This window comes from Narcine bancroftii, chromosome 12 (assembly GCF_036971445.1).
Source record: "Narcine bancroftii isolate sNarBan1 chromosome 12, sNarBan1.hap1, whole genome shotgun sequence".
In the NCBI taxonomy this organism is placed as follows: Eukaryota; Metazoa; Chordata; class Chondrichthyes; order Torpediniformes; family Narcinidae; genus Narcine; species Narcine bancroftii.
In genome coordinates, this window is record NC_091480.1 from 64,694,828 (window position 1) to 64,839,006 (window position 144,179).

The 144,179-nt window shown below is 44.1% G+C and overlaps 4 protein-coding genes and 2 long non-coding RNA genes across 7 annotated transcripts in view; 3 read left to right on the forward strand and 3 right to left on the reverse strand.

The window, feature by feature from the left end:
- The window catches only part of lmbr1l (limb development membrane protein 1-like), a 93,781-nt gene extending 87,809 nt beyond the window's left edge, over positions 1-5,972 (reverse strand). The window contains exon 1 of the mRNA XM_069906543.1: positions 5,680-5,972. Within this exon, the coding sequence (XP_069762644.1) occupies positions 5,680-5,964 (285 nt within the window). The 5' untranslated portion in view covers positions 5,965-5,972. The remainder of the gene's footprint in view (positions 1-5,679) is intronic.
- Positions 5,973-27,379: 21,407 nt separating this feature from the next.
- On the reverse strand, positions 27,380-30,297 carry LOC138747385 (tubulin alpha chain). Its single transcript, XM_069906545.1, has 4 exons — positions 30,188-30,297; positions 28,917-29,139; positions 28,680-28,828; positions 27,380-28,592 (listed from the first exon to the last, which is right to left on the reverse strand). The coding sequence occupies exons 1-4, from the start codon at positions 30,188-30,190 to the stop codon at positions 27,612-27,614; spliced, it is 1,356 nt and encodes a 451-aa protein (XP_069762646.1). The 5' UTR covers positions 30,191-30,297; the 3' UTR covers positions 27,380-27,611.
- Positions 30,298-51,578: 21,281 nt separating this feature from the next.
- LOC138747391 (tubulin alpha-1A chain-like) lies at positions 51,579-55,059 on the reverse strand. The gene is made up of 4 exons (XM_069906550.1): positions 55,006-55,059; positions 53,321-53,543; positions 53,086-53,234; positions 51,579-52,982 (listed from the first exon to the last, which is right to left on the reverse strand). The coding sequence occupies exons 1-4, from the start codon at positions 55,042-55,044 to the stop codon at positions 52,002-52,004; spliced, it is 1,392 nt and encodes a 463-aa protein (XP_069762651.1). The 5' UTR covers positions 55,045-55,059; the 3' UTR covers positions 51,579-52,001.
- Positions 55,032-56,208, forward strand: LOC138747394 (uncharacterized). Of its 2 annotated transcripts, none has more exons than XR_011347471.1 (2): positions 55,032-55,521; positions 55,995-56,208. It is a non-coding gene; the product is annotated as an uncharacterized lncRNA (long non-coding RNA). The 2 variants fall into 2 exon arrangements; XR_011347472.1 differs by having other exon boundaries at positions 55,032-55,498.
- Positions 56,209-61,520: 5,312 nt separating this feature from the next.
- LOC138747395 (uncharacterized) lies at positions 61,521-119,796 on the forward strand. The gene is made up of 3 exons (XR_011347473.1): positions 61,521-61,665; positions 118,738-118,800; positions 119,677-119,796. It is a non-coding gene; the product is annotated as an uncharacterized lncRNA (long non-coding RNA).
- Positions 119,797-138,707: 18,911 nt separating this feature from the next.
- LOC138747392 (tubulin alpha-1C chain) lies at positions 138,708-142,177 on the forward strand. The gene is made up of 4 exons (XM_069906551.1): positions 138,708-138,835; positions 140,561-140,783; positions 140,872-141,020; positions 141,108-142,177. The coding sequence occupies exons 1-4, from the start codon at positions 138,833-138,835 to the stop codon at positions 142,080-142,082; spliced, it is 1,350 nt and encodes a 449-aa protein (XP_069762652.1). The 5' UTR covers positions 138,708-138,832; the 3' UTR covers positions 142,083-142,177.
- The last annotated feature ends 2,002 nt before the right edge of the window (positions 142,178-144,179 follow it).

Below are 144,179 nucleotides of genomic sequence, written 5' to 3' on the forward strand. Positions count from 1 at the left end.
TACGTTTTAAACAGTGGGAGGAAACCGGAGCAAACCCACACAGATACAGGGAAAATGTACAAACTCCTTTCAGGCAGCGCGGGGTTCGAACCCCCGTCCCAATCGCTGGTGCTGTGTCGCCCTTATTTATTTATATTTATGAACACTTCTGTTAAATATTCCAAACAAAAAGAAAGTCTTCCTTAAATGAAAAAGCTTCATTTGGAAAATGGAAAAGAAGAGTTGACACTTGGAATATCAGGCTTGATTAAAAAAAATGTACTTCAGCAAATCTATTTCGAAGGGTATTCCTTTTGCAAATGTTACAACCTCCAATTTGGTGATCCAGCAAAAAATGCAGGAAACGCTCTTGGCGGTCAGATGTTTCCAGTATTTTATATTTTATTTCAGATTTCTTTCTTTATTAACATTGGTCTCATATGAACAGAGGATCAGTAGGGTGTAACAAAGGAGCAAAGATCAAAATCTGCCCCTCTGGAGCACATGTTCATGTTCAGAGAATATCCTGCCTTTGTTCATGTCTCTAACTGATTTTCCATCTCATTTCATTGGTTTATTGGTTCAGGCCTTATGGCCAATTCACGACGTTTAAGGTTTGATACAGTTGTTAAAAAGTTGTACAAATCCACTGGCTATTATTCAATGATGTGCAATAGCAAATTTTACTCAAAATTTAAATTATTACTTAAAGATTTTAAAGCATGCCCATAAGCGGCGCTCTCTAGAAAATTCTTAAACAAGACCCCTCAAATAGTGGCAAATAGACACAACCAGTAGAAACTCAATATGATTAATCAGATATGGGAACATGAAATGGCCAACTTTGAGGATATGGTCAGCTCTGAACACAGTGCTTTGTACCAATGCTAGTGGGGGGAGGGGGCAGACCTATTGCAAATGTTGCGCTCAATTTGGTTTGGCCAATTTCAACCAAATTATTACGTTGAAGAAATATAAACAGTGCAAGTAAACCAAAATTCAAGCCCAAGAAACTCTTTCGTTGACGAGATTAAATGACAGCTCAGGATCTATAGCTTAGTATCTATAAACACCACATAGCAGATGTAATTTCTTTTTTTCATATTTCTGACATCTCTTGAGATTCAGCCAGTTTAAATAAGTTGTACACAAGCCAAAGCATCCATTTGCTTAATTCATGCTGACCCAACATTCATTTACAACTGGAATGGTTTCTGAAAAGAGTCAAGTTTGCAAATAAGCCCAAACCAACCAGATTCCAGTGCAGCACGTTCAAATAGTCTAATTGAGGTTTCCATCACAATTCAATTGGACAAAATTTCCAGAAACTCAACTCTATTTAAGAACAGAACTCAAGGGATCAGGACAATTTTAGCGAGTTCAATTACTGAATAGAAGATGAGAAAAACTCACACTATAAGCAGTGAGGCCAACAAACACCAGGTCATTTCCAAGTTTGCAATCGGCTACATTAGTTTCCAATTTCAGTCTCTTCAGTCAAAACAGAATGATCAATGAGAGTGTGAAGCATTACTTTGGGGCACAGGAAAAGTGTTCAGAACAGAGGCAGTGGACTGGTCCAGCCAGTACTGCTCTTGCCTCATATCTCCAGCCATCCAGGTTTGATGCCAATCTGTAATGCTGTCTGTGTGGAGTTTGCATGCTCTCTCCCTCAAGTTACTGTCTTCTCATATCCCAAAAGGATATTCAAGAGAAAATAGGATATAGGGAAATGTCTGAGGGTGGGATTGATGGTTTTGCCTCAAACCAGCATTGATTCAATGGCCTAGATTGTGAAAATATGAAAGACTGGGGTTAAAATATTTTGAACTATGCATATCACCTTTGACACATCCGGCCACGAGGCTAAAACATTAAAAAAGCATTCCCTTGGCTTGCCCTAATGCCACAATCGTTCAACAAAAAGTTAGAAAAATCTTGTTCCTACAAACAAAAGCCACAATAATTAAACTGATGTTGTATGTAAATATTACCTTGTAAGTTTTGTAAATCAGAAAGAAGCCAACTTGTGCGCAAAGGTAACTTAAGGTAATAGTATGCATTGATTAACAAACTGGATAATTCCAATACAGTACTTAATACTATTCTAGGTTAAAGGTACATTTTATGATCCCACGTCGCAAAAGTAATGTTTAACAAATGCCTGCACAAGATTTCTGTGCAATTTATGGTTCAACAAGTAGTTCATCACCAGTGCTCCTTCAATAAAAGTTTGCCACACCTCAAGATTGATTCATGGTTAGCAGTGGGCCAGCTGTCTCTTTCCAAAGCAAAAGATCCATTATACCATAACATCTCAACAAAATTAAGTTCTCTACAAGCCAAACCAAGTGGCTGCCCAAACATCTTTGACTTGAAACACTAAATTGTTTCTTTCTTCACTGATACAGCATCACTGGCCAAGTCAAGTTTATTATCATCTGGTACAACCTGTCAAAACAGCATTCTCCAGTCCTCAGTGCGAAACATACAGACACACATGCAGCCAGCCAGGATGCTCTCAATAGAGCCCCTGTAGATGGTTGGCATCTCTACTTGGTTAAAAACAGAGGTTAAAGTAATGATCAATGCAGTTTCAGTTTTTTCGAGTGTGGAGGAACACCATTCCCTACTTTGTTACATTTTCATTGTCAACCTGAAGTAGTTTCTCATCCCAGATTAGTACTAATGAAATCAACTCTGCATAATTATGTACTTTCAAGGTCAATATCAAATCATTGCACTGAGAGACATGATCAAAGTCTCAACTTACATGACTGCATTATCCATTTGCGCTGACCTCTGGTTTTGACAAGTTTAATGTAATGCATTAAGTTTATTATCATATATACAAGTATAATGTACAGATGCACTGAAATTCTTACCTTCTACAAACACACAGGTATGCAATATACACCAACAACAATTGTATATATTACCACAATATGCCAAGACATAAAAAGAGATAATAAAAGGATAGATAGATACCATATATATTCATGTCATCATTGATACTGTGTAATAGTTGACCCTTTTATTTGTGAGGGAAAAAAAAATTGGGTGTTTTTTTATGACCCATGTAAACGTCAACCCCCAACTTTTGGCCATGCCCACCCACCTAGTGAACTCCCAACCACAGATTCTCACTCCAGCCGTCCACCCATCCAAACTCCTACTGCCCCAGCCGCCCTTGCATCCGAACTCCCAAATCCCAGAACACAGATTCACCACCTGGTCCTGTCCATCTGAACTCCCGATGCCCAGGTCACAGACTTACCATCCGACCTCCCAATGCCTTGAACGATGTAGGTAATTACCGCGGTCAAACGTTCAACCCATGTAAAAGTCGACCCCCCCCCCCAACCAAATATGACCTGAAAAATTGGTCCAAAAATTCAACAATTACACGAGTACATGCGGTAAAATATTCACACTTTTAGTTGGTGCAAGGAAAACAAGCAACTTTTCAATAGTGCAGACAGATTTTTTGGTAGTCATGGAGTAGATTATGGTAAGGATCAGGGTCACATGGAGAGGTTCAAAAGAATGATAGCTATTGGATAAAAAATGGTTCTAGAACAAAGAGTTGCTGGACTTCAGGCTTCAGTGCCTACTGCAAAACAGTGAGAAAAGGTTGTAACTAGAGTGATGAGGGTCCTTTCTGACCTTCAGACTACAGAAGAGAAAAAGAATGGTTGATATTTCATATCAGTACCCTTCATCAAGACTGGAGACAGAGCGAGCTGGACTCAGAGATCCTGTCAAAAAGAGAAGGAAAACTTCTTCAAAATCATTGAGCCTTGAAGAGCATTTGCAGTAGTCAATTGGAGAGATGAGAGATTGCAAATGCTAAAATAACCGCAGATCCTGACCCAAAATATCGACCATTCATTTTCTCCCACCGAGTTCCTCCAGCAGGTTATTCTTTGCATCAGATTTCAGCATCTGTAATCTCTCTGGTGTCTCAAATGCTGTAAACACTCAGCAGATCAAGCACAAAAACAGCCATATTACATATCAAGACTCATCCCACCTTGACTACACATTCTTCACTCCACCCTCCCACCAGGGTGAAGACTGACGAGTGTGAGTTCACGCACCACTAAGATTCAAGAACTTTATTTCTTGCCATTACACTGAACAACTTAAATTTTGCTTCTTGAACACCTTTGGGTGTATTTCATAGATTTTGGGCTGCTGATCACGAAAATCTCCTTAAAATTTTCCTATCACGTATCATTTTTTAGATATAACCTACTTTTGTGATTTTCTGTCATATTTTAAGTCCATTTCAAGCATCCACCTAGTGAACTCCCAATCTAATCCTGAAGTGCAACCTGCCACTGAAAATTCATTTTCTGCATCCGCACTTGGATGTCTTCCCTGATCTTGGTGTAGTCAGTGACGAACACGGTGAAAGGTCATTGCGACCATGGAAAAGCGGTATCAGGGCAACTGGAAACCATCAATGCTGGCCGACTATTGTTGGACATTGACACGAGAGGCATCAGATGCTGAGTACAAATGAAAATCAGCGGCAAAACTGCCCCAGGTCAGTTGAATGAATGGAATGTGTCAGTGTCATGATGCGATTAAACAGGATAAATTCAATAAATGTTAAATTAACGCTTCTCCAACTTCCTACGCAAGACAGCAAATCTGGAATGATCTTTATGTTCAGCTTGAAGTTGTCTATCATAATAGCCAATTTTCTTTCAGGAAGCAAACCTCTTGAAAAAAAATTGTCTACTGTTATCAAACTCCTGAATGAACCGCACAATAGTAAAATTATTCTGCCTTTGCTCTATACTAACTGATCTGACTCGTAACATTGCACTTTTGCACTGTCTTCTGCTGTACCACATATGAAGTGTTTAACGGGTCTGCTCATGAAATAATCTCTGTCACTGCATCTTGGTGCATGTGACAAGTCATGAAATCTGAACTTGTCTGTGAAGAAAAATATTGTGGCCCTCGTCTTTCCCCCTCGCAGTAGTGACCTCTCACCACCATCCACCCCCCACTTCTCCACCCCAGGTCCTAGCAGTGACCCCTTCCTCTCCCTGATCACTGCAGACACTTCACCCGGGGGGTGGGGGGATTCTCTGTGACATCAGCCCTGACGTCACAGGAGTAACCGGGTTGGTCATTGGGCTGTTCAAACTGCCCTGGGTAAGTTTAACTGGGTTCCCTGACAACCTCCGAGGTAGGGCAGGGACCTGGTTGACTTTGGATGACGCTGACCCGGTCGGACCCGTTCAAGATGCCCGGCTCATGGCAGTTTGAAAGCGCCTTATCTTTCGTGCAATATTTTCTTTTAATATAGTAATGTTGCAAGATGGTTCTAATGTGAATGTTTGCCCTGTGATGCTGCTGATGTAAACCCCGAATTCCACGACAAGAAGTCCTGATTCTGAACCTACCCCACATGTCATGCACCAAAGAGAGTGCAGATCTCTTCAAATGCTCCACTTCAGTATCCATTCCATTGAAGTTCTTAGCACAGGTCCTCACTGAAAGAAAACACTCCCTGGAGAAAGAACCAGTCACTTAATATCTAGTCAACTCTCAAACTGTGGAGGGAGAGCATTTGGGGAATGTCATTCAGATCTCGATGCAAGTAAACACGAGTGAAGCTTCAGGCGCTCACCACCCGGATTAAAAGCTAAAAAGCATCAATCATCGGTCGTTAAGACTTACAATCCATTCCCGGACTTGGTTGTGGAAGAGTTGTGCTCTAATTAGAAGGTCGTCTTCCATCACAGCGCTTCCATGACTGAGGCAGAGTCGACAACCCGCTCCCTCAAGGGGCGAACAGCAGCCGTCTCGCAGCCCCGTCCTGGCAGGCCAATCGGCAGCGCGCCCCTCCTGGATTGGCTTGCGGCTTCGGCTCTGATCTGATTGGTGCAGATGGGTGTCACTCCGCAACACCAGGAGGAAATTAAACGCACTCGAGCATCGGATTGGTTCTTTTCCACAGGTCATTGGTTTGAGATGAGTGAATGGAACGAAAATTGCATTGAAATTTTTGATTGGTTGAGCCGTCCCCATTTAAATTTTCAATCAAGGAACCCGGCGGGAAAATTAATGTTCTCAATATTGGGGAGGGAAAATGGTAACATTTTGATTGAGGAAAAGATTAATATCTTTTTAACATAATGTTTTAAAACATATTTTATGTCTTTTTTAATAAAGAACACACAAACAAAAAGGATACAATTCAATAAAGTGATATGGACAGTTTCATAAACTCAATAAGGGTAAAACACAGGATTCTGCGATTGAGTGAAAAAACACACAAATGCTGGAAAAACTCAGCAGGTCAAACAAATACATCACCAACGTTTCAGACGTGAGCCCTTCATCAAGGTATGGGGGAACATGAGAGACGTCCGAATAAAGGGGGGGAGGGGGAGGTGGGAGATGATTGGTGGAGGGGTGGGGGGAGGACTGCAGGAAGGGGGGGGGGAGTCGAGGCTTGGTGGAAAGAAAAAGGGAGAAGCAACTGGAATGACTAGTTAAAGGGGTGGGGAAGGGAGAAAAATGGCAAGCTGATCAGTGGAATGCAGTGAACTGGATGTTCATGCCCTGGGGTTGGAGGGTGCCCAGATGATCAATGAGGTGTTGATCCTCCAATCTGCGGGTGCTTGAGAATGGGACTCAGAATTGAAATAGTTGGCTACGTGGAGGTCACTTTTGTTGCGGACGGAGAGGAGGTGCTGGGCGAAGGGATCTCCTAATCTTCTTTGATGGAGAGAAGGCCACGGAGGGTGCAGTAAATGAGTTCTCTGGAGGTACAGGTGAAATGTTGCTTCACCTGAAAGGTCCGGGTGAAGGTGCAGGTATTACACCTTCTACGATCACAGGGGGGAGGGAAGAGTGCACAAGGGAGTCAGGAGGGAGCGGTCCCTATGGGAGGCTGAGAGGAGAGGAGAAGGAAAAATGTGTCTGGTGGTAAGTGCCGGAAATTCTGATGGATAATGTGTTGGATGCGGAGACTGGTGGGGTGTTAGGTGAGGACGAGGGGGGAGGGAGGGGGGTTCGATGTTTATTGTTTCTGGGGGCAGGGGGTCCCAGGGCAGATGAGCGGGGAATGGAGGAGATGCGGGTGAGGGCCGTTAATAGTGGTGGAGGGGAGGCCACGTTTCAGAGGCTCTGGACTGGAAGACCTCATCTTGGGAGCGGATGTGGCGGAGACCAGAGAAATTGAGAGAAGGGGATGGAGTCCTTGCAGGGGACAGGCTGTGAGGACGGATAGTCCAGGTAAATAAGACTTTCCGTATAACATTAACATGCATAAATTGTCGATTATATCCATAATTCATTCCAAATAGTATATACCTTAATTTTGGGGGGAAAAAACCAATAATATAAAAAAATATATATATTTCCATAAGAAAACATATGTTTTTAACATGTTTGAAAGGGTGGTCACAGCCAGACTTAACTCGTACCCAAGCAAAAGTCTGGACCCACTGAAATTCATCTATCAACACTGGATCTCCACTCAGCTTGGGTTCACCTTGACAACAGGAGCTCATACAGTTCAGCCTTCAATACCATTATTCCCTCAGTGCTGGTCAAGAAGCTACAAACTCTAGACCTCTGTACCACCCCACCCCCCTTCACTCTGCAACTGGATCCTTGACTTTCTTAATGGAAGACCACAGTCAGTACGAATTGGAAACAAAATCCCTTCCTCGCTGACCATCAACACACATGCACCCTAAGGATGCGGGCTTACCCCATTGCTACACCCACAACTATGCGGCCAGGTACAATTCCAATGTCATTTATAAATTTGCCAATAACACCATGGTTGTCAGCAGAATCACAGATGGCAATGAGGAAGCATTCAGGAGGGAGATAGATCAGCTCGTTGAGTTGCTCAACGTTAGCAAAACCAAGAAGATGGTTGAGGAAGTCAGGAGAACACAAACAAGTCCTCATCGAGGGGTCATCAGTGGGGAGGGTCAAGACCCCCACCACCCAGGCCGTGCCCTCTTTACTCTGCTACCATTGGGAAGGAGGTACAAGAGCCTGAAGACGAGCACTCAGTGGGACAAGGACAGGTTCTTCCCCTCTGCCATCAGATTCCTGAATAATCAATGAACCAAAGACACTGCCTCACTTTATCTTTTTCTTGCACGACTTTTTAAATTTATTTTGAAATGTAATTTATAGGAATATTCTTCACTGTGTTGCTGTTGCAAACCAATGAATTTCATGACATATTCATGATAGTACTGATTCTGGTATTTAATCTAATTTTAACAAATGTAATGATTGAACAAGGAACACAATAAATACAATGAAAATAAAAGCATTCAGCAAGTCAGTAGGGAGAGAAAAGCAGTTAATGTTTCATCATCAGAATCGGGAAAGAGAGAAAATAACCTGGTTTTCAGTAGAAGAAGGATAGATGGATACAGCAAACGATAAGGCCAAATGAGTAAATGTTGCAGTTCGGGTCACATTATGTTTCTTTGCCTGTGCAATGTGTTGCTGATAACATGATATCATCTCTACGTCAGAGAGGCATGGCACAGAATGGGATAGCACTTTGTTGATCAAGACTGAAGCGGGCAAGGTTATCGGCCACCATTATGTCAACCTTCTACAGGAGCTCTATCGAGAGCATCCTGGCCGGCTGCATCGCCACGTGGTACGGTTGCTGGAGGTCAATCCACAGGACCATAAGAGTGGCAGAGAGGATTACTGGAGCCTCCCTGCTCCTCCCCCCCCCCCCCCCCCCCCCCGCCATCAACGTGATCTACTGGGATCGTTGTCTGAAGATGGTGCACAAAATCATTGAGGACCCCTTCCACCCTGCACACAGCATCTTTCAGCTGCTCCTGTCGGGGAAGAGATCCAGGAGGATTAAAGCCAGCACCACAAGGCTGAGGAACAGCTTCTTCCCACGGGCAGTGAGAATGCTGAACGACCAAAGGAACTGCTCACACTCCCCCTCCGAGACTCTCATATTCACGAAACCATATTTATTTGTACATATGAATACTTATCCTGCATATGTATTGTCTGCCTGCATGTGTGTTATATCTGGGTGTGTGTCTGCAGGTTTTACACCGAGGACCGGAGAACCCTGTTACGTCAGGTTGTACTTGTACAATCAGATGGCAATAAACTTTACTTGATAATAAATTAGACTGAAACAAAAAAAAAACAAGAAAAATTTTGTTGTTTTATACTTTTTTATTCAGATGATTGGATTACGGACGAGCGGTGAAAACATCACGAATGACGTCTGTGCCATTAGTTTCCTCTGCGATTGGATACGATCTGTGAGTAACATGAGCACATTTTGTTCTGAAAGCCAGAGTTTATTTGAATGCATGGAGGCGAAATTCAAATGGGCCAATCGACAACAGATGGGAAATCTGCAAAGACAGAGCGCAACCTGGAGGCAGATTTTTTAACAGCATTACAGTTCAACTTTGTTTTCTCCCTGTTTCCCACCTCATGGAACATCCCCAGTACTACCTGTGGCTAAATCACGAGAAAGCGATGTAGATGAGTCCAGGAAGTCCATGGGGGAGTCATCTCATTTAACCTTACATTTGCATTTCCTTTCAATGTGTTTTATTTCAGATTTCTAGTGCTTTTTTTAAATTATGGGGGCCTCACATTACAGACACCATCTTTCTATTTTAATTTTCCACACACAAAAATAGATTGAATAATTTTCAGAAAATGTGAAAAAGTAATATACATTGTCCTTGAACATAACAACCAAGTAGATTCAAATTAATTCAATATTTCCATATATTGACACTGACATTGAGTAAGGAAATAAAGAGTTAATGCATCAAACCAAAAAAAAAACTTAACTCCGATGGGGAAATTTTTTAAAAGCCTCAAAAATTAAAAACAATTCATTCTGAGAGTAATTTCAAAGGAAGAAGAAAGGAGATTCTTCCTGAGTGAACAGAATGCACTTGGAAAGAAAAACAAACTGGAAGTGGTTCAATTTTGTTTATTAGTTTGAATCAAAAATATTGAATAAATGATCACCAGGTTTACAGAGACCATCTCAGTTAGATTTCTTTCAATTAATCTGCACTAGTTTAATGGTTATTCAAAATGTAAATCAAAATTTCATTGAATACTACAATGTGGATGGTGTTATAGGATATGGATTTAAAATGATCTCTATCCAACTTTCTCAGTTCATTGTTAAAAACGTGAATAAACATGAATAAAATCAGGAATGAACATTATTTTTAGACTGCAATGGCGGGAAAATCGCAGGAAAAATTAACATAGTGACTGCCCGTGTGGTCGTTCACCCTGGGCGCCTTTTTAGACTGCAAGTCCCTGAGTGCAACAGTCCCGGGGGGAGGGAGGGTTTGGACGACGAGTCGATGATCGTCAATGAATTTTTCCAGTACGATTTACACTGCTAGCTTCCTCCAAAAAGTTGTAGAGATCCTGCAGGATAAATCATGGTACAGGAATTGACTCAAGATTCAACTGCCCGTGTAATGGCAAAATTCCTTGATTGTGCCGTTACATGCCTGCAGTCTAAAAGCCCCTATTGTAAAAAATATGAATGATTGCACGAGGGATTCTGCAATTATTTTCAGAAAACAAGAATGACAACTAGTATTTATCTAGCATGTTTGTTGTAAATCACAAGACATATTACATAAATGCTATCTGAGTGACCTATCGTGGACACTCAACATCTCCTCACTTGTTGGGAAGGGGCTACAGCGACTGCACTTCCTGGGAAAACTGAATTGGCAAGGTTACCGGCCACCATCATGTTAACCTTTTACAGGAGCTCTACTGAGAGCATCATAGCCATCTGCATCACAGCGTGGTATGGCTGCTGTAGAGGTCAATCAGCAGGACCATAAGAGCAGCTGCTCCCGTCAGGGAAGAGATACAGGAGTATCAGAGGCCACATTCCCAGGCTGTACATGTGTTATGTCCAGGTGTGAGTCTGCGTGTTTTGCACCGAGAACCGGAGAACGCTGTTTCGTCAGGTTGTACTTGTACAATCAGATGACAATAAACTTGACTTCAAAACTTGCTACCCGTTTGATCTCTCACCTGAGGGACATTAGGTCCTTTCAAACTGCTGTGTAAAATGGGGTTAACCGGGAAATTTGCCGGCAATTAGAATGGGTCTGACCTGGTCAACCCCGTTGGAATCCAACTGGGTCCCTGACCTACCTCAGAGGGAGTCAGGGAACCCAATCAAACTTACCCAGGTCTCGACCACAGGCGACTTGAACAGGAAAATGGCTGACCCGCTTATTCCAGTCACATTGGCGTTTGCATGCATGCATCACCAGACAGCCAGCACCCGAACATCTCGCAGTACTTCCAGTGAGTAGGTGATGCATCATTGCAGGGGAGGGATCCCCCTTAAATCGCCAGGTTGGCCATTTAATGGGTTGATTCCCCTGTGATGTGAAAGGTGCTTCCAACATCTTTGCCCCAGTAATCATACCCAGGTCTCAGGAGGGCGACCCAGGTGCTGCACTTTGAAAGTGGCTACATTGACAGTCTCGCTTAAAAGTTCACCCTTGTGAAATTGTAGTGAGGTGAACACTTACTACAGTCCAGACTATTTCATTGGTCTTAAAGAACTGCGGGAGATTTTGACATTACAAAGAGGGTTATAGAAATGTTTGTATTTTTTGACGCAGGTGAACATATCATGTTTCCTGCAACAGGAACTGACTTGGACACCAAAGGTTGCTCTTTCCTTGTTTTAGCTCATCCCTTCTCTTTCACAGAGTTGGGAACTGCAGCTGCTGTTGCACTTCAGGTAATCCGATCTGCTGCTGAAGCTGGGAGCGGTAATGTTGCCCATCATGTGTTCCTTTGCTGGTGCCAGGTTACAAGTGAGTGAACAACGAGATGATAAAGAGCTACACATTGGACGTGAGCAGCTGTGTTCAGCTGAACGGTCACTCCTTGTCTTGAAATTCCGTGTCAGCAGCCTAGTGTCCACATCGATGACCAGAGGGCATCACAGTCATTACCTCCCCTTTCAGCTTGGTTTTATATCTGCAAAATAGTCAAATTGGATGGCAACCCCAAAATCGAATTAGAGAAAAAAAGCAAAGTGCGCAAGTACGAGTCCTTAAATGAGTCCCTGATTTAGTTTGTCATTGAGGAGTCTGATGGTGGAGGGGGAGCAGCTGTTCCTGAACCTGATGGGGCGAGTCTTGTGGCACCGAGACCTCTTTCCTGATGGCAGCAGCGAGAACAGATTGTGTGCTGGGTGGTGCGGATCCTTGATGATCGCTGCTGCTCTCTGACAGCAGTGTTCCCCATAGATGTTCTCGATGTTGGGGAGGGTTTTGCCTGTGACGTCCTGGGCTGTGTCCAGGGGTGCTCAGACCGTGATGCAGCCGGTCAGCACACATTCCACACCCCTGTGGAAATTTCCCAGCGTTTCTGATGTCATACCAAACCTTTGCAAACTCCTAAGGAAGTAGAGGCACTAAATGCTATATTTGCAGTTAAAGCTAATTGTATAATATACCCTGAATAAATACTGATTTGTCAGTGGAAATACCTGGAAAATGTTCTAGTCATTAAGAATAATGATATAGTGTTGGAGTGCACATCAGAGGGCATTTATGAGGATGTTTCTAGGGCTGGAGAATTATGGTTATGAGGAGTGGTTGGGTTTTTTTGTAATATAATTTTTTATTTTTCACACTGTCAACCAAAATATGTACAAACGTTTCTCATTAAATTTACACAGTGACCTTTTCTCCCTTTTTTCCCCCTTTCCCTCCCTCCCCTCTACCCACCCCCCCAAACCCATTAGTATTCAACATATACAATACAATAAAACTATAAAACAATATCTTCACACAAAGGAAAATAAACAAAAATGCGTTGTCTATTTATAACACACTGAATCTAGTCGTTTTGTCTTATCTTTTTCAGTTTAGGGGATGGAGGTCCTAGGCATGCTCTCTCTGATATGTTCTATGTATGGTTCCCAAATTTGTTCAAACATTGTGACTGTTTTTTAAATTATATGTTATTTTTTCCAATTGAATACATTTATTCATTTCCATGTACCATTGCTGTATACTCAGGCTCTCTTCCATTTTCCAAGTTGACATTATACATTTTTTTGCTACTGCTAAAGCTATCATATTGAATTTTTTTGTGCTTTGTCCAATTTAAGGCCTAATTCTTTACTTCTTATGTTATTTATAAGAAATATCTCTGGTTTTTTTGGTATGCTATTTTTTAATAATTTTATTTAGTATCTGGTTTAGTTCTTCCCAAAACCTATTCACCTTCGCATATGTCCAAATTGCATGTAATGTTGTTCCCATTTCCTTCCCACTGCGAAAACATCTATCCGATAATGTTGAATCCCATTTTTTTAATTTTTGAGGAGTAATATATACCCTGTGTAACCAATTCTACTGTATCATGCGTCACTTGTGTTTATTATATTCTTCATAGTTCCAGAACATAACTTTTCCCATACTTCATTTTTTATCTTTATGTTTAGATCCTTTCCCACTTCAGCTTAGGTTTATAGTTTATTTCATAATTCTCCTTACCTTGCAGGTTAATGTACATGTTGGTTATAAATCTTTTCATTGTCATTGTGTCTGAAATCACGTATTCAAAGTTGCTTCCTTCAGGTAAGCTCAAGTTGTTTCCAAATTTATCCTTTAAGTATATGCAAACATTATACCATGAGATATTCCATATTTGTACTTCAACTGTTCAAACGTTAATAAATTATTTCCCAAAAAACAATTTTCTATTCTTTTGATTCCTTTTCTCTCACATTCTCTAAAGGAAAGGTTATCTATTGTAAAAGGAATTAGCGGATTTTGCGTCAATAATAATTTTGGTATTTGGTAATTCATTTTTTTTCTTTCTAAGTGGATCTTCTTCCATGTATTAAGTAAATGATGCAATACTGGTGAGTTTTTATATTGCACCAGTTCATCATCCCACTTATAAAGAATATGTTCTGGTACCTTCTCGCCTATTTTATCTAGTTCTGTCTTAGTCCAGTCTGGTTTTTCCCTTGTCTGGTAAAAATCTGATAAATACCTTAATTGGGCGAATCTATAATAATTTCTAAAATTTGGTAACTGCAAACCACCTTGATTATACCTCTCTGTTAATTTATCTAACGCTACCTTTGGTTTCTTCCCTTTCCATAAGAATTTCCTTATTCTCTTTAGTTCATTTAAAAAAAATTCTGTTAAGGGAATTGGTAATGTTTAAAATAAGTATTGTATCCTTGGGAAGACATTCATTTTAATGCAGTTCACCCTCCCTATCAACATTAACAGCAGTTCTTTCCAATGTTCTTAGTCTTCCTGCAATTTCTTTATTATTGCTGATAATTTAGTTTGTACAAGTGGCTTGTTATTATCTAACCTGATACCTCAGTATTGGATTGCTTGTGCTTGCCATTTAAATGGTGATTCTTTTTTAAATTCTGTATACTCTGTGTTACTCATTGGCATCACTTCACTTTTATTTGCGTTGATCTTGTACCCTGATATTTCTCCATATTCCTTCAATTTCTTATGTAATTCTTTTATTGATATCTCTGGTTCTGTTAAGTATACTATAATGTTGTCTGCAAATAAGCTAATTTTATATTCCTTCCTCTTTATTTTTATACCTTTTATTTTATTTTCTATTCTTATCAGTTCTGCCAAAGGTTCTATTGCTAAGGCGAACAAAGAGAGGGATAGTGGACATCCCTGTCAAGTTGACCTACTTAATTTAAATTGATTCGATACATATCCATTTACTGTTACTTTCGCCAATGGTTCATTATACAATGCTTTAATCCAATTTATATATTTTTCTGGTAGACTGAACTTCTGTAATACTTTAAATAAGTAGTTCCACTCTACTCTCTCAAAAGCTTTTTCTGCGTCTAAAGCAACAGCCACTGTTGGTTTCTTATTTCCTTGAACTGCATGAATTAAATTAATAAATTTACAGGCATTATCTGCTGTTCGTCTTTTCTTAATAAATCGAGTTTGATCTTGTTTTACTATTTTTGGTGCACAATCAGCCAATCTGTTTGCTAATAATTTTGCTATTATCTTATAAACTGAGTTAAGTAGAGATATTGGTCTCTATGTGCTGGTGTTGATGGATCCTTCCCAGTCTTTGGTATACCTGTAATTATTGCTGTCTTACATGAATCTGGCAAGTTTTGTGTTTCTTCTACCTGGTTCATTACTTCCAGGAGAGGAGGAATTAATAACTCTTTAAATGTTTTATGAAATTCTATTGGAAATCTATCCTCTCCTGGTGTTTTGTTGTTCGGCAGCTTTTTTAATATATCTTGTACTTCCTCTATTTCAAATGGTTTTATCAGTTTGTTTTATTCCTCGTCTTGCAATTTCGGCAATTCAATTTTAGCTAAAAATTCCTCTATTTTGTCATCTTTCCCCTTGTTCTCAGTTTGGTATAATTGTTCATAAAATTCTTTAAAATTTTCATTAATCTCTGTTGGGTTATATGTAATTTGTTTGTTCTTTTTCCTTGATGCCAGTACTGTTCTTTTAGCTTGTTCTGCTTTAAGTTGCCAGGCTAATATTTTATGTGTTTTTTTCTCCCAGTTCATAATACTTATGCTTTGTTTTCATTATGTTCTTCTCCACCTTATATGTTTGTAATGTTTTGTATTTTATTTTTTGTCCGCCAATTCTCTCTTTTTCGTTATATCATCCCTTTTTACTAATTCCTTTTCTGTACTTACTATCTCCCTTTCCAACTGCTCTATTTCCCATTTGTAATCCTTTTTCATCTTGGTCACATAACTTATTATATCCCCTGTAATGAAGGCTTTCATCGCATCCCATAATATAAATTTATCCTTCACTGATCCTGTGTTTATTTCAAAATATGTTTTAATTTTGCATTCAATAAACTCCATAAATTCTTGCCTTTTATGTAGCATGGAGTTTAACCTCCATCTATATGTTCTTGGTGGGAAGTCCTCCAGTTCTATTGCTAATAATAGGGGTGAATGATCTGATAGTCATCTAGCTTTATACTCAGTTTTTCTAACTCTCCCTTGAATTTGGGCTGACAATAAAAATATATCAATCCTTGAGTAAGTTTTGTGCCTACTCGAATAATATGAATATTCCTTCTCTCTTGGGTGCCTCCTCCTCCATATATCCATAAGTTTCATTTCCTGCATTGATTTAACCATAAATTTGGCTACTTTATTCTTATTACTTGTCTTTTGTCCAGTTTTATCCAACATTGGGTCCAAATTAAGGTTAAAATCTCCTCCTATCAATATATTTCTATGTGTGTCTTCAATCTTCAAAAAAATATCCTGCATAAACTTTTGATCCTCCTTGTTAGACGCATATATATTGAACAAATTCCAAAATTCTGAGTATATCTGACATTTTATCATTACGTACCTTCCTGCCGGATCTAATATTTCCTCCTCTATTTTAATTGGTACATTTTTGTTAAATAGTATGGCTATACCTCTAGCTTTTGAATTGTAAGATGCTGCCGCTACGTGTCCTACCCAGTCTCTCTTTAATTTGTTTTGTTCCGCTTCAGTTAGATGTGTTTCCTGCACAAATGCTCTATCTATTTTTTCCTTCTTCAATAAATTTAGTAGCCTCTTCCTTTTGATTTGGTTGTGTATTCCATTAATGTTTATGGTCATATAGTTCAACATGGCCATCTTAAATCTTGCTTATATTTCTTTTTCACCTCTTCACCACCTCCATCCCCCTTTTCCCCATTTTCATCTCTTAGTTTTCTCTCATTAAACTTAATGTACGACAACACATTTAAGACATAAAGTATCCGCGCAGTTCCCACACCCACTAATACCTTAACCCCAAAAGTTCCCTCCCTTTCTGAGTTGCCCCTTATCCCTTGCCAGGCAACCACAACTCCCCTTTTCATTTGGATTGTGATCTTACTCACAACGTCAACTGATTTTACAGTGACGGTTCTTCCCTTCCCCCCCCCAGCCCTCCCCAGAAAACACTTTTTTTTTAAAAACACATATAACAAAGCTCTCTTTTTTTCCACCCTTACTTCCTTCCTTCCCTTCTATTTTCCCTCTTTAGTTCTTTACATATACATTGTTTTTACATCTTTATATATACTTTTATCACCATTCTTCATTCTTATTACACCTCTTCATCTCTTCTTCTGTCCTGCAAACGTTTTGTGAATTCTAGCGCTTCCTCTGGATCTGAGAACAGTCTGTTTTGCTCCCCGGGTATAAATATTTTAAGCACAGCTGGATGTCTTAAGACGAATTTGTAACTTTTTTTCCCATAAAATAATTTTCGCTGTATTAAACTCCTTCCTCCTCTTTAAGAGTTCAAAACTTATGTCTGGGTAAAAAAATATTTTTTGACCCTTGTATTCCAATGGTTTATTATCTTCTCTAACTTTATTCATTGCCCACTCCAGTATATTTTCTCTTGTCATATATCTCAAAAATTTTACTAAGATGGATCTTGGTTTTTGATGTACCTGTGGTTTTGGAGCTAGTGCTCTGTGAGCCCTTTCTATTTCCATTTCTTCCTGTATTTCTGTCATTCCTAGGACATTTGGGATCCATCCTTTTATAAATTCCTTCATGTCTGTGCTTTCTTCACCCTCCTTTAGGCCCACTATTTTTATGTTGTTTCGTCTACTATAATTTTCCAACATATCAATTTTCTGAGATAACAACTCTTGTCTCTTTTATTTTTTTTGTCACTTTTTTCCAATTTTTCTCTCAAGTAATTTACTTCCATTTCTACAGCTGTTTCCCACTCTTCCACATTCTCTATTCTTTTCCCTATTTCTGTCATTACCAGTTCTAACCTTTGCATTTTATCTTCTGTTTATTTCATTTTCCTTCTAATTGCATTAAATTCTAATGATAACCATTCTTTTAATGACCTCATTTGTTCTTCAAAAAAAACTTTATCTATATTCTGTCCATCAGTTTTACCTTCTATTTCTCTCTGAAGATCTTGGTCTTCTTTTGTGACTGTACCTGTGTTTGTGTCTTCTCTTCTTTGTGTCTGTATCTCTTCTGCTTTTCCTGTGAATCTGCTTGTATCTCTTTGTCAGGCCTCTGCTTGCTGGGCTTCTTGTTGCTGGTCCTCCCCTCTTAGGTTACTCCTCTGTTGTGCTTTATGCCGTTGCTCTTCTTGCCAGTCGTCTTTCCGACTCTCTCCCACGTCGTTCCCTTCTCTGCTGCCTTTCTCATCCTCCAGCTGAGCACCCTGGTGTCAGGCGTCCCTCAACTGTTCGCGCTGCGGCTGCCCGCTCCTCTGCTGAGCCCCCCTCCCACCGGTGTCCTCTTTTTCCCTTATTTCTGTTGGTTGCACACTTTTGTTTGGCTCCGAGAGCCATTTTTGAAGTCCACCGGCAGGTGAGTCACGACTCCGCAGGGCAGGCACTGACCTCTGGGGTCAGACGTTCTTCGCCACCACAGCGTCCTGTTCCTTCGTGCAGGTAAGACCTTCTTTCTTCTTCAGCGATTTTTCTACTTCTTTTATTCCAGTTTTTATTTTCTCCTTCTTGGATGCCATCCTCTTTCTCTTCTCTGTAATTTTATCTTCTATTTCTTATATTTAATTTTTGTTGTGCTTTGTCTTTTTCTAACTTTTTTCCTGTTTTCATGGAGAGGGCTTGTTTTCCCGACCGGCCACTACTCCATCACGTGACTCCTCCGGGTATTTTTTCTTTGGAACATTTCTGGCCAAGTGCTGATTTAAGGAGGTAGGCACAATTATGTATGGCATGGACAGGGCAAATAATAAATATCTGCATCAATGACATTTTGTTTCCTGAATGCTTTTGGCTGTAGTTAATGGATTTTAGGCTGTTGATCACGAAAATCTGTTATTTAGATATAATCTATTTTTGTGATTTCCAGTCATATTTGAAGTCGACTTCAAGCAGACAAAACCATGAAGTGCAACATGTCGTTGAAAATTCATTTTCTGCATTTGCACTTGGACACCTTCCCGGCTGATCTCGGTGCCGTCAGTGACGAACACAGTGAAAGGTTTCCCCAGGACATTGCGACCATGGAAAAGCGGTATCAGGGCAACTGGAATCCGTCAATGCTGGTCGACTGTTGTTGGACACTGACACAAGAGGCATCAGATGCCAAGTACAAACGAAAATCAGCGGCAAAACATTTTTAGGTCAGTTGAACTGACGCAATGTGTCAGCGTTATGATGTGTTAGACAAGGTACATTCAATAAAAGTTAATTTAATGTTTCTCCAACTTCCTGTGTGTTTCAGCAAATCTGAAATGTTCTTTGTGTTCACCTTGAAGTTGTCTATCATAATCCCCAATTTTTTTATTCAGGAATGAAACCTTTTGAAAATATTGTTGTCCAGTGTTGTCACCTTTTGTCTGTTGGCATCTACGCCTCCATGCAAGAAGATGTCAACATGAGTGGTTAAAGGTTGGTACAAATCAGCCATTCTCAATAGGGGCCATAGCCCTGCTGGGGGGCACAGCATTTTTAAGTGGGGAGGGGGCATGGATTGAAATCCTTAATTTTATTTTTTGAGTAGTCATGAGAGAAGAATGGAAGAAGCCTACCTTATATTGACATCATGGACTCCAGGTTTAAAGTTAGCTGGGGATTAAGTCAAGTTTATTGTCATCTGATTGTACAAATACAACCCGACAAAACAGTGTTTTCCGGTCCTCGGTGCCAAACACGCAGACGCACCTCCAGACAATACACACATACAGTCAAACTATACATATACAGGACAGGTATTCATCTATACAAATAAATATATATTGTTTCATGAATCTGAGAGACTCGGAGGGTCAGTGTGAGGAGTTCCTTGGGTCGTTCAGCATCCTCACTGCCCGTGGGAAGAAGCTGTTCCTCAGCCTGGTGGTGTTGGCTCTGATCCTCCTGGATCTCTTCTCATTCATTTTAAAAAGTACTTGAAAAGTTTTGGACTGGACTCTGTGTGGCTGTGAAGGTGGAGGTGAATCTATGGACACTTGGTGACTCTGGGAGGATTTATTTTGCTTCTCTCTCTGACTGACTGTAAGTCTGACTGTAAGAGGCACTCAGGCAATTCTGAATAATAGGACACTGTTTTATGAGTATGATAAGTCGGACGATGGCCTGAGCTGGCAAATGGCGAGCATAAACCAACCGGACGCACGGTGGCCAAGAGTGGAGAATGTTACAAGTAAAGATTCTGAATAACAAGCAACGTATGAATTAGAAAGATTTGTGGACACTAATTTAATGCAAGACTTTGAATTTTTTCTATCTCATTCTGTTACTAATGAACCTACAAGAAAATACTTAACAAAACGTTTTGATTTGTCCTATTAATAAAAATACTGGCATTATTAAATAGAATATAAAAGCAGGGATGTGATGTTGAGGCTTTATAAGGCACTAGTGAGACCTCGTGTGGAGTATTGTGAACCGTTTTGGCCTCTTCATTGAAGAAAAGATGTGCTGACGTTGGAGAGGGTTCAGAGGAGGTTCACCAGGATGATTCCGGGAATGGAAGGGTTATCATAGGAGGAGTGTTTGGCAGCTTTTGGCCTGTACTCGTTGGAATTTTGGGTAATAAGGTGGGATCTCATTGAAATGTTTTGAATGTTGAAAGGCGTGGACAGAGTCGATGTAGTTTCCCAGGGTGGGAAAGTCTCGGGCAAAAGGGCGCAACTTCAGGATTGAAGGTCGTCCACTTAGAACAGAGATGGGGAGGAATTTCTTCAGCAAAAGGTGGTGAATCTGTGGAATTTGTTGCCACGGGCGGTTATGGAGGCCATTGGGTGTATTTAAGGCAGAGATTGACAGTTTCTTGATTAGCCAGGGGATCAAAGGTTATGGGGAGAAGGGCGGGCAGTGGGAAAATGGATCAGCTCATGATTGAATGGTGAGCAGACTCGATGAGTTGAATGGCCTATTTCTGCTATGTCTTATGGTCTAAATGAGTAGATCTCAAAACAGGTAGCAGGGCTCGTGAAGCACTGAGGTTTCTACTAGCCCACTCCCTGTTCTCCCTCCCTTCCCCATCCCTCTGTCTCCTTTCCTCCAGCTCTCCACCCCCTTCCCTCTCCATTCACAGAGCCATTCCCCCTCCTCCCTGTTTGCTGCTGTGCCCTCCCTCCCTTATCCACCTATTACCTCCTGCCTGTGGGACTGTGCTTCTCCCCTGCCCCTTCCCATTTTGTTTGGGCACCTGTCGACATTTTTCCACACCTTGATGAAGGGCTCAAGCCTGAAACAGGCTTTACTACATAAAGGACACTGTTTGACCTGCTGACTTTCTCCAGTTTTGGGTTTATACTTCAACCACAGTGTCTCCAGACTTTCATGTTTGACAACTGGAACCCATCGATGCCGGGCGACTATTGCTGAACACTGACACGAGAGGCATCAGATGCTGAGTACAAACGAAAATTAGTGGCAAAACATTTTTAGGTAAGTTGAATCGACGCAATGTGTCCGCATCATTATGCGATTAAACATGCTACATTCAATCAAAGTTAACACCATTTCCCTGTTTGCCATTTTTAAATTTCAGTGTATGCAGCATATTTCTAAAATTTTCTTCTCTTCACCGATTTTATTAAACATGTGCCTGATCTTCACTCGGCCTGTGGGAATGTAGATTGATGTTTGTACAAAAAAAAATTTAAAAAGGAAAACGTAAATCAAATCAGAGGGGTGGGAGGGATTAAAGTTGGTCTCTGCTCACTCCAGTGCCCATTAGCTGCAGAAGGCTTTGAATATTTTTTGGTCACTGCATAGCCACTTGCTATAAACACCCCTGTGAGGACACAGCCACAGAAGAAAGTGTGTAGTTAGGCCAAGGAAACCCCAACATGGTTCAATTCCTGGACCTGTTGATGGTCAATGGGTATCTTAGCTAGTCCCAGGGCAGATCGCTCCAATGGGGGTGATGGAATAAATCTACCTCCCGCCCCCACCTCCCTTTCCCTCACAGGGTGGGTAAAGGGACGAATGGGCAGCCAGAAAATTGAGAAACAGTGAAAGCTCCATCACTCCTCCCAGCTCAAATGAACAAGAAAGAGGAAGTGGATAGTTCCTCATTTTGAAAGATGCTGAGGTCAATTTAAAAAAAAATTCTCACTTCCCGTTCCAAAACAAGTCTAATTTTTAATTGAGTACACCCCCAAACTTCATCTCACTGCAGTGTAATTGTAATAATGAAATGAAAAACAAAAATTGATAGCTGGCAGTAGTTGTGGCAACTTTAACATGTTTTGCATTTAACATTCTATTTGAAAATAGAGGTATCAATTTCAGATACTAAATATTACCCCAATTCAATCACGAGAAGCGCAAAAATCTTTGACTCAGTTAATACCGAGCTGATGAACTACTGAAGCCATTTAAGAGGAATCTAAACCATGCAAAGGAACAAAGTTCAAGTTTATTGTCATCCGATTGTACAAGTCCAACCCGACAAAACAGTGTTCTCTGGTCCTCGGTGCAAAACACACAGACATACAACCAGACATAACAGACATATTGACAGACAGTACACATGCAGGACAAGTCTTCATATATACAAATAGATAAATCAATATTGTTTTGTACAAATGAAAGTCTCAAATGATTTTGTGAGCGCAATATAAAATATAATTTAACCCCAAATGCACAATATAAAATCTAAAAGTGTTGAACGGACTTTGGACAAATTTAACAAACCAAATGGCCTTTTCATCTGAAGCAATACTCTGGAACAAAGGAACTGATTGTGAATTTCAGGATGGGGAAATCAGGAGAAAACGAACCAGTCCTCATTGAGGGGTCAGCAGTGGAAAGTGTTAAGAACTTCAAATTCTTGGGTGTCAACATAACTGAGGATCTCTCCTGGGGCCTCCACGTCGATGCAATCAAGAAGAAGGCTCGTCAGCATCTATACTTTGTGAGGAATTTGAGGAGATTCGGTACGTCACCGAAGACTCTTGAAAACTTCTACAGGTGTTACCGTGGAGAACATTCTGACTGGTTGCATCTCTGTCTGGTACGGAGTTGTCAATGCTCAAAACAGGAAAAAAACTAGTCTAGAGGGTTGTGAACTTGGCCTGCGACATCATGGGCGCCAGTCTTCACTCCGTCGAGGCGGTGTCTTAAGAAAGCAGCCTCTATCCTCAAGGACCCCTCACCACCCAGGCCATGCCCTCTTCATTCTGCTACAGGAGCCTGAAGACAAGCCCTCAGCAGCACAAGGACAGCTTCTTCCCCTCCACCATCAGATTCCTGAATGGACAATGAACCACAGACAGGGCCTCACTTTCTCTTCTTTTGCACTAATTTATATATTTTTTAAAAATGTAATTTATAGCAATATTTACACCTGCTGCTGCAAATCAATGAATCTCGTGACATGTTGAAGATTCAAAATTACTTTATTGTCATTTAAAGACAGTGCGGAAATTGCCTGAAGTGCCTCTGACAGTCAAAGAAAGAGAAGCAAAAGAGTGTCCCCCAAGAGTCACCAAGTGTCTGTGGATTCGCCTCCAGCACTCCCACCGCCACATCAAGTCCAGTCCAAACCATCAGCAGCCCAAGCTCCAGATCCAAACCCCTGACACAATCAGGAACCCTTCAGCACCCTCTGAATAATATTTGACTCAATAGGACTTTAATATGAATTTACAGGTGGCGTGATTAGCACAACTGTTACGGCACCAGCAATCAGGACCAGGGTTCGAATCCAGTGCTGTCTGTAGTTTGTATGTTCTCCCCATGTCTGCACAGAGGCTCTGGTTTCCTCCCACCATTCAAATCGCATGGGGGTTGTAGGTTAATGTGGCGTAAATTGGCTGGATGTTACCATTCTGCATGTCTAAATTTAAAAATTTAAATTTATAAAAATATATGAATTGTGTATTGTCAGTCATCAATGGACTATTCTACCACTGTCTCTGAAACAGCTATCACCATAACTTCAAACATTTTTAAATAACATTAAAAATGAATGTTATTTCTTGCTTTCTGCTAATACTGATGAAAAATAAATGTTATGAACAATTTGGTGGGGGGGAGGAAATCAAATTAATGCATAATATAAAAGCAGTCAATGAATACCCACAGAAAAGAAAAATTGAAAGCACCTGCAATCGGTGGCAAAGGTTTGTTGGGGATAGGTAATTGGTCGGAGAATAGGAATCAAATGAGGAATAATGGATATGTACCGGTACTCCAAGTGGGCAGAATGCAATGAGTGTAACAAAAACAGAAAATGCTGGAAACACTCTGCATTTGTGCAGAAACAGGGTTCACGTCTTCGGTCAAAGATCCTCCAGACTGACTGATAAACTGAACATGCAAAACTAATAGGTGTAGGTAAGTAATTCCAAGGTAAAATGGTGTAATAACAGATTACCTTGGAAGAATGAGACACGAATGTCTACAGACGCGGCAACTGTGGTGAAAACAGAAATGCTGGAGGGACTCAGAAGGTCTCGCAGCGTCCAGAGGAGGTAAAGATATATTTATGTTTCGGGCCTGAGCCCTTCTTCAAGGGCACACCTTAACGAAGGGCTCAAGCCTGAAACATCAATGTACCTTTATGGATGCCTTGAAAGAACAGGACTGAGCAGAATCAGCATGGATTTATGAGCAATAAATAACCTGCTGGAAAACCAGTGAACTTTGTTTATATGAATTTTCCCACACAGCTTTGTGTGTTTGAACTGGAGGTAACATACTGATAGGGATTGAGAATCGGTTATCAGACAGAAAACAAATGATGAAAAACAATAAATGGATCATTCTCAGGTCAGCTTGAGCCCGAGCCATTTGTAGCCTGCATCAATAATTTAGATAAGGTCAAACGTCCATGTTTGCTAACACAAATCCAGACAGGGTTGTGAGTAGGAGGATATAGAGGCTTTAAGGGGACTTTTGACAACTGCAATATGTGGAAAAATGTGACATCAGTTTCGAGGCTCAAAACATAAAATCCCATATCCCCTTGTGTCACAAGTCACTGTAAGGTACCATGCAGGGAAGGCAAGCAACTGGGGCCAAATGGATTTGAATTCAGGAGCAACTTGCTTCAATTGTGACTTGGTGAGGCAGCACCTGGATTATGTAGTTCTTGTTTCCCCCACCCCAGGAGTGCATAAAAAAAAAATGACCAGACCAGTTTATGAATGGCAGCTTCCAAATGAGATTGAACTGGGACTGCATTCTTCAGTTTAAAAGAATGAGATCAAATTAAGTCACAAAATTCCTCGAGCTCAATAGGCTGAGTGCACTCCAAACTAAGGAGTCTGGAACTTGGCAACCAGAAGAAGTGCTCAAGCCCAAAACATTGCAGCAACTGTCAAAGCCAGGAAAGACGATGGGGTGAATTTGAAGTTCACAAATATTCAATAAGCCTTAGAACCTGGCAGAAATGGAATAGAAAACTCAGCAGGTCAAACAGTATACTTTATGTAACAAAGATAAAGATACATAACTAACATTTTGGGCTTGAGGCCTTCATCAAAACCTTGAAAAGCTCAAGCCTGAAACTTTGGTTTACACATCTTTATTTTTGCTACATAAAGTACGATGACCTGTTGAATTTCTCCAGCAGTTTTTACTTCAACTCTTTATTCACTCTTTAGAAGTGGGATAGAATACAACTTTGATAAGAACCTAATTAATCCAATGAATATTGATTCCCTGAATAGAATGAGATGTGAATCCCTGATCATGCTGTAAAGGATTGACTGCAGAGATTCATGGGATAACGTCACAAGCTTCAATTTTAGTTATCACAGAAAAATTGCTGCCGAAAGCCAGTCCAGAAATTTTATAAAGTGGAATTGCCACAAGGGGAAGTGCTGAAACTGACGACCAAGATTTTACTAGGCACTTTCAGTTGGCCAGAATACCCTGATGTAAAGCCGTATATTCTACCCCTATGCGGCTGTTGGGAAGCCACCTGAAAGAGGAGCCTCCGAGGCACTTTCCAACCCTCCTCCAGAAGGGTTGGAAAGTGCCTCGGAGGATCCCAACCTTGAAACCAGTTGGGCACCAATCCTGAGCACTGAAGTCTACCCCAGCACCTGAATGCAGCTGCCTGAAAGCGGCTGCTAAGGGGATGACAATCAGCTGGCGAGTGCCTGACAGCGCCCCGCTGCCCCCCACAGCGCAAAACTACAAGGCTGGAGTGGCACTGACGTCCCGCGCCACCCACTCCAGCCCCGACATCCCAAAGGGATGGGAGCTGGAGTGCGCTCCAAGGTGCCTCTCCTGCAGCTGTCCCTTTCAGGTGGACAGCACAGCGCTTTCAGGGCTGCCACCTGAACGACCATTCTTGGCAGAGCATACACCTGAAAGCAGCTACTGACTCTAGGGAATGTGAATCAAAATGATTGAGTGCAGGAGTTGGGATGTCATGGTGGGGTTGTACAAATTTAGAGTATTGTGTGCAGTTCTGGTCACCCAAGTTGTCATCATGGATATCCCTCAAGGATAATGGCCTTTGTTCCATTTATCAGCTCTTAAGTAGGTTAGTACAATCTTTGAAGAGCCCACCGAGCAGACACCTGTGACAGTATGTTGCACTCCAAGCACATACTTGACAACTCAAATAGTTTGGCATGACCCATGACAATTGGAGCTGGATTTGTTGCAGTGTTCATAGCGTGACTTCAGAGTAACTTTGTCTATCTGTCCCACTGTCAAGTTGGTTGGATTGTTCTTTGTCAGGAACTTCACCCTCAACCTTACTGTCATATAACCCTACCAAGACCACGAGCTTCACCACAAGGTGACAATCCAGAAATCACCTAACTACAGAAGGGATATCACTAAGATTGAAAGAATGCAGAGATTTACTTAGATGTTGCTGGGTCTTCAGAAGTTACAAAGAAAGATTAAACAAGTGAGGACTTTATTCCTTGGAACAAATTGAGGGGAGATTTGAGAGGTTTACAAGATTGAGATGGAGACATGGCTTTAGGGCAAAAGGTTGCAGGGGGAGGAAAAAAAGTTCTCCACTCAGTAGTGGAACGAACTGCCATAGTAAACACTAGCTTGATCTTGTTTTAATAAATTGGATAGATGTGAATGGGAGTGCTTTGGAGGGTTATGGAATAGGTACAGTTCAATGGGACTAGCAGAAGGATATTGGCAGACTAGAAGGGCTGAATGGCTTGTCTTCTGTGCTATAATGCTCTATGTATGAAGAGAAAGTGACAGCAAGCTACAGTATATCGATATTCATGGTGTTCACTAAATGGGTGTGTGCTTTGTCCAATTCAAACTCCATTACAGCCAATTCTATGCAAGATTGGACACAAGTTTATTTATGTAGGAAATTGGATTTCCAACAACTACCTCACCTAAATTCAAGGTTCATTTGAGAAATATTGCAAAAAATCAATTATGTGATCTTTCAAGCTCCTTTATTGCATCAGACATAAAAGAAATTATGCATAGACAAGCAAACATGATCACAGATCAAAGACAACCATAAAGATCATTACATATTCTACAGTACCAAGTTGGTACCATTTCTAACACCCTGGTTGTTTAACACTCAATAGCCAAACACTGGAATGAACCAAGCTTGGAGCTCAAGTACATGCTTTTATGAATCGGACAAAAATTTAAATTTAATACTCTTCTCCTTCCTCTTCTCCCTCACCTTCCACTGAATCAACGCCCACTTCCTCATAATCCTTCTCCAGAGCAGCCATATCCTCTCGGGCCTCCGAGAACTCTCCTTCCTCCATACCCTCACCAACATACCAATGAACAAAGGCACGCTTGGCATACATCAGATCAAATTTGTGGTCCAGACGAGCCCAAGCTTCAGCAATAGCAGTGGTATTGCTCAGCATACACACAGCTCGCTGCACCTTGGCCAAGTCACCTCCAGGTACCACAGTGGGAGGCTGGTAATTGATCCCAACCTTGAAACCAGTTGGGCACCAATCCACAAATTGGATGCTTCGTTTGGTTTTGATGGTGGCAATGGCTGCATTGACATCTTTTGGAACCACATCACCACGATAAAGAAGGCAACAGGCCATGTACTTGCCATGGCGTGGGTCACATTTGACCATCTGATTAGCTGGCTCAAAGCAAGCATTGGTTATCTCAGATACAGAAAGCTGCTCATGGTAGGCTTTCTCAGCAGAGATAACAGGGGCATAGGTGGCCAATGGGAAGTGGATACGGGGATATGGCACTAAGTTGGTCTGGAACTCAGTCAGATCAACATTCAGGGCACCATCAAAACGGAGGGAGGCTGTGATGGAGGACACTATCTGGCTAATGAGACGGTTCAGATTGGTGTAAGTTGGTCGTTCAATGTCAAGGTTTCTACGGCAGATGTCATAGATTGCTTCATTGTCAACCATGAAAGCACAATCTGAGTGCTCCAAGGTGGTGTGGGTGGTTAGGATGGAATTGTAGGGCTCTACTACAGCTGTAGACACTTGTGGCGCTGGGTAGATGGAGAATTCAAGCTTGGACTTCTTGCCATAGTCAACAGACAGACGCTCCATCAGCAGGGACGTAAAACCGGAACCAGTGCCACCGCCAAAACTGTGGAAGACCAAGAAACCTTGGAGACCCGTACATTGGTCAGCCTGTGGAACACAAGTGAATATTTAGTTATTTACATCAAAACACATCTAGCTGCAGACCAGCTCCCAGGCATTTATGCAAATACACACCAGTTTGCGAATTCTGTCCAGGACCAGGTCAATGATCTCCTTGCCAATTGTGTAATGACCACGGGCATAGTTATTGGCCGCATCTTCTTTCCCAGTAATGAGTTGCTCAGGGTGGAAGAGCTGGCGGTATGTACCAGTACGAACCTCATCTGAAAAAGAGGAGCGTGTTCAGTAGCCATGTCATGGTGGTGGGGGGTGGGAAGGGGAAAAAATGATGGAATAAACATCGGTATTTACCTATCACTGTTGGTTCCAAATCCACAAACACAGCTCTGGGTACATGCTTGCCTGCTCCCGTCTCACTGAAGAATGTATTGAAGGAATCATCGCCACCCCCAATGGTTTTATCACTGGGCATCTGACCATCAGGCTGGATGCCATGTTCCAAGCAGTACAGCTCCCAGCAGGCATTGCCAATCTGGACACCAGCCTGGCCCACGTGGATACTGATACACTCACGCTGTGGGCAAACAAACTAATTGTGATGCATGGACTGGTTTTTGCACAATTTAAAAAAGCATGCAATATTCAAACGCTCAAGGATTTCTACGATGCTCTCAAATTTTCACTGTTACGCTGCGACTCTCGCAAATACAACATCAGTTTTTTTTGTGAATGAAACAGGTCATTCTCCTCGCAGGTCCGGCTGCGAGGAGCCGAGGGACCGTGGGAGGTGTAGTCCCACAGCGCCGCCCCAACGGCCGCCAGCGCCACCAGCACACTGCAACGCCCAGAATGCTTTGCGCAATGCGGCAACCAACAAGCCGTCGCCATACTGCCACTCCGGCTTCTCTCTCTGCAAAGATCGACTGCAAGGGAGAAAATCGCAGGACGAAAGACGATTCACACGTACACAAATAAAAAACGAACCCCACATATTAACAATGGACAGATTCAAATGATTGCACGCGGGATGAATTTTTACAACGGAATTGGGTGGGAGGGAGCTTGGCTCAGATTGCAGGAGGGGGAATCATTCTGATCACGTCCTAGTCGTTGGCTCTCATCTCCGTGCCGATCCCTTGCAGGGAAACCTTTCGAATGGAGCCCGACATGGGCCTCCCCCACCTCCCGCGCTTTTACCCAGGAAGTGGACCCTTTCCCGCCACCAAACCAGCAAGAAAAACTCTTCAAAACTTAAAAAAAACCCAACCCACCATCCTAACTTTAGCGGCACATCAAGCCCCAGGAACGAAAATTAATTAAAACTCCATTGCAGCTGAAAGAAACATTCCTACCCCCTCCCCCCCCCCCCAACTCTCTCACTCTCTCTCGCAAACAAAGAAAATCTACACTTTTAGCACGGTTAATCCTGTGATTTAAGCAAGGAAGAAAAATAGCAACTCCAGGCATTTCCCCCTTTCCTATTTTTTTTACGAAAAACATAAAAGGAGTCTTGCACACCGTGGAACGGGTTTAAAAATCAGAATTACACTGCTTTCAGCTGCACATGAACGATGAGACCATTGGTTAAAAAAAACTATGAGCGATATTTGAGCCATACTTACCATTTTTTTTTATAAAAAAAGTTATATTAGCTCTGAAGACGATTGCTTCGGGACGAACCGTTACTTTGCTCGACAGTAACGAGTCGATCTAAGTAACTGAATGGAAGGCGGTAGCGCCTGAAGACAATTTTATAGTTGTATGGGCGGGGCTACCATCCCCGCGCGACCAGCACCTTTTTCCTATTGGCCGACAGGCGGACCGGGAGGTGATGTCCCTGGGCTCCGATTGGCCAGGCGCCCTTGTCAGTCGGCAGAGCACGTGACCTATTTAACGGTCTGGATCCCGCTGAAGGGAGACGCTGTCGAGAGAGAGAGAGAGAGAAGACAAAGTGCTGCAGAATGTGCTAGAAAAAAGGGGAGGGAGGGAGGAAGGAAGGACTGACTTCGCCGTGTCGTTGGAGCAAACGGTGAGATTTAAAATGCAATCTGTGGCCCTTCCCCTTCAAATTGTCTTGGGTTCAGTCAAAAAAGTGAGGGGGATAATAAAGGCAGTGGGGCTAATGGTGAATGATGCAAAGCCCATTCTCTGCATTCAGGGCGTGGATGGTGCAGAATGCACGCAATTTGAGCCGGTTGCTGCAGAATTCCCATTCACTCGTGTGGTTTCCCCCCCCACCTCTCTTTTTAAAAATAATGGCCAGAGATTCAGTCTCTGGGATTTAGATGTTGGCCCCAAAGCATAATGCAGAAGTGTACAAAGGTGTAGTGTGCAGAAAACGTTTCTGTATCCTCCAGGCTAAACACAACGCTGGAGAAACTCAGCTGGTCCAAGTGTAGCAAAAATAAAGATTTATTTTTCAGATTTACTATCAGAGGACACATGCAACCCTGACATTCTTTTTTCCTGTGGGAGAGGCAGAATTACTAGTGCGGGGGAAAAAACTGCACCATGTACCACATGCAAACAGATATATAGAAATGAAGATACATAACCAATGTTTTGGGCTTGAGACCTTCAAGGTCTGAGGACAATGTAGGCAGGCACACAAACAAACCTTGAAGAATAAAGTTTGGGCACCTGCTTACGTTTTGCCCATACATTGAGGAACAAAGTTCGGGCGCCTGCCTAGGTTTTGCCCATACATTGAGGAACAAAGTTCGGGTGCCTGCTGACATTTTGCTCATAGCTGACATATGGACACACAGCACGGTAACAGGCCCTTTGGGCCCACCAGCCCGTGCCGCACAAATACACCTAATTAACCTACAACCCTGGTACTTTTTGAATCCTGGGAGGAAACCGGGGCCCCCAGGGAAAACCCATGCAGACACAGAGAGAACGTACAAACTCCTTACAGTGTGGGATTCAAACCCAGGTCCAATCGCTGGCGCTGTAACAGCGCTAATGTGGCGCTGTAATGCGCGTCGAAAGAACCAAAGACTTGTTGATCCAAACCAAGGCTTTTATTAACTAAAAGACTGGAGCATATCACAAGTAGGTCGACCAGTCCAGAATGACCTGGTCTGGCTAGGAGCAATCCTTTAAGACCTGCCAGTAGGTGTGGCTACACTCTCAGCCAATCACAGTCATCCTACACTACCATCTGTACATAGACACATTGGTGATAGAATCTGTACTATCCCATGCACCAACAGTGCTGCCCATATCTTGATGAACAAAGTTCAGCCGCCTGCCTACATTTTGTTCACATCTTGAAGGGCTCAAGTGCGAAATATTGGCTTTGTAGCTTAATTTTTGTTCTATAAAGTACACTGTTTAACCTGCTGAGTTTCTCCAGCATTGTGTTTTTACTTCTGTCTGAGCAGTGACATGGATCTGTTCCAATTTGCCTATCATAGGACATGTCTCTGGCAGATGCCATCTCACTGGAACTACACAAAGCCCTGAAACACATGAACAGCAAAGATGCATTCATCAGGATGCTCTTTATTGACTACAGTTTGTCACTTAACACCATCATCCCCTCAAAACATATCAGCAAACCCCACTGTGTAATGAATCCTTGATTTTTTTCACCTCTGGACCACAATCAGTGAGGATTGGTAAGAACATCTTCACAATCTCCATCAGTACTAGAGCATCACAGGGCTGAATTTTTATTCACTTTACATCTATGACTGTGTGGTTTGGTACAACAACCATCTACAAATTTGCTCATGATTATATAACATAATATTTTCAAATTATTACATTGGACAAAGACTTTTTTTCAAAAGGTTCCTGAAGAATTGGTGATTATGATAGACAGCTTCAAGCTGAACACAAAGATAATTTCAGATTTGCTGTATCACATAGGAAGTTGGAGAAACATTAAATTAACTTTTATTGAATGTAGCCTGTTTAATCACATCACGATGCTGACACATTGCATTAGTTCAACTGACCTAAGAATGTTTTGCTGCTGATCTTCATTTGTACTCAGCATCTGATGCCTCTCGTGACAGTGTCCAACAATAGTTGGCCAGCATTGATCGACTCCAGTTGCCCTGAGACCGCTTTTCCATGGTTGCAATGTCCTGATGAAACCTTTCACCATGTGTGTCACTGACGGCACTAAGATCAGCAGGGAAAAAGTCCAAGTGTGAATGCAGAAAAGGAATTTTCAATGACATGCTGCACTTCATGGTTTTGTCTGCTTGGTCGACTTAAAATATGACAGGAAATCATAAAAATAGATATTATCTAAAATATGTACGTGATGGGAAAATTTTAATCCATAAAATACACCCAAAAGTATTCAGCAAGCAAAATCTTCGTTGTCCAGTGTTATTCATAATGCAGCACAGATTTTTTTTATGCATCCAGGGTGTCTTATTCCGCTTACATACACGATTCATTGTACACCAACATGACTTAAATTCTTTCCTTCATTTACATTTCGGTACAATCAGCCCATAAAATTTTTGCATGGGTTCCAGCCTCCAAAAATACAGTGGTTGGGAGAGCCTCAAACTGAAGGACCTCCCTGTGGCAGCTGCACAAGCATCAGCATAAATATATTCTGAATTTGGGAATGAGCTAGTCTGCAACATTTCATCATGGGCAGTTCCTTGCACTGGAAGACCAGCCAGACAAAAAGACATATTTGAGTTGACAGTCTTTCAGGACAACTGTTACTTGTCTCAGTGCCCCTGTGAACAGCCTGCATAGCACGGAGTTAACACAGCTGTTCGGGATAAATCCTGACAAAGACCGTTGCATTTCTTTTCAGACATTCTTTGCAAACGCATTCCGGAATGAGATGGATAATCGGGTCACCTTCATTGCAGTGGGCGATGCAGCTGGGATCGCAACTGTGGAAGTAGAATGTGACGGGGAGGGCTTATTTGAACTTTTTGATGATGTGGCATTCTGCCAAATGATTTTCTGATGGGATCTACCATTTCCCTCTCCTGTGAGACCTTGAAGAGATTTCATGCAGCCAATTGTTTGATTGACTTGTGATTATGAATATTTTACTCCTGAAACCTTTCAGATCATGTGGCCCAGTCCAACTGAATGGAACATTCCACACTAAACACAGCCAAAGGCGTTCATAAATACAGTATGTAAAGGGTAAAAGATTGGCAAAAATTAGTACGGATCCCATACAGACCAAAAAAGGAGAAATTACAAAAAGGAATAAGGAAATGGCAAAAAAAAAAACAACCAGAAGATCCCAAAATTCTGGAAATAGCAGAGAACAACAGGAGCTGAATGAAATTAACATGAATTTAAAGAATAAATATTGGAGTAATTAATTGGATTCAAAGCTGATAAATCCTCAAAATGTGAGGACATAGATCACAAGGTTTTAAATGAGATGGTGATATCAATAGATGAGTTGTTTTCCATCTTCTGAAATCCCATAGATTCTAGAAAGTTCCCACAGTTTGGGTGGGATCAAAAGTAATCTAGCTATTTAAGAACAAATTAAAACAGTTATCCTAATATCAGTTGGCGAGAATACTGGAGTCTTCTATTTCTTTGGCTTGGCTTCGCGGACGAAGATTTATGGAGGGGGTAAATGTCCACATCAGCTGCAGGCTCATTTGTGGCTGACAAGTCCGATGCGGGACAGGCAGACACGGTTGAAGAGCACTTAGAAAATAGTAAGAGGATTGGGCAGAGTCAAGATTGGAAAGGGAAGCCACATTTGACAAATCTGCTAGAGAATTTTGAGGTTGTGATCAATAGCCCAAAGAGGATGGCTCCAGCCATTATGTAAATGTACCTGCTTTCTGCCCATCTGATTTATTTTCCATCCTTTATTTTCCTCAGTCCACCAGTGCCTTCAATTACCAAAGCCTGGAATTCCCTCCACAAATATATTTTCCTCCCCTTTTAAGACATTCATAAAAATCTACATCTCTGACCAAACTTTTGATCAGCTCTTCGAACAGGCTGGATTTTATGGTCAGAACATATCAAGGATGAGGAAGTCCAATGGGATGTTGGAAATCAAAATGTGGCATCAGTGGCTTTGTAACCTAAATAATTTCAAGTTTTCCCAATCTTTCAGCTTTATTGAGTATGATGGCAGGCTGCATGGCACAATTTCAAGGCAAACATTTAAAGGGCCTTACAAAGGAGTTTTGAGTTGAGAAATTGGGATAATGGAGTCAAGGTCAAAAGTTGACTTTTCCCTACATGAGCTGTTGGAGAATACAGGAAGAAGCTGGCTCCCAATTTGTTGTGATACACTGTAGTGATATGTACTGGCTGGCCCGTCCTCCGGGGGTCTCCCTACCTTAGCTCCACCCTTGATGACCCCTGGCCATAAAGGTCGAGTCCCCTCTCCTTCCCGCTCATTTTCCTAGCCTAGACCCGGGCCAGCAGTCTCTTGCTTAATAAAGCCTATCGTTCCCCTCAGTCTTATGTCTGCGTCATTATTGGGCTACCGATAGCGCCCAACAATTTATTAAGCAAGATTTTAGAGCTCTCCAGTTATGGAGAAAATGCTGCGCCCTGAACGGCTGGAAGTAGACCCCCAAGTTCCGGGTGCATCGGTATTCGAGCAGTGGGTGAACTGTTTCAATAATTTCCTTGACACCACTGTGGATGTGATCGACTTGGACGAAGAGAAGCTCAAGATCCTTCAAGCACGAGTCGGCCAGAAGGCCTACCTGACCATCTTAGGCTGTGTGACCTACACCAATGCGATGGCTGAGCTGCGGGCACTCTATAAACCCAAGGTGAACTCGGTTTACTCCTGTTACCCGCTGGCCTCCCGGAAACAACAGCCTGGTGAGTCTGCCGAAGAGTTCGTCCGGTCCTTGGTCACACTGGAAAAAGACTGTTTGGGGGATTTCATGGGCCTGAGCACGATATCGCTGAACCAGTGCGTGGAAGGGCTGATCAGAGACGCCTGTGTGTCGGGGTTGAATCGGACTACATCTGGCAAAGACTCCTTGAGAAGGACCCGCTCCCTCCAAAAAAGGCTATAGAACTGGTCAGAACTCTGGACTCGGCTCAGCGCCAGGCAATGTCGATTGCGGGCGGAAATGGGTCAACCATTCATGTTCTACCACAAGGGCCAGCGGCCTGGGACTCAGCGCCAGGCATCAGCGACCCAACCGCATTGTTAAGGTGCAACTTCTGTGGGCAGGCCAGGCACGCGAGGTGCCTCTGCCCCGCGAAAGGAGTGATGTCCTCAGGCTGTGGTAAGAGGGGCCACTATCAAAGGGTCTGCAGGTCCCGATCACAGCCAGTGAGCAGTACAGCGTGTGTTCCCGAAGATCTTCTGGCACTGACTGTGTGCACGGTGAGGGGAGCGCCATCTTACCGGCCACTGCTCCCAGCCTTGGAACCTCGGCCTACTGCGCTAGTGAGGTTACCTCCGGCCGCCTCGACTCCATTTCCGGCTTCTTCTTCATCCAATGCTGCATGGTCAACATGGAAGTCGCCATCTTGGGTGGGCCTCCCCACCGATGACGACGACGATGAAGAAATGCCACTCCTCGCTTCAGTGACACTAAATCAAGCCATTTATCACCCGATCTCAAACTCAATGATGCAGATTGAGATGAATGGACATAAAATTAACTGTCCTTGATAGTGGCAGTACGGAAAGCTTCGTACATCCTGATGTGGTCCAGAGACTCTCCCTCCCGGTTCCACCCACGACCGGATGGTTTCAATGGCGGCCAGGGACCAACAGACGAATATTCTGGGATACTGTGTAGCGTCGCTGACGGTGGTGGGGGGGGGGGGAGTGTTATAACAATTTTGTTTTATTAGTCATGCCCTGCCTCTGCGCGCTGATCCTCCGAGGCCTTGACTTTCAGAGTCAGTTTAGGAGCATGACGATGGCTTTCGGAGGCCCCCAACCACCGTTGACCGTTCGCAGCCCTTGGCGTTCAGGTGACCATCCCCGACCAAATGGCCGGCCCCCGTTACCGTCCTGTGGCCCCATCACCCAATCCCCGGCACCGTCCAGCGGTATGGGCACTAGGTCCTCGGCACCGTCCAGCAGTCCTGGCACTCAGTTCCCGGCTATGACCTGTGGCCTCACCACCTTAAGGGTGCCCCCTCCGTCACTGTTCATGAAACTCACCCCAGATTGCAAACCTATCGCCACCAAAAGTCGGCACTATAATTCAGAGGATATGCAATTTATCCGGGCTGAGGTTCCCTCCTGGCGGAGGGAATCATAGCCCCTAACACCAGTCCCTGGAGAGCACAGGTCCTCATGGTCAGAGGGGCAGGCAAACCCTGAATGGTAATTGACTATAGTCAAACCATCAACCGCTTCACCCAGCTGGATGCGTACTTGCTCCTCCGTATAGCCAACTTGGTCAATGAGGTCGCCAAATATAGATTTTTTTCGACCATTGACCTCAAGTCGGCTTACCACCAACTTCCCCTCCGTCTGAGCGATTGAATCTATACCGGATTCGAACCCAACAGGAAACTTTTCCACTTTCTGCGGGTACCCTTCGGCGTTACTAACGGTGTTTCTGCTTTCCAGAGAGTAATGGACCGGATGGTGGAGGAACATGGGCTGACGGCAAAGTTCTCCTACCTCAACAATGATCAACAGGACCACGACGCAAACCTCGCCAAGTTCTTGCGTACGTCCAAGTTACTTAACTTGACGTACAACAAGGACAAGTGTGTGTTCAACATGGAGCGCCTGCGCATGCGCAAGGATTCGCGCATGTGCAAAGCACAAGACAAAAACAACACCGACGGGAGGGGGGACCAGCTGAAGAGTAAATCTCCACAGCTGAAACAGACAAGTATAACACGACAGCAAGACTCTCAACGGGAACAAGAAGGAAGAGAATAAAAATAGGAAATCAAAGAAACAACAGATGACCAACTCAGAGGAAGAAGACCAACACCAAGACACTTTTAATAAAAATAAGAACAAGAATACCCAACAAAATAAAATAAACAACCCAACAAGAAAACCAGAAGAGACAGAGGTAAAGGACACAGATCCTGGAGTGGACTCAGAAGAAGAGGAGGAAGAACACAGAGAAATGGAAGATGAAGGGAAGGGCAAGACACTGGATATATTTTTTTAAAGAATATATGGAAACAGTAAAAGAATGGCAGACACAAGAATTCAGTGAAATAAAAAGAAGAATAAAAAGTACAGAAGAAAAAGTGAATAGATTAGAGATGATCATGACAGATATAGGAAAAAGAGTAGACAAGGTGGAAGAACGAGAAACAGCCATAGAAATGGAAGTAGATGACTTAAAAAAGAAATTAGAAGAATCTGATAAAAAAGTTAAAGAAACACAGGAGCTGTTAGCTCAGAAGAAAGATATAATGGAAAATTATAATAGAAGAAACAATGTAAAGATAGTGGGCGTTAAGGAAGATGAAGAAGGCAAAAATATGAAAGAATTTATAAAAGAATGGATCCCCAGGGTCCTAGGAAGGCCAGAATTACAGGAAGAAATGGAAATAGAATGGGCACACAGAACATTAGCCCCTAAACCATAACAAAAACCAAGATCCATTCTAGTAAAATTCCTAAGATATACAACAAGAGAAAATATATTGCAGAAGGCAATGAAAAAAATAAGAGAAGACAAAAAACCACTGGAATACAAGGGTCAAAAAATTTTTTTCTATCCAGATATAAGTTTTGAACTCCTGAAGAAGAGGAAGGAGTTTAATGCAGCAAAACGACCCTATGGAAAAAAGGTTATAAATTTATGTTAAAATACCCAGCGGTACTTAAAATAGTTATCCCGGGGCAGCAAAGCAAACTATTCTCGGATCCGGAAAAAGCACGAAAATTTGCAGAACAACTACAAAACAGACAGAGAGATGAAGAGATGTAACAAGAACAAAAATGACAACAAACTATATATATATATATATATATATATATATATAAATAGTTTAAAAAATAGAGTATAAGTAAGAACTAAGAAGGGAAAGAAAGGGAAGAAAGGAAGTAAGGAGGGAATTAAGAGAGGGACCTTTGTTATATATAAAGATTAAAATCTTTTCTGGGGGGGGCTGGGTGGGGAAATCAGTTGACGCTTGCGAGCGGATTCGCAAATCCAAATGGAGAGGGGAGATGTGATCGCCCGACAAGGGACAAAGGGCAACTCAGAAAGGGGAGGGACTATTGGGGTTAAAGGAATTTTAGATATGAGAATAGTGGAAATATTTTACGTTTTAGAAATGTCTTATAATGTGTTCAAAAAAAGAGCAGAAATGGATAAGAAGGGAAGGTGGTGATGAGGAAACGGAAAGGAAAGATAAACAGTATGAAATGACTATGTTGAACTATATGACTTTAAATATTAATGGAACACATAACCAAATCAAAAGGAAGAAACTTAAATTTACTGAAAAAAATAAAAAATTGATACAGCATTCATACAAGAAACACATCTAACTGAAGTGGAACGCAAGAAATTAAAGAGAGATTGGATAGGACATGTAACAGCAGCATCATATAATTCAAAAAGCTAGAGGAGTAGCTATATTAATCAATAAAAATGTACCAATCAAAATAGAAGAGGAAATAATAGATCCAGCAGGGAGATATGTAATGATAAAATGTCAGATACATTCAGAATTTTGGAATTTACTCAATGTATACTCACCTAATGAAGAAGATCAAAAATTTATGCAAGATATCTTTTTGAATATAGCAGATACGCAAGGGAACATACTAATAGGAGGGGATTTTAACCTTAATGTGGACTTAAACTGGAAAAAAAACTAACAGAAAGAACAAAGTAACCACATTTATAATTAAATCGATGCAAGAAATGCAACTTTTGGATATATGGAGGAAACAACACCCAAAGGAAAAGGAATATTCATATTATTCAGGTAGACACAAAACATACTCAAGGATAGACCTATTCCTGTTATCAGCCCACATTCAAGGGAGAGTTAGGAAAACGGAATATAAAGCTAGACTATTATTGGATCACTCACCCCTGTTATTGGCAATAGAGCTAGAGGACATCCCACCAAGAATGTATAGATGGAGATTAAACTCCATGCTACTTAAAAGACAGGATTTTAGAGAATTCATTGAACAACAAATTAAAATGTACTTTGAAATAAATACAGAATCAGTGAAAGATGTTTATACTATGGGACGCAATGAAAGCGTTCATCAGAGGGCAAATAATAAGTTATGTAACTAAGATGAAGAAAGACTACAATCGGGAAACAGAACAGTTGGAAAGGGAAATAACAAATACAGAAAAAGAATTAGCAATAAAGGAAGATACAACTAAAAGAAGAGAATTGGCAGACAAAAAAAAAATGAAACGCTGCAAACATATAAGGTGGAGAAGAACATAATGAAGACAAAACAGAAATATGAGCTAGGAGAAAAAACGCACAAAATTCTAGCGTGGCAGTTTAAGATAGAACAAACTAAAAGAATGGTATTGACATTAAGGAAAAAGGACAAACAAATTACATATAATCCAACGGAGATCAATGAAAACTTCAGGGAATTCTACGAGCAACTATATCAAACTGAAAACGAAGGGAAAGAAGACAAAATAGATGAATTTCTAACTAAAATTGAACTACTGAAATTACAAACAGAGGAGCAAAATAAATTAATAAAACCATTTGAAATAGAAGAATTACAGGAGATATTAAAAAAAACTACCAAACAATAAAACACCAGAAGAGGATGGATTCCCAATAGAATTCTATAAAACATTTAAAGACTTATTAATTCCTCCCCTCCTGGAAGTAATCAACCAGATTGATAAAACACAAAACATACCAGATTTATGCAAAACAGCAATAATTACAGTAATACCAAAGACAGGGAAAGATCCACTAGCACCAGCATCATATAGACCAATATCTCTACTTAACACAGATTATAAGATAGTAGCTAAACTATTAGCAAACAGATTGGCCAACTATGTACCAAAAATAGTAAATCTAGACCAAACTGGATTTATTAAAAAGACGAACAACGGACAATATCTGTAAATTTATTAACTTAATTCATGCAGTAGAAGGAAATAAAACTCCAACAGTAGTAGTTGCTTTAGATGCAGAGAAGGCCTTTGACAGAGTAGAATGGAATTATTTATTCAAAGTATTACAAAAATTCAGCCATTGACAAAAGTGACAGTAAATGGATATATATCAAAACAATTTAACTTAAGCAGATCAACAAGGCAGGGATGTCCACTATCTCCCTCACTGTTTGCGTTAGCTATAGAACCACTAGCAGAACTGATAAGAACAGAAAATAAAATAAGGGGGATAAAAATAAAAGAAGGAATATAAAATCAGTCTATTTGCAGATGACGTTATAATATACTTAACAGAACCAGAAATATCAATAAAAGAATTACATAGGAAATTGAAGTAATATGGAGAAGTATCGGGGTACAAGATCAACGCAAATAAAAGTGAAGCAATGCCAATAAATAATGCGGATTTCACAAAGTTTAAGAAAGAATCACCATTTAGATGGCAAACACAAGCAATGCGATACCTAGGTATACAACTAAATAAAAATCTCGGCCATCTATATAAACTAAATTATCATCCATTAATGAAAAAATTACTAGACGACTTAGAGCACTGGAAAGACTTACTACTAACACTGATAGGAAGGATAAACTATTAAAATGAACATTTTCCCAAGGATACAATACCTATTTCAGTCATTATCAATTCACCTAACAGAGAAATTCTTCAAGGAGCTAAAGAAAATAATAAGGAAATTCTTATGGAAAGGGGGGAAACCGAGGATAGCACTAGATAAATTAACAGAATGGTACAAACAAGGAGGCTTACAACTACCAAACTTTAAGAATTATTATAGAGCTGCACAATTAAGATACCTATCAGATTTTTATCAAATAAGGGAAAAACCTGATTAGAACTAGATAAAATAGGGGAGAAGATACCTGAACATATACTATATAAATGGGATGAAAAATTGGTGCAACGTAGGAATTCACCGGTATTGCATCATCTGCTCAACATTTGGAAGAAGATTCACGTAGAAAGGAATAAAACAAATTACCAACTACCAAAACTAATATTGACGCAAAATCAACTAATCCCTTTCACAATAGATAACCTTTCCTTCAGAGAATGGGAGAGAAAAGGGATCAAAAGAATAGAAAATTGTTTTTTGGGAAATAAATTATTATCCTTTGAACAAATGAAGGATAAATATAACTCACAATACAATGTTTGCATACCACCAACTGAACCTACTTGAAGGACAAATTGGGAAACAGTCTGAGGTTACCAGAAGGAAGCAATTTTGAATATGTGATTATAGACACAATGATAATTAAAAAATTTATAACAAACATGTACATCAAACTGCAAGAAAAGGAGAACGAGGAAATAAACAGTAAACCTAAACAAAAATGGGAACAAGATCTAAACATAAAGATAAAGAATGAAACTATGATAAAGAATGGAACTATGAGAAATACAATAAACGTGAGGTTACGCATGATACAATATAACTGGATACACAGGCTATACATCACACCTCAAAAGTTAAATAAATGGGACCCAACAGTATCAGACAGATGTTTTCGCTGTAAAAAGGAAATGGGAACAACAATTCATGCAATTTGGACATGTGAGAAAGTGAAAAAATTTTGGGAAGATCTAAACTAGATATTAAATAAAATCACAAAAAGCAATATACCAAAAAACCCAGAGATCTTCCTCCTAAGTAATAAAAGAAATAAAGAATTTGGACTAGGTTTGGATGGAGCACAAAAAAGATTTGTTATGATAGCCCTAGCTGTAGCAAAAAAATGTATTATGTCAACCTGGAAATTAGAAGACAACTTGAGAATACAACAATGATATATAGAAATGAATAAATATATTCCATTAGAAAAAATAACATCACAATATTCGAACAAATATGGGAGCCATACATGAAATACAATAGAGAAATCCGACCATGGACTTCCACCACCTAAAATGACAGAAGGAGAAGACAACGAAAGGAACTGACTCAGTAAAATTTCTTGTTTATTTTTATTAAGTGATAACATTGTTTACTGGGTTTAATGTATCTTATGGATAGAACTTCAAATAAATGGGAAAGGGGGTGAGGGAGGGAGGGAAGGGAGGGGAAAAAGGGGGAGAAAATGACACTGTATATATTCAAGAGAAAAAATGTCTGTATGTATCTTGGTCAATAATGGTTTATAGTGTGAAAAATAAAAAATTTAAAAAAAAACATGGGGCGCCTGGCCTTCTTGGATGCGTTGTGGCACATGGTGTCATTGCTCCTGACCCTGACCATATGCGACCACTTCTAGAACTCCCTGTCCTGAGCACCCTGAAGGCGCTGAAATGATGCCTAGGGTTGTTCTCATAATATGCACAGTGGGTGCCCAACTACACTGATAAGGCCCATCCTCTAATTCGGTCAACCACGTTTCCACTATTGCAGGAGGCTCAAAGTGCTTTTAATCAGATCCGTGGAGACATCGCTAAGGCCACGCTGCATGCCGTGGATGAGTCCATCCCCTTCCAGGTGGAAAGCGATACCTCCGACTTCGCGCTGGCCGCCACATTAAACAAGGCAGACAGGCCGGTAGCATTTTTTCCCATACCCTTCACGGCCCCGAACTCCGACACTCCTCCGTCGAGAAGGAGACGCAGGCAGTGCGGCACTGGCGGCGCTAAGTGTAAGAGTTGACTGATCAGAGGACAGTGACCTTCATGTTCAGTGCCAAACAATGGGGTAAAATCAAGAATGACAAAATTCTGAGGTGGAGGATTGAGTTATCCACCTACATTTATGACTCAATGATCCCCCGGATGCCCTATCCTGAGGGACGTGTGCCAGTGCACATCTCAACCGTCTCCAGGTCCTGCACAGCAGTCTGTGCCACCCCGGAGTCGCAAGGCTCCATCACTTTATTAGGTCAAGGAACCTCCCCTACACCATCCATCCAAATGCTGCCAAATCTGTGCTGAGTGTAAGCTTCAGTTCTCCCAGCCAGAGAAGGCACACCTCATCAAGGCCACCCACCCTTTTGAATGACTCTGTCAATTTCAAGGGCCCCCTCCCTACTACAAATAGGAACGCCTACTTCCTGATGGTGGTGGATGAATTTTCCAGGTTCCCCTTTGCAATTCCCTGCCCGGATATGACCTCAACCATGGTCATCAAGGCCCTGAGCAGTATCTTCATTCTGTTTGGGTACCCTATCTATATTCATAGTGACCGAGGGACCTTGTTCGTGAGTGAGGAGCTGCGTCAGTACTTCCTGACCAGAGGCATAGCCACCAGCAGCACCACCAGCTATAACCCTAGAGGTAATGGCCAGGTGGAAAGGGAGAATGCGACTGTCTGGAAGGCCGTGCCCCTGGCCCTCAGGTCAAAACATTTAGCAGTGTCCCACTGGCAGGACGTTTTGCCAAAATCCCTCCATGCTCTCCGGTCGTTACTCTGCACCGCAACTAACACCACCCCGCATGAACGCATCTTTGCTTTCCCTAGGAGGTCGGCAAATGGTTCTTCCATCCCTTCCTGGCTGACATCCCCAGGGCCGGTTCTCCTTCGGAAGCATGTCAGAGGCCATAAGACAGATCCACTGGTTGAAATGGTACACCTCATTCATCCCAACCCCCAATATGCATTTGTGAAGTATCCGGACAGCCACGAGGACACGGTGCCCTTACAAGACCTGGCAAAGGCCAGAGACCCTGAGACTGCTTTGCCGGATGCTGATCACGCTGCGGACCCGATGGTGCCACACCCAAGCACAGCTCTAGAGTCCAAGCTGCCCAACCTGCAGCCAGACGTCCAGGCTCCCACCCCTCCTGCAGCTGCAGAGGACCCCCCAGCACTTCAGGAGTCCACCGCCAGCACCACAACCTCCACAGTTCCGGCAGCGGACACTCCCTCGTCGGCCCCCTCTTCGGAGGAGCGCTGTAGTGAAACGCTGGTTCCCCAGTGGTCCGGCAAACAGAGGAGGCCGTCTGTGCGGCTCAACCTCTAGCCGGGGGGGGGGGGCGGGGGGGTGTCCGCTTCCTCTGCCAGTTTTGTTGATTGTTAAATTTTATTGTTTCTGCTGTTGTATTGCCTCTGGGTTTTGTTTATTCCCGGTGGGTTCTTTTTTTAAAAAAAGGGGGGTGAATGTGGTGATATGGCTGCATGTACTGGCTGGCCCATCCTCTGGGGGTCTCCCTATCTTAGCTCCACCCTTGATCCTTCCCATGTGATCCCTGGCCATAAAGGTCGAGTCCCCTCTCCTTCCCGCTCATTTTCCTAGCCAAGACCCGGGCCAGCAGTCTCTTGCTTAATCAAGCCTATCGTTCCCCTCAGTCTTCTGTCTGCATCATTATTGGCTACCGATAGCGCCCAATATACACCAACTGTAAATTCTGTTCACAGAAGGATATCTTGCTTGAAATCCAGCAGTCATTCAGCATTTACCACAAAATAGCTAATTGATAATTGAATCTATGGTTACTTGTCTTTATCCTGAAAATTAAGGTGACTATAAAGATTCCTGAAAATATGTTGACAATAGTATCCACTTCCAAAAAAGGTCCTCACCGCTTTGGTTTATGATAATCATCCAACTCTCCATCCCATTGGCAATGGGCCATTGGAAAATCCTAAACCTGCCACTCAGGTTACAGAATAGAAGGCAGCTGAATGAACACTATGGTTTTCCCACTCCCTCAAGAATATTGAATATCAACTGCAGCGCACCTTTGGCTGGGCTGTAATCAGTTCATCAGAGTCTTGGAAACTACAATTTGCTAAATTGGTAACAAATCGAAGTGGAAGTAATTTTTGGTTTAAGCCCCAAATATTTGCACATTATTAACTAAAAGACTTCTTAAGATTGCTATCTTACTCTAGGTTTATCAGATAAAATGGTGTGATATTAGCTCCTTTTTATTATTGCAAAATGGATATTTATGGAAAAAAAATTCCTGATGTTAATTGAATTGCCTTAGATTTTGGCCATTGAACCAAAACAGATTCAATTCATCAAGGAAATACTTAATATTAAAACACCAAAAATTGTCACTTATTTTTTTTATTTTGGACCACATTCCATCCTTTGTTCTTAGAGAACCATAGAACACAACAGGTAGTCCCATTGACCTGCACCCAGTTCATAATCCTCTAGACCTCTCCCAGTCATGACTCTATCCAATTTATTCTTAAATTTTAAGAGTGAGCCCACATTTACGTCAGATGGCAACTCGTTCCACCCTCCCACCACTCCTGAGTGAAGAACTTTCCCCTTTCACCTTAAAGCCATGTCCCATCATATACATATCTCCTAATCTAAGTGGAAAGAGCATACTTGCATTTATTCCGTCTATACCCCTCATAATTTTGTAAACCTGTATCAAATCTCCCCACTTCTACACTCCAAGGAATGAAGTCCTAACTTGTTTAATCTTTCCCTGTTGCTCTGTGATGCACGGCTGCAGCAGCAGGAAGCAGACACAAAACTTGAGAAAGACTCTACAACAGGCTTTATTCAGTTAAATGTCTCTGTTACAGTGGTAGCTGTACTGGTGAGTCCTGAGTGACTGGCTCGGGAGGGGCCGGCTTAGGATTATATCCCGCGTGGTTGATTGACATCCGGCCGGGTGGAGTTTGGTCTATTCAAGTTGGCTGATCGACAGCCGGCCAGGTATGGTTAGTCTTTCGGTGATCTTCCTGCAGGTACAGAGATCACCCCCTGCAGTAGGCCAAAGGTGTATCACCACGTTCACCCCCTTCTTTAAAATTGTCCCGGGGGGGTGGTGTTTAGCAACATTCTTAGGTGGTATATGTGTATTTACAGGTTTAGACAGTCCGGTGGCCATCAGAGTCTCTGTGACTGTCGCAGGGTTGGCTTCTGATCAAAGGTCAGCGAGGGCGTGCTAGGTGTCTGAGGGCTAGATAGGCCAGGCACCGGGGCAGTTGACGTGGCACAGCACGGTTGGGTGGCCGGGGCAGCCTTGATCAGCAAGCTTGTGAGGCGTTGGAGGGGCGGGGGAGAAAGGTCGTCCCCTGCGGTGTGAGTGTGCAATGAGTGTTCGAGATGGGGAAGACGCATCGGGCCGACGTGATCCTGAGACAGTGGAGGCTGCTGTGTCGAGGGGGTGCTCCTGCTGAGGTCAGATCCCTGGTTGAAACGATGTCCTCCTGGCCATTGGGGTACCTGATGTAGGTGTAGTTGTGGTTGGCGTGTAGGAGGAACACCTGCTACCATAGGGTCAGCCTTATGGGCCTGTGCGTGTTTACACAGGAGCACCCGTCCCAGAGACGTGAGCCATGCTGGGAGAGAGATTCCAGTCGCCCATTTCCTGGGGAATGAAAACAGACGTTCATGGGGGCGGGGGGGTGGGGTCTTCGTTGGTAGCCATGCACAGGAGCGACTTAATGGCATAGAGCGCCTTGGGGATGGTGTCCTGCCAGTAGTCCAAGGACCAGCCTTTTGACTTAAGGACCAGGAGGACTGCCTTCCAGATCACCCCTTTTTCACGCTCCGCCTGCCCATTGTCCCTCGGGTTGTAACTAGCCTTGTGACTAGTTACGATGTCCCTTGCTGTTGGGAACTGGGGCAGCTCTTCACTCATGAACCTGGACTCCTGGTCACTGTGGACGAATACGGGGTAGCCGAACTGAGTGAAGATCTGTGTCATTGCCCTGATGACGGTGGCTGTGGATGTGTCTGGGCACAGGATGGCGAAGGGAAAATGGCAGTACTCATCTATCACTGTGAGGAAGTAGACGCTCTGGTTTGTGGAAGGGGGCCCTTTAAGTCAATACTGAGGCATTTGAAGGGCAGGGTGCCCTTCACGACGTGGGCCTGGGGTGGGCAGAAGAAGCGAGGCTTGCATTCCGTACAGACCTGGCGTGCCTCAGTCATGGTCCAGATTTCCTGGATGGTGTATGGGAGGTTTCGGGACTTAATGAAATGGTGAAGGCGTGTAATGTCCAGGTAGCAGAGGGATTCGTGGAGTGCCTGCAGCTGGTCGGCCTGAGCCGACGCACAGGTCTGGGATTGGGCATCAGGAGAGTCATTGAATTTCCCCAGTCGGTACTGGATTTCGTAGCTGAATGTTGCTAGCTTGACTCTCCAGCGCAAGATCTTGTCGTTTTTGATCTTGCCCTTGTGGGTGCTGCTGAACATGAACGCCACTGCACACTGGTCGGTGAGGAGGGTGAACCTCCTGCCTGCCAGGTAGTGACGCCAGTGGCAGACCGCTTCCACGATTGCTTGAGCCTCCTTTTCAATGGTGGAGTGCCCGAGCTCAGAACCATGGAGAGTTCTTGAGAAGAAGGTGATGGGTCGCCCCTCCTGGTTGAGTGTGGTGGCAAGGGCCACATCGGAGGCATCCCACTCGACCTGGAATGGGGAGTCCTCATCTACTGCATGCATCGTGGCATCTGCAACGTCCTGCCTGATGTGGGTAAAGGCTGCCTGCGCCTCGGGTGGGAGGGGAAAGGTGGTGGCCTGGGCCAGTGGGTGGACCTTGTCCGAGAAGCAGGGAACCCACTGCGAGTAGTAAGAGAAGAGGCCAAGGCACCTGCGGAGGGCCTTGAGCGTGTGTGGGAGGGGTAGCTCTATTAATGGGCGCATGCACTCTGGATAGGGGCCAATAACATGTGCCACGATGTACCCCAGGATGGTGAGGCGGGTGATGCTGAACACACAGTTCTCTTTGTTATAAGTGAAGTTCAGCTCCTCGGCCGTCCGGAGAAGTTTCTCCAGGTTGGCATCTGCTGGTCGTGGCCGCAGATGGTGACACTGTCCAAATATGGGAAAGTCACTCTCAGCTGTTCCGGTCTACTATGCAGTCCATTTCGTGCTGGAAGACAGAGACCCCATTAGTGACTCTGAATGGAACTCGGCGGAACTGGTAGAGACGCCCGTCTGCCTCGAAGGCGGTATGTGGATCAGGGGGTTATGATAGGCCAACTTCAAGTCGATTGTGGAGAAGACCCTGAAGTGGGCTATCTTGTTGACCATGTCGACTATCCTGGGTAAGGGGTAGGGATCCAGCTGGGTGTACCGGTTAATGGTCTGACTGTAGTCTATGGCCATTCTCGGTTTGCTGCTCCCTTTGACCACCAAGACTTGGGCTCTCCATGGGCTGGTGCTGGGTTCAATGATGCCCTCTGCCAGGAGCCGCTTTACCTCCGCTTTAATGAATTCTCTATCAGCTGCGCAATAGTGCCTGCTTCTGGCGGCTATCGGTTTGCAGTCTGGTGTGAGGTAGGAGTAGAGGGCGGGAGGGGTGATGCACAGTGTGGAGAGGCTGGGGGTGGTGGGTGGAGCGTGAGCAGGGGTAGGGGCCCACCAAAAGTGAAGGTGATGCTTTGCAGGTGGCACTGGAAATCTAAGCCTAAGAGGACCGGGGCACAGACTTTGGGCACGACCAGGAGCCTGAACCCGTTGTATGTCTTCCCCACCCCCACAGTCAGATCAACAGACCAGCACCCGATGGTTTTTATGGAGCGGTCCTGGGCGGCAAAAGCAGTAACAATGCTTGTAGGCTAGATTTTAAGTCTCAAAGGTTCAGGCCACGTTCAGGTATATGAAGCTCTTGATGCTGCTGCTGTCAAATAGGCATTTTGTTACCTGACTGTTAATAGCGATATCCATCATGGAGTGCCCGAGGCTGTGTGGGACGTCTCTTTTTAGTGTAGTGGCCGCTAGGACCATCTTGGAATCCAAGTCACTGTTCCCCGATGGTTGAAGCGAGTGGCGGGTGGTGGCGTCCTTTGCAGGCCGAGTAATGATGTCACTCACCCCTCGCATGTGGCAGCATCTGGGGGGTAGCGAGGTGATCGTAGAGGGCCACTGAGCTGCCAGTGGGCTTCAAAAGGCATACTTTTGCATTGTGGCCTTTCTTGCCGTATTGCGAACAGAACTGGTTTCTCACCAGACAGTTTTGGCGCGATTATCGATCTGACCCACACCGGGACCCACAGTTCTCATACAGGCGCGGGGCGCCTGCGGCAGTGAAGCGTTCGTCGACCAGCAGTCCCTGAGTCACGGCTGCTGTCTGGGCTGTCCACGTGGAGGCTTGGGGAAGTCGGGTCAAAGGCTTTGGCATGGAGGGCTGCAGCCTCCAAGGAGCAGACTACCTCTATAGTTTGGGCCAGGGAGTAGATATGCTCTTCCTGTAACTTCTGTCGAGCGGCTCTCGAGTGCAGACCTCAAATACAGGCGTCTCTTACAAATCTCTCGACTTCCTTTTCGTTCACCCCAGGCTCTGTCAGACAAAGACGGGCTGGCTCATGCAGGGCTCCCAGGTATGCTTCGGTTGTCTCACCTGGCTGCTGGGCCCGAATACTCAGGAGGTATCTGGCATAGACCCTGTTTGTTGGGGGCTTGTACATGGCCTCAAGGGTAGCCATCGCTTCTAGGTACTCTGTAGAGTCTTTGAGGGCCTGGAAGGCACAAGGACCCAGCTTCACGCAGAGCACCACGAGTTCCTTCTGATCCGAGTTCACCACATCAGTGTGCCCAGATGACTGCCTCGACCGCGTGCCTCCAGATTTCAAAGTGTGCTTGGGCTTCCGGGTGACGAGGGTCGATCTCTAGGCTCCCAACGGTTAGCTTTTCCATAGCAGGTCTAAATTTTAACTGAATAAATTGTGATGCACTGCTGCAGCAGGAAGCAGACACAAAACTTGAGAAAAACTGTACAACAGGCTTTGTTCAGTTAAAAGTCTTTGCTATAATTGTAGCTGTACTGGTGACTCCTGAGTGACTGGCTCGGGAGGGGCCGGCTCAGGATTATATCTTGAGTGGTTGATTGATAGCCGGCTAGGTGTGGTCTGTCCTTCAGTGATCTTATTGCAGGTTCAGAGATCGCCCCCTGCAGTAGGCTAGTGGTGTATAACCACAAGCTCAACTTCTGATGACCCAGCAACATCCTAGTAAATCTTCTCTGAACTCTTTCTATATTATTGAGATCCATCCTGTAGTTAGGTAACCAGCACGGCATGCAGTACTCTAAACTTGGCCTCACCAATGTTTTATACAACCTCACCATAACATCCCACTCCTATACTTAGTACTTTGATTTATGAAGTCCAACCCTGTCTGCCTGTGACACCACTTTCAAGGAATTAGGTATCTTTATTCCCAGATCCCTTTGTTCCACCGCATTCCTCAGTGCTCGACCATTTACTGTGTATTTCCTACCTTGGTTTGTCTTTCCAATCCTCACTTGTCTGCATTACATTCCATCTGTCATATTCCCCAGTTTGTCCAAATCCCTCCCCAAGCTTTGAAAGCCTTCCTCGCTGTCCATAACACCTCTAATTTTAGTGTCATCAGCAAGCTTTCTGATCCAATTTACCACATCATCCAGATCATTCATATCTTTCTTTGGCTTGGCTTCACGGATGAAGATTTATGGAGGGGGTAAAGGTCCACGTCAGACCACAATCAACAATGGTCCCAGCACTAATCCCTGAGGCACACTACTAATCACAGGCCCCCAGTCCGAGAAGCAATCATCCACCACTACTGTGTCTTCTCCCATTCAGCCAATTTTGAATCCAGTTTACTACCTCTCCATGGAAACAGTGTCTGAACCTTCTTAACTAATCTCCCATTTGGGACCTTGTTGAAGGCCTTAAAGTCCATGTAGACAACATCCACAGCCTTTCCTTCATCTACTTTCTTTGTAATCTCAAAAAACTCTAAGATTCATTATCACAGTATATACAAATATTCTAAGGCATGTCCAGCCAATCCACTATGTTCATTTGCCAAGACACAACCTTTAAAATTCTCTCCCCCTCAACCCCTTCCTTATAGGGAGTTAAACCCCTTATTTCTACCAAGCTTTTAAGACAACTGTCCAAAAATGAATTGGTTGACTAATACATGGTGTGAAAATGCAGGTTTTTGTTCAGCTCCTTATAATGGAAACTACCATATTCATGTGGTTTACTAGGCAAGGAGTTTGATAGTCAAAAAGAAATGACAATCCAATGCAGACAACTTAAAGACAGGGATATTATTTATTGAGAAAGCAATCAAGACAGAACACGTGGGTTAGATTTACAACAAAGTGCTTTTGCGCTCTCGTCGTCCAATTTCTTGAGAAACATCATTGTTACAGATTATGATCTATGCAAATCAATTCAAATTACAACTTCTTTAAATAGAAGAGTTTTCCATTGACCCAAAACCAGTTGAGATCAATGAATGATGCATGACATAATGAGTAGAATGCAGCACAGAGAGGTCAAAGTACAGAAACTAAAAAAATAAATATGGAATGTGAAAATTTGAACAATAAGTGAGCATCATTTAGAGTTTGTCACTAATGAAAGTAATCCACTTTGTTGGTCAATCTTGATCATATTTAACCCACGATGTTTCTTACATTTGTCTTTGTTCCCTGTTGCAGCAGCACCATGTTTTAATACTCTTCACCTTCCTCTTCTCCCTCGCCTTCCACTGAATCAACACCCACTTCCTCATAATCCTTCTCCAGAGCAGCCATATCCTCTCGGGCCTCTGAGAACTCTCCTTCCTCCATACCCTCACCAACATACCAATGAACAAAGGCACGCTTGGCATACATCAGATCAAATTTGTGGTCCAGGCGAGCCCAAGCTTCAGCAATAGCGGTGGTGTTGCTCAGCATACACACAGCTCGCTGCACCTTGGCCAAGTCACCTCCAGGTACCACAGTGGGAGGCTGGTAGTTGATCCCAACCTTGAAACCAGTTGGGCACCAATCCACAAATTGGATGGTACGTTTGGTTTTGATGGTGGCGATGGCTGCATTGACATCTTTTGGGACCACATCACCACGATAAAGAAGGCAGCAGGCCATGTACTTGCCATGGCGTGGGTCACATTTGACCATCTGATTAGCTGGCTCAAAGCAAGCATTGGTTATCTCAGATACAGAAAGCTGCTCATGGTAGGCTTTCTCAGCAGAGATAACAGGGGCATAGGTGGCCAATGGGAAGTGGATACGGGGATATGGCACTAAGTTGGTCTGGAACTCAGTCAGATCAACATTCAGGGCACCATCAAAACGGAGGGAGGCTGTGATGGAGGACACTATTTGGCCTATTAATCTGTTCAGGTTGGTGTAAGTTGGTCGGTCAATGTCAAGGTTTCTACGGCAGATGTCATAGATGGCTTCATTGTCAACCATGAAAGCACAATCTGAGTGCTCTAGGGTGGTATGGGTGGTTAGGATGGAATTGTAGGGCTCTACTACAGCTGTAGACACTTGTGGCGCTGGGTAGATGGAGAATTCAAGCTTGGACTTCTTGCCATAGTCGACAGACAGACGCTCCATCAGCAGGGACGTAAAACCGGAACCAGTGCCACCGCCAAAACTGTGGAAGACTAAGAAACCCTGGAGACCTGTGCATTGGTCAGCCTGTGGAACACAAGTGTACATTTAGACACAAGGCATCTAAAAATGACCAGCTGCAGAAACAATTTGCTCACATCTCCAGTTCTCTAGAAGGTAGTGTACTTACTAGTTTACGAACTCTGTCCAGGACCAGGTCAATGATCTCCTTGCCAATTGTGTAATGACCTCGGGCATAGTTATTGGCCGCATCTTCTTTCCCAGTAATGAGTTGCTCAGGGTGGAAGAGCTGGCGATAAGTACCAGTACGAACCTCATCTGAAAAGAGGAGCTTGTTCAGTAGCCATGTCAAGGGGGTGGGGGGAAGAGAAGGAAAAAGTGATGAAATAAACATGGGCACTTACCTATCACTGTTGGTTCCAGGTCCACAAACACAGCTCTGGGTACGTGCTTGCCTGCTCCTGTCTCACTGAAGAATGTGTTGAAGGAATCGTCACCGCCCCCAATGGTCTTATCACTGGGCATCTGACCATCAGGCTGGATGCCATGTTCCAAGCAGTACAGCTCCCAGCAGGCATTGCCAATCTGGACACCAGCCTGGCCCACGTGGATACTGATGCACTCACGCTGTGAAGGAATAAACAGTCACAATCAACTACTTGAATTATCTCTCCACATCTATGCCAGTTCATGACTCTATGTTGATAAACGCAAGTGTTTGGACAATCACTGCACATTGCTTCTGCCAACAAGACTGCAGATTGTGGTTTTCACCTTTGATCAGTCAGGCATTAGTCAAGGGTACAAAAAGTGGACAAGGATTCACTGACTGAAAAGGGTCACAAGACCAGTCACTGCCAATATTGGAGGTCACATTTCTCAATGATTAAAAAGTGGACTGGGATAATGCTTTGACACTTCCCCAGAACGCATGAATGAAGTGTCAAAAAGGGTTCATGGTCTTGTGGTTAAAAACAGGATTCAATTTGCTAACTCAGGTATCATTACTTCACCCTTAATTTTGTTCAAATGAAGTGCAATTAAATATCAGCATTCTAAAGTGCATTCTTGTACCAGTTTGCGCTCACTAAGTTGGCATTTTAAAAATCACAGTCGAATTCTCAAATGACATCCTCATCTGTACCTAAACGTTCTTTTGTTTAAGACTGCAAACCTGCTGACACTTCAAAATACTTCAAAGAAAAGGTGGCGTCTGTAAAGGTATAGTTAATATCTGGGGATAGGTTTGCTCCAATTCTAGAGATGTTTTATTGGGGAAAAAAAACTAATCTTGAAAAACCATATCCGCTGGGCTGAGAGCAGCTCAGCCATTGCTATTCTTCAGGTTCAATATTCATGAGCTGCTTGCTGGAACTCGTTGGTTCTCATGTTGAACCTGGGTGGGGCTACACTGCAGTGCGGAATGCCTCCACCTACCGCTCACTCATCCCATTGTTTTAAGCAGAGATCAAGTCGTGATTTTTTCCCTCCTCCCATGATAGCACCCTAGCGGAAAGAAGGGATTCTTTCTCGGTTACCAATCCCAACGTCAAATTCAAACTCTACACTTGGTATCTTTCGAATGTTGCAGGTTTTTCGGGTGACCTGGTTTGACGTTGGCATTCTGCACGATCTTCCTGATGCAATGCCGTTCGTCTGCAGACCTGCAGTGGTATCATCTAGGAACGGGCTGGATCTTATTCTAACAGTTGCGGTAGACAAAAGCACAGGAGGAAATGAAGTCACCCAAAGTGTTAGTTTCCCCGACAAAGCCAAGCATTTAAGGCGAAAACTGACATTCAGCTCACATCCTGTACTTCCAGCCACTCCCTATTGTATTAAAAATCAAGTGTTTTTAGACACATCTAGCGTAAATCCTTATTGATCGCCTTGTCATTTAAAAAAATGGTCCACTCCCCTAATAGAGTGTATCTTCGGAATTTATAATGACGTTGTTCTCTTAACAGAACATTTGTTTTGTTTGTGAATATTACAAACATATTCTACCCTTTATCCATTATTTTTTCAAGGCTTGTTGCCTTTTTAAATAAATTCAGACATGGCACAAAACGTTGACAACACAACCCACCTCACACCATTGTCTCCTCCCACCATCCGATGACTTCATCAAAGTACCCCTTAATGTTTATCTTTAACACACCAATGTGTCCAGTGCATTACATCTAATCTTTCCTAAGGAACAAAATCATTACCGCACAGTCAGACTGGGTCGTGTAGGTTCTGTGCAGGAGAAAACAAAACTTTTTGCATTAAACAGCATCTTACCATGATGCCTGGTCCTTGGTCGAAGACAATGAAAATGGAATAAAGAGAAGGCTTAAGAAACTTCTTCCTACAGCGCGACTTTTACGGGTCGTCGTAAGAAAGAACCTACAATACAGACGGGAGAGACATGTTCTTATACTCAGGCCAGACTCCGGAACCTGGGCAGCGGTCCCGCTCTCATTGGAGGACGCGAGTTTGAGTGATGGGGAACCGCCAGAATGTTTCCTCGCTGATAGGCGGACACGTCCTCCGTTATGTATTTCGCCAGTCTTGATTGGAGGAACCCACCAGAATAAGTTAATCGCCTTGACCACTTGTGGTTTGTGACAAAGGCTGAGATTTGATCAAATGTAAAATTGTGAAAGCGAAAATAATTTATAAATTATAATGCATTTTAGGAACAATTTCAATCGCTATTATACTAAAACGTCAAATATTTTGCTCCTGTTAACGTAAATATTAGTGCTGTTTCTTTGTTTAGTCGAAATCAGAAAGAAATCTACACATTAGATTGAGGACACCATACATACATTTTCTTTAAAATGAGTTAGGCTTGCCCTTTTTAATGTAAATCGCATACACAAATCTGGAAAAGCTCAGCAGGTCAACAATGTCCTTTATATAGTAAAGATACACAACCAATGTATCAGGCTTGAGCCCTTCATCAAAGCCCTTTTTCATAAGTCACTAAATTTTTTTTGATGCAATAAATCACACGGTGTGAGATTAATGGCTGAACGGCAGCATTGGTTGATTAGAATCTGAATGTAATGAGCGGTGTGTTATTTACAGGCAATCGCAACATCAGCGATGCAGGCTACAAGGGCTCTTTGTTTCAGTTGGGACGACGCGAGGTTTGGATTCCTCGCCATGGAGCAGGAACGTTCCGCACATTGCAATCCATTCCTGGGTGGACCCCGCGTTCCCTCATGCCGTCTCCCTGCCGCTGCCATGTCAACCTCGAAACAATATCACCATTTGCGGGAGAAATAAAAGGTGGCCTTTTGTTTTTAGTCGGTTTTATTCCACGACACAGAATCTTTCAGGGATATTTAGAACATTTCGTTTTTGTCCCCGTGTTGCAAGGTTAAAGAAGGCACCTCTTTCTGACTTTGTCAGGCTTTTGACAACAAAAGGCTTTTCCCTAAAATCCTGCGTCTCCACTTCTTCACCCGTTTCTTTAGGTGATCTTGACTATACCAAGGTAGAAATCAGCACAGAAATAATACTGAATGTTTTGTATATGAACATGAACTTAGTCTCTCTGTGCTATATTTTAAAAAGACAAAGCTAACTGCAGCTTGAACCAACAATCAGGTGTAAGAGGAAAATGTTTCCAAACGATTGTGTAGAGATTACAAAGAATCGAAAGGTTCTGACGAGGCCAGATAGTGAATGGCAGCCGGGACTGCGTCTGTCTCGAATAAAATCTAACTTGCGTTACCTATTTTATACAGAGTAATTTAACCATTTGATGATTTGGAAGGTTACTCTTTGCTCCTATGAAACTTGATCAATTTCAAAAGGATGGGCAGCTCCTGATACCACGTGAACAGTACTGCAGTGGTATTACTCCATGTGATTCATACTGCAGTGATTTCCACCATCGTTTTTGTCTCCCCCCAACGCCCCACCCCGGTCTTGGGCAGGAACTTGTGCGAAAAAAAGCAGCGGCTGTGGTCATTTGGTACAACATGACATGAATGACCAGTCTCCGGAGAGCAGCTACGACAGTGAACATGAAAATTTCCGCTGTAAAATGTACAATTTGGGGAGGTTGTTTTTAGCAGTTCCTAAAACGGGGATTCCTTCTTGAATTCCTATAATTTTTTATCCATCCGCATATGTATTTATAAGCGGAATGCAAAATATTAAAATACAGTGGCTGTGTTGGATTAATACAGCATTAGACAGATTTTAAAATTTCCTCTAGGTTGCATAAATGTAGTATCCGCACCAGCGTGACAATAAAGCCAAAATAGTGATTGTCTACGCATGACTTTATTTGTTTCTCTGAGCTGCACAAACTAGGCCATGCAATTGTAGAGTTGCATTGTCTCCCTGCCATTTGCGATGAAATAACATAGTCACCGTAGACTGGAGCGAATTAATTTGGCTTCTGTTTATCTCTTTTCCCAGAGAGACATGCATGGCCACAACACTGTTCACAAAAAGGGCCATTCTACCTTCGTCAGGGAGGGAGTGGGGCAACTCTGCAGCATGGCTTGATCTCAATTGCCTACCCTTGTAAGAGTTGTTGCATTGTAATATATGGAGATTTATGAAACATGCAGTCCAGAAACAGTCCATCTTGGTCTTCATGCTTTCTACTAGAGCTTCTACCCTCAGTGGCATCACGAGGGTTGGTGTCACCCAGAAAATTTGACAAAAGCAGTGACTATTGTGAGAGATGAGTAAAACTGATATAAAAATATGAAGATGAGGAAACTAGTATCGATATATGGGTAAATGAATAAATCCAGTATGAACAGGATAAGAATAGATATTAGAATGTTAGTCTGAATAAGATAAGGGTCTTCTAGCCTTTTAGACAGAATCAGCAAGTTCACCAGAATGAATAAGATAAGGATAGATAATAGATAATAGAATGTAGGAAGTAAAGTTAGTCTGAATAAGATAAGGGTCTTCTAGCCTTAGACAGAATTAGCAAGTTCTGCATGTAAGAAGTTAGTCAGCCCTGAGAGTCAGGAAGGTGTGAATGAGGACAAGGTCACCGACAGGATACCCCCTGGTCCTCCAAGTTCACAGAAACAGCACGTAGGCAGACAGGATTGATTGCCTAATGCCAAACTCATCCAGGAGGCAGAAGAATGTAAGGGGGAGGGTATTCCTATACTGAAATCAACTGTATAAAAGTTGGGTGAGCCCCAGTGTATGTGTGTATTCCCAGGGTAAGGGGAAGCACCCAACTTCGCATTGTTGTATAATAAATGTTCTTTGTTCTCAATTTTTGTCTCGAGCAATTTCTGTGAAGGTACTTCTGTTTCTAACACTATAAAATTACCAGCAGCAACGAAAACAACAGCGCTTGCTGGTGCAGATGAAATGATGATTTGAAGCGTCATTGTCTTTGGCTTGGCTTCGCGGACGAAGATTTATGGAGGGGGTAAAAAGTCCACGTCAGCTGCAGGCTCGTTTGTGGCTGACCAGTCCGATGCGGGACAGGCAGACACGATTGCAGCGGTTGCAAGGGAAAATTGGTTGGTTGGGGTTGGGTGTTGGGTTTTTCCTCCTTTGCCTTTTGTCAGTGAGGTGGGCTCTGCGGTCTTCTTCAAAGGAGGCTGCTGCCCGCCAAACTGTGAGGCGCCAAGATGCACGGTTTGAGGCGTTATCAGCCCACTGGCGGTGGTCAATGTGGCAGGCACCAAGAGATTTCTTTAGGCAGTCCTTGTACCTTTTCTTTGGTGCACCTCTGTCACGGTGGCCAGTGGAGAGCTCGCCATATAATACGATCTTGGGAAGGCGATGGTCCTCCATTCTGGAGACGTGACCCATCCAGCGCAGCTGGATCTTCAGCAGCGTGGACTCGATGCTGTCGACCTCTGCCATCTCGAGTACCTCGGCGTTAGGGGTGTGAGCGCTCCAATGGATGTTGAGGATGGAGCGGAGACAACGCTGGTGGAAGCGTTCTAGGAGCCGTAGGTGGTGCCGGTAGAGGACCCATGATTCGGAGCCGAACAGGAGTGTGGGTATGACAACGGCTCTGTATACGCTTATCTTTGTGAGGTTTTTCAGTTGGTTGTTTTTCCAGACTCTTTTGTGTAGTCTTCCAAAGGCGCTATTTGCCTTGGCGAGTCTGTTGTCTATCTCATTGTCGATCCTTGCATCTGATGAAATGGTGCAGCCGAGATAGGTAAACTGGTTGACCGTTTTGAGTTTTGTGTGCCCGATGGAGATGTGGGGGGGCTGGTAGTCATGGTGGGGAGCTGGCTGATGGAGGACCTCAGTTTTCTTCAGGCTGACTTCCAGGCCAAACATTTTGGCAGTTTCCGCAAAGCAGGACGTCAAGCGCTGAAGAGCTGGCTCTGAATGGGCAACTAAAGCGGCATCGTCTGCAAAGAGTAGTTCACGGACAAGTTTCTCTTGTGTCTTGGTGTGAGCTTGCAGGCGCCTCAGATTGAAGAGACTGCCATCCGTGCGGTACCGGATGTAAACAGCGTCTTCATTGTTGGGGTCTTTCATGGCTTGGTTCAGCATCATGCTGAAGAAGATTGAAAAGAGGGTTGGTGCGAGAACACAGCCTTGCTTCACGCCATTGTTAATGGAGAAGGGTAATAAAATGACAGCTCTGACTGGAGCGCATTAGAAGGTTCAAAAAGTAAATGAACGTTGAGTTTAGCCTTGTAGGTATATTAATACATGTAAGCTGGGCTTACAAAAAAATGTTTGTTGTTATAATGAACTACAGGGATTTTTTATTAAAAGAATCAATTTCTGCTGAAACACTGCACAAAAGGTTTATCGACAGTCATTTTGGTGTCACTCCTTCTGATGATGTCACCTGGTGCGGTCTGCACACCCCTAGTGACGCCAGTGTCTACCCTTCCATTCTCCTCTAACTCTACCAGTATGAAACAATATTCACCCTTTCCACAAAAGAAGATTTAGCTCCCTTTAATTCCAAAGTGCTATTCATCTCAGCTACCCATGGAAACAACTTCCATAATCCTGATGGTCTTTCAGGTAAAGAAGTTTCTTCTGGATTCCCCATATGATTACTTCAAGTGAAAAGAAACCCAGTGAGTCTCCCTTTCTCGATTAGCAAAATCTCATTATTCTAGTGCAGTGGATCTCAACCTTTCTTTCCCAACTTACATACCTCCTTAAGTAATCCCTTACTAACCACAGAGCACCTATGGCATAGGATATATCTGTAAGGGATTACTTAAGGTGGTATGTGAGTGGGGAAAAAAGTTGAAATCATTCAAGTGCAATCATTCTCATGTATGAGTGGGAATTCAAAGCCATCATACACAGTTATTCCATCCTTATCCTCCAGTGAGATGAATAAATTGACTAAAATAGATCCATTTCAGGCTACTGTGATTGCTACTGTGGATTTATTGGCAGAATTTTCGAGAAAACCTGCACACTCTGTTGTACTGTGATAATGTTTGAGTAAAGGAACTGTAACATTAATGGACATAATGGATTTTAAATGGTGCAGATAATAAAAAGGTACATTAAACTTCAACATCATAAATGTATCCACTTTCCACCTGGTCCCATACTCACTTTTCTATCAATATCCCCCCCCCCCCACCCTAAGTGATCCTTTCCTCCACCCATCTCTCCACCTCTCCCAGTCATTTGTCTAGTACCCTATCATCTCTTGGCCCCTCCCTTGCACCTTCCCCATCCCACTTTTATGCTTGATATCTCCCCATCCCATCATCTTCAAAATGTCCTGACCCAAAACAATTGACTATTTCTCTCCACGGATGCTGCCTGGCGATTGAGACCTTCTGCTTGCTGAAGATTCCTGCATCAACAATTTCCACAAATGTATATCTGGCCATCTTAAACCCTACTGCTTTTATGTCAACTTGCATGGTTCATTTACACATCATTCCAGTCCTTCCTCCTCTGGCTCATTCAAGAGGGAAACCATTGGCAATTATAGATGGCATCAGAATCAGCTCAGATGATATTCACATTTGATATTCATGTACAGGAGTCACTGAAGAAGAAATTAACCCATGACTGATTTCACTTGAAGGGACTGTAGTGGCTTTCTGCTGCCCTGATGACTCAGAATGAGCTTTCAGGTCTCTACTTTCTGGGTATCTCCTGGCATATTGATGCAGCCATATTCTTAACTGTCAGCCATGCCAATAACATTCTTGCCTGAATCAGAGGATCGTCCCACTCCAGAACATGACAATATAGGTTGCACTGTCAGAGGCACTCTCTTTCGGATGAAATGTTAAATTCAGACTTAACTTGTTGGGAGTTTCCAGTACACAAACTGGCTGCCATGTTTTCTGCATTACACTGCAGTGGTTGGTTATAGAGAACATAAGGCCAAGCAGAAAGGCACTATAGAAATTCAAGGCTTTCTTTCTTTTTAATCCTAAGGGTTTTGCTGATCAATGGTTACTGACTCTGAATTTATGAACAAAGGTTCGTTGGAAATGTGAATCATGAACGTCTGAATTATGTCTGTAGTTTTTGATATAGAATAGATCGACCACTTATCTTTTTTAATATTAGTTTAACAATCAAATAAAGGCAAATATTTACGTTATTTTTAAACTGTGCTTTTGTTCAATGATTATTCCAGAACGCATCAGGCAAGCTAAATGCCGGTAATCCCTCATGCACCTCATCTCTCGTAGATTGCATCAGGCAAAGCTAATTAGGATGGACTGCTGATTCTTCAATCCTGTTGCTAGGAGATGAATGGCTCTGTTGGCATGGAGACTGTCTTTCACCCTATCAGGTTAGAAGCTTTCTTTTATCACACATTGGAGCCTGTGATTGCTATCACATCCATACAATTAACTGTATTTGCAATTTGGTTTCCAGTGAGTATTGCAACTTCCAGTATTCAGTATCCTTGTATAACTATGCAGGTCTTCTTCCTTCGACTGAAATTTTAAAATGGAGAACTCAGACTCTGGTTAGCTCCTAGCATCTCTTACAAAGACTCCAGTTGTTTCAAAGCACTTGGCAGTGAATGAAGTGTACTCATGCAGGAAACAGAGCAAACGTATTGTTACACAGCAAGTTCTCCCAAAACATCAATGCGATACTAACAAAGTGATGCAGCTGTCTGTGTAACAAATATTGACGACAGCACTGAGGATAACTTCCCTGGTCTTCTTCAAAATAGTAAAAACACACAAAAATGCTGGAGGAACTCAGCTGGACTTGCAGCGTCCATATATTACCGACATTTCAGGCCTGAGCCCTTCCTCAAGAAATAAGCAAGGAATAGGCAGAATGGGCAAAAAATAGGAAATCTCAGAACACAGACAGTGGGGAGGAGTCCAGACCAACACAAGGTGTTAACTGGATAGGATCAGGGGAGAGGTGAGAATTGACTTTGGCTCTGTGAAAGGAGACAGGGAAAAGGGGGAGAGAGAGCTGGGGAAAGGTGACGGTGGGGGGGTGGGGGGGGGGGGGAGAAATTGGGGGAAGGGTGTTTAACGAAAGCCAAATAAGTTAATGTTAAACCATCTGGTTGGAGGGTGCCCTGACAGAAGATGAATTATTGTTCCATCAATTTGCAGGTGGTCTCAGTCTGGGATCTTCCAGGGACCACCCATTTCAATTCCCCATCCCATTCCCTTGCTGACATGTCTGCCCATGGTCTCACGCACTCCCAGGCTGAGGCCACCCACAAAATGAATGAACAATACCTCATCATCCGTCTGGGCACCCTCCAACCGGATGGCATTAACATTGACTTCTCTTGGTTTCTGTTAAACCTCCCCCCTCCCCTTCTCCCCTGTCACATTCCCCCAGCTCTGTCTCTCTCCCTTTTCCCTGTCTCCTTTCACAGAGCCAAATCAATTCTCACTTCTCCCCTTATCATATCCAATTATCACCTTTGTTGCTCTAGACTCCTCCCCCAGCCAACACTATCACTATTCTGAGATTTCCTGTTTTTTGCTTATTATTTGCTTATTCCTTGAAGAAGGGCTCAGGCCCGAAACATCGGTGATATATCTTTGTCTCCAATAGATGCTGAATAGACTGCCTGGGTTCCTCCTGCATTTCAGTGTCTTTTTACCTCAATCACAGCGTCTGCAGACTTTCATGTTTCACTTCTTCGAAATAATGCCTTGCCATTATTTGCACCTACCTGTCAGAGCAGGACCAGTCCCCTTATTTAAACTCTGACAATGCACCACTCCCTCATTACTGCACTGGTGAGTCAGCCAAGCTTTTGTGCTCAAAGCCTGAGATTGGGAATTGAATCTGATTCTGTGGCAAAAGTGGTGTGTTTTGGTCAGTTGTGCTGCAGTTTACATTTACTACTTTGTACTATGGGAAGAAATAATATTCTCATGGAGGAGTTTCTTCCTTTTTCTCATTGCCTCTGAAACCTTTCTGGCTAAGAATCTTTCTTCAGATAGACTCTTCAGCTTAAAGGTGATCTCTGAAAAGTCAAGCTGCTTTTATTGAGCCCTTCCCTAAATTAATGCTTTAGGGTAAATTGCAACTGCTGCAATATTAAGCCTCAGGCACTGTATTTTTAGCCTCTCCATCAGTCAAAAAGCTGCCCACCTCATGAATTGATTCTCCCTCTGTCTCTCTCACACACACACCCACAAAAGTACATACATACAAGCACAGACACACACAGTTACACAGACAGACAGACACACACACACAGACGTGGACTCGCGCACATACACACACACACACACACACACACACACACACAGACGTGGACTCGCGCACATACACACACACACACACACACACAGCCATGCATACATAGTCACACACACAAATACACACATACAAGCATAGACACACACACAGACACACTCGCACACAGACATACACACACAGATACACAAACTCAAATACTGGCACTTACACAGACAAAACACATGCATGCACATAAACGGACTCACAGACACATACACAGAGCCATGCATACATAATCACATACACACATACAAACACAGACAGACAGACACACACACACACACACACACACACACACACACACACACACACACACACACACACACACACACACACACACACACACAGATTGTGGATGCGTGCACATACACACAAACACACAAACTCAAACACACACTTGCACATTGACACTGACATATACACAGACAAACACACACACACACACACACACTGCCATGCATGCATAGTCACACAGACACATACATACATACAAACGCAGATATACACACACACACACAGCCATGCATAAGTCACACACACACAAATGCACACATACAAGCACAGACACACAGATAGATAGACACACAGACACAGACGTAGACGCTTGCACATACACACACACTCACACACAGAGCCATGCATACATAGTCACACACACAAATACACACATACAAGCACACACATACACATACACACAGATATACACACACAGATGTAGACACATGCACATACACACACACAGCCATGTATACATAGTCACACACACACACACACACACACAAATACACACAGATGCAGACATGCAGGCGGGCACATGGACACACACACACACTCAAACACACATCATCAATGCTTACATAGTCACACACGCACATACACACATACAAACACAGATACTTACACACACTCAGCCATGCATACATAGTCACACACACACACACACAAATACACACAGATGCAGACATGCAGGCGGGCACATGGACACACACACACACTCAAACACACATCATCAATGCTTACATAGTATCACACACACACAGATACACACATACACAGATACAGGCACACAAACTCAAACACACACACACACACACGCACATATAAACAGGCACACACAGACATACAGACTCACAGATGCACACAAACACATCATCAATGCTTACATAGTCACACACACACACACAGATACAGGCATACAAACTCAAACACACACACGCACACTGACACACATAAATAGGCACACACAGACATACATATGCATAAACAGACTCACATGCACACACACACGCGCACGCACACACACACTCACACACAGCTATGCATACATAGTTATACACACATACAAGTACAGACACACACAGAGATAGACAGACACACACACACACGCGTGCACACACACACGCGCGCGCGTGCACACACACACACACACAGATGTGGACTCACGCATATACACACTCACACAGTCATGCATACATAGTCACACACACAAATACACACATATAAGCACAGACAGACACACACACATACACACACAGATACACAAACTCAAACACACACACACTGATACTGACACATGCACAGACAAACACACACACACACACATAAACAGACTCACAGACACACACACACAGCCATGCAGACATAGTCACACACGCACATACACATACAAACACAGAAGTGCAGAGAGAAAGATTGCAGAGAACACAGCAACAATGTAGGAAAAAGTCAATATCAAGGAAGGTAATAAATACATCACAGTTTTAGAAAAGTGTGTTTCCATGATGTTTCCTAGTCTGCAAACACAATCTTGTTGCTTTAAAAAGTTAAATCTTTTTGAATATAATTAAGAACATAATTCCATGGAAAATTCATCCAATTTTTGCAGCATGGGGTAGTACTTTACATTATCCTGGTGCTGTCTATAAGGCGTTTGTACATTGTCTCCGTGTCTGTGTGGATTTTCCCCGGGTGCTCCAGTTTTCTCCCACTCTCCAAAACGTACCGTGGGTTGGTTAATTAGGTGTAATCGGGTGGCACAGATTCATGGGCCGAAAAGCTGTATGTCTAAATTTAAATTTAAAACTTTAAAATAACCACTGTTAGTATCTTTGACAATGGTTAAGGCAGCAACTTAACTTTCAAATAATATCTGCTGAACAGGTACTGTATAAAAAAGGGCTGTTTTCCAGTCACGTTAGTGACAATGTCAATCCTTTCTTCATTAAATTTCTTCCACAGTTGGACATCTGGGGAATTAGACAATAATAGGGGAATTAAAGATTCCATTGGGTACACCTATGACTGTGTGGCTCGATATGACAACACCATCCACAAATTCACTGACGATACAGTGGTAGTGGCTTGTATAAAGGAAGGAGATGAGTTAGTATGCAGGAGGGATACAGAAAACTTGGCTCAATGGTACACCAACAACAACCTTGCACTCGCTGTCTCCAAAACCAAGGAGCTCATTGGTGACTTCAGGAAGGGAAAACCAGAGGCATACAATCCAGTGATCATTGGGGGATCAGAGGTGGAGAGAGAGAGCAAATTGAAGTTCTTGGGAGTCACTGTCTTGGAGCATCTTTCCTGGACCCAACACACTAATGGCATTGTGAAGAAAGCACATCAAAGCCTCGACTTCCTCAGGAGTTTGCGGAGGTTTGATATGACATCGGGAACCCTGGCAAATTTCTTCAGAGGTGTGGTGGAAAGTGAAAACACACAATGCTGGAGAAACTCAGCAGGTGAAACAGTGTCCTTCATTTAGCAAAGATAAAAATACATAACTGACATTTTGGGCTTGAAACATTGGTTATGTATCTTTATTTTTGCTATATAAAGGACACTATTTGACTTGCTGAGTTTTTCCAGCATTGTGTGTTTTTACTTCATCCACAGTGTCTACAGATTTTAGTGTTTTACTGTGGTGGAAAGAGTGCTGACCAGCTGCATCACGGTCTGGTATGGGGTCACCAATACACCTGAGTGTAAAACCCTGCAACAAAGCCCAGGACATCTACAGGGAACGCTGCCATTGGAGAGCAGCAGCAATCATCAAGGATCCACACCACCCAGCACACGATCTGTTCTCGCTGCTGCCATCAGGAAAGAGGTGTAGGTGCCACCAGGTTCAGGAACAGCTGCTCCCCCTCCACCATCAGACTCCTCGACGACAAACTCAATCAGGGACTCATTTAAGGACTCTGACTTTTGCACTTTATGGATTTTTTTCTTCTCTGCATTGCACAGTCAGTTTGTTTACAGTTCTTTATTTGTTGACATGTGTACATTGTGTACAGTTATTTTTTTGCACTACCAATTAATGGTAATTCTGCCTGGCCTGCAGGAAAAAGAATCTCAGGGTTGTATGTGACGTCAGGTATGTACTCGGGGAATAAATCTGAACTTTTTAAGGGTTATGAGGAATAGCCAGGTAAGTGGAGCTGAGTCCGCAACCAGATTATCTGTTGAAATGCCACTGTTTTTTCTTGAACTAATTGTAACTGTGAATATTTATTATTAATTTAGCTTTTGTATTTCTTATCTCTTTTTGTAGTGGGGTAAGTTAATGTATACTATTGGAGTTTTTTAACAAAATTACTTGTTTGGCTGCAGCAAGTAAGAATTTCAGTGCATCGAGCAAAAGAAGAGCGAGGCAATGCCCTTTGGTAACTGGCTTGATTGGTCCAATATCCCCTTCACAGTCTCAATGGACTACCTGAAAGTACTGGGGATCTGGTTTGGAGGGGCTGAGGCGTGCACTAAGAAATGAACAGAGTTGATCGCTAAGGTCCACCAAAAATTGGGTCTGTGGGCGTGGTGCTCCCTCTCGATAACAGGAAAAAAACTTGGTCATCAGGTATGAGGTGCTCTCGCTGCTGCTGAACTTAGCTTAAGTGTGGCCTATTCCCCACACCTACGCCCGGACAGTCATCAGGGCAGTATTCCAATTCATTTGGGGCTCCTATATGGACAGGGTCAGAAGGAGCACCATGTACAAGTCACTGGAAAACATGGGCAAGGGTGTACCCAACGTCGGGCTCATCCTGATGACCACCTTCATGTGTGGCTGTATCAGGCTGTGTGTAGAACCAAAGTACGAGGGCACCAAGTATCGTTACATCCTGAGGTTCTACCTGTCCCAGGTGTTGCGAAGGATTGGCCTGGACCCACTGCCACGTAACGTCCCAGTTAGCTGGACGGTGCCACACTGCAGGACCACGTGGAAAAGTTCTTCCAAGACAACACCTTCGACCTTAAGGACATTAGGTAGTGGTCAGCATGAAATATCCTGCAGAAACTGAGAGAGGAGGACTCGATGGATCTGATGGGATGGTTCCCGGAACAGACTGTCCAGGTCATCTGGTGGAATGCCTCATTCCAGGGCTCACTAACAAGCACCAGGACTTGTCCTGGCTGGCAGTGAGAGGGGTCCCCTCCAGTGAGATCCTTCCTGTACGATCGGAACATCACCCTCAACGCACACTGTCCTAGGGATGGCTGCAGTGGAGTGGAGACCATTGCCCACCTCTTTGCCGAATGCATATTTGCAAGGAGGGTGTGGTGTGCTGTTAGCCAGAATCAGACACACACAAGGTAAAGACTGTACAACAGGCTTTAATCCACAAAGACTTCCACAGAGCCAGGCTGGCTGTAGCTGCAGTAACTCTGAGTGAGGCTTTGGGAGGCCGGCGCAGGCTTATATCCCAGAGGGTGATTGACACCTGACCGGGTGGAGCTTGATCCATTCAGGCCGACTGATTGACAGCCGGCCAGGTGTTGTCCTGTCCCCTTACACTCCTGCAGGTACAGAGGTTGCCCCCTGCAGTAGGCTGGTGGTGTACCACCACATTCACCCACTTCTTTAAAATTGTTCCGGGGGGGTGGGGGGCAGTAACAAGGAATCATACCCACTATACAACATACAATATTTACAGATTGAGACGATCCGGCGGCTGCCGGAGTCTCTGTGACCGTCGTAGGACTGGCTCTTGGTCTCTGGTTGGAGGGGAAGTGGAGGGGGGGGGGGGCTGGCAGCACTTAGGAGTTTTTCCATGGCAGCCATGGGAAAATTTTGTGGATTAAATTGTGGTGCGCTGTTAGCCAGAATCAGACACACACAAGGTAAAGACTGTACAACAGGCTTTAATCCACAAAGACTTCCACAGAGCCAGGCTGGCTGTGGCTGCAGTAACTCTGAGTGAGGCTTCAGGAGGCTGGCACAGGCTTATATCCTAGAGGGTGATTGACACGACCGGGTGGGGCTTGATCCATTCAGGCCGACTGATTGATAGCCAGTCAGGTGTTGTCCTGTCCCCTTACACTCCTGCAGGTACAGAGGTTGCCCCCTGCAGTAGGCTGGTGGTATACCACCACAAGAAGGATGCAGGGGACTCTATCATAGTTCATCCCCAGTGACAGCATGACAGAGGACTCCCTGATTTACGGATTGTTCCCGGGGACTCACTCTGAGTCCGATGTCCATAACTGCTGGAAGACCATCAACTCGGTAAAGGAGGCCCTTTGGTTGGCCCAAAATCTGGTGGTCTTTCAGAACACTGAAATGTTGGTATGGGAATGCTGCCACCTGGCACATTCCAGGCTGCAGGACTACGTGCTGAGGGACGCACTGAGGCTTGGTGCAGCCAACGCGAGGGCACTGTGGGGAAGGATCACTGTTTAGAGCCCCCCATTACCGGGCTCTGAGGGGCTGACACTGAGGGGAATCTCCTTAAACAGGGGACGGGGGGGAAGAAACAACAAGGTGCCACAGGGGTGGTGATTGAATATTAAGGCAACAATGTAAAACATGGAAGGAGTATCGATAAGATGACTGACAAAATGTAAAAAGTTTCTGAACAGCTTCTCCTGTACTGTAAATAACTTACTCGATATGAGATAACTGACACTACGTAAAAGTTTATAAATATCTTATTCAATAGGGTTTAAATTATGAATGTAAAGTCTGGAAAAGCTTTTGGTCTTGTATTGTACATAATATATTGCGAATAAAGTTTATTCTTGGGGAAAAAAATCTACATTGTATTTACGTGTATGACCGGGTTCAGTATGAAGCTGCCTCGTGTATTAATTGCTTTTTAACCAAAAATATACTTTAATCACAGTAAATTATTTACAAACAAGAAAAGCGTTCAGGTCTTTTTACACTCATAATTTCAGTCATACCTGACTGCGGTCGAGGGATTCACACCAGGCAGCAGACTGCTAGAGACTGGCTCAAGGCTGGCTGAAGGGGTACCAGGTATCAGAGCCAGAATGAGAGAGGGTGCTGAGGGCACTGAAGGGTTCCTGATTGTGTCAAAGATTCAGATTTGGAGCTCAGGTTATCAATGGTTTGGACTGGACTCTGTGTGGCTGTGGGAGCTGTGGGAGGTGAATCCACGGACACTCAGTGACTCTGGGGGGGATACATTTTTGTTTCTCTTTTTCTGACTGTAAGAGACGCTTCAAGCAATTTCTGCCGATGGCAAATCTGCCTGCCTTACAGCAAGCAAAAGGCAATTTTATGTAATATGACACTGTTTTTTATTACATGACTATAAATTGAATCCGAAATCATATCTATTCTCATCCATTTGTTTTCTAAGTACATTGTTACCACCACTGTGGCACCTTGTCATTTCTCCCGCTTCTGTTGTTTGAGGGACTTCCCTTCAGTGTCAGCCTCTTAGTGCCCGGTAATGGGAGGACTCTAGACTGTGATCCTTCCCCACAGAGCCCTCGTGTTGGCTGCACCAAGCCTCAGTGCGTCCCTCAGCATGTAGTCCTGCAGCCTGAAATGTGGCAGTCGGCAGCACTCCTGGACCGACATCTCTGGATGCTGAGAGATCAACAGGTTTTGGGCAGGCCAAAATGCGTCTTTCACCGACTTGAAGGTCTTCCAGCAGTTCTGGATGTCTGAGTCAGCATGCGTCCTGGGGAACAGCCCATAGATCAGGGAATCCTCTGTCACACTGCTGCTGGGGATGAAGCGTGACAAGGACCCTTGCATACTTCTCCACACACTCTTTGCGAATCTGGATTCAGCAAAGAGGTGTACGACAGTTTCCACTCCACTGCACTCATCTTGAGGACAACATACATGGAGGGTGATGTTCCGGTTATACAAGAAGGATCTCACTGGAGGGGCTCCTTTCACCGCCAGCCAGGCCAAGTCCTGTGCTGGCTTGTGAGCCCTGGTGATGAGGCATTCCACCAAATGTGTGTTAAAGTCCACACTGAATAGCAATAGTATTAGTTGATCCAGCAAGGAAATCATCCAGCTTCACAAGTGTACATTTCTTTACCACACTTTAAACTTGATGAATGTAGTGAACAAACTTTGTAATATCTATGCAGACAAATTGAAAGTCTGTAATCAATGCTTGAATATGCTGAGGGTTAAAATGATGTGATTAATAGCGACAGCTCTGGCATTCATCTAACATGATTATGCTGATGTGTTGTTCTTTTGAATATTGCTTACTCCGAAGAATAATTCACCTACTCCCCAAACACCAGTCTCCTCGCTCTCTCGCATGACTGAAACATTCATTGCGTCACTTTAAGAGAAATTCAGGGAGCAGCGTCAGCAACTTTTCAATCTCACTAAAGTCTTTGACTATAATTCGGGAGGAATCATGAGCCACGTTTCTCTAATTGAACTGCTTGCAGAAATCTGTCGGCACCTTGTGGCATGCAAGTTGTGATGAGCTTGTTAACTTCATTTGCTTCGCTGCCAACTTCCATCCCGATCTCAAACTCACCTGGTCCATCTCTTTTTTTTTAAATTTTTTATTTTTCACACCATAAATCACATTAGCCATGCTACACACTTTTTCTTTTTCACACATATACAGTGACTTTTTCTTCCCCCCCCCCCCTCCCTCCTCCCAAGCCAAGCCCCCACCACCCCCCCTTCCCATCCATTTTAGGTATACAATCTAGGTTACATTAAACCAGTCAGATAATGTTGTCATTCAACAAAAATACACCAGAAATTCTACTGAGTCCATTCTTTTCTTTCCTTCTCCTTCCATCAACTTAGGTAATGATTGTCCCCGGTAGGTTTTCGCTATTGTATTTAATGTAAGGCTCCCATATTTGTTCGAATATTTCAATATTATTTCTTAAACTATATGTAATTTTTTCTAATGGAATACATTTATTCATTTCTATATACCATTGTTGTATTTTCAGAATATCTTCCAATTTCCAGGTTGACATAATACATTTTTTTGCTATGGCTAGGGCTATCTTAACAAATCTTTTTTGTGCATCCTCCAAATCAATTCCAAATTCTTTGTTTTTTTATATTACTTAGAAGAAAGATCTCTGGATTCTTTGGTATATTGTTTTCTGTTATTTTATTTAATATCTGATTGAGATCTTCCCAAAATTTTTCTACTCTCTCACATGTCCAGATTGCATGAATTGTTGTTCCCATTTCTTTTTTACATCGAAAACATCTATCAGATACTGTTGGGTCCCATTTATTTAACTTTTGAGGTGTAATGTATAGTCTGCGTAGCCAGTTATATTGTATCATACGTAGCCTCGTATTTATTGTATTTCTCATCGTTCCAGAACATAATTTCTCCCATGTTTCCTTTTTTATCTTTATATTTAAATCTTGTTCCCATTTTTGTTTAGTTTTACCATTTGTTTCCTCATTCTCTTTTTCTTGCAGTTTAATATACATATTTGTTATAAATCTTTTGATTAACATTGTATCTGTAATCACATATTCAAGGTTACTTCCCTCTGGCAAACTCAAATTGCTTCCTAATTTATCTTTCAAGTAGGATCTCAGTTGGTAATATGCCAGCGCTGTATCTCCCGTTATATTGTACTTATCTCTCATTTGTTCAAAGGATAAGAATCTACTTCCTGAAAAACAATTCTCTATTCTTTTAATCCCTTTTTTTTCCCATTCTCTAAAGGAAAGGTTATCTATTGTAAAAGGGAGTAACTTATTTTGCGTCAATATTAGTTTTGGTAACTGATAATTTGTTTTATTTCTTTCTACATGAATCTTCTTCCAAATATTGAGGAGATGGTGTAATACTGGAGAAGTTCTATGTTGTACCAATTTTTCATCCCATTTATATAATATGTGTTCAGGTATCTTTTCCCCTATTTTATCTAATTCTAATCTCGTCCAGTCTGGTTTTTCCCTTGTTTGATAAAAATCTGATAGGTATCTTAATTGTGCGGCTCTATAATAATTTTTAAAGTTTGGCAATTGTAAGCCTCCTTGATTATACCCTTCTGTTAATTTATCCAGTGCTATCCTCGGTTTCCCCCCTCTCCATAAAAATTTCCTTATTATTTTCTTTAACTCTTTGAAGAATTTTTCTGTCAGTTGTATTGGCAGTGCCTGAAATAAGTATAATATCCTTGGAAAAATGTTCATTTTAATACAGTTTATCCTTCCTATTAGTGTTAGTGGTAGATCTTTCCAATGCTCTAAATCGTCTTGTAATTTTTTCATTAGTGGATAATAATTGAGTTTGTATAATTGGCCGAGATTTTTGTTTATTTGTTCACCTAGGTATCTTATTGCCTGCATTTGCCATCTAAATGGAGATTCCTTCTTAAATTTTGAGAAATCCGCATTATTCATAGGCATTGCTTCACTTTTATTTACGTTTATCTTGTAACCCGAGACTTCTCCATATTCCTTCAATTTCTTATATAATTCTTTTATTGATAGTTCTGGTTCTGTTAAGTACACTATAACATCATCCGCAAATAGACTGATTTTATATTCCTTGTCTTTTATTTTTATTCCTTTTATATTATTATCTATTCTTATCAATTCTGCTAGTGGTTTTATAGCTAACGCAAACAATAAAGGTGATAGTGGGCATCCCTGCCGCATTGACCTGGTTAAGTTAAATTGTTTTGATACATGTCCATTTACTGTCACTTTCGCTAACGGTCCCTTATATAATGCTTTAATCCAATTAATATACTTCTCCGGTAAACTGAATTTTTGCAATACTTTGAACAAATAATTCCATTCTACTCTGTCGAAGGCCTTCTCTGCGTCTAAAGCAACTGCTACTGCAGGTGCTTTATTTCCTTCTACTGCATGAATTAAGTTAATAAATTTACAAATATTGTCTGTTGTGCGTCTTTTTTTGATAAATCCAGTTTGGTCTAAATTTACCATTTTCGGTACCTGCTCTGCTAATCTGTTTGCTAATAGTTTAGCTATTATCTTATAATCTGTGTTTAGTGAAGATATTGGTCTATATGACACTGGTGAGAGTGGATCTTTCCCTTGTTTTAGTATTACTGTAATTATTGCTGTTTTACATGAATCTGGTAAGCTTTGTGTTTTATCAATCTGGTTGATTACATCCAGGAGGGGCGGAATTAATAAGTCTTTAAATGTTTTGTAGAATTCTATTGAGAGTCCATCCTCTCCTGGTGTCTTATTATTTGGTAATTTTTTTATTATCTCTTGTATTTCTACTGTTCCAAATGGTTCTGTCAATTTATTTTGTTCTTCTATTTGTAGTTTTGGTAGTTCAATTTTAGTCAAAAATTCATCTATTTTCCCTTCTTTCCCTTCGTTTTCAGTTCGGTATAATTGTTCATAGAATTCTCTAAAGTTTTCCTTAATTTCTTTTGGATTATATGTAATTTGTTTGTCTTTTTTCCTTGATGCCAATACCATTTTCTTAGCTTGTTCTGTCTTAAGCTGCCATGCTAGGATTTTGTGCGTTTTTTCACCCAGTTCATAATATTTCTGTTTTGTCTTCATTATATTCTTCTCTACCTTATATGTTTGTAATGTTTCATATTTTATTTTTTTATCTGCCAATTCTCTTCTTTTAGTTGTATCTTCCTTCGTTGCTAATTTTTTTTCTATATTTACTATTTCCCTTTCCAACTGCTCTGTTTCCTGATTATAGTCCTTCTTCATCTTGGTTACATAACTTATTATTTGCCCTCTAATGAATGCTTTCATTGCATCTCATAGTATAAACTTATCTTCCACTGATTCCGTATTTATTTCAAAATACATTTTTAATTGTTTTTCAATAAATTCTCTAAAATCCTGCGTTTTAAGTAGCATGGGGTTTAATCTCCATCTATACATTCTTGGAGGGATGTCCTCTAGCTTTACTGTCAATATTAAGGGTGAATGGTCCGATAGTATTCTAGCTTTATATTCTGTTTTTCTTACTCTATCTTGCATACTAGCTGATAACAAAAATAGGTCTATTCTTGAGTATGTTTTATGTCTAGCCGAGTAATATGAATATTCCTTTTCTTTTGGTTTTTGTTTCCTCCATATATCCAAAAGTTGCATTTCTTGCATTGATTTAATTATGAATTCGGTTACTTTGTTCTTTCTGTTAATTTTTTTCCCAGTTTTATCCATATTTGAATCCAAATTCAGGTTGAAATCCCCTCCTATTAGTATGTTCCCTTGCGTATTAGCTACCTTCAAAAAGATATCTTGCATAAACTTTTGATCTTCTTCGTTAGGTGAATATACATTAAGTGGATTCCAAAACTCCGAATATATCTGACATTTTATCATTACATATCTCCCTGCTGGATCTATTATTTCCTCTTCTATTTTAAATGGCACATTTTTACTAATTAATATAGCCACTCCTCTTGCTTTTGAATTATACGATGCTGTTACATGCCCTACCCAATCTCTCTTTAATTTCTTGTGCTCCAATTCAGTTAAGTGTGTTTCTTGGACAAATGCTATATCAATTTTTTCTTTTTTCAGTAAATTTAGCAGTTTCTTCCTTTTAATTTGGTTATGTATTCCATTAATATTTAAAGTCATATAGTTCAATGTAGCCATTTTATACTTTGTTTATCTTCCCTTTCCATTTTTCCATCATTACCTTTCCTCCTTTTCCATTTCTGTTTTCTCATTTTAAACCCTTTATAAGACAACATTCCTAAAACATCAAACATTTTCCTTATTCTCCTATTTATAACTTCTTTAGCCCCAATCTCCCCTTCCCCTCCTGAGTTGTCCTTTATCCCTTGTTGGACAACCACATCTCCCCTCTCCATTTGGGTTTGCGAATTCACTCGCAAGCGTCAACTGATTTTGCAGTGACCGCTATTCCCCCCCACCCAGCCCCCCCCAGAAAAGATTTCACTTTTCATATGTAACAAAGGTCACTCTTTTAATTCCCTCCTTATTCTCTCTATTTCATTACCTTCCCTTATTAATTCTTGTCTATACTATCTATATTTTCCTCTAAGTACCGATACATTTACGTATGCACATTATACCTATACACTCTTATACCTCTTTACCCACATACATATCAATCGTGATCATTTTTACTCTCATTACACGTCTTCATCTCTCCGTCTATTTTGTAGTTGTTCTGCAAATTTTCGTGCTTCTTCTGGATCCGAGAATAGTCTGTTTTGTTCTCCTGGAATAAATATTTTCAATACCGCTGGATGCTTTAGTATAAATTTATACCCTTTCTTCCATAAAATCGCCTTTGCTGTATTGAACTCCTTTCTCTTCTTTAGGAGTTCAAAACTTATATCTGGATAAATGAAGATTTTTTGCCATTTATACTCCAGTGGCTTGTTGTCCTCTCTTACTTTTTCCATTGTCTTCTCCAGTATCTTTTCTCTTGTAGTATATCTTAGGAATTTTACTAAAATGGATCTTGGTTTTTGTTGTGGTTGTGATTTAAAGGCCAATGCTCTATGTGCCCTTTCTATTTCCATTTCTTGCTGTAGTTCTGGACAACCTAGGATCCTAGGGATCCAATCTTTTATAAACTCCCTCATATTCTTGCCTTCTTCATCTTCCTTAAGGCCCACTATCTTTATGTTATTTCTTCTGTTATAATTTTCCATTATATCTATTTTCTGAGCTAACAGTTCTTGTGTCTCTATAGCTTTTTTATTAGATTCCTCTAATTTCTTTTTTAAGTCCTGTACCTCCATTTCTGCTGCTACTGCCCGCTCTTCCATCTTGTCCATTTTCTTTTCCATTTCTGTTAAGGTCATATCTATTTTGTTCATTTTCTCTTCTGTGTTGTTTATTCTTCTTCTTAAATCATTAAATTCCTGTGTCTGCCATTCTTTAAATGACTCCATGTATCCTCTAACAAGAGAAAGTATGTCCTTTATCTTGCCTTTCCCTTCTTCTTCTATTTCACTGTACTCTTCCTCTTCTTTTTCACCTGGTCCATCTCTGATGACATTCTCCCCATTCTTGATCTCTCTGTCTCCATCTCAGGAGACAAGCTTTCCACTGACATATTTTACAAACCCAGTAACTCCCACAATGACCTCAACTGCAATTCCTCGCACCCAGTCCCCTGCAAGGATTCTGTTCCCTTCTTGCAATTCCTAAGTCTCTGCTGTATCTGTTTCCAAGATGAGGGTCTTCCAGTCCAGCTCATCTAAAACCTCCACCTTCTTCCACAAGCGTGGCTTCCCCTCCACCACACCTACTCTGCACTCACCCACATCTCCTCCATTTCCCACTCATCTGCCCTGGCCGCCAGATATAACAAACACAGGATTCCCTTTGTCCTTACCTACCACCCCACAAGCAACTCAATGCACTGGCAAGGTATCATTTTCTCAGTGTCTCGGCAAAATCCTTCCAACCAATGTCAGTGCCCTCTCCCAAGTCAAGTCCCCTTATCGCTCATATGATCCAGACCAGAATCCTGAAACAGATGGCCATTTCCAACCTAAGATGCAGGAATCGATTACACTGCACAATGAAGATTTTGGATGCATTTCATGAATTTTGGGATGCTGATCACGAAAATCAACTTGAAATTTTCCTATCGCATACAGTTATCTTAGATATAACCTATTTTTGTGATTTCCTGTCACATTTTAAGTCCACTAGTATATTTCCTACAAAGCAAGTTGTTTTGGTCAGTTCAGTGCAGGTGCTATGCCTGGCCATGCTTAGTCAGGATAGATGCAGACAAGCTGTAAAAGCAGCTCACATGTACAGATGCTGTGCATTACATTGATTATAGATCAAACGACTGTTGATGCACATGTTCTTCAGGCAATAGCAGAGTGAATGTACTTAACAACAGGATTTATTGTCTTCAGGAAGATTCAATACAGCAGAAATGTCTCGTCAATGTTGCAACAGCTGCGATATGTTCGGTTACATTTGTGGTGCAAGGCTCAAAGACGCAGCATGACTGCACCTTTTAAGAGAGCCTATGATCTCTACTTCAGTTGTAAAATTGGTGACCAAGACAAACCCTGGGCTCCTCACATTTGTTGTGCAACATGTGTAGTCAACCTGAGAGCTTGGCTCAGAGGTACTTGGAAGTTCATGCTGTGACAGATTATGTTGTGTTTGTATTGCATATAGATATGTTTTTGGGGAGATAAATTGGGGCAGGCTTTTTAGTGTAGGTCACAGATAAACACTTTAAAACAGATCTCATTTAAAATACTGGAGCTCTGCTAATGCTAGACATATCAGCCCCAGAGCTTTTGCAAAATGTTTGGAGAGTGCCCAAGAGACTTTACTAATGGATTGTTGTTTACAAAAGGTCAATAGATGAAAGAACTTGTCGGAGCCGTAGACTGTCTGGAGTGGAACTTGCTGTTCTAAGAGGGTGATGTGGTTTTGCAACCAGAGAGAGTAAAAGAGGCTTTTTCTGTGTGTGTATGTGTGTGTGTGTGTGTGTGTGTGTGTGTGTGTGAGAGAGAGAGAGAGAGAGAGAGAGAGAGAGAGAGAGAGAGAGAGAGAGATCAGTTCTACAGTTTTACAGTCAGCAGCTGGGACTGGAACAGGACAAGCTGGCAAGCTTGTGGAAAATCCCATTTGCAAGACCGGTTGTGAGTGCTTAGTTCAGCCTGGTCAAAGCCCTTGTGGTTCATGCAAGAGGAGAGGACCGGATGTCTAGTGTTTCAATTGAAATAAGGGAAACTAAAAGGAACTCTGTGGTGACCTGAAAGAAAGAGGTTATCATCTGGAGAACCCTGAGGGGGCAAGTTTCTTCAGCAAGACACTGAAGTGGCTGATTAAAAAGGAATTAGTTGTGGGTGTCCAGCGTACAACAAGCCTCTCTTTGAAAACTGACAAGAATCTTCCTGAGCAGTAACCATTTACCTTTCAAGCACCAAAGCCTGGTGAACTTTATAAATGTTAAATTCTGCGCACAGTATAAGAATTGCCTGCAACCAGTGAACTTGGAGGAATGAGAAGTGAGATTTGACTGTGAATCAAAGAACTTTTCTGAACTTATACATACATTACATACACATGCGCTTAGAATTAGAAGGGGGTTAAGTTAGGTTAGTTAAGTTAATAGTGATAAGTTAAAGTGTGATTCTGTTTTCATGTTTAAAGATAATTAAAAGCAACTTTTGTTTAAGTAACCATTTGTCTTGGTGAATATCTATTGCTGCTGGGTTTTGCGGTCCTCTGGGATAATAACAATGCTATTTGCAGTCCCAAAGATATGGTGAGAATAGAAGGATCACGTGACACACTGTTACTTCTGTCTGGCCGATGTATCTGGCTTCTCTGCTAAAAATAAGAAATCTATTGGATTCCCCAATCTGCCTTCAGCAGTGAGACCAGTGTCGCACAATGACAGTTTGCAGATCCGAAGCTACCAGAGACATGGAGCAGATGAGGCAGACGAAGATGCCACAATGCAAGAACCAGATATGGAAAATGACACTGATCCAGATGTTGAACCGTTTATGCCTGGTTAACCTCATCTGATAACACAGCCAGAATTAAATGACCTGGTGAGGGACTGAGGTTTGTCAAAAACAAAAGGAGAACGACTTGGTTCAAGACGTCAAGGATGGGGGTTGCCGTCACTAGGTATGAAAATTTAAACCATGGAAAAGTGGTATCAGGGCAACTGGAATCCATCAATGTTGCCCAACTATTGTTGGACACTGACACGAGAAGCATCAGATGCTGAGTAGAAATGAAAATCAACGGCAAAACATTTTTAGGTCAGTTGAAAATAATTCAAGGATGTTCTTGAAGCCTTCTTCACTGACTCCTGGTAATCCCTGACTTGTGATTATTTAAAATGGAGAAGGTGCATTGAGAATGGCATTCATTGGATACCCAGTGTCAATGGAACGATGCCATCTGCCAAACCACCCACCCACCTGATCTATCAAGTACCTCCTTCCCCTGACCCCCCATCCCCTCCCCCTTGCAATATAACTGTCTGAGAGCCTTGTCAGACACCTCAGAACTCACAGAACTGGAGTGGAAGCATGTCGTCCTAAATCCCATTAAGTTGCCTGTTCTAATAATAGGCACAGCACATCTCCATGACTGTTCCTCAAACAAGTTCCAGTCTGCTGAGGTATTTTGGAACTGCACTGGGTGCATCTGAGTTCAACATTCAAGTTTCTTTTATTGTCATGTCATGAAACATATGTAATATTACATGAAATTGTATCCAGACTGCCGTAAGGCAGACAAAGATTCTTCATCAGCAGAAATTGCCCAGTGCCCCTTGCAGTCGGAGAGAGAGGAGCAAAAGAGAATCCCCCCAGAGTCACAGAGTGTCTGTGGATTCACCTCCAGCGCTCTGGCAACCTCTGTAGCCACACAAGACTCCAATTCAAACTGTCGGCAACCTGAGCTTCCGATCCAAACCTCCGACACAATTAGGAAGCCTTCAGCGCCTGAGGCCCCTTGGGATCCCCTCCCTCCCTTGGCACTCTCTCGCATCCCATTTCTGATACCTGGTACTCCTTCAGCCAGTCTTGAGCCAGACTCCAGCAGTTCGCAGCCTGGTGTGAGTCCTTAGTTTGCAAGTCGCCAGCAGCCCGCAGTCTGTGTGGGTTCCTCGCTTCTCCTCAAATGGGGTCTGGTCTCCTCGTTTTCTGGTGCCCTGCGCCAGTCCTCTACTTCCCCGGAGCCTGTAATCCCTTGAGGCTGCTGCCATATTCAGGCACTGCCATTCAGTTATGTGTCGGCAAAACATTTATGCATTTGAGTCGATGATCGAGCAATTTGTAAAATGGGAACTTACCAGATTAAGTTATGATAATTGATACATAGTCAGGTGAATGCGGTACCTCCGCGAGCCTTGATTGATGGGTGGATCCAGGACTAACGTGAGCCCATATTGACAAGTGGTTACATTGGTGTACCAGTGGTTGTGATGGGCCCCGTTACCTTCCGAGCCCCTAGGCTTCAGCCTAATGGTTAATCCACCACTGTGTCAATGTCACAAATAATTTTGTAAAGTTATTAAGAATGTGGATTTGTACCATGATAAATCATAGCAGATCAGCTTAACAATTTAATTATTATGAAGCATAAAATCGGAACCAAAATAAATGAACTCTTCCCTTATTGTCTTGTGTATGCTTAGACATCAGTAGTTAACAATTTATTAAATCTGACAAGATACTTTCAGCTCGTTATCTGTCCTACAGGTATTTCAATTATTCCAGTAATGTCATGCAGGTCAAACAGTTTCCTTTATATAGCAAAGATAAAAATACATAACCATCATTTTAGGCTTGAGGCCTTCATCAAAGTATAAACAAAATGTAGACAGGTGGCTGAATGAAAAGGTAAGGTGGGGGAGAGGCATTGGGGAGGAGCATGGTCACAAAGGCAGGAGGCAATATGTGCAGAAGGGAGGGAAGGCACAACAGCAAGCAGGGGGAGGAGGGATGGCTCTGTGAATAAAGAGGGAAGGGGGTGAAGAGCTGAGGGAAAGAAGACAGAGGGATAGGGAAGGGAGGGGGAAAGGAGAGCAGGTGAGCAGAAACCAGAGAAGTCGATGTTAATGCTGTCTGGTTGGAGAGCGCCCAGCGGAAAATCACACGTTGTTCCTCCAATTTACGGGTGGTCTTGATGGGATAGTACATGAGGCCATGGACAGATATGTAAGCATGGGAGTGGGGTGCAGAACGGAAGTGATCGGCCACTGGAAGATCTCTGTCACTGATGCGAACAGAGCAAAGGTGCTTAGCAAAGCAATCTCCCAGTCTGCGCCCCGTCTCTCCGATGTAGAAAAGGCCACAACCGGAGCACCGGATGCAGTTAATCAGTCTGGTGGATACACAAGTGAAGTGTTGCTTCACTTGAAAGGCCTGTTAGGAGCCCTGGACTGTGGAGAAGGAGGATGTGTGGGCGCAAGTGTGGCACCTCCTGCAGTTACGGGGAAGGTGGCAGGGGGGTGATGCCATGCAATATTATGCAGAGGAGGTCACAGTGATAGATGCACTGCTGAGGCCATGGGAGCAGGAAGATAAAAGTCAAGTGCACTGGACAGCACGGGATTGAATCGTGGAGGTGTGAAGATGGGTGAATATTCGTGCAAAATGTTTGCTTGGCTGTTTACATCTGATGGGGTGGGGGGGTGGTTACACAACACAATGGGATTTATAGGTCTGTCTGCTGTTCCACCACACCATCAGAACAAGCACTTGTTCCAGAGGACTGGAATAGCTGATGACCCCCCCCCCCACCCCCCGTGGTGTTTTCCAAGGAGACCAGCTGAGTTTTGGCATTAATAGTATTGGGACCATGCCCTTAATATAGCAATGTGTCTGAGAATGGAAAATGTAAACCTCCTGTTCCTGTCAACATCAAAATTGGTGGTAAAAGCACACCGAAATGCTAGAGGAACTCAGCCGGTCTTTTCAGCATCCATAGGAGACAAAGATATATTGTCGACGTTTCAGGCCTGAGCCCTTCTTCAAGGAATAAGCCAGAAGTCGGAAATCTCAGAAATTCTCAGAATTCAAGCAATGTTGGTCTTAGTAAGTTAGATTGTTGTTTTCGCTGTGATGAGACGGCTAATACTTTTTTACATACTGTTTGGTTTTGTGACCGATTGCAACAGTTTTGGAAAGGTATTCAATCTATATTTAATAGTTTATATAATATCTATGTTGTATTAGATCCTGATATATTTTTATTAGGGAATATGCAATCATTAATTGACTTAGGATTAAATGATTATCAGATTTCTTTTATCTATTTAGCCTTAGCGGTGGCCAAGAAATGTATAGCGCTTACTTGGAAAGATAGAAGTATATTAACTTTGGATAGGTGGTGCTTAGAGATGAAATCCTGTTTAATTATGGAAAAGATATCTTTCTCAATTCAAGATAAGATGTCTTTTTATAAGCTGAAGTGGACTCCATTTGTTAAGTACATACAATTAAGTTTGACTTAAATATGTTTTTAAGTGTGATATTTTAGATTTGATGATTCTTTTTTTTCATTAGTATTTTTCTTGTAGGTGAGTGTTTTTTTATATATATATATAATTGTATTAATTTTACTAACTCTTCACTCTTTATTTTGGGGGGAAGGGTGGGTTTTTTTTATATAGATTTTACTTTTTCTTAGTGGCCGTATTGGGGGGGGGGTTAGTTGGATTTAAGTTAGGTTACTAATGTTGTATTGTAATCTTATTAGCCAGCTCTTCAGCGCTTGACATCCTGCTTTGCGGAAACTGCCAAAATGTTTGGCCTGGAAGTCAGCCTGAAGAAAACTGAGGTCCTCCATCAGCCAGCTCCCCACCATGACTACCAGCCCCCCCACATCTCCATCGGGCACACAAAACTCAAAACGGTCAACCAGTTTACCTATCTCGGCTGCACCATTTCATCAGATGCAAGGATCGACAATGAGATAGACAACAGACTCGCCAAGGCAAATAGTGCCTTTGGAAGACTACACAAAAGAGTCTGGAAAAACAACCAACTGAAAAACCTCACAAAGATAAGCGTATACAGAGCCGTTGTCATACCCACACTCCTGTTCGGCTCCGAATCATGGGTCCTCTACCGGCATCACCTACGGCTCCTAGAACGCTTCCACCAGCGTTGTCTCCGCTCCATCCTCAACATCCATTGGAGCGCTTTCATCCCTAACGTCGAAGTACTCGAGATGGCAGAGGTCGACAGCATCGAGTCCATGCTGCTGAAGATCCAGCTGCGCTGGATGGGTCACGTCTCCAGAATGGAGGACCATCGCCTTCCCAAGATCGTGTTATATGGCGAGCTCTCCACTGGCCACCGTGACAGAGGTGCACCAAAGAAAAGGTACAAGGACTGCCTAAAGAAATCTCTTGGTGCCTGCCACATTGACCACCGCCAGTGGGCTGATATCGCCTCAAACCGTGCATCTTGGCGCCTCACAGTTTGGCGGGCAGCAACCTCCTTTGAAGAAGACCGCAGAGCCCACCTCACTGACAAAAGGCAAAGGAGGAAAAACCCAACACCCAACCCCAACCAACCAATTTTCCCCTGCAACCGCTGCAACCGTGCCTGCCTGTCCCGCATCGGACTTGTCAGCCACAAACGAGCCTGCAGCTGACGTGGACTTTTACCCCCTCCATAAATCTTCGTCCGCGAAGCCAAGCCAAAGAGGATATAATTTTATTAATTTTACTAACTCTTCACTCTTTATTTTGGGGGGGAAGGGTGGGTTTTTTTTATATAGATTTTATTTTTTCTTAGTGGCCGTATTGGGGGGGGGGTTAGTTGGATTTAAGTTAGGTTACTAATGTTGTATTGTAATCTTATTATTTTATTTTTTATCTTTTCTTTAAATGTAATTTTTCTTTTTATTCTTGTGATAAAATCTTTAAATAAAGTTTTTAAAAAAAGAATTCAAACAATGGGGGAGGAATCCAGACCAACAAAAGATAATAATTGGATATGATAAAGGACGAAGTAAGAATTGATCATATCTGTGCGAAAGGAGTCGGAATGGAGAGGCAGAGCTGGGGGAAGTAGATGGTGGTGGTAGTGGGGAGGGGGAGAGTGGGGAAAGAGGGAGGGTGGTTTAATGAAAGCCAGAGAACGATATTAATGCCAGGGGTGTGGCTCTGTGCATTTGAATTCCATGTAATGACCTTCAAATTAGTTGTGCATTTCTTTTCTTTCAAATAAAAGAGGATTATTTTCCCCTTCTCAACAAAGCAATTTGAGTTGTGAAATTGACCTCGGAAGAGCTACCAGCATTAAAAAGAAATACTGCCATTTGATTTTAGATTCAGAAAACAGGAAATAAGTGAATAAGCTCATAAAGGATGTGACTTGATTTCCCTTCACCATCATCACTGCCTTGTTCCCATTGCCATGGAAACAGAAAGCTATCAGAGGCAGATGCTATTAAAGAAAAAAGCCAATATAACTAATAAACTGGCTGAAAGAAAAGACAGGATGTCAGCAATTCGTAGAGTCTCAACTGCAGATTTTGGGCTGCAACAAGAAAGGATGTATTCAGAAAACAGTTTGGTCAAAGAACACCGTTCCATGAAAGAAATGCCGTTTCAGCCAGTGAAACGTTTTGTCCGCCGATTAAAGATCTCTTCCTGAAAGACCCTGGGTGGGTCCCAGTCCTCAAGGGGATACAACAAGCAGCTGCAATGCCATCAATAATGCAGCAGCTGCCGGTGTACCAGCTGAGAGTGCACCATGAGAGAGGGAGGTTGGGGCCAGAGCCAAGAATGAGAACACGCCATTTTAGTACATTCATTCCATTTTAAATCCTAACTCTACATACTGTTTTGTGAAATACATCTGAACTTTCAGATTCTATGTTATCCAATAACAAACTGGGCCACAAAAGAGAAGTGCATTGTTCTCCAATTCTCTTCTGAGCAGACTCTGCAATTGCCAAACTATTCAAAATCAAAACTATTTCAATCAAGCTTTTATATGCTTGTTGGGAATTGAAATTAAATATGTCTTGTGGTTTAATACAGTCTCAGAATCAGAATTTATTGTCATCAACTTGTCACAAAATTAATTGTTTTACAGCAGTATTACTGTGCAAATATTTCTACAAACCATATTTCAAATTAAATAAAAATAGTGCAAGAAAAGTGAGGTAATGTCTGTGGTTCATTGTTCATTCAGAGATCTGATGGCAGATATATAATGAAGTGAGAAAAGGAATCGCCATTTACATGAATAGCCAGTGTGGTGCTCTGTAAATTGCCCCGCTCTCAACACCACAGAGTCTTATTCTAGTTTAATTTATATCATTAAAACACTTTTTTTCACATATCTGAATCAGAAGCGTGCATCTCACCACAAAACTGAGGTGTACCACCCAGTCATGTTATTTATCTCCCAGTCTCAGCACATGCCAATCTAATCATGGCAACCCAAACAGCCTGGTCTTTCACTGACCTTTTATCAAGTGCTTCTACCAGGGGCCAACTTCACCAACCTCTTTCCCAATCCAGTCAATCCCTTGGATTTGATCAAAATCCACTGACTACCTCTGGACTACCTGTCCAACTCATGAACACAGCCATATTATGGATGATTTTATTAACCTGTTTTTCTTTTAGACATACAGTACAGTAACAGGCCCTTCCAGCCCATGAGCCCGTGCCCAAATATGCCAGTTAACCTACAACCCCCATACATTTTGAAGGGTGGGAGGAAACCGGAGCACCCGGAGTAACACGGGGAAAACGTACAAACTCCTTACAGTGTCAGATTCAAACACAGGTCACCGGTGCTGTACTAGCATTATGCTAACCGCTACACTAACTGTGCCATGGCTAGAATGCTCCAAAGCTTCTTTCTTGCCCTATTCAAACCACTACCATGATAGGAGCCCCTTGCACCAAATCCTTCTCCCCTTCTACACTCTCTGAAGACTTCATCACATTCTACCCTTCCTGTTCTTGCCGATTTCTGTTACCTCTTTGTTTCCCCATCCTTGTGCTTAAGTTCTTTTGGCAACTTTGTCTTTGCAATTGCCACCATCACTCACCATCACCCCTGCTCCATACCCACATCAAACCTTTGTGTCTTCTTCCTAATTGTATACCTCCATTCGACACATGGTTAGTGACTGTCCCATTTGTCATCACTGGAATATATTCTAGATCTTTGAGAACACCACATCCTCTCCATTTCCCTTTCCCTCCCATGAGCCATCTTAAATGCATCTCTTTGTCCAATGCTTTTTGGTTGTGCATAAGATAAGATAACCTTTTACTGTCATTGCACAACTACAATGAAATTGAGTACACATCCTGACAGTGCAAGCATACATCAAACAAATAAAATATAAAAACAACAACACAAAGTGAGGTTGAAGGGTTGCTTCAACTGGGAAACACACCCAAATTTATTTCAAGAATATACTCGGTACTCCAAGCAAGGGGCTACACAGATCAAGAGAGAGAGATGGGAGTCAGAGCTGGGCATCACAATTAATGAGAGATGTTGGCCAGACTGATGTAGAGACAGGTTGACAACAGTGATTAATTCTAGATGGTTCAATTCAACTTTCTGCACCAGCTCTACTTCACACAGCAAAAGATTCACAAGGTAAAACCAGAGGAGCCGGAGTCATGCTTCAGGTGTGGAGTGGAGCCGGGAACATTCGTTCATATAACCTGGTCCTGCACAAAGGTAGCCCCATTCTGGCAGGATTTGGCTGACATACTAACCAGAATTACAAAGGTAACCTTCCCGCCAGATCCAATGTTGTATCTGCTGGGGAATCTCATGGACATAGGCTACGAATTAACAAGATTCCAAATTCAATTTGTATTTATTGTTTTGTCCATAGCAAAAAAATGCAAAACAATGACCTGGAAATCTGACTCCCCTCTTCTTATCAGTAAGTGGATTCCCGAGATGCATTGCTGTATTCCCATGGAAAAAAATCACGTATAATCTTAGAAACCAACACAGCACCTTTGTTAAAATAGGGCAGCCATATCTGCCGTACATGGGAGCACAACTGGAGACACACCCTGATAAAACAACTTACAGAGATCTACCAATAGATGGATTAATAAAAGTAATTATATAAGGGGATGGCTCCACAACCTCTACGGACACTTACTTGAAGCTCCAACACCAAATCCAGCCTCTCTTTTTCTTTCTCTCTCATTTCTTTTTCTGTGTTTTTCCCTTATTTTTTGGGGAGGGGGTGTGGTGGGAATGGGAGGGGGGGGGAGAAACACCACATGTATGTAGATTGCTGGGAGATGTTGATATATTCTGTAACAGTCAGTGATATTATCTCCTTGTTTACTGATGGAAAATGAAAAAAATATTTTAAAAAAGCAACACAATACTCAATGTTTGGTGATGTTCAGTTCACATATGGCTCGGGTGTAAAAACCATTTTTAAGTCTGTTTGTCCGTGATTTAATAGACCTGAAACATCTACTGGAGGGCAGCAGTTCAAACAGATGATGAGCAGGGTGGTCAGGGCCTTTCAGGATGTTGGCTGCTCTGCTAAGACAGTGGGAGCTGAATAAGTCCTCCAAAAGGGCAGTGAGCAGCCGATAATCTTCTGGGCCATATTGATGACCCTCTGAAGGTCCCTCATGGCTGTTTCTGAGCAGCTGACAAACCACGTGGGGTAGCAGTCGGCCAGCACACTCTCAATGGAGCAACGATAGAAGGACACCAGCAGTTTGATTTCCCTGAGACTCCTCAGGATATAGAGTGGTTTTTGTGCCTTTTTATCAACTGTGATGGTATTGGCAGTGCAGGAGAGATCTTCAGTAAAATGCGTCCCTAGAAACCTGAAAACAGTGACCCTTTCCTCACAGTTGATATATAATGGTCTGGAACGGTACTGTTTCTCCTGAAGTCTATTATAAGTTATTTTGTTTTTGAGGAGTTCAAGACGAGATTGTTCTCTGAACACCATGGTGTCAGTCTTTGGACTGTAGGCTATCTCATCTCCTCTCGAAACAAGTCCAATCACAGTCATGTCGTCCGCAGACTTGATGATTTTGGTAGAATACGTGAATGGTGATATGTAATTACACCACTAGGTTACCAGGGGTCATCCCGGTGACCTTGTATATAAAGCAGTCCAGAGCTACAGTCTAGCCTTCCAGGTTCGTCTTGCAGAGAGACAAGACATAATAGTTTATTAAAGCTGTCTTATACTCGCACTGCTGGTGTGGTTATTGTCAGTACAACGTGGAGGCACAATCGTGGGTGTAAAGGGAATTGAGGATGGGGCTCAATACACACCTTTGTGGGGAGCCAGTACTGAGTATAAGGGTAGAGAAGAGGTGAATGCCAATTTTAACAGTCTGGGAGCAGTTCATTAGAAAGCCCTTAATCCAGAGACAAATAGATTGAAACAATCCTAATTCAGCAAGTTTTGTAACTAGTGTGCCCGGGATGACGGTGTTAAAGGCAGAGCTGAAGTCTATTAAAAGCATCCTCACATAGCTCCCCTAGTGTTCAATGTGGGTCAGTGCAGTGAGAAGAGTAGTGATGATGGCATCCACTGTAGACCTATTTGCCCTATAACTGATATGGATCAAAGGTGGGTGGGAGGCTGGCTTTTATGTGTTGCAAGACCAGCCTCTCAAAGGACTTCACGATGACTGATGTGCTACTGGATGGTAGTCATTGAGGCTTCTGACATTCTTCTTCTGCAGTGGGATGATAGTGGCAGACTTCAGGCAGGGTGGGATGATGGATTTAGACAGAGACAGGTTGAAGATCTTTGTGAAGACCTCGGAGAGCTGGCTTGCACGTTCCTTCAGCACCCTTCCTATCACACCATCAGGGCCGGCAACTTTCCTTGGATTCACCGCACTGAGATCCTGTCTCACATCTCGGTGAGGACGTGATTGTTAGAGGTTGATGAGGATGTTGTGTCCATCTTTGCTGCTTTCACCTCAAATCGAGCAAAGAAATGATTAAGATCCTCAGCCAGCGTGGCATCACTGCTGACAGTCATACTGCTGCTGGTTTTGTGGGTCCACCCTGCTCATCCTATCACTGACATCACTGGTGGCCCTGCCACACTCGCTGTGAATTTTTATTGATGAAATGATCTTCCATCTTCTTCCTCTAGGCCAGTTTAGCATCCCTGATGCTTCCCTTCAGGTTGGCTTTTGCAGCACTGTATAGTGCTCTATCGCCAGACCTGAAGGTGATGTTAAGATCCTTGAGAAGAGTTTTGACCTCCTTTGTCATCCAGGATTTTTGGTTGGAATACCGGTGACATTGTCAACACAGATCTGTATGTAACAGTACAGCTGATGTATACACCTCCAAATCTTGATCTTCAAAAAATGTTCCAATTGGTCCTTTCAAAGCAATGCTGTAGCTGCAAGGAAGCTCTTTCTGGCCATATCAATACGGCGAAAGATTGAGTAGACTGGGTCTTTACTCATTGGAGCGTAGAAGGTTGAGGGGGGAATTTGATAGAGGTGTTTAAAATTATGAGGGGGATAGATAGAGTAGATGTGAATAGGCTCCTCCCCTTGAGGGTAGGTGAGATTGGAACAATGGGCCATAAGTTAAGGGTTAGGGGGCAGAAATGTTGAAGTAACATGCTTCTTCACTCAGAGAGGGGTGAGTGAGTGGAATGACCTTCCGGAAGAGGTGGTTGTAGCAGGGCCAATTTTATCATTTAAGAGAGGGTTGGATGAGTACATGGATGTGAAGGGACTGGTGGGTTATGGAGAGGGAGGAGGTAGGTGGGACTAGTGGAGTTCACGTAAATCGGTGCGGACAAGAGGGGCCATAATGGTCTGTTTCTGTACTGTGATTGTTATATGGTTATATGGCTGTATCTTAACAGTCTTTATGGTGGGTTGAGCTTTCCTTTTATGTCGGGATTAAGAATATGGATAAGTGATCCGACTGGCCTAGGTGTGGTAATAGTATTGTCCTAAAGCCATTCTTAATGTTTGAATAAACTTTGTCCAGGATCTTTTCCCCCCTGGTAGCATATTCAACCTGCTGTTCAAATTTAAATCTACATGGTTAAAATCTCCAGCTATAACGTGGGCTGTTTCGGGGTAGGAGCTCCATTGTAAATTTATAGCACTGTTCAATGCTATAAATTAGTATTAGCATCCTAAGTGGAATATAAACAGCTGTAACTATAACAATACCAAGCTCCAGTGGAAGGTAAAGAGGCCTGCATTTAACTGTCAAGCACTCCAGCTCAGGAGAACAATGACTATCTATGATTTTCTCATAAGTGCACCGATGATAAGTACATACATGCATAATCCCCCCCCCCCCCTCGTTTTTACCATGGTCTTTGTTTCTATCCCAGTGGAATGTTGTTCGGCCTGCTAGTTCAATTGCTATGTCTGGGATAAGTGAATGCAGCCACGTCTGTTATAAACAGAATACAAAAGTCTTCAATGAGTTTATTTGCGGAGATCAGCAATTTAAATTTGTCTATTTTGTTGGTGATGGATCTGGCATTGATAAGAAAAATACTGGATAGCAGTGGTTTGTGTGGTCGTCTCCTGACCCTTTCTAGTCTGCCGGATCGGCATCCACGCTTCTGCTTCCTGTGTCTCCTCTTCCTCCGACTCCTGCCAGACCCGACAACGAACCACAAAGGGCCCGGCGTTCTGACTATTTCCTCTGGCACATTACATGAGTGCAGAAACACACCTTCAATGGCCCTGCTACACTGTAATCTTAAGTTCAGAAGGTCCTGTCAACTGTAGGTAGGGTTCGCACGTCCAAACCTGACATTAACAAGCAAATATACACAAAAACATGCATAGAATGCACCGAAAGAAAGAGCATCGAACCACTGCCTGATGCTCTTCCTTTCTCTGCCTAATTTCACCTCTGTAAAAATTCTTGCCACCTAGCCAAGGGGCTCATCTGCTAAAATATTGATGTTCAGAGGATTTCTGCAGCCAATTTGCAGTTCAAGTACTAAGTTTAATTGCACTGAGCTAATACCATCTGGGTCTCTCCAGCCTCCCTGTGGGACAGCATGCTGCAGAGAAATCGGCACACATCCTCCGATCCATCTGTACAGTGGGTCATCACAATTAAAATAATTCAACAAAGGTCCAGTGCATTCCCCATTGTTTAAATTAATTGTAAACGATACACAAATGTTATCAAAATTATACATGGATGAAGTCAGCAAACATTTAATGAGATCTCTCTCTCTTTTTCTTTGTCTCTTTCTTTCTTTGTCTCCATCTGTTTTCTCTCTCTCTTCCTCTCAGCTCTAGTTTAGAACATTGGAGATTGCCACACACATTCCTCTCCTAGCCTCTTTATCCCCAACAACTTCTAGCACTCCACCACTGGCGGCTCTACCTTCAGCTGCTGAGGTCTGAAGCTCTGGACTTCTCTCACTAAACCTCTTCACTTCCCCTTGGGTGAGCATGTGTTCATCTTCCTAATATCTCCTGAAACTACTGGAGGAACTCAGAGTGTCGAGCAGGATTCGACCGACGCTTCTTGACCTGCTGAGTTCCTCCAGCAGATTATCTGTTGCTCCAGATTCCAGTCTCCCCTGTGTTTTTAATATCTCCTGATGTGGCTTGTGTCAGATTTTGTTCGCTAACGATTCTGCAATGCACCTTTAGACATTTTCCCAAAGGTGCTATACAAATGTAAGTTGTTGCTTCTCTTGTTATTCATAATCACCCTGGACATCTCAGAAAACAAAACAGGGAGACATTACCAACCACACTTGGTACCCACTGTAATGTAAGAGAACCAGTAAGATCAAATGAAGCCTGTTCATTGAGCCAAGCCCGAGGTTAAAATGTAAACTACACCTCAGTTCAAAAAAAGTCTGCTGTTCAATTTCTATAGAATTTAGCTTGCCGATCACTGAGCTTTGATGTGGATGCAGGTCACTTGCCTGATATTAATATACAAGCAAACAAGATGCCTTTTTGTTTCATACATTCCTGTGCTCAATGTACCAAGCCGAATTATATTGTTACCTTTATATTGGATAAAAGAGTTAGTTTTTAATCATAAAGATTGGAATCTGAAGAAATCCTAATAGACTCTCTTCTGATTCTGTGCCTGTTACCGCAGCCCATTGCCAACAAAACGACAAGTCAAAATACTTCAGATGGTTGAAATCTAAAATAATTTTTTTTTAAAATGCTGGAATGATCCCCTTTTTTATTAATAATGCACCAGCGTGGTTTATGTTCCTTGAACCGTGTTTCTCCACCCTCAGTGTGATGAGTTAGAAGACGAAGTACAGTTTACTTTGTGGAGCGTCTTCCAGAGCAGATTGCCTGTGAATTGGACGATGTCTTAGTGGATCCGGATGGTAATCTCCAATACAACATGCTTAAGGTGGCTATTCTGTGGTGTACTCAGCCATCTAAGGAGACTTGTATTGCCCTTTCCAAGCCTTGCTCAAGTGTTTCCCTCACCTAGTGACCCCCACTGTATCATCAGACAGACGTTAAACATACAGTAACCCACCATATATTGACTTGGGGTCCTCCGGTGGTAGCGCGGGCTTGTAGTACAAGAACACAAGATTTTTGAATCTTTCACAATCTATCGCATCCTGCTAAAAGAGCATCAATCAAACTAGTTATGGAACGTTTTACCTGGCCTCATGTTAAATGGGATGTTGGATTATGTGTAAGGACCTGCTTGTTGTGTCACAACACGCTAAAGTCTTCAGATGCATGAAATCCAAGCTGGGGGATTTTGTTGTTCCAGATTCCCATTTCCAGCATGTGCACCTAGACTTGGTAGGCTCGCCTCTGCCATCTCGGGGATATACTTATCTGGATACGTGTGAAGACTGGACTACCAGGTGGCAGGTGGCCATTCCTATCACTGACATCTCTGTGGAGATGGTCGCTAGGGCTTTCGTGGATCGTTGGATTCCATCTTTCGGTGTTCGGTCATTATTACAATGGATCGAGGATCTCAGTTCGAGTAGACGTTGTTCCGGACTCTCACTGATCGTCTGAGCACTACCCATATTCACAGTATGGCTTACCATCCGCAGGCCAATGGCCTCATTGAATGTTTCCATTGGCAATCTACGTGAAGTGAATGTCTGCCCATGGTTCTCCTTGGAGTGCATACTGCTGTTAAGGCAGATCTTGGATGTTCAGTGGCAGAGCTGGTATATGGAACTATGTTAACCTTGCCAGGCGAGTTTGTGAATCTGAGTCCAAGCACAAAGCTCTATTATCCGGCTAGTTATGTTGATCGTCTTCAGGAAAACATAAGATTACTCCAACCTACTCCTACGCGGCAGGTGTCACCTGCCGTGTAGGTGCCGAATGATTTACTCTGTACTTGTGTTCCTCCAGCATGAAGTTGTTCGCAAACCACTGCAGCCCGTTTATGATGGTCCTTTCTAGGTCTTACAACACCACCCGCATACTTTTGTGATCAACAGGAATAGAAAAACTGACATGGTTTCCATCGACAGGTTGAAGCTGGCATCTATTGACGGTCCATTTTCTGCGTCGGAGCCAAATTCAGAGGACCAGTTGCACCCTTGCCAGTCAGACTGTGCATCGCCTCTTGTACAAGGTCGGGCTGAATTGTGAGCCCTCTGGACTGTTGCGTAGCAGGACAGTTCCAATCCTTGCATGGCTCGGAGGCTGAGGGGGATAGGGAGGCGCGGAGGTTATTGTGGTCATATTGGGAGGAGGAGAGTGTCAGGATCACCCGTGTGGGAGTGAGCCAATGAGAAGGACAGAGGAGTTTAGAAAGAAATGAGTGAGTGTATTCTTTATTTGTTTGTAAGCTTGGTAAATGAGTGCCATTATAAATATTCTAAAATCCTTAAATGAATGGGAGACTGAGAGAGAGAGAGAGAGTGTCATACAGTAGAGAACACACCCTTCAGTTCAACTGGTACACATCAACTAAGTCGACATTTTGGGCTAGTCCAATCTGCCTTTTTTCATCCATATCCTTCTAAACCCTTAATATCTCTATTTATGTCCAATATTTTTGAACATCCTAACTTCATCTGCTTCGATATCTTCCTCTAGCAGCTTGTTCCAGATACAGACTGCCCTCTGAATGAAAAATTTGCCTCTCAGGTAGCTCTTAAATCTCTCTCCTCTAACCTTCAACTCTTGCACTCCAGTTCCAGAATCATCTCCCCTGGGAACAAGACTGAGCATTCATTCCATCCATTCCATCTAATCCTTCCAGGAAATAAGAGACACTCCTCCTTTAAGCATTAGGTTTTATTTTCCTGCTTATAGATGGAGGATTATCAGGGATAATTTCAGTTGATTTTTCCCTTGAAAAGATTGGACAGGCTTGGCTTGACCTCCACTGAGCAAAGAAGGTTGGCAGTGAACTGACAGAAGTATACAAGATCACAGAGGCAAGGACAGGATAGATAATCATAATCCTGTGGCAGGGGAGAGAAAGGGTCAAGATTCATTGTAGGTCAGCAAGCACAGGAATGAATCATGAATGGACAGTTATAGGAGGCAAGTTGAACTAAAGTGGTGGGAAGGAGTGAGAAATGAGTGGTAATGCAATTGATGGGAGCAGATTAGGGGCAGGTAAAGGCATCATTAAACTGACCAAGTGTAGAAAGAACAAAGAAAGGACCAAGTCTCAGAAATTTCTCAGTAATATTAGAAGGTTCATCAATAAAAAGTGCCATAGCTTTATTTGGATTCTATAACACATTCAAAACCATTTTTTTCTGGCTATGACCCCCTTAAAACTCTGCTTAAAGTTAATAGGCCCCCTTCCCTGTGAAACATCACGTTTACTTGGATTCTTCTGTACCTCTCTCCCACTGACTGCATAAAACACATAAAAAACATTTTATGATTTCAGTCCATGGTGATCCACCCCCCCCCCCACCCCCTTAAATGAACAGTGGCCTCCAGGGGCAGCTGGGAAGGCAGATGGCCCTCCATTGAGAATGGCTACAAGTGCACCGATCTGTGGTAATGATGACTGATAGTTCAAATATCAGGATCAGAACAGATGTCAGTTTGTTCTGAGACCCTTGGCAAATAGATCAAGAAGGTTTCAGCTGGTGACTCCAACAGCTGGGTGTCCAGCTTCCTGACACTCAGCTCAGTAACTCTATTTGAAATTTCAGCTTGGATTAAGTTGCCAGAAAGTATGTCACTTGCCAACTGTATTAGTAATGGTCACAGTACACAGCTGGGAATTTTAATAATCTTTTGCCAGGGAAGACAAGGACTTTAAAGGATGCCAGTGATTAAAGTTATTGGTTCATAATTTAATATCTTTAAGACAGCGTGTTCAACAGCAACATCAAAACTGATGAGCAAACTCCAAGACCTGGACCTCAACACCCCACTGTGTAATTGGATCCTGGATTTCCTCACCTCCAGACCACAATCAGTCTCATCTGATTGATAAGAACATCTCCTCCATCATCTCCATCAGTACCACAGGCTGCGTTCTTATCCCTCTGCTCTACTCGCAATACAATAACAGTTATGACTGTGTGGCTTGGTATGGCAACAACATCATCCACAAATTCGCTGATGATACCACAGTAGTGGGTTGTATAAAAAAGGGGCGATGAGTCCGCATACAGGAGGGAGATTGAAAACGTGGCTGAATGGTGCAACACAACAACCTCGCACACAATGTCACCAAAACCAAGGAGTTGATTATTGACTTCAGGAAGGGAAAACCAGAGGTGTACAATCCAGTGATCATTGGGGGATCAGAGGTGGAGAGGGGGAGCACATTTAAGTTCTTGGGAGTTACTGTCTCGGAGAATTTTTCGTGGACCCAACACAATCGTGAAGAAAGCACTTCAGCACCTTTACTTCCTCAGGAGTTTGCAGAGGTTTGGTATGACATTGGAAACCTTGGCAAATTTCTACAGAGGTGTGGTGGTAAGTGTGCTGACCGGCTGCATCACAGTCTGGTATGGGGACACCAATACCCCTGAGTGTAAAGCCATGCATAGGATTGTGGACACAGCTCAGGGGATCACGGGCAAAACCCTCCCCACCATTGAGAACTTCTACAGGGAACGCTGCCATCAGAGAGCAGTAGCGATCACTAAGGATCCACACCACCCAGCATATGCTCCTGATGCTGCTACCATCAGGAAAGAGGTCTAGGTGCCACAAGACTCGCGCCACCAGGTTCAGGAACAGCTGCTCCTCCTCCACCATCAGACTCCTCAACAACAGACTCAATCAGGGACTCATTTAAGGACTCTGACTTGTGCACTTTATTGATTTTTTTTCTCTCTCTGTATTGCACAGTCAGTTTGATTACATTTCTTTATCTGTTTACATGTGTATGTTGTGTAGATTTTTGTTTTGCACTACCAATAAGTGGAAATTCCAAATCACCCACAGAAAAAGGAATCCCAGGGTTGTATGTGATGTCATGTATGTACTCTGACAATAAATCTGAAATTTGAATCTGAACTTGCATTTCACAAAATTGTGGAATTGTTATGGACCAGGAGGAAGCTGCCAAGTTTATTCAGTGAATTGGTTAATGGAGACTAACATGAAGGCACTCCCCCTAATATTTACACAAAAATATCCAATTCCTTCCTTTCTCCTGAAATATGGGACAGGGGAGCAGGATTTAATGGAGAATGTACTGGGTGCCTCTCAGAATGCGTGAAAAAAGCTTCAGCATAAAAGTGATTGAATTTTTTTCCCTCTTGTCTGAAACCCCATGACATTCAGATCCTCTGATGAAACAGGATATCCCAAGGTGAATCAGGCTGGCAGCGTTGGGACCATCGCTTGCAAAGCAAGTCAAAAAGCTTCAGTTGCTTGCAAACTGAGAAATATGACAAGTTGTGGGTGCAGAAGTGACATCTCATATTTCACATTCACAGATGAATTATCATAGGAACCTGATTATATTGGAGGTCTCACATATAGATTGACTGTATAGAAGCTCCAGTTATCATCGACCTGCAGAAGCTGAACCTTCCTGTCTGCACAAAGTGATCCAGCTGCATTTTGCCACCTAAGTACAAATTACAGTAAAAATCTGTTAAACCTCCCCCTGCTTTTTCTTCCCGTCTCCTTTCTCCCAGCTCTCTCTCTCTTCCCTTTCCCCTCTGTCTCCTTTCACAGATCCAAAATCAATTTTCACCTTTCATATAGAACTGTAGAACCTTAGAACTATACAGAACAGAAACAGACCCTTCAGCCCTTCTAGTCAGTGCTGAACTATTCAATCTCTGTACCTGTCCAAGTTCTTCTTAAAAATTAAAATTAAGCCTGCTTTCACCATTCACTTAACACCTGTCTAATTAACACCTTTTGTTGGTCTGGACTTCTCCCCCTCCCACTCTTCAGTCTTTATTCTGACTCCTTTCTGTTCTTTGCTTACACTTTGAAGAAGGGCTCAGGCCCGAAACGTTGATAATATATCTTTACCTCAATGCTGCGAGACCAGCTAAGTTCCTCCAGCATTTACCACGTGTCTTTACTACAATTACAATGTCTGCAGGTTTTCATGTGCTTATAGTATGCAAGCCTCAAAAGAAATCAAGTAATAATGATTCCCTGGCATCAATTCAGACTGATGGAGGATCAATAACTGATGGAGTGCAATGCCACCATTTTGAGGCTGGGGAAGCAATGAGCTCAAGTTGTGGTGGTGTGGCCGAGTTTCTCATTGTGCTGGTGTTTTGTTAAAAGGCCATCATAACAGTCAATAAAGGAAACAAATATGACAGTCCTCTTACTCTTCAAGCAGAAAAGCATTGAGCTTTAAGCCCTTTACATTATTCCTTGGAACAGCCCGAGAACAAAATGTCTGGGTGGAATGCCAAGTGGGAGCTGGCCTCCCTCTAGTGGATGGAACATAAACTAACCCACAGAGAAAAAGGGAGAGTTGGAATCTCAGGAGTCCTGCAGCTAGGGCCCCACCTGAAATGTTGACTCTTCATTTTCTTCTACAGATGCTGCCTGACCCACTAAGTTCTAACAGGCTTTAAACAATCTGTTAAAGGAGCTGACGGAGGTTTTAGTTAAAATCTGAAACCGCAGGGTCTGGACCCAAGATGGCAGCAGCCTTGAGGGGTTGCAGACTCCGGGGAAGCAGAGGACTAGTGCAGGGCACCAGAAAACAGGGAGACCTAGGATCAGCACCAAGGGGGGGGGGGGGCATCCATGTGCATTGCCCCCTCCCCCAAGCGAGGTGCTTTGCCACCCCCCCCATATGGCTGTGGCCATTGTTCATCATCAGACCCACCCCTACCCCCTCCAGCATCACTAAAATCTAGATTTGACACATGCTAGTGACTTTCCACCCGCTCCCAGCCACATCACTAGCATGTGTCAAGTGTCACTGGCATCTAGTAACGCAATAAAAGCAGTGCTCTTGTCACCTACATTGGAGGGGCGGATGATGTTAACTGCACCCCCCCACCACTGAGCGAGTTTATTAGTCTTGTACTGTGCCCCCTAAAATGCTAATGCCCCCCAACATTCATTTGAGAAGGAGAAGTAGAGGAGACAACCCATGGGATGGTGACCATGGCATCAGACCAGCAAGAAGCTCTGCGGCTGAGGAATACACAGGCAGTGGGCTGTTAGCTACTCGAGCCAGGGAACCCACGCAGGCTGCGGGCTGCTGGTGACTGTGTTCGAGGGATTCACACCAGGCAGCAGACCGCTGGAGACTGGCTCAAGACTGGCTGAAGGGGTACCAGGTATCAGAACTGGGATGTGAGAGGGTGCCAAGGGCGCTGAAGGGTTCCTGATTGTGTCGGAGGTTTGGATCTGGAGCCTGGGTTGCCAGTGGTTTGGACCGGACTCTATGTACCTGTAGGGGTGCTGGAGGTGAATTCACAGACTCTGGTTTGGGGGGGGGGGCTCTATTTTTCTTCTCTTTCTCTGACTGTAAGGGGCGCTTCAGGCAATTTCTACTGATGGCGAATCTGTCTGCCTTACAGCAGACTAAAGGCAGTTTTGTGTAATATTACACTGCTTTTATTACATGACAAGAAATTGAATCTTGAATCTGGAGTCTCTTGTGATCCAATTTTTTTTTTTGCACTTTCAATGATGTTCGTCTGTGCTGCCAGATGGGGGCCAGTGTCATTATTGTAAAAATGTCAGATAAAGACAAGGACAACACCTAACTTACCTCATGATGGAATGATGTCCAATGAGAACAAGGTCAGTCACAGCTTTGAGGAAAGGACACCCACGCTCTTCATCCACAAAGAATGCTCTTTCCGGCAAAGATGCTTGAAATACTTAGCGTAGATCAGAAGAGTTGGAGAGGATAGAAATGGGACCACAGAGGGGACAGGAGCAAGAGTCGGCCATCCGGCCTGTCGAGCCTGCTCCGCCTTTCAATGTGATCATGGCTGATCTGATGATCGGCTCATCTCCACTGACCTGCCTTTTCCCCATATCCCTTAATTTCCCTACTCTGTAACATTCTATCCAACCTTGTCTTAAATATATTTACTGAGGTCGTCTCCACTGCTTCAATGGACAGTGAATTCTACAGATTCCCCACCCTCTGGGAAAAGCAGTACCTCCTCATCTCCATCCTAAATCTACTCCCCTGGATCTTGAGGCCATTTTCCCTAGTTCTGCTTTCCTTCATCAATTGAAACAACATACATCTTATCTACACTTTTCATTCTTCTAAATTCCAGTGAGTCCAGTCCCAGACGCCTCAATGTCTCCTCATAGGTCAACCCTCTCATCTCTGGAATCAACCTGGTGAACCCCCTCTGCACCCCCTCCAAAGCCAGTCCATCCTTCCTCATGTAGGGAGCCCAGAACTGCATGCAGTTCTCCAGATACAGCCTCACCAGGACCTTGTACAGTTGCAGCATAACCTCCCTGATCCTAAATTCAATCCCTCTGGCAATGACGGCCAACGTTCCATTTGCCTTCTTTTTTTTTTAAACTTTATTTAAGATTTTATAACATGAATAACATATAGAATTACATTAAAAAAAATTAAGAACAAAATAATAAAATTACAATACAGTATCAGTAATCTAAATAAACTATACCCTCCCCAATAATTATTACACATTAATAACCCAACTCAAATTAGTCCAACCCCACCTTCCCCCCAAAATAAAGAGTGAAGAATTAATAAAGTTAATAATATATGTGAGAAAAAAAGCCCACTTACAAAAAAAAACAAAAACATAACCAATTAAAATACTAACAAAAAGAAAAGTAGTTAATACTAAGATATCAGACTTAAAAAACATATTTAAATCAAACTTAAATGCATATATTTAACAAACAGAGTTAAGATGAAACATATATTTAACTCAAACTTAATATAAAAAATTAGTAAAGTTAGTAACATTGTCTATCAAAAATTCTTAAACAATAATCAATTCTTTAAAAAAAATTGTAGCATGAGAAAAAAAAAGATGAAAAAAAAACTTTCTCTATAGAGATAAACCTTCACCAAATATCAACTAACTTCACATCTATCATCATATTAGTCACATAAACCACCATCTTAAAACAAAATTCAAACCTCATTAAACATTGTACAATTCAATTTTAGTACTCTTCCACCATTTTTCCCTTTTACTCTTGAATAATTATCCAATAAAAGCTCCAATACCACATTTAAATATCCCCAATCATTACGTTAAAATTCAGATATCCAAATAATAAAAACACATCTACAACGAAATCTATATCTTCAACAAATGGAGCATAAACCACAAACAAAATTCAAGCCTCATTAAGAATTGTACAATTCAATTTATAACTTTCACCATTATTCCCTTCGTTCTATAACTAAAATAGCAAAATAATATACACCAGAATTACCACTCCTTTCACCTTAAAGTTAAAGAAAAAATATTAAAAAAAACTTATCCATCCCATTCACATTTAAATTTCAAATATTCCTTATCTACTGAATAAACTTTACAAAAAAAAACCACATAAATTTTTAGTTTTTTAAACAATCAAATACTTTCTTATGCTTTTTTTTATAAACACAAAAAAAACCCTTCATTCTTTAATCTAATAATACAAAAAAAGGAAGAAAAAAAATGGGTAGGAGGTTAAAAATACCCCCTCCCGTCTAAACCGCACAATGCGGTAACTCCCAAAAAAAAATGGGTGTGAGATAACTCACAGGTAGCAGATGACTTTCAGGAAATAGTGCCCATCCAGTTCTCTCCCCCAACTCTCACTTCATCTTAAACTAACATCATCATTATTTAATATTCCTTTTTTTAAAAAAAACATTAGAAAAAAAAAGAACAACTCTTCTTTTAATCAACTCCAACTGCCGAGTCACCATTACAACCATTCCTTCTTGGAGCACGGCTCTTTTCTTCCATCTCTTGTCTCCTTAGAGATCGCGGCAGACTACGTCTCTGTTGAAATTGAGTAATTGGCAGCTCTTAAGCAAATGCTATAGCTTCCTTTGGAGAATCAAAGAACTTTGGTTGGTAACCATCTTGAAAAACCTTCAAAACAGCTGGATATCTAAAGGTTGCCTTATAACCTTTCTTCCACAACAACTCTTTAGCAGAGTTGAATTCCCGTCCATTTGCCTTCTTGATCGCCTGCTGCACCTGCAAACCAACCTTTTGCAATTCATGCACAAATACTCGCAAGTCCTTCGGCACATCAGCACACTGCAATCGCTTACCATTTAAATAATAATCTGATCTTCCATTTTACCTGTTAAAGTGGATAACCTCACATTTGCCAACATTGTACTCCATCTGCCAGACCCTTGCCCGCTCACTTAACTGAAACAGTCTGGCACTCGCACAAATGGTCAACTGATTGTTCATTGGAGGAACTCAGCAGGTCAGAGAGCATCCATGAGTAGGAATGGTCAGTCAACATTTTGGGTCTGGACCCTCAATCAAGATTGACAAAGATCTTGATAAAAAGTTCAGACTCAAAACGTTGACTGACCATTTCTAACATAGATGTTGGGCGCTGAAGGCTTCCTCATCATATTGGAGGTTGGATCTGGAGCTCAGGTTGCCAGTGGTTTGAACTAAGCTGAAGTCTATGTGGCTGCAGAGGCAGCGGAAGCGCTGGAGGCGAATTCATGGACACTCACTGACTCTGGGGGGACTCTCTTTTGCTTCTCTTTCTCTGACTGTAGGGGCGCCGGGTGATGCTGATGGCGAATCTTTGCCTGCCTTATGACAGACTAAAGGCAATTTTGTGTAATATTACATTTCTATTTTATTCCATGCCAATAAGTAGCATCTGATCTGACCTAAAAAGTAAAACTCGAAAGTCTACAGACACCTTGGTTGAAGTAAAAACACGATACTGGAGAAACTCAGCAGGTCAAGCAGTGTCCTTTATGTAGCAAAGATAAAGATACTTCACCGACGTTTCGGGCTTGAGGCCTTCATCAAGGTAGCACCTGCTGAGTCCCTCCAATGATTCTTTGCTCTAGATTCCAGCATATGCACTTTTCGTGTTTCTCTCTTGATTGTTTTGATCCTGCATCAACAAGGCAGCAACTGTTACCAGTTCCCAATTGCTCGCGAGAGGTGAAGGTGAGCAGCTGCAGTCCCTGCGGTGAAGATCCACCCACAGTGTTGTCAGAGGGGAGATACAGGATTTGGACTTGATACCAATAGTGCTGTTCACCTGACTGCTTTAACTTCCTCTCACATTACTTCAATGAATGATTTTTAAAAAAACCCTTAAACAGCTAAATCTGACTAATTTAAGGCTTGGATACCAAGAACTCACTGACCACTAAGAATGTGCACTGATCCTAACTTTAAATAGAAAACTGTCTCACTGGATCATTGGTGAAACAGCAACATTTAATAATGTCCCTTGTTATATCCACAAAATATAAAAGTATTTGAATTTATAGCTGCTGGCTTATCTGTTATGAAGGTTTAAAAACTAAGTTAAATGTTGCTTCGAGAGAAAGAGAAGGAATTCTTTGGGGATTAGATATGAGATTAATGCTATTGGTCCATCTGGCACCTTCAGTTCCTATGTCCCTGGAGTTCTTGACCAAACATAGAACAGCATTAATCACCCAGCAGACAGCAGTGTTCTTTACCCACTGTGAATCAATCATGAAGGAGGCAGAAGGAAGCTGCACATCTCGCCCATCTCTGTCTCCATTCCTTGTAACCGAGGTCGAAAGCACTCTCGTCTGAAAAGGAAGCTCAAGAACGAAAGTATCGTGGTTGCTTGGTTGGATTCGCAAATCAAAACCTTGAAATCAACTGTTGCAGAGAACACCCCCTTTGGTTAATAGGTGAATAAGGGAGGGAGGGCACACCATCAAATGGGATGGGGTGGGGGGTGGGGGGAAACCGTTTGAAATATAAGAAAACGAGGCCAAGAGACACTGCAGTGTCTTTGTGTGGTGCATGTCAATTTTATGTGCTTCATAAAATATTTATCCTTGCAAAGACAGTGATTAATGACAGCTAATCTGGTGGTGTCTTCTCACAGTGTAGCTTACAGCAGAATCTTGCTGCAGATATCCAACACTTTGAAATTCCTGTATGCAGAAAATCCAAACACAATAAAGTGAAAGTCCATGCATAGAGGAAGGTCAAAAACTTTCAAATAATGGGAGGATCAAGACAAGTAAAACCTGACAAAACAGCGTTCTCCGGTCCTCGGTTCAAAACATGCAGACGTACAACCAGACATAACACACATACAGACAAACAATAGACATGCAGCACAAGTATTCATGTACTGCATACAAATAAATGAATGAATAAATAAATAAATAAATAAATATTGTTTTATGAATATTAGAGTCTCGGGTGGTCAGTGCGAGCAGTTCCTTTGGTCGTTCACATTCTCACTGCCTGCAGGAAGAAGCTGTTCCTCAGCCTGGTGGTGTTGGCTCTGATACTCCTGTATCTCTTCCCTGACAGGAGCAGCTGAAAGATGCTGTGTGCAGGGGTGGAAAGGGTCCTCAGTGATTTTGCATGCCCTCTTCAAACAATGATCCTGGTAAATCACATCGATGGGAGTGTGGGGGAGGGAGTCTCCGGTGATCTTCTCTCCCATGCTTATGGACCTGTGGATTGACCTCTGATCCATTTCTCTGCAGCATCCATACCATACTGTGATACAGATGGCCAGGATGCTCTCAGTAGAGCTCCTGTAGAAGGTTGACATGATGGTGGCCGGTAACCTTGCCCAATTCAGTCTTTTCAGGAAGTGCAGTCACTGTTGCGCCTTCCTGACAAGTGAGGAGATGTTGAGTGTCCACGATTGGTCACTTGGTGTATCCACTCTCTCCACTACAGAGTTGTTGATGTGTAGTGGAGGGTGGTCATTCCTGGTCCTCCTGAAGTCCACGATCATCTCCTTCATCTTGTCCACATTGAGACTCAGGTTGATACTCTCGCAACATTTCACGAGATTTTCCACCTCTTCTTTGTAGTGCGACTCATCGTTGTTGTTGACGAGGCCGATGACTGTCGACCTGATGACTCTGTGGGAGCTGGATCTGGTGACGCAGTCATGGGTCAGGGACATGAATAGGAGCGGGCTGAGCACACAGACCTGAGGTACGCCAGTGCTCAGTGTGACAGTGATCGACTTTCTGTTACCGACCCAGTCAGACTGTGGTCTTTCCGTTAGGAAGTCCGGAATTCAGTTGCAGAGAGGTGTATTGAGTCTCAGTGGGGACAGCTTCTCCACCAGCCTTTGGGGAATGATCGTATTAAAAGCCGAGCTGAAGTCAATGAACAACAGCCTGGCATATGAGGCGTCGTTTTCCAGGTGGGGTCAGGATGGAGTCAAGAGACAAGGCTACAGCATTGTCTGTGGAACAGTTTCTTCTGTGTCTTCCATCACCAGTCACTTTAAGGAGTTCATAATGGTGCAGGGTGGCACAGGGTGGCAGTCATTGAGGCCTGTTATTGTCACTCTCTTGGGTGGTTGCCTTGAACCCTGTGGGAATGATCAATTGTTGCAGTGAAGTGTTGAAGATGTCCATGAAGACCTCTGATCAATCCTTCAGTGTCAAAATGCACAGGTTCCACTCGAGGCAGATAGCCCACTCATTGGTGTTGCCTTCTCAGAATTATAATATGAGCTTTCAGTCAGAGCTAACTGTTCTGCTCCTGAGAGGCTAGATCCAGGTCAAATCAGCTTGGGCTGCTTGAAGCGAGATGTACCCCCTGACCGAGAAGGTTTATGGAGGCTAGGACAGGTGTTGGATCTACAATGCGTGGGAACCATTGAAGAGTTGGACAACATGGGAGAGAGCAATGCTGCAAGAAATTCATTGACCTTACATGAATGCTCAAGGGCAGTGGATCCATCTTCAAACCCTGCGTCCAGCCAACAGCATCACTAAGCCCTGGGTACGCCACACGCCCATCCACCACCTCCCAACAACTTCTGTCAAGCTTTCATTCACCCTCTGCCCACCACCCTGGCCACTGCAGGAAAACTCACGGCTCACTCACCCTCCCATCCTGGAACTCCACCCAGCCTTGCTGCTTGCCTGTGCCCTAGCCAGGCTGGACTGCTGCTATCCAAGCAGAAACGATGCAGCCCACTGATAGATCTTGAAGACCTGAGCTGCTCAAGATCATAGTCCAAGTCCACCTTTGCTCTACTGAAAATCAACAGCCTTCCACCAGCATGGGTAGCCACTAGAGTTGCACTGAACAATAGGTTGATCGAGCACAGTTGACTGAGCTGGGGCTTTTTTCTTTGGAGTGATGAAGGATGAGAGGTGACTAAATAGAGGTATAAAAGATTTTGAGGGGCTTAGATAGGGTGAAAAGACAACACCTTTATCCTGGGGCAACAGTCGGAAATACCAGAGGATATCTGTTCGAGGTGAGTGAAAGAAAGTTTAGGGGAGAAGTCAGGGGTAAGTTTTTTTTACACAGAGAGTGGAAGGTGCCTGGAATGCATTGCCAGGGGTGCTGCTGGTGGAGGCTGGTACAACAGACTCTTGGAAATGCACATGGATTTAAGAAAAATAAAGGGCTATGGGCTGTGAGGGAAGGAAGGATTAGATTTAGGTGGAGTGTGCTGACCGATTGTAGTACGATTCGGTAGGGGAACACCAATACTTCTGAGTGTAAAGCCCTGCAAAAGGTAATGGACGCAGCCCATGACATCACAGGCAAACCCCCCCCCCACCATCTACAGGGAACGCTGCTGCTGGAGAGCAGGAGCAATCATCAAGGATCCACTCCACCTAGCACACGCTCTGTTCTCACTGCTGCCATCAGGAAAGAGGTCTCGGTGCCACAAGACTCGCATTACCTGGTTCAGGGACAGCTGCTCCCCCTCCACCATCAGACTCCTCAACCACAAACTCAATCAGGGACTCATTTAAGGGCTCTTAATTTTGCACTTTATTTTTTTAAAAATTCTCTCTGTATTGCCCAGTTTACATTCGTTATCTGTTTACTGTTCTTTATTTGATTGCATATGTACGTTGTGTACAGTTTTTTCTTTGCACTACCAATAAGTGGTAATTCTGCCTGGCCCACAGGAAAAAGAATCTCAAGGTTGTATGTAATGTCGTATATGTACTCTGACAATAAATCTGAAATCTAGGTTGATAGAGGTCGGCACATCCAGGAAAGGCCTGCATTGTGCTGTAATGTTCAATACTTCTAAGTAACCAGACAGGTAAAGGCACCTAGATAATTGTCTGTCGACACAGAGATTATACAATTTTATGAAAGTCTGTTGTAGATATCTGTGATGTGAGCTGGATCAGATTGAGGGTGAAGAAAAGAGATATGAATGATAGAAGCATTGTTCAAAAACAAAATTACTCCTGATTCCAAATTTAAATGAGAAAATGCTGAAAATCCTCAACAGGTTTGGAAGCTTCAGTGCAAAGAAAATCATTGTTGTTTCATCAGGAGCCATTTTATCTTTCTCTTTACACAAACATTGATTAAAATCTTAATTCTCCAGAAGAAAATCCTTCACTGCAGGCAGATTTGCAAAAGTGGGCGGAGAGTAGCATTGAATGTCTGGATCTTAAACAAGATCAGGGACTGTTGTTCAGCTGCCATCCTGGAGACTTTAAGCCTTTTGCATTTAGCTCTTTGTATCTCAGAAACAATAAATATTAAGCACTTTGCAGCATTTTCAGGCTGGAATCTGGTTGCATTCGATAGAAATTTTTTTAAAATTCCAACTTAAACAAGATTGAACTTGGACTAAAATAGGGAAGTAAAGCTGAAATAGCTGACCTTCTGATTGTAAAAACAACACATCAGAGACATGGAGTTTCACCCTGTGAGGACTTCACAAGAAATATTTCATGGAAAGAAATTTGAAAGTTATTGTTTGAAATATTTTAGATCTCGAGTTCAGCTTCTTTGCTTGATGCTTTCGGAATGGATTTTTAAAAATTAATTTATGGAATGCATGCATCACAAGGAAGTCCAGCATTTATTGCTCCTCCTTTATTGCCCCTTGAGAGTGATAGTGAAGCTGCTGTTTGGTAGGGGGTTCTGGACCCAGTGTTAATGAACTATGGCATATGACTTGGTGGGGTGTTGGGAAGGAGTGGTGTCACAACAACAGCCTTGCACTCAATGTTAGCAAAACCAAGGAAATGACCGTGGACTTCAGGAAGGGGAAATCAGGAGAACACAAACCAGTGCTCATCGAGGGTGTCAGTAGTGGAGAGGGTCAAGAACTTCAAATTCATGGGTATCAACATCTCTGAGGATCTGTCCTGAAGCCTCCATGTCGATGCAATCACAAAGAAGGCTTACCTGTGGCTTGAGGTGATTTGATACATCACCAAAGACTCTTGAAAACTTCTACAGGGGTAGCAAGGAGAGCATTCTGTCTGGTTGTATTACTGTCTGGTATGGAGGTGCCAATGCTCAGGACAAGAAAAACCTCCAGAGTGTTGTTAGCTCGGCCTGCAACATCACAGGCTCCAGTCTTCACTTCGAGGATATCTACAAGAGGCGGTGTCTTAAGAAAGTAGCCTCTGTCCTCAAGAACCCCTTTCATCCAGACACTCTGCTACCTTCGGGAAAAAGATACAGGACCCTGAAGACGAGCACTCAGTTGCACAAGGACAGCTCAGCTTCTTTCCCGCTGCCATCAGATTCCTGAATGAACAATGAACCACAGACATGGCCTTAGTTTGTCTTTTTCTTGCACTATTTTATTTATTTTGAAATGTGGTTTATATAAATGTTCACACTGTGATGCTGCCACAAAACAACCAGTTATGGCAATACATTCTAATTCTGATTCTAGCTTTTGTGGTAGAAGTTGCAGGGTTGGGAGGTGCTGTTGGAGTAACTGAGGAACTTACACAAGCCTTGTTAATTTAACTTGTTGAGAAAAAAAGTTCTCTCTTCCTTTCCTGAAGGTACTGACTCACACTCAAATGGAACTTTGTTCCTGGATATTTGCAGCTTTTTTATGCTACCCCTTCTGTGTAAAAGGCACTGACACGGAATGGGGGGTAATTCCAGTTCTGGCTTTTTTCTGGCAGCAGAGGTAGGCACAGTGCCAGAACACCATCCGTGTAAAAGGGCAATCTGGCATTCCGGGACCAAACTGGGAAAGGAATATGATGTTGTGATGACACGTCATGTGTGCAACCTGTCAGTGGGAAATTTGAAAATTTTAAAGCAGCAGGCAGGAGTCACATCTAACGTTGGTAATGTCTGTGAATTGGGGTGGGGTGGGGGGGGGATGGGGGATAAAGAGATCCGTGAGCTCCTTATCCTCCGAGCTGAGGACAAAATTGGGCAACGTATTACAGGAATGGTAAATGACGGCCTGATATTGGAAAGGCTTGCACAAAAATTTGCAAACTGTGGCTTTCCTTGGGACAAGGCACAGGTGACAAGCAAGTTGAAAAGCCTGCAAAAAGAATACCATCAGTTGAACAACCATAACAGCAGGAGTGGTAGAGGGAGTTTGGACTGGCCATATTTTGATCTGTAGCAGCGTTTTGGGCACAAATCACTCTGCAAACCTGAAAAAAAAAGCAAAAGAGAGCACCCCCCAGTGTCACTGAGCATCTGTTGATTCACCTCAAGCGGTTCCGCAGCCTCCGCAGCTACACAGAGTCCAGCCCAAACCACTAGCGACCTGAGATCCAGATCTGAACCTCTAACACAGTCAGAAACCCTTCAGCATTTTCACCTTTGGCACCCTCTTGTATCCCGGTTGGTTCCGATATCTGGTACTCGTTCAGCCAGTTTCGAGCCAGTCTCTAGTACTCCACATCCCGGCGCGAATCTCCCTATAGCAGTCTCCAGCAGCCCATAGCCTCCGTGGGTTCCTTACTTCAATTCCCCAGCAGCCTGCCACATGCGTAGGTCTTTCAGCTGCAGAGCCCCCTCACTGGTCCACTGCTGTGTTCACTGTCCCACGGGTCATCTCCTCTGCTTCTCCTTCTCAAATGGGGGGTGTGGTCTCCCCATTTACTGGTGCCCTGTGCCAGTCTTCCACTCCCCTGGAGTCTGCAACCGCTCATGGCTGCTGCCAGTCAGAGACGCCGCCATCTTGGGCACAGATCCCGCAGTCGTGGGATTTTAAGTGAAACTACTGTCGACTCCTTTAATGGCCTGTTCAAAGCCTTTGTGAAGCCGATGGCAGTTGACTGGGTGGTTGGACCCCGCGGAAGCAGTGTATCTTTGCTACTCGCTCCCTGTGTAAGATCCACGCCAGCGCTGTCGTAACACTGGCTCCGGTAGTGCCACCGTTTTCAGTAGATAGATAGTAGCGTTCAAGAGGCTTCTAGATAGACATGTGGATATATAGGGAATAGAGAATAGAGCAAGCAGCAGCGTTTTTTGTTTAATTTGGGCATCATGTTCAGTGCCTGTGCTGTACTGCTCCATGTTCTATGTCAGGCTTGATCAGCCTTGAAGCCAACTCCAGCCCCTATAAGGAGTCGAAAAACTCCCACCATGTCTACTAAATCCATGATCTCCATCACTGGGAAGGCTCATGAGAACATCAGCCTGTGCAGGATCCCTTCCTCTTAGCACACATCACCTTGATTTGGAAATAAATCAATACGGTGGTTTATAAAGGCAACTCCCCATCATTTTCTCAAGGTCCGCTAAAGATGAATAAAAGATTCCAACGTCTTATGAATGATTATAAAATATCTCACAAGGGCTCAAGCCTGAAACACTGGTTCTGTATCTTGATCTTTGCTACATAAAGGACACTGTTTGACCTGCTGAGTTTCTTCAGCCTCGTTTTTACTTCAATGAACATTTACTGAACAAATCATGGAACACTTTTTTGTACTTAATTAATTGAAAAATAAAATCATTGTTTCACCTCACCTTCATTAAGCAGTTTTCTCAATGTTTAGTGGTGTCTGTGAAATGTTTCAGTTCCACTGTTATACTGTGTTGCATTGCTAAATACTAAATCGCCTCAGTAAAGTGGCGAATATCTCACATTCCACACATTGCTGAGTCAGTGTTGGTTAGCCCACACACAGATAAAGCAGAATGTTTGACTTCGTTCTACTGCAGAATGCTCTCACACAGTACAACTATATCATTACAGACAGAACTGAAACGTTTGAATTTGATAACTTTTCTCGTAACTGCCATGAATCATATTGCCTTGAATGTGCTGTTTGGAATCTTGTGCCAAGCCATTCTGTTTCAATGAGCTATAAATATTTCAGGCCAGAGCAAAAGATAAAATGCACAAAATGGTGAGAACAGCCCAATCAGGGAAGTGGTTAATATATGACTTCCTTTCTTTAGATGTCTGCAAGATAATTGTTTAAAATAACCCGCACAACTATAACATTTTAAAATTGACATTCAACTGCGTTAAAATGCAATGAATGCTTCCCAACATTTTTCTTTGGAAGAAACATGACCCAATTCCCTGATGATGGCTTGGAAATAGCACTTTTCTGCAGGTTATGGCTGATGTTTTCAAACCTGACAACTAAAGCCAGTGAACAACTTCTCAATAAGGCATTATGTCATGCACGCGCCATTTCTACTTCATGGTTTGAGGTTCCTTTATTGCCATGTCGGCAAATGCACAAAATTTGTTGACTTCTGTATGCCCGTAAAGGGACACAAAGAAGCACCTCTAGTCCAGAGCTACCACCAAGAAAAGAGAAATATAAGAGTCTCTTCAGAGACCTTGAGGGTCTGTGGATCCTACCACCTTCTCAGATGTGTCCGACTCCTCTGCCTCTGTAACCTCTTTAGCCGCATGGCCTCCTGTCCATTCCAGAGGTGAACTTAACTCCAGGTATATGAGTCACCCTCCTCGGCTTGCTTCCGAATCCACGATACGATTAGGAAGTTGTCAGCACCTGACGCCCTTCAGAAGTCCTGCGCGCTATCGGCCCTCTCACAGCTGCCTGACCAGATAACCTGGTTCCCAGAAGCCAGTTTCTAGCAGCTCGTGGCCTGGTGTGAGTCCTTCGGCCACTAAGCTGCATGGTGGTCTGCTGCTGTAGGGTCCTGGCTGCCAAGCATGGACATCAGCATTTTGGTTGTTGACGACCGTGGATTCTTCGATGTAATAAAAGCGCCACAAGTCCCGTTCTACAGGCCGTTTAAACCTGCATGGGCATGACAACCGGGCAGTTAAGACTTCATGGAGGAGTGCTCCCAACGCCTCCTGGGTCCACGTCATTTCACAATCAACAGAAGGAAATCAGTGATGGCCCAAATCAAACCTTTCTGAAGATGCAGGTTTATGGATGGTTGATAAGGAGTTGCACAATTGGGAGCTGCAGTAATTTTACCCATGAATTACTTTTCACCTTGAACCCAATTTCGATAGGAAGAAGTAAAACACGAAAGTCTGCAGATACCGTCGTTCGGTAAAAACACAATGCTGGAAAAACTCAGCAGGTCAAGCAATGTTCTGCATCCAGTGCTCTCGTTGTGGCCTTCTCTACATGGGACAGACCAGGCACAGATTGGGAGATTGCTTCGCTGAGCACCTTCGCTCTCTTCCCATCAGTAACAGGGATCTCCCACTGGCCAACCGTTTCAATTCTGCACTCCATACGTCTATCCATGGCCTCATGTACTATTCCACCAAGACCACCTGTAAATTGGATGAACAACATCTGGGCACTCTCCAACTGGATGGCATTAACATCGACTTCTTTGGTTTCTGTTCACCTGCTCTCCATTCTCCCTTCCCTCTCCAGTGACAGAGCCATCCCCCCTTCCCCCTCCCTTATCCACCTATTACTTCCTGCCCTGTGGGACCGTGCTCCTCCACCTGACACCCCACCCACTCCCCCATCATTTTGTTTGGGTGCCTGCCTACATTTTGCTCACACCTTGATGAAGGGGCTCAAGCCTAATATGTTGGTTATGTATCTTTATCTTTGCACTATATAGTACGCTGTTTGACCTGCTGAGTTTCTCCAGCATTTCAATAGGATCCATAATCCGTCTCATGGTTGCCTGGCATGGAACTGACCCAAATCACGCTACAGAAGGCCACTGAGCCAGTGTAAGGTCTTTGAGGAACAATGAAGTTCATAAAATCTTGAGCATTTTGGGCCATTATATACCAGGGAAATATTGAACTGTTTAGGTACTCCACCTCCCCAGTTCTCAGTTTGTAGTCTTGTGGGTCACAGCCCCTCAAGAGCTCATCAAGGAAAGTTTTAAACATGAAGATGGTTTCTGCCGCCACCACCTTTTCAAGCAGTGAGCTCAGAATCAGAATCAGAATTTATTGTCATGAACATGTCATGAAATTTGTTGTTTTGTGGCAGCGTCACAGGGCAAATATTCATATAAACCACCTAACAAAAATAAATAAAAATAGTGGATTAAAAGTCAAAGTGAGGCATTGTGTCTTTGGTTCATTGTACATTCAGGAATCTGATGGCGGAGGGGAAGAAGCTGTCCTTGTGCCGTTGAGTGCTCATCTTCAGGCTTTTTCCTGATGGTAGCAGAATGAAGCCTGGCCTGGGTGGTGGGGGTCTTGAGAATAGAGGCTGCTTTCTTAAGACACCACCTCTCATAGATGTCCTCGATGGAGTGAAAACTGTTGCCCTTGATGTCGCAGGCTGAGTTAACAACCCTCTGGATTTTTTTTCCTGTCCTGTGCATTGGCACCTCTGCACCAGGCATTGATGCAACCAGCCAGAATGCTCTCCACGGTCTACCTGTGGAGATTTTCAAGAGTTTTCGGTGACGTACTGAATCTCCTCAAACACCTCGTAGAGCATAATCCCCAGTACCCTTTGTGCAACAGTATTCTTGTTGTAACCTCACTAATATTTACTGTATACTTGCAAACGTTGCCTGCTCCCTGTGCCAGCGCCTTCACTCTTTCCCTTATCCCTGCAATTTTCTTTTCTTATCCAATTCCTTTCTGAAAGCTACCATTAAATTAGAGCCCATCATCCTATCAAGCAGTACATTCCAAATCCCAACTATTCATTGTGTGAAAAGTTGCCTTTGGTTTGTATGCCACACTCCTTCAATCTGTGCCCTCTTGTTATTTATTGACTCCAGACGATAAAAACTGTTCTTCTTTTGAACATGTTCCTCATTCTGGGAAGAACAACCCCATTTTCTCCAATCCAATTGCATAACTTGTCACTCTTCATCTTTGCAATGTAGAAACAGCTGCCTTTTGATAATCCCCTGATTATCCACCCAAAATGCAAGATAGCAAAGTACATCTGGTTTGAGTCGTACAACAGGGGCTTTGGTCCACCTCATCTATTCTGACCAAGTTGGTACTCTGGGCTCCTGTCATTTGCCTGCATTTAATCTATATCTTTCGAAACCCTTCCTATTCATCTGTCCAAATAATATTTTGAACGTCAAAATTGTAACCTCTTCTATAGTTTCCTCTAGCAATTTGTTCCAGACATGGACAACCCTCTGAGTGAAAATCTTGCCCTTCAGGTCCCTCTTAAATCTCTCCCCACCCACCTTAAACCTCTAGTGCAAACATTGTCAACTCTGGAGAAAAGACTGTGAGCATTCACTTTATCCATGCCCCTCATGATTTTATAAACCTTTATAAGGCTTTCCTCATCCTCCTACACTCTAAAGACCCAGACTACCTATCCTTCCTTATAACTCCTGGTGAATTTCTTTTGCACCCCTTCCAATTTATTGATATCCTACTGTAACAGGGTGACCAGAACTACAGAGTACTCCAAATATGTGCTCACCAGTACCTTGTACTGTTGTTTGCGAAAGACGGAACACTGGGAGGGCAAATTAGCTCCAACATTCCATGTCCCATACCACACCCAACCACTCTTGGTCCAACACCCGCTATGTAAACTCACTGATAAACAATGACCGCTCATCGGAGAGAGAAGGAAACTGATATTGCATATAGATTCAAGCACCACCGTCTCTCATGAGCTCAGGGGCAGAGAAAAGGAGTAACATAAATATGGTTCTCATGTGGTTCAAAGCTTAAAAAGATATGGATAATTAAATGAATGTTGAGGGGAAAATAGAGCATGGTTTGATTTAGTTTATATCTTTAATAAGAAATAAAATAAATTTAATTTAGTTTGTTACTTTGTTATACAATTTTTTTATATAATTGCAATCATGTAATAATAACCAGAGATGATAAAGAAGCACAATTTTGGAATCTGGATGAAGGAGGATGTGATGGGATTATTTACATGTGAGATCACAATTCCTTTTCCTTTATCCTTGGAACACAAGCACGTGGAAGACTCCTCCAAGTTAATATACCATCCTGACTTGGAAACATACCACCATTCCTACATCATCACTGGGTCTAAATCCTGGACAACTCTCCCCAACAGCACTTGCAACAAATGAAGGATTCCCCTTGTTCTCACCTACCACCTCTGCATCGAACACATCATCCTCCATATTTTCCTATCCCCTACAGCATGATCCCACCACCAGACACATCTTGCCCTCCCTGCCTCCTGTAGCAACTGCTCCCTCCATGACTCTCTCATCCTCTCATCCCGTCCCATTAATCGCCACTCCCACCCCCCCAGCACCTTCCCCTGCAGCCGTAGGAAGTGCCACACTTGCACCCACACCTCCTCCCTCACCCCAATTTGGGCCCCTAAACCGTCCTTACAAGTCCTTGCATTTCACTTGTGTATCCGTGGGAGTGATCTACTGCCTCCAGTGCTTCTGTTGTGACCTTCTCTGCATCGGAGAGACTGGACACAGACCAGGAGATCGCTTCACTGTGGACCTTTGCACTGTCCGCGTCAGTGACAGGAATCTCCCAATAGCCAGCCATTTCAATCCTGTGCCCCACTCCTGCATTGATATGTCTGTTCATGGCCTCATGTACTGTCTTACCAAGACCATCCATACATTGGAATAACAGCTCTTGATTTTCTGTCTGGGCACTCTCCAACCAGATGGCATTAACATCGAGTTCCCTGGTTTCTGCTAGCCCCTTTCTGTTCTCCCCATCCCTCTGTCTTCTTCCCTCCAGCTCCCCACATCCCCCTCCCCCAACTTGCTGGTGTGCCCTCCCTCCCTTATCCACCTATTACCTCTTGTCTTCGGAATTGTTCTCCTCCTCCTATCCTTCCCCTCCAACCATTTTGTTTGGGCACCTGTCTACATTTTGATTGTATCTTGATGAAGGGCTCAAGCCTGAAACATTGGCTTGTATCTTTATCTTTGCTCAATAAAGCACACTGTTTGACCTGCTGAGTTTCTCCAGCATTATGTTTTTACTGTTCCCCCTACCACAGCACTTTTGGAGCAACTTTACCAGAAGGTCTGCAGTAGTTCAATGGAGCGGTTCACTCCAAACACACACCCGCCACCTTCTCAAGGGCAGAGATGGGCACGGCACAGTTGGCGTAATGGTTGGCGCAACACCTTTACAGAACCAGTGACAGGGACCAGGGTTCGAATCCTGTGCTCTCTGTATGGAGTTTGCAGATTCTCCCCATGTCTGAGTGGGTTTTCCTGGGGTCTCTGGTTTCTCCCACCATTGGAAATGTACTGAGGGGTAGGGGTGTAGGTTAATTGGGTGTAAATTGGACGGCACAGGCTCGTGGCCCAAAATGGCCTGTTATCGTACTGTATGTTTACATTTAAAATTTAAAAAATTTAAATTTAAATTTAAAATTAATGCTGGCCTTGCTGGTGATAACCCCACCTCACAAATGCATATAACGAATTTTCTTTTTCTTCATAGAAATCATAAGCTTGTCAATTTAAAGATGAAAAGATAATATCACATTGTGAAAACAATTACTCATTATTTTCGGAGCCTCGGGAGATGATGCAGCAGATTAGACACTGGCCTTTCTCTCTAGATCCAGGGCACAAATCCAGCTGAGTTACATGGCGCTGCAGGACCGAATGACCACTCAATTCGTATTAAATAAGCTATCATTTGTCAAACCATTTTTCCATTGGATGCTTTATTTGTTTGGGTTGCCTGATGCCCTGCAATTTGTTGTTGAAAAGATTCTTCCACAGGTTTGAGAGAAAAGGCTTGACTAACACAAATATACAGAGCTGAAGTTCAGTGGCAAGCAGCCACAATGAGAAACACCCAATATGTCTTCCAAGGATGTACAAGATTGCTGTTAGAGGCAATGAGGCAGTTGTGCTTTTTTAGAAGTTCCACCTGAACAAAGGATGAATAAAAAAAAATGCCTTTCACACATTTTTTTCAGCCAGTGAAATACTGTTTAAAACTGTATCGGTGTAATGCAGGAAATGGAGAGGAATGCAAAAGTCTGCAGATGTTGCGACTGTGGTAAAAACACACAGAAATGCTGGAGGAACTCAGCTGGTCTCACAGCGTCCAGAGGATATAAAGATATATTACTGATGTTTCGGGCCTGAACTCTTCCTCAAGGAATAAGCAAAGAACAGGAAGGCAAGATTTACTAGGACGTTTGGAAAAAGGTCTTATGAGGCTGAGACTGACATCAACCACACGAAGCAGAGTGAAGGTTAAATGCAGGCTTTAATAGAGTGATACCTACAGCTAGGCTTTGCCTCTGTGCAAGCCCAAGTCAGAAGGAGGAGCATGACCTCCGATCGGCTTTATATACAGGGTCGTCAGGTGGTGGCCCCTGGTGACCTAGTGGTGTAATGGCATATCACCACATTCACCCCCCCTTAAAGGAATTTGACCACTCCCCCCCACCCCGCAAGTTCATAAGTCCAGGATCTGGCAGGCTTTCCTTTGTCTCTTGGACCTTCGGGGTACTGGGGCAGGGGAGGTGAGGGGTATTGGGAGCAGGGGTATTGGTCCTGACTTTGGGTGGTTGAGGGTGCTGGGCTGCTCATCAGCTGCTGAGTAGGGGTATGCTGGGGGGATGTAGGGCTTTTCGGATGGGCACCAGCTGTTGGGGGTGTATTGGGTGGCAGTTCGTTTTGGGGTGATATGATGGTTGGTTGTCCTGGTGTCTGCTGTCCGTCTTGCTGGTCCGTCGGGGTCTGTGGGGCTGTGATCCTTCCTCATCGTACACGATACTGGCCGGCGCGATGTCCCTGATGGCTACCAAATCTTCCCGTCCGTCCCTGAATGTGACGACCGTGTAGTGGGGGTTTGCGTGCCTCAGCTCTACTGGCTCCACCAGCGGGTCCGTTTTGTGGGGCCTGCAGTGCTTCCGGAGGAGCACCAGACCCAGTGTCATAAGCCATCTAGGCAGCACCGTGCCCGTCGCAGCTTTCCTTGAAAATGAAAACAAGCGGTCATGTGGAGTTGTGTTTGTGGCAGTACACAACAGTGAGTGTATCGAATGTAAAGCCTCCGGTAACATGTCCTGCCATTTTGCCATGGGTAGGTCTTTTGTCTTTAAGGTCAACAGTACTGTTTTCCCTTTCCACTTGCCCATTACCCCTGGGATTGTAGCTTGTAGTGTGGCTTGTGGTGATACCTCCATCCCCTAGGTACTGCTGGACTTCTGCACTCATGAATGCAGCACCTCTGTTGGTGTGTATATTGCTGGGGTACCCACACATGATGAAAATAGATTGTAGGCACTTTATTTCTGTGGCTGCCGATACATCGAGGCATGGAATTGCGAAAGGGAAGTAGAAGTATTCATCTATGGCGTTAAGGAAGTAGACGTTCCAGTTGGAGGAGGGGAGCGGGCCTTTAAAGTCGAGGCTGAGGCGTTCAAAGGGTCTGGTGGCTTTTATCAATGTAGCCCTGTCTGGCCGGTAGAACTGCGGTTTGCATTCCGCGCAGATGGGACAGCCCTTGTTTACTGTCCTTACCTCCTCCACTGAGAACGGGAGATTGTGGGTCCTTATGAAATGGAATGATCTAGCGACCCCTGGGGGGCCCAGCTCATTGGGCAAGCTTTGCAGCTGGGATGTGTGATTGAGGGCCGTGCAGATGCCCTTGGACAGCGCATCTGTGGGCTCATTGAGCTTCTCAGGGCAGTATAGAATGTTGTAATTGTACGTGGACAGTTCTATCCTCCAGCGCAAAATTTTGTCGCTTTTTATTTTCCCCCTGTTCAGGTTGTCGAACATGAATGCCACGGATCGTTGGTCCATGACCAGAGTGAAGCGTTTACAAGCCAGGTAATTCCTCCAATGCCTCACCACTTCTACGATGGCCTGTGCCTCCTTCTCCACTGCCGAGTGTCCCACCTCTGACCCCTGTAAGGTCCGCGAGAAAAAGGCTACCGGTTGTCCCTCCTGATTCAGTGTGGCCGCTAGTGCTACATCTGAGCCATCCGTCTCCACTTTGAAGGGGATCGTCTCGTATATGGCCCGCAGGGTTGCTTTTGCAATCAGGTCCATAATCTCTGTAAGGGCTTTGACAGCCGGCAGGCCGAGGGGAAACTTTATGAGTGGGTGGGACCTGTCGGCATAGTTGTGTGAGAAACAGAAGTACCTTCACAGATTTCGCTCGAGACAAAAATTAAGAACAAAGAACATTTATTGGGTGCTTCCCCTTACCCTGGGACTACACACACATACTGGGGCTCACCCAACTTTTATACAGTTCATTTCAGTGTAGAGGTATCCTCCCCCCCCTAACATTCTTCTGCCTCCTGGATTGGTTCTGCCTTTGTCCTTATTCACACCTCTCAACCCCCAGGACTTACTCTACAGAACCTGCTAATTCTTTCTATCACTATATTGTACTTGCGTAACCCTTCCTCACACTCTTATCGCATCCCTACTCAGCACTTACTTAACTTCCTCTAGTCTAGTCTATTATTCTTTATTTTATTCATATAATCTAATATCTCTCACAGTTGGGAACCCACTGTGCATAGTAGTGAAGAGTCCCAAATATCTCTTTAACATTTTCTGTGTGTGAGGGACTAGAAGGTCTAGGAGTGGGCGCATGCGGGCAGGGTCTGGGCTGATTTCCCCATTTTGTACTACTTATCCCAGAATGACTAGTTTCTTAGCACTAAAGGCGCATTTGTCCTTATTGTATGTTAGGTTATGTTCCTTAGCTGCCTGGAAGAAGCGCCTGAGGTTCGCATCATGATCGGCTTGAGAATGGCCGCAAATGGTAACATTGTCAAGGTAAGGGAACACCGCCTGGAGTTGATACTCTTCTACTATGCGGTCCATCTCCCGCTGAAACAGTAACACCCCATTAGTGATGCCGAAGGAGAGACAGAGAAACTGGTATAGTCTGTCATCTGCCTCAAATGCCGTGTATATGTGGTCGCTCTTTCTGATGGGCAACTGATGATACGCTGCCTTGAGGTCTACAGTGGAGAACACCTTTCACTGCGCAATGCTGTTCACCATGTCTGCTATGCGTGGTAGTGGGTAGTCGACCATCAACCACTGCTTCTTCCCCAACCTTACTACAACTACTTGGGCTCTCAGGGGCTGGAGCTCTTCTCAATAATGCCCTCTTGTAGGAGTATGCGAACCTCTGCTCTAATGAACTCTCTATCCTGTGGGCTGTACCTCCTGCTCTTGGTGGCTATTGGTGTTCAGTCTGGGTTGAGATGAGTGAATAGCGGGGGAGATTCTACATTCAGGGCTGTCAGGTTACAGTGCTGTTTTTCTCTTGAGGAATAGCGGGGGAAGGGGCCCATTGTAAACCATTGTGATGTTCTCCAATTGACATTAAAAGTCCAGCCGGAGCAGGACAGGAGCACAGAGATTGGGGGGGGGGGGGGGTGGAGGGGAGAACTAACAATTTAAATTCCTCATACTAGGTGTTTTGTATTTCCGATGTGACCTTGCAGAAGTATGTCTCTTTTTCTGTGTGGCTATTGGACGCAAACAAAATCTGGTGGTCACTAGAGTATGTGTTCAGGACAAGGAGCTCTACTAGCCCCTGGTCTATGAAACTTTCAGTACTCCTGCTGTCCATCAGGCAATTTACTTTCGACCCATTAATTTTAATACTAACAGACGCATTTGATAAATTGCCTGGTTCAGACGTAGAGAGGCCAGCATGGCATGTCCTCCGTTCTGGTATTCAGCATCCTGATCATAGTAGAACTCTGGGTCGTATTCCTCCCCTGATGGTGGTGTCCTCTGTCCGGCATCCTTTGTCCAACATGGTCGGCTGCACATGGCACTCTGTTTCTGTCTACCTGAGGAGGAAGAAGAACTTTCCTACCTCTCATTTGCATGAGAAGAGACTTTGGAGGGAGCCTTAGGGCTTCTGCAGACTTCTGCATAATGCCCTTTCTTTGCAGTTTGAACAGCTTCTCTAGCTGGGCAGAGAGATCTGGGGTGCTTGTGCTGCCCGCAAAAGGAGCACTTGGAGTGTTCCAGTGGGGATCCTGCTGCTAGATGTTGCCCTTGGGCACTAGTGTTCCTCTCCCTGTGCAGGGCAAATGATTCCAGCAGTGTATACTCCTCCAGTTCCTTTCTAGTATCTTCCAGACCCTCTGCGATCATTTCTCCCTCCTCCAGCCTGAATGTCCCCTTTACTAGCAGCCTCTGCCTGATCTCGGTAGATCTGGCGCCCGCTATAATCCTGTCTCCTATGAGCTCATTCGCATACTCTTGAGCAGATAGTTTTAAAAGTACACTCCGACCCTAAGGGGTCTGAAATTGGATAAATTTCAGATTGCTTTTATTCGTTTCACTTTAGCTGTTGCGAGAAAATATATTGCAGTAATGTGGAAAGATTAGTATTTAAGGTCGCATAATGAGTTGAAACCTTGTATTTATTTAGAAAAAAAATAACATAGAGATTACATGATAATTATTCTTTTTTTATTTCAATGTGGGATCCATATTTAAAATATATGGGTCTTAGTATATGTTAATTATGATATTTTAATTTTTAAAAAAAATTTTCATATATGTTGTATTATGGTATTTTAATCTTTGTAAAAGGCTCCAATAGTTTGTAGAAATAGGGATAGTTTGGGGATTTTTTTTTAGGGGGTTGGGGTTGGTTATTAATTTACTAATTTAAGATTATCTATTTTACTAATGTGTTTTTGTAATAAGAGGGTTTGTATTTTTGATTGTATCATCTTTTTAAAAATATTATAAATAAAGTTTTTTAAAAAAGTACACTCCCAAGCTAAGTCCTTCAGGGCGAGGATGAAATCCCGAACAGATTCCCCAGCTTGCTGTGACCTGGTCATGAGCCTGTGTCTGGAGTGGAGCTCGCTGTGTCCTTTATTATAGTGTCTCTGCAAGGTGCTCATAGCCTCTTGATAGGACTCAGCATCCTGTATAAGGGAGTACGGGCGATCCCCCAGCTGTGCTAGCAGCAGCATAAGCATTCCTTCCTCCGACGCCCCATTAACCACATAGTTTAGGAAACACCTCTGCCACCAGTTGAAGTGAATGCTTGCCCTGGGGGTCCTGGGGTCCAGTTCCGACTTGTCTGCCCTCAGCACCTGGCTGAAATCGAGTCTCTGTGGCAGTGGGGGCGCATACCGAGCCTGATCCCTTCCCCACGTGGCCACTCGATCCTGGGCAAGCATGTCCTCGCAGTCCTGGTGGTAGATTGAGATCGGGAGGGATACTTGCTGTACGCCTTCTGCCTGCGTTTGTTACAACCCTTGGCTATCGAGCAGGAGCCCAGTGGGGTGTGTGGCTGGACCCTGTCCCGGAGAGTTACTTAACAGGCAGGGCTCTGGGCTGTTCTTTAGCTGCTCTCAGGTGCTTCTGTCCCTTTTGCAGTCCTCTGTCACTGGGCGAGTCCCTCTCTCCGCCGCGGCTTCACTCCCGCGGCTCCCTGCCTGGTCTGTACTCGGCTGCATGTGTGTGTGGGACATCTCCATTTTTGGATCCTTAGATCTGGTTTCGGTGGAGTCAGGAGCATGGGTGAGGACAGGAGTAGCTTCCATCCCGGATATAAATCACTCTATTAAATTGAGACTGACATCGACCACACGAAGCAGAGTGAAGGTTAAATGCAGGCTTTAATAGAGTGATATATACAGCTAGGTCTTGCCTCTGTGCAAGCCCAGGTCATCAGCAGGAGCAGGAGCTCCGATCGGCTTTATATACAGAGTCGTCAGGTGATGGCCACAGTGACCTAGTGATGTAATGGCATATCACCACAGAGGCAAACTTAGCAGAGCTGGGACTGTTTCCTTTGGTGCATGGAAGGATGAGATGAGACTTAATAGAGGTCTACAAGATTATGAGAGGTATAGACAAGGTAGACAGCCAGCACCTGTTTTCCAGGGGAGGAATAGCAAATGCCAGAGGACATGTGTACAAAGTGAAGGGAGGAAAGTTTAGGGGAGACATCAGGAGTAAGTTTTTTTTTAATGCAGGGAGTTATGGGAGCCTGGAATGCCTTGCCAGGGATGGTGGTGGAGGCTGAAACATTAGGGGCATTTAAGAGACTCTTAGACAGGCACATGGATAGAAGACAAATTGAGGGTTACGGGAGAGGGAGGGTTTAGTACTTTTTTGAAGGGTCAGCTGAAAGGGCTGTACTGTGCTGTAGTTTTCTATGTAAGAATAAAGACTGAAGGCTGGCCGGTGCAGGAGTTCAGGCCAACAAAAGGTGTTATTTGGATATGATAAGAGGAGAGGTGAGAATTAATTTTTGTTCTGTGGAAGGAGACAGAGGGAAAAGGGAAGAGATAATGCAGAAAATGTGACAGCTCAATGACACACAAGATTCCACAAACGTAATGGCCATCCTACCTTTTTTTGAAATGTGCTGAGGGATAAATATTTGTCTGGACACCAAAATTCTTCCTTTTGTGGAAATTAATTCAAAGATGGAGACTTCGAGATTTGATCCAAGTTTATTAACATGATGTCATGGAGCATCCGCAGTGGCCTTCACCGCTACCAGACCTCTAAAGCCTACCTCTACAAGCACTTATTTTGAGACCGAGAGACAAATGACCTTTTACAGAAATTATGTTTATATTATTTCATCAAAACCTTTGCAAATGACGTCTAGACCTCAACTACAGTGTTTTTCATTAAAACCTTTGTTTGTCTAAGTGTAAGAAAACACACATCATTAACCACTGTCAGTGCCCTTGACACCAGTCATGGGTACAACTTTGCTTTAAAACAACACGCCTCACTCAACACAACCAGCCTGGTCCAGGCACCACTCCAAAATGGGCTATTTGCCAATTATGTTAGAGTCAACACCTCTGCATGAAATTTTCTTCACAGATCCCTCCAATGTTAAACTTTTAGGTTAACACATCCAGCCTACTTTCACTTTCATTTACATCCCATTTTCAACATTCCACACAGGTTTAGTAGTGAAAAGGGGATTATAATCTACAGATTATGGGCGGCGCATTGTTATGCATTCTCCTTCATCACAACTATCCCCTCCTGCTTCATTCATGTCAACGTACTTTACCACTTCCTTTTGGGCCCTGACTATCGTTGGAGCGCGGTTGGCCATAGTCACAGTACGATTAATAATACTGGACAACAATTTTTTTCAAAAGGTTTGCTCTCTGATAAACAATTGGGGATTATGATAGACAACTTCAAGCTGAACACAAAGATCATTTCAGATTTGCTGTATCACATAGGAAGTTGGAGAAACATTACCTTAACTTTGATTGAAGTTAGCATGTTTAACTGCATAATGACGCTGACACATTGCGTCAGGTCAACTGACCCGAAAATGTTCTGTCGCTGATTTTTGATTGTACTCAGCATCTGATGCTTCCCGTGTCAGTGTCCAACAATAGTCAGCCGGCATTGGCGGATTCCAGTTGCCCTGATTTCGCTTTTCCGTGGCCGCAATGTCCTGGGGAAACCTTTCACCGTGTTCGTCACTGACAGCACCAAGATCAGCCGGGAAGCGTCCAAGTGCGGATGCAGAAAATGAATTTTCAACGACACGTTCCTGGTTTTGTCTGCTTGAAGTAGACAAAATATGACAGGAAACCACAAAAATAGGTTATATCTAAAAAAATGGTACATGATAGGAATATTTTAAAGTGATTTTTGTGATCAGCAGTCCAAAATCTATAAAATACACCCAAAAGTGTTGAGGAATCAAAATCTTTGTTGCCCAGGTGATTGCTTGGCAACACATTTTGATGATGCCAATAGCACAGTAAAGAATAAAACAAATCATTACTACAAACAATATCCTGTGTGTGATCCAGGTCCCTTGGCCTGAAAACTTATGCCACAAATTATCCCACCTGGTCGGGGAGAGTTGGTGATCATGGCCAACCCTAGCAGGGAAGAGTGATCCCAAAGAGAGAACCTACTGGATCCATGAGAAGCTGTAGCATCAAGAAGGAAGAGGAAAGAAGAACAGAAGAGATTGTCTGGTGTGAGCTGGCACAGGGGTGGATCCATGTTGATTGGGGACCAATCTAACACCCTATCCCACAATAAACTCAGCTCCACTAGCATCACGAGGATGGCTGTGGCAGCAAAGTCCTCAGCAGCACAAAGAATTCGGAAGACCTGAGCAAAGGTCCCCCGTTTTCCCAGGACTACTTCGTCCAGAAGGACTTGATAGAATGCCTCAAATCTGAGAGGATATCTACTGCCACCAGGATGTCATGGATAACAGTCAATTTGATGTGACCTTCAAGTGCCTGGCAGGATGGCAGAGGTTGTTCAGGGACTTTCAGGAGAAGGAGGACATGGTACCACCTTCTCTATCCAGGGCGCAGCTACCCTTCACTCTTCTTACGCAGAAGGGAGGAGTGATAACAATGCACATGTTCAACCCACATGTGTCAGTTGTAGACATACTCTCCTTCCTGGGCCATTATGTCGAGGGGACAGGGACCTGTGTGGTCGTCAAAGACACGATTGAAATCTGGACCAGCAAACGCCAAGTGAAGGTAAAGCCGAGAGAGGAAGCAAAAGGGCCATCATCCACCACCCCCCCCCACTCGGTGTTTGGCATTGGAGGGAACCATGGATACCTGATCTACTCAGAACAGCCCAGGGTGTACAGGAACTGCAACAAACCTGGACATGTGGCGGCCCAATGCAGCGCAATCATCTGTAAGAACTGTTGGCAGGAAGGCCGCCAAATCTAGGACTGTGCAGAGATCAAGTGCAGGTCACCACTACAGGGCTTGCCCAAAGCGTGTAGCTACAGGCAAGAGGAGGGGAAACGTCCAACATCACCACCCCCAGTGAGGTCAACACCCCCTCATCTGACTGCGGCAGAGAGAGGAGACTCTAAGCTTGTCCACCTCCAACCTTCAAACCTCAGCCATGAGGCCACAGGTCCCTTCTGAGGAGGCAGAGTTGATGGAGGAGAGAGCTGCAGAGAGAAAAATGGCAGATGGTGAGGAAAAGGTAGAAAACCCAAAAGCCCCAAGGAAGAAATTGGCAAAATAAAGGTGGGAACAGACTCTGAATGGTTTTCCTTTTGTAAATAATTTAATTTGAATAAAGTTTATTTTTGGTAAAAAAACAAATCCATATAAGCACTACCTTTTCTGGGGTCATATTGGAAGGTTTGGTGCCTGTTGTCGTAGGTCACCCCATCAAAATTTCATGGGTGGGGGGCTAAGTCCTGTATTTTTATTCTTCTCATGTTGTGGAATTTAATTTACTAAGGGCAGTGCCTCTGGCCACCTGAGGCCATTTTATGGACAGACTTTTGCCAAAACTGCTTTATTTCCCCACTTACTCTTTCCACCATACCCGAGGATGGTGGGCCAGGCAGAATTATCACGTATTGGCGGAGCAAAAAAAACTGACTCAACGTACGCAAACAAATAAAGAAATGTAAACAAACTGACTGTGCAATGCAGAGAGAAAAAAAAATCAATGAGTCCCTGATCGAGGTTGTTGTTGAGGAGTCTGATGGTGGAGGGGTAATAGCTGTTCCTGAACCTGGTGGTGCGAGTCTTGTGGCACTTGCTTCTTTCCTGATGGCAGCAGCGAGAACAGAGTGTGTGCTGGGTGGTGTGGATCCTTGATGATCGCTGCTGTTCTCCGAAGGCAGTGTTCCCTGTAGATGTTCTCGACGGTGGGAAGGATTTTTTCAGATCCTGTTTTAAAAGGAATCCCACCAACTAAGCCAAATCTGTCGTAACTCAAATTAACTGAAAGACGGAGACTTTGAGATTCTCTGAGTTTATCAACATAAGATCTGGAGCATCTGCAACTGCCTTCACTGCTACCAGAACTCTAAAATCTACCTCTCCTACTTTTAGACCAAGAGACAAACGAGCTTCTATAGAAATGATGATAATATTATTTCATCAAAAACTTTGCAAACTACATCTTGACCTCAACAACAGTGTTTTTCATTAAAACCTTTGTTTGTCTAAGTGTAAGAAAAACACACATCATTAACCACTGTCAGTGTCCTTGACGCCTTTCAAGCAATATGTCTTGCTGACACAACCAGCCCAGTTAAGGCACTGTTCCAAAATGGGCTGTTTGCCAACTATGTTCATGTCAACATCTCTGCATGAAATTTCTTCCACACTTCTGTGCTTCCTCAAAACAGTGTCATAAGATCTTCTATATTTGCCCAAGAAAGCAGCTGGGGACGTTAAATTTAAATTTAGATATATAGCACGGTAACAGGCCAATTCGGCCCTATCAGTCTGTGCTGCCCAATTTACATTCCATTAACCTACACCCTGGTACTTTTTTTTCTGAAGGATGGGAGGAAAAGTGGAGCCCCCGGAGAAAGCCCATGCAGACATGGGGAGGACGTACAAACTCCTTACAGACAGCATGGGATTAGAACCCAGGTCTGGTCCCGATCTCTGGCGCTGTAAAGGTGTTGCGTTAACTGCTACGCCAAGTTTTCTGTCCAATGTCAACCGTGCCACCCTGGGTCATATCTCATCTGAACGATGGGACCTCAGTGACAGTGTGGCAGATCATTAGTACTGCACGAGGGAGTTCCAACCCCCAGAGCTTTGAGCTCTCGTTCCCAGAGTGGGATTTGAATCTTGTAGTGTGGATTGTGGAGGGTCACATGACCTCTCCGTCTGGAATCTCATTGGAAGTCACATCACCTGCCAATCAAGGTGGACATTGCCCACCCATTAGTGCACACCTGACCATCGGATCCTTTAAATCACCTAGTGATTAGCTGCGACAGACCCTTCAGCTGATTGTACTATAAGTCCACCACGTGGAGTAGCTCTTCCTCTTTGGTCTTCGGTCCTGAGACGAATGCTGCTCCACTCCAGGTCGGAACTGTGGACAATGCTGGAGGAGTCATTAGTAAGGTGTGCACTACACAGGGATCGGGGCTGTTAGATAGCATTGGAGCCATGCCAACACTGGACAAGGAACGGCGGATGGCGGGTAGCGTATTTGTAATCCTTGGCTGTTAGAAGTCTGTACACAGTTGCTAGTATCCGTAGTGTTAAGTCCGATGTGACTGGGTTGTACTGTGCTTGAATGAGTGTAAGCAGTTGCTGGTATCGGTAGTGACTGGTTGCATTGTGATGTGTGGTTGAGAGTACTTGTGTGTTATCTCTGTTACGATCCCCTTACATGTGTTTCAATAAAGATTTCTGCATTCAGCCTGCTATTTTTCAACCCACCAAGCTGTTCCCTTCCCACACAACAAACCTAAAACGTTGTGACTCACAGGCTGACCCAGAAAACCCTGTTGCTTCTCTGGGCATCAAATTGAAAGTCACCTTTGCATTAAAATCATTCATAACAATAAGAATCTTTCTTTGGCTTGGCTTCGCGGACGAAGATTTATGGAGGGGGTAAAAAGTCCACGTCAGCTGTAGGCTCGTTTGTGGCTGACAAGTCCGATGCGGGACAGGCAGACACGATTGCAGCGGTTGCAGGGGAAAATTGGTGGGTTGGGGTTGGGTGTTGGGTTTTTCCTCCTCTGCCTTTTGTCAGTGAGGTAGGCTCTGCGGTCTTCTTCAAAGGAGGTTGCTGCCCGCCAAACTGTGAGGCGCCAAGATGCACGGTTTGAGGCGATATCAGCCCACTGGCGGTGGTCAATGTGGCAGGCACCAAGAGACTTCTTTAGGCAGTCCTTGTACCTTTTCTTTGGTGCACCTCTGTCACGGTGGCCAGTGGAGAGCTCGCCATATAACACGATCTTGGGAAGGCGATGGTCCTCCATTCTGGAGACGTGACCCATCCAGCGCAGCTGGATCTTCAGCAGCGTGGACTCGATGCTGTCGACCTCTGCCATCTCGAGTACTTCGACGTTAGGGATGTAAGCGCTCCAATGGATGTTGAGGATGGAGCGGAGACAACGCTGGTGGAAGCGTTCTAGGAGCCGTAGGTGGTGCCGGTAGAGGACCCATAAGAATAATACATTGGTAAAACCAAACGTGTATAATTTCTGCACTGGAAAAAGTAACTGGATTGAATACTTGCAGTACATGTTACGGGTAGCAGCTGTGGCTCCTGCTACTGAGGTAGATTTGATCATCATATCCTTGAGATGTCTATTGCAGCTGAAAGAAAGCTTCAGTTTTGAAGATAGTCTCATCCCTGACACCAGATTAGAATTCACATTAGTTTGAAATGCTGTCATTCTTGTCTGGAATTGGTCAAACTTGAATTGCTTTGTAATGAACCTGTCTTACATATGAATTCTTTGGCTTGGCTTCGCGGACGAAGATTTATGGAGGGGGTAAATGTCCACGTCAGCCACTTGTGGCTGACAAGTCCGATGCGGGACAGGCAGACACGGTTGCAGCGGTTGCAGGGGAAAATTGGTTGGTTGGGGTTGGGTGTTGGGTTTTTACGTGGAGGGGGAGGACGTGGAGGGGGAGGACGTGGAGGGGGAGGACGTGGACCTGTCCTCGGGCCTGCGCAAAGGAGCTTTTAGGTGGAGTGCAGTGTGCGCAGTACTGGCCCCACCCTTTACACCCATGGTTCGTGTGCCGTGGCCAAGCAAGCTGGGATGTGGCAGCGAGGTCCTTGGGTCGTAGGTTTTATATCGGAGTGGCCTTCTCCTAACATATGAATTACTGGCACATCAAAGGTACCTTGATGAAAGGCTCAAGTCCAAAACGTTGATTCTGTATCTTTACCTTTGCTACGTAAAGGACTGTGGCGGCTCACCACAAGGCAGGTGAACCGGCCCCGCTTGTAAGCCACGCGGCGGGGCAGCCGGCCAAAATGGTGCCGTCGGGGGTTTCCCTTCCTTCCAGCTCGGGGCTCAGAAACCCGCGCTGGGGGACCACGTGAAACCTGACGTCAGCGCCCTCCAGCGCGGTTCTCAGCCAGGTCCGGGCTGGGAGTATAAGTGCAGCCCAGCAGCCAGCAATAAACTAGTCTGCTCACTGAGCTCAACCCGTCTGGTTGTGTGTGTTATTGCAGAAACAGTGTAGCCGCCGCTACAATTGGTGACCCCGACGGGTTCAAACGTCTTTGAACCCATCATGAGCGAGCCTGGGATCAGCGCTATAGTCGTAAAACTGCCTGAATTCTGGATTCAGGAGCTGGAGACCTGGTTCAGCCACGCGGAGGCCCAGTTTCACTTCCGCCAGATTTCATCCAACACGACCAAATTCTACCATGTGGTCGCAGCCCTGGACCAGGCCACCGCCAGAAGCGAGTTGCACCTTGTTCAGCACCCACCCGCCGAGGACAAATACGAGACCATCAAGCGAGTGCTTACCGGGTCCCTCGGACTATCCAGACACCAGCGTGCCGCTCGGATGCTGCACCTCGACACCCTGGGGGACAGGTCCCCAATGGAACTGATGGTCGAGATGCTCGCGCTCATGGGTGAGCACACCAACTGCCTACTTTTCAAGCGCATCTTCCTCGAACATATGCCCAGGGACATATGCCTGCTGCTGGTTCAGGAGAGCTTCACTGACCCGAGGAAGGTCGTCCACAATGCCCAAGAGCTATGGCTCGCACGATTCTCGGAAGGCTCAGTGGTCCAGCAAGTCACGAGGCATGGACACGACCACGCCAAGCTTGCCCCTAGTGGTGTGGTAGAGCACCCGGCCCCTGCAAGGGCTCCCAAGAGCATAACCAAGGCTGTAGCATCCGCTTCAGGCCTCTGCTTCTACCACCAGTGCTGGGGAGCCAAGGCCCGGAAGTGTCATCAGCCCTGTTCGTTCCAGGGAAATGACCAGGCTGGTCGCTGTTAATGGCTGAGGTGGCTGGCCAAGGACACAGCCTTCTCTACCTGCGGGACTCAGTCAGCAGCCAGCGGTTCCTCATTGACACTGGAGCCCAGATCAGCATCATCCCGGCCACAGCCATCGAATCCAGGAACTAACCTTGTGGACATCCCCTCCGTGCGGCCAACGCAATGGCAATCCGGACGCATGGAGACAAAACAGTCCACTTCCAGATTGGCCAATGGAATTTCGCGTGAAGGTTCACAGACTCGTCCCTCCTGACTGTCATCTTGGGTACAGACTTCCTCCTTGCACACGGGCTTCTGGTGGACATTCGAGGTAGGTGCCTGGTGGATGCCCGTACCTTCCAGGCCGTTCGCTTCAACACCGCCTGCTCAGAGCAACCGCAGATGGCTACGATCAGCACGCCCAGAGACGAGTTCCACCAGATCCTGGACGAGTTCCCAACACTCCTCAAGGCACAGTTCTCCGCTGCCTCGCCGTGCCACGGGGTGTTCCACCACATCCCCACCCAAGGCCTGCTGATTCACACCAAGGCACACCGGCTTCTGCCTGACAAGCTCCATGTAGCGAAGGAGTTTTCACACCTGTTGGAGCTGGGAATCATTCAGCAGCCTGTGGGCTTCGCCTCTCCACCTGGTCCCAAAAGCCTCCGGTGGCTGGCATCCCTGTGGAGACTATTGACGGCTCAATGAGGCAACTGTTCCTTACCATTACCCCATCCCTCACATCCAGGACTTTATGACCAACCTGCACGGTTCGAGGGTCTTCTCCAAGGTTGACCTGGTGCGCGCATATCACCAGGTCCCGGTGCACCCTGAGGACATACCCAAGCCGGCCATCATCACCCTCTTTGGTTTGTTCAAATTCCTGCGCATGCCGTTCGGGCTCAAGAACGCTGCTCAGACCTTCCAGTGCCTCATGGACTCTGTGGGCAGGGACTTGGATTTCATCTTTATTTATTTGGACGACATCCTCGTCACCAGCAAGGACCAGGTGCAACATAAGGCCCAACTACGTGCCCTTTTCTCCCGGCTGGCCAACTTCGGCCTTACCATCAACCCAGCCAAGTGCCAGTTCGGGAAAGACTCCATGCAGTTCCTGGGCATACCATCACGGCTGAAGGAGCCACGCCCACTGCTGTGAAGGTCGCTGCTATCAGGGAGTTCCCACGCCCGAACAGCCTCAAGGGGCTGCAGGAGTTCGTGGGTATGGTCAACTTTTATAACCGCTTCATCCCGGGAGCTGCGAGCATCATGCAGCTGCTGTTCACCCTCATCGCAGCCAAGCACAAGATGCTCGCTTGTAAACCAGAAGCCTGCACCGCATTCGAGGCCACCAAGGACGCCCTGATGAAGGCCGCCGTGCTCTCCCACCCGCACACCGACCTGCATATGGCACTCTGTCAATGCCTCTCCCACAGCCATCAGTGCCATCCTGGAGCAGCAGGTGAATGGACATTAGAAACCGCTGGCATTCTTCAACCATCTGCTTCGCCTGCCGGAATGCAAGTATAGTGCCTTCGACTGCGAGTTACTGGGCATGTACCTGGCAGTGCGCATTTCCGCTATTTTTTGGAGGGGATGACTTTTACCATTTTCACAGACCACAAACCCCTCACCCAGGCGCTTGCGATGGCAAAGGATCCCTGATTGGCCCGCCAGCAGCGTCACCTCTCCTTCGTGTCAGAGTTCACCACTGACATTTGGCACAAGGTGGGGAAGGACAATGTGGTTGCTGATGCAGTCTCGCAACCGGCCATCTGCGTGCTGACGCCCGGCCTCGTCTTCGACCAGCTCGCCCGAGACCAGGAAGCTGATGAGGAGACGAGGGCCTTCAAGACCGCCATCACCGGCCTGCGGTTCCGAGACCTCCCAACTCTGAGCAGCGAAGGCACCATCCTGTGTGTTATCTCCTTGGGAACCCCGCGGCCAGTGGTTCCCCAGCAGTGGTGCAGGCAGGTCTTCTGTCACATCCACGATCTTTCACATCTGTCCATTAGGTCCACGGTCCGGATGGTGGCAGAATGGTTCGTATGGCATGGGCTGCGGAAGCAGATCGCGGGCTGGGCCAGAACATGCACCCATTGCCAGACATCCAAGGTGCACAGGCACACCTGGGCGCCCGTACAGGAGTTCGAGCATGTCGGGAATGCTTCAGCCACATTCACGTGGATATCATCAGGCCCTTACCCATTTTCGGGGGCAACTGTTACCTGTTTACGGTGGTGGACCGCACCACTCGCTGGCCCAAGGCAATCCTGATGCCAGACGCCTCCATCGACTCCTGCTCCCGAGCACCCATGGTTGGGTCACCCGGTTCGGCGTCCCGGCTCACCTCAGCAGCGATTGGGGCACCCAGTTCACATCTGCGCTCTGGTCACAACTCGCCAACAGGTTGGGGATCCAGCTACACCGCACCATGGCCTACCACCCGCAGGCCAATGGACTGGTCAAACGTCTGCACCGCCATCTTAAGTAGGCGCTCATGGCCCGCCTCACCGGTCCCGACTGGATGGATGAACTGCCGTGGGTGCTCCTGGGCATCCACTCCACTCCCAAGGAAGATATGCAGGCATCATCGGCTGAGCTGGTCTACGGTGCGCTGCTGGCACTACCTGGTGAGTTCGTCAATGCACCTCACAATCCCCAGCAGTCATCGCACAAACTACTTCCTCACCTCAGGACACGCTTGAACTCCTTTGAACCCCCACCACTGCCCAGGCATGGCACCCGCCCATCTCACGTTCCTGGCGAGCTGCTTTCCGCGGAGTTCATTTTCATTTGGTGGGGCCCGACCACGGCACCTCTGCAGTGACTGTACGAGGAGCGTACAGGGTAATACAGCGTACTGGCTTGACGTTCATGCTGGACTTGGGCAGCAGGCATGAGGTGTTTACCATGGACAGGCTGAAGCCAGCGCACCTCGATCCCACCGAGCCCGTGGTCGTTGCCCAGCCCAAGAAGCGAGGCCACCCAGCAAAAAAAGGACATTGGCGCTGGTTCTGGGGGTGGGGGTGACTGTGTGGCGGTTCATCACAAGGAAGGTGAACTGGCCCCACTTGTAAGCCACGTGGCGGGGCAACCAGCTAAAATAGTGCCGTTGGGGGTTTCCCTTCCTTCCAGCTTGGGGCTCAGAAACCTGGGGACCATGTGACGCCTGGGTGATGTCAGGGCCTTCCAGCGTGGTTCTCAGCCAGGTCCGGGCTGGGAGTATAAGTGCAGCCCAGCAGCCTGCAATGAACTAGTCTGCGCACTGAGCGCAACCCGTCTGGTTGTGTGTGTTAATGCAGGAGCAGTGTAGCCGCCGCTACAGTACACTGTTTGACCTGCTGAGTTTCTCCAGCATTGTGTTTTTACTTCAACCACGGTGTCTGCATACATTTGTGTTTTACATATGAACTACTGGGTTGATTATATACAAATCACACTGATGTATCCTTTATTTCTGCTCTGAATAGAAAGCTCAAAGAAACTTCAGATAGTATGCACCTTTATCCATTTGAAAAATATTTATATGTGATTAAAATGAAGACTTCCCCAATTCAAAGTTAAAATTTATTGTCAGTGTACATACAACCCTGAGATTCTTTTTCCTGTGGACCAGGCAGATTTGAATAAAATGGGATTACTACTACTGATTGGTTATGGTCAGAATGGACTCAATGGGCCGAAGGGCCTGTTTCCATGCTGTCTCTTTCTGTGGCATATTCACTTTCATTATAGTTGTATTTCTAAACATTACAGCACCTTGAAATCTCTCTCAAAAAACTCACGATAAACACTTTAAGATGTAAAACATTAATTTAATCAACACAGGCGGCACGGTTACCACAATGCTGTTACTGCGCCAGCGACACTGTCTGAAAGGAATTTGTATGTTCTCCCCGTGTCTGTGTGGGTTTTCCCTGGGGTCTCCAGTTTCCTCCAACCTTTTAAAACATACCGGGGGTTGTAGTTGAACTGGGGCATTTGGGTGGTATGGGCGTGTGGTCCAGAAGAGCCTGCAACAGTGCTATACATCTAAATTTAATTTAAAAAAAACATTTCAGAATACGGACACAACCTCACTGCAGACTGCACATTGATTTTCTGCAGGACCCTGAAATCTAATTAAATGCTTTCTTTTCATCAAGCTAATCTTTCAAGAAAGCTTTGCTGCTATCCAGACAAGTCCTGACATTCACTGGAGTTTGCTTCCATGGCTACTGGCTGCCATCAAGAAGAACAAGAAAATGTCTAAGAGGAGAGTTATTAGAGGCCTTTAAACCACAATGACCATTTTTCAAACTTGGGAGAGGGGGTCAGCTATGAAGTGTAAACCTTGGGCTATCTCTCTGCAGCATTAATTCAGTTGGCCCACCACTGCCTCAGCAGACTTTAACTCAGCAGGAACAAGGGATCAAATTTTGGACGTTCCTTATCTGTATTGCCCAATTTCATGGCATGGTTCATTTAAATCAAGTCAAGTTTATTGTCATCTGATTGTACAAAATAGCGTTCTCCAGTCCTCGGTGCAAAATATGCAGACACACACCCAGACATAACGCACATAAAGACAAACAATACACATGCAGGACAAATATTCATATATACAAATAAATAAACATTGATTCATGAATGTGAGAGTCTTGGGTGGTCATTTCCTTGGGTCGTTCAGCATCCTCACTGCCCGTCGGAAGAAGCTGCTCTTTAGACTGGTGGTGCTGGCTCTGATCCTCCTGGATCTCTTCCCCGATGGGAGCAGCTCTGTGCGGGGTGGAAGGGGTCCTCTTCAGACAATGATCCCGGTAGATCGCGTTGATGGGGCAGGGGGGAGGGAGACTCCAGTGATCCTCTCTGCCACTCTTATGGTCCTGTGGATTGACCTTTGATCCATTTCTCTGCAGCAACCGTACCCACAATGTGATGCAACCGGCCAGGGTGCTCTCAATAGAATTCCCTATTGAAGGTTAACGTAATGGTGGCCAGTAGCCTTGCGCACTTCAGGTTATCTGAGATGATTTAGGAAACTGGACCAATGAATGACAGATGGGATTTAACTTGGAGAAGTGTGAGGTTTTGGAGGTTAAACCAGGGCACAACATGTACAGTGAATGAGGGCTTTGGAAAGTGTTGTGGAACAAAGAGTCTTCGCAGGTACATAGTTCCATGATAGTGGAGTGAAACATGAAAGTCTGCAGACAGTGTGATTGTTGTTAAAGGAGAAATGCTGGAGGAACTCAGCAGTTTTCACAGTGTCCAGAGGAGGTTAAGATATATAATCAATGTTTCGGGCCTGAACCCTTCTTCAAGATGTGATAAAAAGCAGGAAGTGTCTGAATAAAAGAATAGGCAGGCGGAGGAGTACAAACAAAAGGTGATAGTGGGATATGGAAAAGAGGCCAAGAGAAAGGAAAGGTGAAGTTGTGAACGCAGGTGCAATTTTAACATTTAAGAAAAATTTGGATGGAGACATGGATGGGAGGAGGTCATTGGGACTAGGTAAAATAGAAGGACTGAAGGGCCCTTTTTTCTGTGTTGTAATGTTCTATGGTGAGAATTGATTGGGGGGGTGTTGGCTTTGTGAAAGCAGAACTGGGTATAATGGTGACACAGGTAGGTAGGATGGTGAAGAAGACGTTTGGCACATTTGCTTTCATCAGTCAGGACATCGAGAAGGGACCATGTTACAATAGTACAAGAATTACAAGGAAACTTAGAAAGACAGGGACTTTTCTCCCTTAAATGTAGGAGGCTGGGGTGGGGGGGGGGTGGTGGGGGAGAGGAGATTTATAAATTATAAGGTTCATTGATGAGCTAAATAGTTATATTTTTTTCCCCCCCAGGGTAGAGGAATATAGAGAGGATTGACTTAAAAATGAAGGAAGAAAAACTTAAAGGGGACATGTGTGGCACCTTCTTCACACAGAGGTAAAACAGGAAAAAGAATCTCTGGGTTGTATATGATGTCATGTATGGACTCTGACAATAAATCTTAAAGTCTTTAAGCATGTATATTAAGTAAGGCATCAGGAGCCAGCACTTCAGTGCTTGACGTCCTGTTTTGCGGAAACTGCCAAAATGTTTGGCCTGGAAGTCAGCCTGAAGAAAACTGAGGTCCTCCATCAGCCAGCTCCCCACCATGACTACCAGCCCCCCCACATCTCCATCGGGCACACAAAACTCAAAACGGTCAACCAGTTTATCTATCTCGGCTGCACCATTTCATCAGATGCAAGGATCGACGAGATAGACAACAGACTCGCCAAGGCAAATAGCGCCTTTGGAAGACTACACAAAAGAGTCTGGAAAAACAACCAACTGAAAAACCTCACAAAGATAAGCGTATACAGAGCCGTTGTCATACCCACACTCCTGTTCGGCTCCGAATTATGGGTCCTCTACCGGCATCACCTACGGCTCCTAGAACGCTTCCACCAGTGTTGTCTCTGCTCCATCCTCAACATTCATTGGAGCGCTTTCATCCCTAACGTCGAAGTACTCGAGATGGCAGAGGTCGACATCATCGAGTCCACACTGCTGAAGATCCAGCTGCGCTGGGTGGGTCACGTCTCCAGAATGGAGGACCACCGCCTTCCCAAGATCGTGTTATATGGCGAGCTCTCCACTGGCCACCGTGACAGAGGTGCACCAAAGAAAAGGTACAAGGACTGCCTAAAGAAATCTCTTGGTGCCTGCCACATTGACCACCGCCAGTGGGCTGATATCGCCTCAAACCGTGCATCTTGGCGCCTCACAGTTTGGCGGGCAGCAACCTCCTTTGAAGAAGACCGCAGAGCCCACCTCACCGACAAAAGGCAAAGAAGGAAAAACCCAACACCCAACCCCAACCAACCAATTTTCCCCTGCAACCGCTGCAACCGTGTCTGCCTGTCCCGCATCGGACTTGTCAGCCACAAACGAGCCTGCAGCTGACGTGGACATTTACCCCCTCCATAAATCTTCGTCCGCGAAGCCAAGCCAAAGGAGAAAAACAGGCTATTAAAAATAGGGACGTTTGATTGACATTTTATCATGATTTTCGAAAGCCTGACAGATTAAAAGGATGATATCAAATAAAGTGTTCTTTCATCTTTAACATCAAAGCAATAGTATCACCCTTTTGGCTGAGCATCTGAAGTAAAAAATTTGTTCCTGGGACCCTGCAACAATGTCTGAAGTTTTCCCAAAGCCACTCGAAGCTGCCTTTTTGAGGCATTTTTATTTAAAATGTGATGGTGCGACCAATGGCACTGCACCCCGCCTCCAGCGCGCCTGTCAGTCAGACCCAACCCGCCCCGCCTCCAGCGCGCCTGTCAGTCAGACCCAACCCGCCCCGCCTCCAGCGCGACTGTCAGTCAGACCCAACCCGCCCCGCCTCCAGCGCGCCTGTCAGTCAGACCCAACCCGCCCCGCCTCCAGCGCGCCTGTCAGTCAGACCCAACCCGCCCCGCCTCCAGTGCGCCTGTCAGTCAGACCCGCCCCGCCCCGCCTCCAGCGCGCCCGTCAGTCAGACCCAACCCGCCCCGCCTCGCCTCCAGTGCGCCTGTCAGTCAGACCCAACCCTCCCCGCCTCCAGCGCGCCTGTCAGTCAGACCCGCCCCGCCTCCAGCGCGCCTGTCAGTCAGACCCGCCCCGCCTCCAGTGCGCCTGTCAGTCAGACCCACCCCGCCCCGCCTCCAGCGCGCCTGTCAGTCAGACCCAACCCGCCTCCAGCGCGCCTGCAAGACAAACCGAACCCGCCTCCAGCGCGCCTGCAAGACAAACCCAACCCGCCTCCAGCGCGCCTGTTAGACAAACCCAACCCAGCGCGCCTATCAGACAAGCGCGCTTGTAAGTCAAACCCGACCCGCCTCTAGCGCACCTGTCAATCAAATAAGACACGCCCCCAGCTCGCCGTGCCATACGCAAGCCGCCCCGCCTCCAAAGCGCGGACGTGTCTCTGACCCCACGCAAGAATGGCCCAGGCCGCCTGTCAGTCAAATCCAACCCCCTCCCGCGGCAACGTCATCGAGTGTATTAAAGTGGCCGCACCCGCGCGGAAGACGCAGAGACCTCTTACAGCGACTCATTGCCGTCAGTTTGTAAGAGTAGAAGCACCGACGCATTCTCTCATTCCGAGAAGAGAAAAAAAAGGTTCAACGAAGAAACATGGTGAGTCTTTCTTCACTCGGCAGTGGCATTGGGAAGCGGGGGAACAATTTCAAAGTGGTCCGAAGTTCATAATCGGACCCACCCCTTCCCTCCAAAAATTGCCTTGCCTCAATTTCGGAAAGTTTTACGCCACTTTTTTTTCGTCCTTACATTAGCGGTAGAGTTTCTGGATAAGGTCTGCGCCTTTTGCGTTGCTAACGGTCCCCATGATTGTTAACTTGGCGCTAAGGATGGGGTGGGGAAATAACCGGGCGGTTTCTGCCATAGACATTGAAAAGAAGACCAAACGGACACATTTTCTTTGATGTTTTTTAAAAATAAAGGGAAATTAAAATTAAAGCTCATTGTAGCGCGGTCTTCGAGGTGGCGGCGGTTGGGGAGGGGGGGGAGGTGATCCCGCGTGCGCGCGGCCGCACCGCGGATTGGCCGGGAAACGCGGTGGCGCCGCCGATGGGCCTCGAGGCGGGGTTTGTGCGGCGTCTCGCCGACCTGGGCGCGCGGCGGCGGATGAGGGGAGCCGCTGATTGGCTGCCAGACGCGCGTCGGCGCCGCTGGTTGGTTGGGGGGCCAACCGCTGCCGCGTTTCAAAAAAAAGTTGCGGCCGCGTGTTGAGCGCAAAGGCGACCTCGTCGTTCAGCGTGAGATGTAACATTGTTATAGTCCCGAACAGGTAATATTACACGGAAGTGCCTGCTGCAAAGGTCAAATGTCTGACTCGCCATGTGTTTTATTTTCTTTTGGTGGGAGGAGAGAGAAGGGGAAGTGGGCAGTACGTGACTGCTCGCTCGATGCGAACTGTAATCCACCTTTTTTCACTGCCTGACCGGCAAATTTGTTTTCCGCCGGAGGATGTCCTTATCTGGAAGGATGATGTAATGCGGAAACTGGTCACATGGCTAGTGACTTGGCAAAGCGATGAGATCATAAGCTGACCTCAATCTGCAGCGAGAAATTCTTCAAAAGATTTTTTTTCCCGGCCCCCCCTTCCCCCCCGCAGTCGATCCTGTCTGTCTACCCATGGCCCTGCAGTTTGCCATAAGTTTTAAAAATGCAATGCTGGAGAGACTCAGCAGGTCAAACAGTGTACTTTATGTAGCAAAGATAGATACATTACTTATGTTTCAGGCTTGAGTCCTTCATCAAGGTATGAAAAAATATTGGCGGACAACTGAAGAAGGTTTGGGCACCTGCCTACGTTTTGCTTCTAATGACATGCATAGTTTCACCAGCATTGTGCTGGTGTTTGCAGACTTTTGCTCCTATTTTCCCTTTGGCTTATGTGCCCTCTGCATGTGATCAGCAAGCTGTACATAACTTAGTTTGCAGGCATGGTAAAGTGGTTGAGTTGGTATTGTTTGCCTGTATTTGTATCCTACACTTTTTTAAATGCATTTTTCAAGTTAGTGTCATTGTTTGTGAATTTTTTAGCTTGTCTGGGACTGGTTTAGAATTCAGAATTTGGAGTACATTAATGGTTCTTCCTCCCTCTCACTCTTTTTCCCCCCCCCTCAATTTTCACATTGACTCCTTGTCCACTTTTTGTACCCAGGCATTAGTCAAGACCACTCATGGCCTGCCTGATCAAAGCTGGATACCACAATCTGCATCCATGTTGGCAGAAGCAATGAACTGTGGCTGTCCAAACATGTCAGTCATGAACTGTCATGGATGTAGAACTGGAGAGAATGTTCAATTAGTTGATTGTGACTGTTTATTCCTTCACAGCGTGAGTGTATCAGTATCCACGTGGGCCAGGCTGGTGTCCAGATTGGCAATGCCTGCTGGGAGCTGTACTGCTTGGAACATGGCATCCAGCCTGATGGTCAGATGCCCAGTGATAAAACCATTGGGGGTGGCGATGATTCCTTCAATACATTCTTCAGTGAGACGGGAGCAGGCAAGCATGTACCCAGAGCTGTGTTTGTGGATTTGGAACCAACAGTGATAGGTAAATACCGATGTTTATTCCATCATTTTTTCCCCTTCCCACCCCCCACCACCATGACATGGCTACTGAACACGCTCCTCTTTTTCAGATGAGGTTCGTACTGGTACATACCGCCAGCTCTTCCACCCTGAGCAACTCATTACTGGGAAAGAAGATGCGGCCAATAACTATGCCCGTGGTCATTACACAATTGGCAAGGAGATCATTGACCTGGTCCTGGACAGAATTCGCAAACTGGTGTGTATTTACATAAATGCTTGGGAGCTGGTCTGCAGCTAGATGTGTTTTGATGTAAATAACTAAATATTCACTTGTGTTCCACAGGCTGACCAATGTACGGGTCTCCAAGGTTTCTTGGTCTTCCACAGTTTTGGCGGTGGCACTGGTTCCGGTTTTACGTCGCTGCTGATGGAGCGTCTGTCTGTCGACTATGGCAAGAAGTCCAAGCTTGAATTCTCCATCTACCCAGCGCCACAAGTGTCTACAGCTGTAGTAGAGCCCTACAATTCCATCCTAACCACCCATACCACCCTAGAGCACTCAGATTGTGCTTTCATGGTTGACAATGAAGCCATCTATGACATCTGCCGTAGAAACCTTGACATTGAACGACCATCTTACACCAATCTGAACCGTCTCATTAGCCAGATAGTGTCCTCCATCACAGCCTCCCTCCGTTTTGATGGTGCCCTGAATGTTGATCTGACTGAGTTCCAGACCAACTTGGTGCCATATCCCCGTATCCACTTCCCATTGGCCACCTATGCCCCTGTTATCTCTGCTGAGAAAGCCTACCATGAGCAATTGACAGTTGCAGAGATAACCAATGCTTGCTTTGAGCCAGCTAATCAGATGGTCAAATGTGACCCACGCCATGGCAAGTACATGGCCTGCTGCCTTCTTTATCGTGGTGATGTGGTCCCAAAAGATGTCAATGCAGCCATCGCCACCATCAAAACCAAACGTACCATCCAATTTGTGGATTGGTGCCCAACTGGTTTCAAGGTTGGCATCAACTACCAGCCTCCCACTGTGGTACCTGGAGGTGATTTGGCCAAGGTACAGCGAGCTGTGTGTATGCTGAGCAACACCACCGCTGTTGCTGAAGCTTGGGCTCGTCTGGACCACAAATTTGATCTGATGTATGCCAAGCGTGCCTTTGTTCATTGGTATGTTGGTGAGGGTATGGAGGAAGGAGAGTTCTCAGAGGCCCGAGAGGATATGGCTGCTCTGGAGAAGGATTATGAGGAAGTGGGTGCTGATAGTACTGAAGGTGAAGAGGAAGGAGAAGAGTATTAGATTAGTTAACACTAATGTCCTGTTTGTTTCCTTTTATTTGTTCTAATTCTACCTTTTGACCTGTGTTGTATCTTTAATAAAAGTTCTGCAATAAATTGTCTCATCTTATTTTGAGTACAGTTCTGAGACTGAGAGAAAAGTGGGGGGGGGGGTGTGGTGGGGGTTTATTATTGATGAAAAAATAAACTTTAATAAATCTGTGGATACTCCAGTTTGCCATAGTTAGAAACCAGGGAGGAGGATGTTGAGATGAGCTTTTTCCAAACTAGGTGGGAAAATTTTGGAAGATGCCATGCACACCTGAGTTTCAGCATTGGCACATTATTTCAATGCACTATTCAATCCAGTGCTGAGGATGATTCTCATTAAGATGGGTTCTAATTTATACTTTATTCAGAATCTATTTTAGCTGATATATGAATTGTAGTGATATTAACTTGAGTGCAGCAGGAGCAGCAAGTGTTGCTTGATATCAAGGTGGATAATAACTGGTGATGCTACTATGAAGTGCGGAATGAAAGTTGGTAATTCACAACTTCAATGAGGTCAGTAAGTTCCTATATTCAAGCTAATCTAAAATTCAAAAAAAATGTAGAAATCCATATAAAGGACTTCTTTCCCTTCTGGAATGTGCAGGCTGTTACTGAGCATTGGTTGCTGGTTTTGGGGGGAAAAAATGAGCTGCTTTAAGTTCTCTGCTTTTTCCTCATGCAGAAACACTTGGCTGATTTCACTTGGTTCTAATGATGATTGTTTTAACTGATCCAAATGGTTGATCTCCAGCTATTTACTGAAGTGACCACCTACCCCCCCCCCCCCCCAAAGTTGTGATTGCATAGCCTGAGAATTGAGTGATGGGGGATATTCCAGAATTACCTCATACTTGGTGAAGAAAATAATACCTTTGCAGCCCAAGAGCTCAGATCATCCTCTTTGTATTCACTGTAAAAATGGTCTTTCACTCTTCTTACCCCCCCCCCCCCCCCCCGATAATACAGGTAATGAAATGCATTGGTATAAATGCAGTTTGGATATGAAAATGCCATGACATTATTAAACTGCTTGTCAGATTTGTGGTTTTTGGCATCCACATAAAACATTGCAGTTTTGATGTGGGTCTAGTTTGGGTAAACAACTTAGTGTGGACTGGGTTTGTTTCTGCTGTAAAATTGACTTGATGCCCCCTGCATTGCTATCTTAGCCATTTTCCGGTGAAACTGCATGAGGAAATTTGGGCGTGGTTTCTCATGCAGTGAGTTAGCATGTTGCTCAGAAATGTCTGAAAGCACATTGTAAAATGAACTACATTGGAGTGTGTCAATTGCCATAGTAATTTGCTATTTTCTGGCAAGGTGCACTGAGTTGGGGCTTTCTGCTTTTGCACTTGCTTCTGCATTTGTTTATTTAAATGGAATATCACAAGCATGAGGACAGAAAATAATCTCTGAGAATACAATTCCTAATTCTGTGTAAAGATGCTGGAGAAACTTGGCAGGTCAAACAGTACTTTTAGCAAAAATAAAGATATCAACATTTTGGGCTTGCACCCTTCAAGCTATTTTTAAAAAAAAAAAATATTTGCAGCTGCCTGAACAAAACGGGGGATGGGGAGGAGTACAGTCCCACGGACTGGAGGTAGGTAGATAAAGGAGGGAAGGCACACCAGCAAACAAGGGGAGGGAAGATGTCTCTGGAGAGGGAAGGGTTTGAGAGCTGGAGGAATGAAGACCGAATGGGAAAAGATGGAGTCAACATTAATGTGATCTAGTTGGAGATTGCCCAGACAATATTAGATGGTGTTCCTCTAATTTATGGGTGGCTTTGGTTTGATATGAAGCCATGGACAGACACCTGCACGGGAGTGGCGTGCAGAATTGAAATTGTCACAGAGACCCTTGTTGATGTGGACAGATCGAAGGTGGTCAGTAAAGCGATCTAGTTTGTGCCCAGTCCCTGATGGAGAGAATACTGCAATGGGAGTGCAGAGGAGTAAGGATATTGTCGCAGAGACCCTTGTCATTGATGTGGACAGATCGAAGGTGGTCAGTAAAGCGATCTAGTTTGTGCCCAGTCCCTAATGGAGAGAATACTGCAATG

Excerpts from the sequence above, each read along its gene's own strand:
- LOC138747385 (XM_069906545.1), bottom strand. Across the intron at positions 28,829-28,916 it reads TTTGGAACCAACAGTGATAG|ATGAGGTTCGTACTGGTACA; the intron begins GTAAATACCGAT and ends CCTCTTTTTCAG. Across the intron at positions 28,593-28,679 it reads TGGACAGAATTCGCAAACTG|GCTGACCAATGTACGGGTCT; the intron begins GTGTGTATTTGC and ends TGTGTTCCACAG.
- LOC138747392 (XM_069906551.1), top strand. Across the intron at positions 140,784-140,871 it reads TTTGGAACCAACAGTGATAG|ATGAGGTTCGTACTGGTACA; the intron begins GTAAATACCGAT and ends CCTCTTTTTCAG. Across the intron at positions 141,021-141,107 it reads TGGACAGAATTCGCAAACTG|GCTGACCAATGTACGGGTCT; the intron begins GTGTGTATTTAC and ends TGTGTTCCACAG.
- LOC138747391 (XM_069906550.1), bottom strand. The coding sequence starts at position 55,044 with ATGAAGTCATCGGATGGTGGGAGGAGACAATGGTGTGAG. Across the intron at positions 53,544-55,005 it reads GGAGGAGACAATGGTGTGAG|CGTGAGTGCATCAGTATCCA; the intron begins GTGGGTTGTGTT and ends ATTCCTTCACAG. Across the intron at positions 52,983-53,085 it reads TGGACAGAGTTCGTAAACTA|GCTGACCAATGCACAGGTCT; the intron begins GTAAGTACACTA and ends TGTGTTCCACAG.